We start from the raw sequence: 143,698 nt of genomic DNA, 5'->3' as shown, positions 1-143,698 counted from the left end.
TCCGACAATACATCTTATGATTTTTTTAATATTTCAATATCTTGTCGCACTATATATCAGTTCACCTTTAAAGAAAAAGTACAGGAATTTGTCATTAATCACACAAAAATCTTTATAAAGTTTAATTTTCTTCATATTTTCCTCTACCAATTCAACTGTTTAAATATGCGAAGAACATCGACTACCCAGGATATCCCTGAACTACTGCTACCTTTAATTCTTTGTAGATAGGTCACCCAGCCCATCATTAACAAACAAAAGCATTAAACTACGTTAGTATGACTATCATAGTATCACTAAACTATACCTTAACTACTCCTGGCAGTCATGGTAGGAAATGGAAAGGGTGGGGAAGAGTTGATTGCTTTAAACTAAGGGAGAGTGAGATGTGATGTCATAGTTGTGCCTATTGTGTTGTTTAATCCGGAGGGTGGCAAATTGAGGTGGGAGTACCGCCACCGTGCCACTCCATGGTAGTACAAGTGGCGGCCCCCCCTACCCTCGGCCCTTCTATCCAGGCCCTCAAGGGTTGGATAGGAGTGTGGTGCACAAAGTGAGTCAGCCAGACCAGCTTGGAGTGCAGTGAAGTGTTCATGTAGGAGGCCTGTCTGGTATGAGCCCGTTCCATCCATAGAGCGGGCCACTGGAGAGGGTAGATGGTGCAGATGGCGTATGCAGTCTAGGCTAGACCGCGTACGCGTGTGGTGGAAATTGGAAGTTATGAAGCTGTGCTAAACCGTCTCGCACAGCTGCATAACTACTCCGTCATGCCGGAGCCCCCTGCAACAGATACGCAGCCCTTCTAGTTTTGCCTGATGCCGGAGCAATGCTGCATGAATTTAGCAAAGATAAGCTTGAAGTAGTGCACAGACGTGGAATAAAATATCCGATTTATTTTCAAAATAAAATACTCATTGTTCAAGGTGGATTGTATTTCCACCATTTTCCAATCTGCTGGTGCCTATCTTCAGCTTTCTTCATGGGCTAGGTGCGGCTACACCCTGGACAGGGCGGCAGTGGATCATATTTCACATATAAATATTGCACTTATCCATGGTTGAATCACAATAATCTCCACAAAAGCGAAAGATCTCCAGGGCAGGACCGAGTCGATTTTCTTTTGCTCCTCTTGAAGGACACAATGAACTGTTGGCTTTGTGGTTCCCTTTAGATTGACTACAACTCACTATATTGTGCTATTACGCGTAAATCAGCAAGATCTCCCTAGTCCTTGCTGCAACAGATACGCACCACAGACGGAGGTGGAGGGGATTGCAGATTACACTGCAGTTACGCAGCGGAGACGTTACGGAGTCGTTGTGTATCCAGTGGAAATCCTTCTGAGGTCTCCCCAGTGTCTCTTATCTTTTTTGGTTTTAACAAAATATTATGCAAAGTAAGCTAATGTTATCTTATCTTAAGCTATACTTTTATCTTACTCTTTGGGCTTTGTATATGTTCACTTGTTTATTATTATTATTTTTTAAATTAATAACTATAATGCTCAATTAAAAATGATGAATAGGAACTTTTTTATTGCAGCAGAACACCAACTTCTTTAGCATTGCTCTGAAGAATAAAAAAAAAAATTCTACAATAAACACAGATTTGTGAGATTTTTATCTGTTTTTTCATTTTTCTTTAAAAAAAAAAATCCCTCATATTTTTAACAATACAATTACTAAACAGCTTAAAGGTCCTTGTTTTCGGTTTTGTGACTGTGTGTATCTGTGATTATTTCACCTTTAGACTCCAGATCATATTCAGCCTTTCAGCAGAACTTCTTCCTCAGGTTCAATAAATTCCAACATCTTGAGGGATATGATCCAAAATTAGATCAAGTGCTTCATTCACAGTTTGTCACTTATTTACAATGGTGCTACCACACAATAGCACGTGAAGACACGGCTGTTATTTATAGACCAAAGGAACCAGGGGTGGCTGATAAATCTCATTGTGTTCAAATGATACAATACTGTGCACATTAGAACAGATTACAGTGTGTGAACGTGAACTGCATTGTCTTTATATCCATATGTATATGTAAGTGTTTGTTTGGAAGAGCCTCAGTTAGCGAACCTTTTAAGATTCTTGTCGGAATGTGCCCTGACAATTAATCCATTATTCTAATAAATAACCCCACCATGATACGACATTGATTCTTCAGTGACAAAAAGACAGGATTGGATTTTTTTTTTTTTTTCTTGCTGACCCAAGAAATCTTCATATATGCATTATAAGTGGCAGGAGATGTCCTGTAATTGTTACATTGTAATACTAGATAAACAAAGAATAAGGCTTGAGGGGAGATTTTTCTGATAGTAATAATAATTACAAAGTAACGTTTCTTACTGTGTTACTATTATAGATCTACAAGTAGATTTAGTCATAGTTTATTTGCTTGACATTGCTGAGAATTAGCCACAATGAGTCAACATGCAAATAAAAAAATGCAAACATGCAATTTGAAAATAAAAAAGCAGCGAGTGAATAAATAAATAGTTGAATAAATAGATACATAATATGGATAAATAAAGTCATAAATACATAAATAAATTGAAAATAGCTAATTAAATGATGTATAATATGGAGGAATATTAAACAGAGTAACTAATTAATTATTAACTAAATAAATAGATGTATAATATACATAAATAAAATAAATAAATAGTTAAATAAATTGATATATAATATGGATGAATAAATACAAATTAAATAAATACATAAAGATATTGATAACTAAATAAATAGTTAACTAAATGGATAATTAATATGGATAGTTAAATTAATAAATAAATAAACGTTCAATAAATAAATAAAAAATAAATAGTGTAGTTTTAGTAAGTTGAAACTCTTAGAAAAAAAACGTTGGAGCTAAATAGCTATAATGATACGATCTATACTTTATTCTGACATGGCTACTTTACATTCAGTGTGAGTTTGTCAGCTTTTGAGTCTACTTTAGCTGTTTATTCATAGTCTGTTAAATGCCACTTTTAAACCAGCAGTGAGTCAAACTGGCTAAGAAAAAAAACATGATTATGAGTGGCTCCAAAGAGTATTTTTAAGTGGATATATTTGCATGTTGGCCCAATGCTGCATTGTTTATCAGTTTGTAAAAGGTTCAATGCGGGGCTTGTCGAATTGTCGCTCACGAACAAAGCCCCTTCATTATTTTTGTGACACTCATAAAGTAGATTATGTGATCCAATAGTTTACTCTATATTGACAGGTGTCAAATATCAATAGTGGCTGAATATGGAATTTAAACAGAGAGCTGAAGGACAAACATCACTGATGTTTTCCCAAAGTTTGTTTAATGCAATAAAGGATTGTTTCACAAATGACAAGTTAAGTACTATAATATACTATACTATACAACACTATAAAACAAGGTGGTGTGCCACGGCTCTATAAAATCTGCCCTTTAGTTTCCACTGGTCCTAATCAAATACATAAATATTTTATTATTGTTTTATTCAGCTTATTCCGAGGGCTGCTACTTCCTCTGTAGTGTAGAACTTCCTGTATGATAGAAAGAGATTTTTTTCATTATCTTCAACTATTATATTACACAGACATTGTACCCATGATCATATCTTCAGTGGAAACAGCAGGAAAGGGTGGAATGTATTTTTAAACATTTTCATTGAACAAGTTGTTTTTTAGAGAAAAAATGAAATGCTGAAAACTGAGTGCATGAAAATAGAGTTCCCATTCACACTAATACAAGACTGTTGATTATACCTGATTAATCTCTAAAAATGTAAATGTGATGGATTTTAACTGTTTATACTCATCCATCAACCCATATTTACTAGGAAAGATTCTGGTTGCGAGAGTCGCCTCAGTTGGCGATAAGTATATCCGGGATATCACTACGTTAACGAGCTTTACCTTACCAAACATTCTCTGTCACAAATTCTCTGTACTATGAAGCAGGATATAAATACGTTCACTGAAGTGAGGTGATTTCAGCCTTGGCCATGTGCGTCCTCCAGTGGCAGGGGTGGAGATTGCAGTGTCTGACCAACCACATTCATAAAGAAAGAACACAGGCAGGAAACTGCTGACACTGTTAATGTGTAAAATCGTAATAGATTATACAAAATTAATCCATGGGATGATAAACGGACAGTGCTATGATTTTATTATTCTTATGAATTTCACTTTATTACCGTATTTTCCGGCATATAGAACACTATTTTTTTCCTTTAAACTTAAGGGTGCGGCCAATGCGGCGGTGCGCTTTATGTGTGGATTTTTCAGTCCGTCACACGTGTCCAGTGAAAGTGGGTGTCGGGAGGCAGAATATTATTGACAGTCACCCCTAAAGCAGAATGAATGAACTGTAACAGCCACTGAACATCACAGTGAACTGAACGTTCAAAAACTAGCGTTGGATAATGTGGGGAAAGTAAAAACTCTCACAGCTTTATTAACAGGACGCCGTCAGATCATAAAGGGAAATTGCGTGGGAGCGAGTGACAGCAGAAGTCATACATCTCTTGAATATTTGTTTTTATTTAAATATTTTTTTATATAAAATTCAATTGCTGATTGTTGAAATAAAATCGAATACCCGTAATAAATGTAAGTTTGTGGAGCAGGCAGCGGTGCGCACATATGCAATTACAGTGGAAAGAGCGTATAAAAAGTACATCAAGGTTTTAAATGTAAGATATCTCAGTCAGTTTTTAATCTTTGTTAATAATAAATGGCATAAAGTTGTCAAATCACTGCGTTTACATTTATCAGGCGCGATCGTGCAGGACTGAGGCTGACAGCTGATGTGATACACACACACACAGACACACGGAGAGAGAGAGCGAGCTGAAACACTCCAGATAAAGTAAAAATCTGCTGGTTAATAATCAGCATAAAGTTACCAAATAACCAAGTTACGTTTATTCAGAAATGATCATGTCTGGACTCTGAGTCAGGGTCTGGACACCATCGCTTCTTGAACGCGATCGCTCCTGAGGCGATGGTGCACGGGAGCGGACGCAGTGGTAGATCCAGTAAAAATTGACCATAAAAAGCTGTGAATGGACTGATATGCAGACATGGGCCAGTGAGGAGGAGACTTCACATGGAGATCAACACTCATCGGTTGAAACTCATCAGAATGTGCGGAAATACACGGAAACCTCCTTTAACAGGAGTACAGCAGCCCTGTCCGTTCTGATTGGCCAAGTCTTTTGAAAGGAACCCTCATCAGCCAATAGGGTGTGGCCTGTGTCATGGTGACGGAGCTGCCTTTATGTGAATTTTTCTTGGAAAATTGCTAAATTATTGGAATGCAGCCAATACAGCGGCACGTTAAATAGCCCAGAAAATACGGTACATCACAGATCTATTCAGGTCATCCTCCTTAATTTATCACACACACACTGGGATGAGAGTGCATAGTTTCACTGTAGTATGTTCCTGCTTGTGCTGACAGCGTCGCTATAGTGTATGTATGAATAAATGAATGGCAGTGGCTATTTGAACGGTTGCTGTATCAATATACCGACATTCTATCCATATATGCAGCGCCCCTCAATACTAAACCTAACTGTAAACCTAACCCTAAAAATTGTTGCGATATAGGGTTATAACCTAACCCTAAGACGCTACATACGTCACGTGTTCTTTGGTAAACGTACCAATAGCACCGGGCGTTGTCTGTGTGGCAACCGTACGAATAGACACTTTCTAAATGAATGATTGACTTAATCCGTCAATGATACGGAGAGAGCCTGACACAGGTGTCATCAGCTGACTGTAGATCAGCCCATTAAATATAAATCTATATATTTCCTAAAGGATGTCATCAGTAAATGAAAGGATTGCATTTGTCCATCAATAATCTTTCTTTCCTAAACACAGCTGTCAGATCTGCACCAACCAGGACCTATCAACAATGGGCAGCTCATTTTCTAAGAGAACTGATTGGTCAGGAGGCGGGACTTTTGTACTCACTCAGATCTTATCCACTTCATAACCTGGTCCTGACCAGATTAAGTTTTCAGCCTGAGTTACTACGGTGATTTAGCCCCTTATGAAATTAGCCAGCTTCATAGTACAGGACACACCAAATAAATCCCAGAAGTTAGAGCGATAAGAGGTACATAGTACAGGCCCGTCTTGTCTTGTATTACCTTATCTTATCTTGTCTTTTACTATCATATCTTTTATTATCTTACCATGAAAACAATCTTTTCATCCAAAGAAGGATATCTCAGTTTAAGCACTAGAGGCTTGTCACACCCTCAACAGTTTCCCACATATTCTTGGGGCTGTGAGATATAAAACACAGGAAATAAACATTCACTATGTAGCTGTTTCAAACCTTAATGGGCCTAAAGAGGCTGCTTTAGAAATGTTCCTCAGAGGATATACTGTATGTATCTGCAGCCTGTGATCAACCACTGATTTGTGATTTCATGGTTAATTATTGAAAATTGATCTGAAGACTATGGAGCCGGCGGCCATTTAAAAAGCTTTTGTAGTGATTTGAACGCACCATCATGGGAGGAGCTTCACGGGGAACTCCCACTCTATATTTTACCAACAAATGTATGCACGAGAGGTTAAGTGGCAACATATTCAGATCACTTGTGACCTCTTCTAACTGATTAGTGGATGATTCATGAGCTGTCCAACCTATGATAGAACGTCTCCCTCTGTGGAGCTGAACAGCCTCCAGGCTGATGTTCTTTCAGTCTCATCAACGTGTTTTTCTTCTTCTGATCAACCGTGTTTCTCCCCCTGGCAGCAAAACTCCATCTGTGTTTATTATACCTGCAGCTCCACCTGGAAGAAAAAAAGGGGCGTGTTTCTCTCCAACAGATGTACAACAATCTGTTAATGATGGCGACACTACTTTTAGAGCGATATCTCCAAAAATCAAAGGAAAAGACAGATGGTGGTGGGTTAAAAAACAGCTCTATAAATGTTCATTGTGAACATCATTTCATGTGACAAATGAACAGCGATCAGAAGGTCTTTGGTTTACTGGAATATTAGAAAAAGAGAGAAAGGGCAATGACAAGTAAATTGTACAAAAAATACAATGATGTTGAAATTAAGTGTTGTTATTTTTTTTAAGGATTTCACCACTTTATCTTATTTATTCACATAAAAACTCACAGAAAACATTTAATTAACAATTGTATGTATTAATGTGCCTACCACTGTACATATATGGCAAAGATGAGTGCAGCTGATTTCCTCAATTAAATGCACAAACTTGGCAAAATAAAAAAAGATTCTGGATGTGACTGTGTTTGGACTGAATATGGACAGAGTGAGGTATCTGGCATAAGAAAAACCTCCGTCAGATGAAAAGACCTCACTTATCAAACCAAACACCGTCAAATGACATGGCCTCAGACATCAAAATAATATTTTGAAGATGTACGCATGACGTCATCAATATGTGCTGCTTCAGATACGAGAGTAAGTTGAAAGCTGTTATTTTCTATTTATTTTTAAAGGTTAAGACATATCAATGTTTTATTTATCTATGTATTTATCAATCAAACAATACTTTGATATATGTTAACTTGCCGTTTGATTTGACGGAGGTTTTCCACATAATCAAACTATTAGATTCTTGTGAACTTAAAAGCAATAATAAACAACAATACATTTAAAAAAAATCCTATACAATGAGTATTTTTATGTATGTTTTATGAAATCGTTAAGTCATGTCAAACTTCATGTATTGGGGCAGGAGGCAGCAACCTTCAACATAACATCACATTGTGGTACACACACAAACACTTTTAGCTATGTTTTGTGCAAAAAATGTGTACCGTAAATATTTTTATTCATATGTGAAGGAAGCATGACTGTTTTGAAGAAAACTGCCGAAATCTAACTTGTGTTGAATATCTGCATTCTGCAGTCGTGAACATGCAGCATCACCATGTTTACTAAGTGTAATGAAAGAAACGCACACACACAAACACACACACGACAAAAGGCTGAATCAGGAGGGCAGGGAGGGTGGGGGGTGGGTTACCTGATCCTGGATCCATCAGGACCAGCGTCTCATTTCCATATAAATTAAACGTAGGATGGCAAAATGATTACAAACTATAACAAACAATGAAGAGCAAGAACTTTCTGGTCAATGCAAGTTTTTACTGTTTTTGTTTTTTACGTGATCATTTTTCACAAAATGGAAAAAGAAAATGATATTCTCAATTTTGACGACGCACAGGGAAAGCAAACATTTGTGATAGAAGGTATTCACACAACATGCATTTGATTTGTTCAATAACAATCATGTTCTGGGAATTTGTGAAGTCCCATAAACGAATGTTGTATTTTAATGTCGTTGTTATATTGATTTCTTGTATTTGCCCCCAGAAAATACTGCCAAAGTGACTTTTCAACATGGTCCATCTTCTCTGGGGAAGAAACACAAAAAATGACACTCAGAATGAACAAAAAAAAACAACACTTCTATGCATCCGTCTATGGGCCTCCACATCCCACAATGCAGTGCACAAAACTTTTCCGACAATATCAATAAACCAAATGTTTACAGTTTACAACAAACTAAAACAAATTTTGGGCGACCATGGCTCAGGTGGTAGTGGGTCGTCTTCTGATCGAGAGGTTGGGGGTTCGATCCCAGTACCTGACTATGTGTCGAAGTGCCCTTGGGCAAGACACTGAACCCTAAGTTGCTCCCAGTGGTCGACTAGCGCCTTGCATGGCAGTCCTGTCCCACTGGTGTGTGAATGTGAGAGTGAATGGGTGAATGAGCTGTTATGTAAAGCGCTTTGAGACTGCTTCAGTGTGGTGATAAAGCGCTATATAAAATCAAGACCATTTACCATTTACCATTACTTTCGAGCAGTAATTTCAACGTTATATGTAATTTTTTAGAGCAGATGAGGAGCTTTAATGCAATAATATATTTTAGAAAGTGTCTATTTGTACGGTCGCCGTACAAACAACCCCCGGTGTTATTGGTACGGTTACCGAAGTACACGTAAGTAGAGTCTTAGGGTTAGGTTATAACCCAATATCGCAACAATTTTTAGGGTTAGTGTTGTGTTTAGGGTAATGTTTAGCCTTAGTCACGTGACCTAAACTGGCAAAATAGGTGCGCTGCGTATGGATAGAATGTATGGACAGCCACTGCTTATATTTTAAGAAATGTTGTTTTTCTCCTTCTTTGACTTGGAAAGTTTGAATTTGCTAATTTGATGTTTTCACATGTCTGACTCCGTCCTAGCCGTCATCAGCCACATCTTGTGATTCAGAACCCCACAAATCAACTTACTGATATTGGATCCATTACATACCATGGTGCAGTAAACATTAAACACAGGTCACGTAGCAAACAACAGGCATCTGTTTTCATTGTGCCTGCTCTGTTTTGGGTCTGTATTGATTCAATGGGATCATTCACGACCCAGACTGCTGCTCAGTCACCTTGCCAGCAGTGATGTACGAGACTGTGGCTCATTAGGCACAAACAGAGAAAAGTTTAGGAGAATTTAGATAGGTGTATCTGATTAATGGTTGGGTGAAACAAAGTGTTAGGGTTTCTCCTCAATATTCTGGTTTTTTTTGGTGTTTTTTTGGCCACAACATTAAAGCTGATATCTGGAGATTCTGAGAAATCTATGTTTATGTATGATTCTTTTGAAATACGAAAAAATACCTAACTAGTCTTTTACTATTGTCTACTGCCGGTGGCCATTCATGTACATTAATGTATATAAGTCCCCCCATCGTCCTATAGACCTCTATACAAATTAAAACGAGCGGCGTGATCGCCCAGCCAATAGGCTTCGACTTCCTGTTTTTGAGACTGTCAATCAAAATGAATTCGGAACTGTGCACGGAAACAAGGCCGTGAATCACATCAGCAAACAGGTATATATGATTTTGGCTCTTATCTGACCCGTAGACCTATATCAATGCGACCCAATGCGACCTTGTTATATTCCGCGATGCGCGTGCAGAAAAGTGGAGGCGTGGCTTCCGGTAGATTGGCAGAGGCAGTGGGAGGAAGTGGATCTGTTTAGGGCGGAACATCGAGACGTTCTTCAGAAACTCTGGATATCAGCTTCAGGATCCTCACATAGGTTCAGTAATGCAGACATAGATGTTAAAGTTCTTATTGTTGCCTTTTGTCTTGTCTTTGTTTCCAACAGTGGTTCTCAAACTTTTTTGGGTATTTCTCACTTTGAAAGGAAGGTTTTCTTTCAAGCCCCACCTGCACCCATCGCCCCCCCAAATAATCCTGACAAATAACACATTTTCAAATGTATTGAACTAACGGGGAACAAGTAACATCCTATTTCATAATAAACCGAAAACTAAATTAAATGAATCACCTGCATAAAAAATGAATGCAGTCATTAAAATGACAGGAAAAAATGAAACATTGTTCACAACTTGTTCCAAAAAGCTTAAGAAAACATTAAAAAAAAACATTTTAAGTGAGTTTTCGAAAGTTTGTTTATTGTTCCGCTCCATGTGAAGTGCATGCCAACATTAATCATATTTTTTTACTTTCGTACATTGTTATATTTGGTTCCTGGCTACATATCTAATGCAGTCTATTAATATAATGCTCTTTCAGTTTCTGCTCCATTTTTTAGTCTTCTCATTATTTTATTTTAGTGTTATTGATCTTTGTTGTCAACAAAGAAAGGTTTTAATTTAAGGAATATGAAATTGAAAATTTCCTCCTGTTTGTCACGCCCCACCTGTCATACCTCCATTCCACAAAAGGGGGCACACCACACACTTTGAGAATCACTGGTTAACACTGTACGATGTATTGTGTAATACTGTATTTTAGATGATCGGTCTAAAGCTGATTAGAGAAAACTTTGTGAATTCATATAGAAATTTATTTTTGACATCAACTTTTAACCTCAAGCACACGTTATAACCCTCTTTATGTGGCCATCATCATTTTGGAGATTTCAACCAATCACTGTTTGCGTATCATGTTATCGTGACATCACGACTATATCCGCTCCCGTAGACAGTCTGATGTTAAAACGCATTTCAATCTGTTGTTTTAACGTTTAGTTATGTGTCATCACTGGGATCCAGATATGATAGGATAGGCGATAATGGGCTCGTGATAACATTAAGATACAATATGTTGGAAAGGGAAAAGAAAATCAATTTGATATACTCACATACTCAACATAGGTTTTAAACTCAATAGGAATATTTAAAAACAAAACAAAAACTTAATAATCGTTTTAGTATGGCTATATCTTCAGAGGGGGTCACTGCTTCTTCACTAAGTCTCAAGTCAAGGTCATTCAAGTCCAAGTCATGTGACTCGAATCCACACCTCTGAATATCTTGTCACGCGGCGTCGTAGCACTTTTAGTTAAAAGTGCTTTTTTTATTTCTTCTGCAGCTTTTAAATCACCTCTCATTCCTACTAGTAACGTTTACATATAACAGTATGTTTTCAGTTTGCTTTCATTTGAGTTTTCTTTGTCATTTGGTAAAGGAGAGATTGGTTTCATCACCCAGTAAACACTAGGGGTGTCCCGATACGATATCAATATTGGATATATCTATATATATGTATGTATATATATTTAGAATTTTTTTTCAATTTTTTATTTCTTTAATTCAATTGTAGAATACTGTAGATTAAATTAAATTAAATAAATGAAAAATAAATTTAAATGTATGATTCATGCTGATATCGGATCAATATTGGTATCGGCCGATAAGCAATAAAGGCTGCAATATCGTTATCATATCGGAAAGGAAAAAATTGTAACGGGACATCCCCAGTAAACACTGAAAGGTATTTACAAAGTAGTGACCCTCAAAAGTTCTACAGTTCAAAACAAGGGCTCTACTAGGGTTAAAATAGCTAACTTTAAACAACCTAAATGTTTCCGCTGCTTGTTTGATTTATCTTGTCTATTTATCCTACTTTTTCTTTATATAGAATGCAATATTTACACCTGTAAATGTGTGTAATCTTTTGGGAATGGAACATCAAACACAAGCACAAACAGATAAGGCAACAACAACAACACAAGCAGAGCAATAGGTTGGTAGAAGGGTCGAAGAAGTGAAAAAAAATCTGACTCGCAGAGCGGTAAATGGAGAGATGGAGAGACAGGAGATAAATGAGTGAGGAAGGCATTTATTTAGAAAAGGGACACACAAAAAAGAGGACAGACAAAGGTGAGCGAAGACAAAACAAAGAGAAGACGGAGAGGCTGAGGGTGAGATGAGGTACGGCGTGGAACACAAACTCATCAGTAACTCCTAAAGTCACCTTGTTTGTGCTTCCTGTGCAGCGTCTAATTTGAATTCTATTACGTTCTTGTTAGTGCTGCACATTCACACGAATATGGTGGTGGTGGTGGTGGTGGTGGTGGGGGGGGGGGGGTATAAAGGAATAAAAAAGAAACAAATGACAAACAAATTAGTGTGTGTGTGTGTGTGTGTGTGTGTGTGTGTGTGTGTGTGTGTGTGTGTGTGTGTGTGTGTGTGTGTGTGTGTGTGTGTGTGTGTGTGTGTGTGTGTGTGTGTGTGTGTGTGTGTGTGTGTGTGTGTGTGCTACATTGGTGCTTTCTAGGTATTCCACAAATACTATACGCAGGTGTAAGGGAAGGAGAGTTAGTCGAGCACAGACAAACTAAGTGTGGCCAGATGGACTGACTGGCTGCTTTGCAGGAAGTAACAGGCGGCACGCTTCTTGTTGATTGGCTTTAATTATGATCTACTGCTGTGCATCCCAGAGAACTGCTGACTGAGTAATATGTAATATGTGTGTGTGCGTGTGTGTGTGTGTGTGTGTGGGGAATCCAGAAATTTTGGAGTAAAAACAGGATAGGCTGAGGTGTAGCACTCATAAAAGCTCTGTGTGCAGAGTTGTGTTTGATTTTAGTTTTTTCGATCAATGGTAGACTTACATTATCTCCCCAGTTGATGGCTCCCATCAATTACCAAAAAATGTACTTTGACGGGCCTGTACTACAAAGCTGGATTTCCTCTTATCGCTCTAACTTCCGGGATTTACTTGGTTTGTCCTGTGCTATGACGCTGGCTAACTTCTTACGGGGATAAATCACCATGGTAACTTAGGCGGAACACTTAACTGGGTCGGAACCAGGTTATGAAGTGGATAAGATCTGAGCGAGTATAAAAGTCCCACCTCCTGACCAATCAGTTCTCTTAGAAAATGAGCTGCCCATTGTTAGTAGATGCTGGTTGGTGCAGATCTGACAGCTGTGTTTAGGAAAGAAAGATTATTAATGGATAAATGCAATCCTTTCATTTACTGATGACATCATTTAGCAAAGATATAGATTTACATCTGATGGACTGATCTACAGTCAATCATTCATTCATACGCTATCGTGACGCTGTCATCACCAGCAGGAACATACTACAGTGAAACTATGCGCTCTCATCCCAGTGTGTGTGTGATAAAATGAGGAGGACTACCGGAATAGAAACACAATTTTAAGCACCAAATTATTGATGTCACTGATGACAAACTCAGCCCTTGGTGACATATTTTGTTAAGAAATCTTATAACTAACTCACACTCTCCTGAGTCTCCTGTTGGTCTTTTTTTTTTCTACCTTCCTCACATTGATCCTCCTCTCGTTTATTCCCTCCCTCCACGTTTAGCTCAGCTTTCAGTCAGAGCTGCTCGACATGCCAGGGAACATCTAATTTAGATCAATTCACTATTCCATTCACAGGGATATAATAAGGTGATTAGGCATGGCCTCCTGTGAGAGACACACACACACACACACACACACACACACACACGTGTTGTCGCTTTAGCGCTGATGAAAGTTGACGTTGCGTTTCCCTAAAAATTCTGTGGATGTCCTCTGTCAACAGGACGCAGCTATTGTGCCCCTGAATAATTTGTCTCTTCGCTTTTAATCAGTGTCAGGGAAGAGGAAGAGGAGGAGGAGGAAGAGAGCAAAAAGTGCCTCTAAATATTTGTGAAAGGCTCATTCTATATTGGACATATAGGGCCTGTACTACAAAACTGGATAACTATATCTGGGATATTTCTCCATTAGTGGGCTTCATCTAACCCAGGGGTCTGCAACCTTTACTCTACAAGGAGCCATTCATCCATCTCACCTGGATTAAAGTCCTCCCGTAGCTGCAAAAAATACCTTCTCAATGAAGACAATTCAGTGCGTTAAATTCTATACAGTTACAATTATATGGCATAATGTTTGATTTAATTTGATTAGATTTTTATTGATCATGTAAATTACAATTTAAAATAAAATAAGATAAACTCACATCAAGAAATAAAACACTACCTTGCATCTTCAAAATTTTACGCATCTCAGTTTACATGAACACAATGTTACATAAAGAAGATTTTTTAAAGTTAATGTATTTGAAAGGCTACAAAAAGTAACTTGAACATGTCGATCAACACATGCTAATTGCTCATTTCTGGCCACACACAGAGCATGCATATTTAACCTGCACATTGGTGGTTAAATTAATCTGTCCACACACACAATTCAAATCTCTATTTTCTTCCAGAATAGTGTTTTTGTTGGTTTAATTATCTTACCAGGATTAAAAACTTAAAGTTAACCAGAGGTGCAGGAAAGTTGATGGTCTGTAGATGTTGCAGGAGGTGAAGTAGGAAGATGCTGAGTCATTGCACGTGATTTATTTTAGGTCAACAAATTGTTATATCTTGATTTTATTTGTCATTAATTCTTAAAAGCCTCTGTAAAAAGATAACTATTTATTTCAATTTTTTTTTTAAGTTATAGAGAGCCATTGCAAAAGAGTCAAAGAGCCACATTAGGCCCCAGAACCGCAGGTTGCAGACCCCTGATCTAACCAAACATTCTCTATCACAGAGCAGCTGTACTACTAGGCAGGATATAAATACGTTCATGTAAGCCAGGTGATTTCAGCCTGGCTACGTGCGCACTCCAGTGAAATGGGTGGAGATTGCAGCGTCAGACCAATCACAATCACGGAGAAACTGTAGATCAAATTACGTCACAATTGAGGAATAACTATTTAAAAAAACTAGTACAGTGCGTGTCGGAAGTATGTATTCGTATAGTGGGAGCTTAAGTAGAGTTGTCAGTTATGGCCAAATGAATATGTGTTTGAAGGTTGGATGTACAAAGAGGTGTACGTACTCGGTTTTACATTTCTGTTGTCATTTTGTGTATTATTTTTTGTAAATATTTAGTTTTGTGTATTTTGACCAATTTTCATATTTTTATTGTCGTTTGGTGTATTTTTCTGTAATGTATGTTTCTGGAGTCATTTTGTATATTGGTCTTGACCAGGTTAGGTGTTTAGCCCAAGTTACCATGGTGATTTAGCGCGATAAGAGGAACTCCAGCTTTGTAGTACTGTACAGGCCCATAAAGCTCATGATGGTGTTGCTAATCCCAACCTCAACATCTGTAACAATCTCAAAACATATCCAAACAATAACAATGCCAAATTAAATTATTTGATTGTTCAAACCAACCTTTTTTGTTTTTATTTCAGCACACCTGTCAGTGTTTGTGTGACCGTGGCAGTGATTTATTGAGGGCCCTCACAGAGCGTGGACTTTTAAAAGTAGAGAATGAAAGTGCTGATACGTGAGAAGTCTCCACTGGGCCACAGGACACCTGGAAGTTTGGACTCATAATACAATAATTGGCTGGAGAAGCTTCGGGCACCTTTAATATCAGTGATACTGCTCAACAGAGGCTGCAGAATAATGGGATGCTGACTGTGAGGAGACCATTGTATTGCCTATGATGACATTATCTCTGGTCATCTATATCTTCTCAAGCTGTGTTACTGCTCAGACGAGGCAGCAGACTGGGCAGCTGCTGATTCATCATCCATCCGTCATTCTTATATACCTGCTCAACACAATCAGAGCCAGAAAGTGATGGAGAAGATCCAAAATTACCTGGACAATACTCCCTCAGAAGGTTGATAAGTCGGTCCTGAGTGTGTTGCCTTATTCCACCAAGGAGGTCATATTCTCATTATATTTTGAAGGGGAACCGGATCAATATACTCATTCTGGAACATGATAAATAAGCTATCAATAACTAATGTTTATAACCTAAAAGGTATCAAACTGATTCCAACAGTGTTGGTGTGAGCTTTACCTTGGCCAGGTCCTAAATGTGGAGATAGAGCTGTAATAAAAATAGACATATAGAATAGATCAAAAATAGAATAGTTCATTATTGTCATTGTTTAAAACATTAAAAAGCAGCTCTTCTTCACTAGCAGCAAGATATTCACATTGAAAAGAATTGTGTTCTATTTCCTCTGTAATGTTTGCCTTTTTGTCCACTGTGTTTACTGAAAAGAAGGAAAATTAACATTCATTAAACACTATTGATGGTTCAGGACAAAATTGCTTGACATGGATTCCTTTTAAATAATTTAAATGATTTTGTTGTTCTTAAAACCTTCTTCATATTCAGCCATTGTGTAATGTATGTCCATAGATGCTAACTGGAGTAATTTTGGGAAAGTATTTTGACAGAGTGAGGACAATAGTTTCAAACTGCTGTCAGGAGGACGTCTGTCACTCTGGGATCGACGGTGACAGGATGTGAATCCATGAGACTGCATTTCTGTCTGGCGTCAGTGATCATCGATACGCTAATGGAAGCTTTTTTTATTTTTATTTTGGAGATATTGCAGCATAAAAACACAGAAAATGAAGGGATGACGGTAGTAGTGATGTACAAATCATAAATAATAAATAATCATTCCATCCAGGTAATGACAACACAGCTCGACAGAGACTCACGTGCTTTTGCTTTGAAAAACAGGATGAAACTAAAACAAAGGAGAGATCTGACATGTGAATGGACAGCAGCTTTCATCACAAGCAACAAAGAGATAAAGAGCGAACACACATTTTTTTTTAGTTACTATGAAATGTCTTTATCTGCTCTCATTACTACCGCTGTAAATCAGCAGGGCTTTGAAGTGTGATGGATTGTATTTCACCAAATTTTTCATGAGTCTTTTACCAGTGAAATACGTCAATAGTAGTCAGACAAGACTGAGGTCATTGTACTGGGCCCACGACACCTTAGAGAAACCTATGCTAGCCTAACTGCCCTAGATGGCATCACTCTGGCATGAAGCACAACTGTTAGAAACCTTGGGGTTCTATTTGATCAGGATTTATCCTTCAACTCTCACATAAAACAAACTTCAAGAACTGCCTTCTTTCATCTCCGTAACATTGCTAAAATCAGATCTATCCTGTCTCAGGGCGACGCCGAAAAGCTAGTCCATGCTTTTGTTACCTCTCGACTGGATTATTGTAATTCTCTTTTAGTTGCCTTGTCTTAAGCGACTTGCTGCCCGAGCAAGTCGCTTAAGACACTTCAGCTGGTTCAAAATGCTGCAGCACGTGTACTGACTAAAACTAGGAGAAGAGATCACATTACTCCTGTATTAGCCTCTCTGCATTGGCTTCCCATAAAATATAGAATAGAATTCAAGATTCTTCTTCTCACTTATAAAGCCCTAAATGGACAGGCACCAGTCTATCTCAAGGAGCTTGTAGTGCCATACAATCCCCCCATAACACTACGCTCTCAAAATGCTGGCCTACTCGTTGTTCCATTTGTCTCTAAAAGTAGTATAGGAGGAAGAGCTTTCAGTTATCAGGCCCCACTTCTCTGGAACCATCTACCAACCACGGTTCGGGGGGCAGACACCCTCTCTACCTTTAAGGTTAGGCTCAAAACATTCCTCTTTGGTAAAGCTTTTAGTTAGGAACCAGCTCATAGCTCATAATTAAGATGCAATAGGCACAGACTGCCGGTGGGGGGGTCTGGCATGCTCGGTTGGAGAGAGGTTGGAGAAGGCGTTAAGAGAGAGGTCATTTAGGTTAGAGAGGGACCAGAGAGGGTCCCATTCCTCTCTCAAACACTCCCTCTGTGTCTGCTTCTTCCCTTGTGTGTTTGCTCCTGTACTCCTTCTGGCTTTTGTCTTGCAGGTCCGTGGGATCCTTAGTGTGGAGTTACAGAGTCTCAACAACTCTGTCTCCACCCTTTCCTCTGCACACACCCAACACAGCATAATGTGGATGGCTGTTCATCATAGGAATAAGATCCACACAAGGTTCCTGCTGCTTAACAGAAGGTTTTCCTTGCCGCCATGATGAATTCATGTTGGGTGTGGGATACATATGAATGTGCATATACGTATATATGCATATGTGTGTATCCATAAAATGAAGAGTCCGTCCTTAAGACTGGTGTACTGTAAAGTGTCTTGAGATACCATTGGTTATGATTTGGCGCTATACAAATAAAAGATTGATTGATTGATTGATTGATTGATAGTAGGGTTTAGTGTTGTGTTCAAGACCACACTATCCGAGACCAAGACTTACCCGAGACCAGAATGCACCAAGACCAAGACAAGAACAAGACTTCTGGGAACCGAGACCAAGACCAAGACCATCAACATTTTTTTTTAAATTTAAAAAAATATATAAATAATTAAAAATATGACAAGGTTCGACAGTTAAATAACATTCTCTCTTTACTGTAGTTTTAGTTTCTTTTTAATACATTTGACGGACAAAAAAGGTGCCTGCAAAAAATTAACTAAAATATTAAAACTACTACTGCTATTGATAAATTCACAGTTATTCTACATATTTGAAAACAAGATTTGTATGTCAGCTGAATGTACAGCAAGTGTTTTAAAAGTATTTCTTGGCAGAATTAGTGCTGGTCTCGAATGGTCTTGAGGGAAAATCCCGAGTCCGAAACAAGACCGAGACCGTTAAAATTTGGTCTCGAGACCAAGACCGGTCTCGACTACTACAACACTAATAGGGTTTGACAACATGTCTCTCCTCTATGAGTACTGTACCCTCCTATTACCTTTGGGGTCAATTTGACCCCATTCAATGTTTATCATCAAAAAAAAAGTTGACTTTTTTCTTTTTGCTTCATGTTTCATGACTCTTCCAACTTTGATGGGTACAATTAGTTAAGCATAAATTTATAATGATGATATTTTTTCAATGTACTGAACACATTATGCACGCATTGGTGTTCCTCTGGGGTCACATTGACCCCAAGCCGTTAAAGCTGTTTAAAACTTTAAAACAAACGCTTTCTCTCTCTCGCTCTCTTAAATATGTCCTCAAGGAAAAGGTTCACTGTTTTCTCTTTTGGAACAGCTCTTTCACAGTGAAAGTGATGTAGAGGAGAATGTGTCTGAGAAAGAGGACTTTATAGTGAATAACCCCAAATATGTTACAAAAAGGAATACAATTAAGTAAATAAATATGTTTCATGAATGTGCACCCCAAATTAGAAACTTCTTGGATGAAAGATTTTCAAGGTACACTAACTCTAAAAATGAAAGTTTACCCTGATGGTGGCGCTGCAGGAAAGGTCATATCATCACCACCAACCAATGGGGTTCATATTATTGTGGTCAAATTTGAGAAGATTTGGATGAAAACTATTCAAGATTAATTCATTCTAATTTAAAGGTTTGGCCTGATTGTGGGACTATAGAACAGGTCAAGGTTTCATTATTAAGAGGTTATTAATGTATTCAACAAATAAACAAAGTGCCTGACACAAACACTTGATCAACACTTTTTGGAAAATCATTTTCTGGAGGCAAATATCCTTGGGGTCAAATTGACTCTAAGGGTAAAATGTGTAAGTAATATTTGATGATAATAGGAGGGTTAAAGAAACGTGCTCAACATTAACATTCAGCCCAAACCAAAGCCGCAGGCCTTCCTTTTCACGACTGCTCCGTGACCCCATCAGAGGAATACAAACTTTCTTTAGGGAAAATTTAAGTAAATGTTTGTGATTCTCGCGGCTCTGCAGCTCTGGACATTTGGAGCCTCTGCATTTATGGCTTGACTTTTGCACATGTGGACAGAAAAATGTGTGTGAGGTGAATGGTAATCCAAGTGTAACTTTAGACACTTCTGGCTTTAAACCTTGGAGTTAAAAGTTAACTGACTTTGTGAGAGTTTATGGGAATGACATGTACCTCAACGCAGAGGTGTATAGTAATGAAGGAAATATAGTTTGTTTGTTTTTTCTAATGATTTGTACTTTACTTCAAGTTTTTTTTATAATCAACACTTTTACTTTTATTCAACTACATGTAAAAGTAAAAAAAAAAAAAAAAAAAAAAAATATATATATATATATATATATATATATATATATATATATATATATATACTATACTGTACTTTTGCCAACTCGTTACAAATGAAAATATTAATATAATTATTCTGGAATCTAAGTACTTTTGATTCTTAAGTACATTTAATGTGAGCTGCTTAAAGACTTTTACTCAAGCCAGAGTAGATATATTTTGGTTTTGCTATCTGGTACATAACAGCACCATCTAGAGGATTTCATAGGCTTTGCATTTAGTTTTTGATGAGGTTAAAAGTTGTAATGATTTTAATTTTCAAATTTCTATTACTTAAAAAATATATAATATTGTAATTATTTATTTGTATATAATTTAGTTTAGGTAATATGAGTCAAACATAAAGAGTGGCTTTGACTAACAAAACTATATCACCTCAAAAGTGACTTCAACTGAACTATATATATTTTTTAAAAAACTGAAAAATATATGTGAAAATATATAAAAACAGAGTTTCCTGCTTTTGCAATAAAGCTATGCATATGTATTTATGAGTACAACTAATTAACTAACTATACTAGATTAGAGCTTTAAATAATCGATTAGGTATAAGAATAAAAACAGTAACATTCTCACTATACATTTCAACATTAAGCAACAAAAGTGTTGCTATTATTCGAACAGAAGCATTCATCTGTCGATTGCGTGTAAACTGTGAGGTTATGAGTGTCAATAGAGGTCATAATAATAATATTACAATTACATAATAAAAAATGTAAACAAAATTGAAGAAATAAAAGCAATAAAATACAATTCTGCATCCTGAGCAAATAATTTAAATGTTCGAATAATTCGCATTCCCTTTGAAAAACAAATCCCACATGCTTTTAGATTTGACTTTTCCTCATTTTGTTATGTAATAATTCACTTAAGATAACCTTTTTTATATTGATAGCTAATAAAGGCCTACTGTGAATACGCTTTATTTTTGATATAATACAACGACATGCCTTATTTTTCAAATAAAACATTTCCTTGCAATAAAATGAGTAGAAACATGAATTATTATTATTATTATTATTATTATTATTATTATTATTATTATTATTATTATTATAATAATAATAATAATAATAATAATAATAATAATAATAATAATAATAATAATAATAATAATAATAATAACCCTCCTGTTCCATGTTGCTTTCTTATATTTTACAATAAATCGTAAAACGCACTTCCTCTGTAGGAACCTTTGTTGTTATTCATTGTTCCTAGAGCTAGACTTTACCTCCGGTCCGCTGTTGTCGTCACTTCCTCTCCTCGTGAAACTCGTCGTACATGTGAGCTTTTGCCTGTTGTTGCTCACTGTTTGGTTACTTTTGATTAAACTACTTCCAGAAATCGTCTGATGGTGATCGACAGTAGGATTATGGAGTCCCCAGAGGAGGCTGCGCTGATGGCGGAGGAGTCCGAGGAGGAGACCGGTAACGAGCTGTCGGACGGAGAGGTGAGTTACTTTATTTACTGTGACCCAATCTACGCCAAAATAAGTCATATAAGAGTTGTTTCTCGGAATGGATTTTGGAGGCACTGAAATACTAAATATTAAGTTTTTACGTTATATATTTAATTTTTCTTTTCTTTTTTTTTTTTCTTTTTTTTTTAAAATAAACGTTTTGATCCGTAGTTTAACAATTGTGACGTAGTTCAGAGAATGTTATTCATTCACTACTGTTTGTGTCTGTCCCTTAAATGAGCATTGGGCAGGATTTGTGAAAAAAAAAAAAAACAACTAATTATTTAATTTCAAGTAGTATGTTAAGGTTTCCTTTATGATGTGTCTATTGATACGGAAACGTATTAATAGCTTCGGTGACCATGTTTTCCCCATCTTTTCTACATAAGCGTAATGTGCCTATGTTTCACCCTGTCAGGATGGACCAGTGGTCTAAGGCGCCTGACTCAAGATCAGATCAGATCAGATCGGCGTTAAGTCGAGTTGAAGATCAGAAAGAATTTAATCAGTTACTTCTTTAAAAAGCTTGATCTCGTATCAACCTTCTTGTTTTTCTTTGTAGCTCCAGGAAGCCTTTGCCAAAGGACTCCTGAAGCCTGGGATGAACGTTATGGTCGATAAACGCAAGAAGTTTGTCAACAGTGTGGTGAGTAGAGAATTTTTTTGCTAACATGTTAAATCCAGTTAATAGTTAACGACTATTATTAATTTTACATTTTAAATACCTCTGATGGTTCACGAAGAGAGAGAGAAACACAGATTGATTTTTCCTCTTCAGAATGGGCTCGATTCTCTCATGGGCGTAAGTCAGAAAAGCCGCACAGCAGCGGGGGGGACACAAGCACGCCAAAACATTGTCCATCAGCATTTCTAATATGTTCACATTACCAATAGCTTTATTTGTCATTGCACACGTTACAGAGCAACTGCATTTCATTTCAGTTTCATCCCATCCAAGAAAAACATGAAAAGACAATCATATATAACACTTATAACGTGGGGTGACAGTAGCGGGAGAACTGTGGGTCGCCACGAGAGCGAAGCCCCGTATTTAGATGAAGAAAGGCGTAACAATAGGATAGGTGAGGAGAAAAGGCTGGTTTTAAACTGAATTCCCTATTGTGGAAGTCGGTGTAAAGCTTGGAAAAACCTCCTCATCGAACATGCACCAACAAAAACACAGTCACAGAAAAGCACAAAAACACGTGGAGGGGGGTTGGGCCTGTGGGAGGGTGTTGTGGCGGGGGCAGGGCGGAGAGGGGGAGAGAATTCCAGCCACGAGGGAGGAGGAAACATTGATGGCAGATGATATTAATGATGACTAATAAAATCAGGCTTTCCTCAAAGACACACATTAATCTGTCATTAGTATGAGGGGAAATAGACAAATTTTAACTGTGGTTTGGACAAAAGAATGTGTCAGATCTTCTTACCTGCAGTAATCTCATCAAACCTGTTACATTGCTTGTTAACGAAGGCGTTTCAAATTAAAAGTGCGCCTCAGCATTGTCATGGATTTCAATGACCATTACAAGTGTTAGGAAAACTCCATGTTCCATGATTGCTAGATAGCCCCAAAGAAATGACATCATGGCCCAGTCTGCCTCCTTTGCTTCAGACCGCCTCCATTCAAAGACTGCACGCTTTTGGTCGATATACGCGCGGCGGGCGTGTCAGGAGCCTGGACCGTAGAATACACCCAGGAGAGAGGCGCGTAACTTCTCTTCCTGCACTCGACAAAGGCGGTCGCATTCTCTGCTCCGTCTCCCTCCCTTTTTTGGCCTTGTTTTCTTTACATCCCTATCCAAAAACCGAAATTATGTAATTGATCATTTCATCTCTCAATGCAGTCAACAAAATTTTTCAACAAAAAGAATGGGCAGAGGTGAGTCCGCAGGTCTGGACGGTACGTTTGTTTCTGGATACGCGCTTGACTCCTGATGGAGCATCGTGTGTCTGTCCATTCTTTCTATTGAGGACATGGAAGACATCTACATGATTGGAATTATGGTAGCAAGCATGCTGCTGATTGGAGCTGGCAGCTTTCTGACCTATCGAAAAGTCCATAATACGTTGGCAGCTGTTTGGGAAAGGCTGCCAGTCATTTCTGATGGTTTGTGCAGTGCTCTTAATACTCAGACTCATGTGAAGAACAAATTCAAAAGTAAGCTTGAGGCTACCTTGGAGCGTTTACATGGAATTGAAATCAACTTGGAGAAATAATATGCTTGGCTGCAAGTTAATGCCTCTTTATTAGATTACTTCTGGAGACCTGGACTCATCTACAGAAATTGTGCTAGCCTGAATCGAAAATAAATGGCTTATCATCATTTGCTCCCACAGCCAGCCGCCCAAGGCTGTTGCTTACTCACCAAGATGTTTGTGTAGACATGACGCTCCTTTCCTTTTCTCCACCCCAAACCCTCAACGCCCACCCCCCCACCTGCCCATGTTCTATGTTCTCTAGTTCTTGTTGTAACTGTGTTTTGTTTTATGCTGTACGCTGAGGAGGTTTTTTCCCAGTTTTTCACTGTGCTCCCCAATAGGGAACTCAGTTTATGACCTGTCTTTTCCCCATCTTTGAATGATCCAGGAAAGGCAGCGAATCCCCTTTGCTCTCTAACACTTGGCATATGTTGTGTTGCAGGAGGGTTTGAAACATTGCCTGGCGGACTTCCGTAAAGATCTCCCCTGGCCCGAAAGGCTGGACATGACCAACCCTCCGGCTGAAGACATTCTGTCCAAAGGACAAGTCACGGCTCAACAAGCGTCCAACGGAGAGCTTGATGCAGATGATGATTTTCAGAGAGAAATGTTCTTGTAAGGGATTAATATATTAATAATAATAATAATAATAATAATAAAGTGTGTCTTTAACATACACACAAAAGATCCACAGGACAATTTCCTTTTTGTTGAATTTGCTAATATTCCATCTTCGTAACGCCTTCTTTACGGTCTTGGGGTTCAGGCTGTTTTAAGTGCTTAAAAAGAAAGCGATTAACGGCGTTTTTTCCTGTAATTAATTCATTGCAGTTAACGTGTTAAAGCGTGAGCTCTAGTCTAAACGGTGAAAAAAATGGCATTCATGACATGGAAATTGGTAAACTGTATTTTTAGGGAAATCATATTTTACACTTCAAAAAAGTTACTGTATGTTGAGTTGATCTCTTCTGGTGTGTGTTTAAGCTACCGCCAAGCTCAGGCTACAGTCCTGGAGTCGCTGCCTCTCCTCAAGATGCATGGCATAGTCACCAAGAGGCCTGATGATTACTTTGCAGAAATGGCCAAGTCAGATCAGCAAATGCAGAAGGTGAGATGTTTCACTCACGATTTTGAATCTCATCTCTCGCTCAAAAGATAGTTAAAGCTGCTGGAGGTGATCATTTTTGGATTTTTTTTTTTCTTCTTATTGATCAGTAAATTTATGATTATTTGTTCGGAATAAAAAGGATGTTAAAGGTTGGAATCGCCGCTCGAAAGTTTGTTTTGATCTCCGCTGTAAACACTCTTATTGACAATGTCGTAAAAGTTTTTGCATTGCATTGTGGGATGTGGAGTCCTGTAGACGGATGCATAGAAGTGTTTTTGCTTCATTCATTCAACATTTTACATATTTTTTCTTTTGAGCAAATTATTTATTGTCCTCTAAGGCCTACACTATGCCTTCATCTGATTTAAATAAATATAATCTCCAGCATCCTTAAGCTTGTATATATATATGAAATTTAATCAATTGTTCCATTTTCCTTAAGATCAGGAAAAAGCTGCTTTCAAAGCAGATGATTCTGGACAGGTCCGAGAAGGCTAAAAAGCTGCGTGAGCAACGGAAGTTTGGCAAAAAGGTCAGTCACACATTCCTGAAGCTTTTGTTACACCTGCTGATATTTCTCAATACTCACGTATGAACTAGCAAATTACATGCAAGGAGTAACTGTGAGCTTTGGATTTCCAACAGGTTCAAGTAGAAGTCATCCAGAAGAGACAGAAGGAGAAGAAGGCCATGATGTCTGCTGTAAAGAAATACCAGAAAGGTGCAGGTTTTACAAATGCTTTGGTTTCCAAACATAGGGGAAAAGTACACATTTTTGTTTTGGGGCATAGGTTAGGATTTGGGAAAAAAAATTAAACCTTAATTTTAAGTCTTTTAATGCTAATGGGTGATGAAGCATTCAAAACCAACGAAAATGAGCCCACACATTTTTCCCTATTGCCTTGGACAGACTCGGATGCATTTTTGCAGACGAGTTTCTATCCCCACATGAAATCACATCCTCACTGCCTCACGTCTGCATATCAGTCCATTTACAGCTTTTTATGGTCACTTTTTATTGGAAGCAGACTAATATACTGCTGCCTCCGTTCCCGTGCACCATCGCCTCAGCAGTGATCACGTCGATCGGACTCTAAGTCAGAATACGGATGCGATCGCTTCTGGACAAGCATAATGCCGTTATTTGGCAACTTTATACTGTTTATTTCTGTCATTAACTGGCTGATTTTTTACTTTATCCGGAGTGTTTCGGCACGTGCTCTCTCTCTCTATCTCTGAGTCTCTGTGTCTGTCAGCCTCTGTCTTGTGTGCGATCGCTCCTGACTAACATAATGCAATGAGTTGACATTTTTATGCCGTTTATTATTAACTACTATTAAAAACTGGCTGAGATATCTTACATTTTAGTGTACTTTTTATGTGCTTTTCCCACCATAAATGCATACGAGCCAGCACCGCTCCACAAACTTCAAGTTATTACCGCTATTTTATTTTATTTTTATTTAAACAATCAGAAATTTAGTTTTATATATAAATAAAAACAAATACTCAACAGATGTATGACTTCTACTGTCATTCGCTCCCACGCAATTTCCCTCCATGATTGGACGCCGTCCTGCATACAGACCACGACGCCTCCGACCTGTTATTAAAGCCGAGTGTTTCACTTTCCCCACATTATCCGAAGCTTGTTTTTGAACGTTCAGTTCACTGTGATGATCAGTGGCTGTTACTGTTAATCCATTCTGCTGTAGGGGTGATTGTCAGTAATATTCTGCCTCCCGACACCTGCTTTCACTGGACACATGTGCGACTGACTAAAAAATATACACATAGAGCGCACCGCCGCATTGGCCGCACCCTCAACTTTGAAGGAATAAAAATATTGACCTATACGCTGCAAAATTCGGCAGCTGCGCCTCTCTGAAGAGTTCACGGGCGCTCCCGTGCCGGCTTGTCTGATGACTGCAGTTACCCTAGCAGCCGTTATGTCACTATGTCTATCGTCTTATTTTTTGATCCTGCCCTATAATTCTTTATGTTTTAAAGCTAAACCTCAGCCTCTTGTTGTGCTCACTTCTAGGAATGACTGACAAACTGGATTTCTTGGATGGAGACAAAGCAAAAACTCCTTCGGACAGCTCAAAAAAAGTAACAAACAAGAAAGGGTAAGACCTAAACCTTTCACCTGCAATCGCACATCTCAAACCCAAGATGTTTGATTTTGTTTCATGCCAAATGTTTACGTTTTTTTTTTTTGAAGCCCCAATTCTAAGAGGAAATACAAGGACCAGAAGTTTGGCTTTGGAGGCAAAAAGAGTGGAAAGAAGTGGAACACCAAAGAAAGCTTCAACGACGTTTCTTCTTTCCGTGCCAAAGTGGCTCATGCCAAGGGTGGCCCGAGAGGAAAGAAAGGCCAAAAGAACAGCAAACAGAATGTGAGTCGCACGGGGGGAAAAGATGATCTTATTGCATGAGGAAAACGTGAGATTTTTTGGGGGGTTTCATTGCCCATGAACTCATTCTAAATGTAATCTTTCAGAAACGTCCAGGCAAGTCGGTGCGAAGGAAGATGAAGAGTCGCTCGTAAGAAGAAAAAATACAACTGACGAGCTGGTAAACAGACTGTACTGAAGTGAAAACGACACACACCCTTAAATCCTACAAACTCTTTCAAGTTATCAAATCTGCGTTATAGGGACTGATCTAATTCACGACAGTCAAGTGTAAACCCACCCTTTATTGTGCAGACATCACGTTTGCCCTTTCACAGTCATTTATAAATCTGAACCGCGGCTCGTGATATTTTTTTTTTGTGTGTGCTGAAATGTAAAAAGTTTTTTTGTTGTCAATTTTTATTACAATAAATACATTTAAAAAAGTGTTTACTTCACAGAAATGGCCTTTTTGCTTGAATCTTTCATTTTGTGTGTTTTCTGGAATCAGTGAGAGAAAGAAAAAACAACTAATGTTTAGGGTTACTGGTTCACAAAGACCAGGGGATTCATGGCCTTTCAAATAATTTGATCATACAAAGAGTAATCAATTGACAAAGATACTGGATGCTAAATGTCAGAAATTCAGTTCTCCTACCTATAACTGTTATTCAGAAGGCACCTGACAAACATATTCAAGTCTTAACCAGAGCCTAAGTTAAAATATTTATTACCATTTTGGATACAGGGTGGTTTAGTTCAATTCAGCTTTATTTATATAATGCCAATTGCAACCAAAGTCATCTCAAAGCGCTACCAAAATATAAAATTCTCAATAAGAAAGAAAAAACCCAACAAGATCCACATGAACAAGCATTTAGCGAAAGTGAGAAGAGAAAACTCCCATTTAACAGGAAGAAATCTGCAGCAGAACCAGGTTCAGAGGTGGCAGCCATCTGAGTCGACTGGTTGGGGTTAGTGGAGAGAAGGACGAACAGAACAGGATAGAGAGATAGATCAGAGTGTCTCAGACTAGTTGAGCCGTGAACCACAGATCAGGAACTGCCTGCTCCAGCTTCAAGACACCTGACACTGAAAAGAGAGAAGGGCGAAAAGGTACAGACCCTATTAGCAGGTCTGCCTGCATGGTTTTGGGCTTTGTTCCTAGTGGTTAGGTTAACTCTGGTTAGAAAGGCAGCAAATCTCTTCCCATACATTAGTAAGCTAGCAGCGACTCCATGGTCCATACAACCATTACAGACAAGCCCATGTACGTTATTGTGGTTTTGTTAATGCTATTATACGGTATATACTTAAGCAAATAAGTAGGTTTTTTTTTTTTTTTTTTTTTTTTTTTTTTTCTTTTTTTTTTCTTTTTTTTTTCCTTGTCTGCACATGCTTTCGAAGGTTAACACTACAAGAAGTGCAATCTTTTGACAGCAATGCATATTTTATTATTGCAATTAAATAAATTTATTTATTTCATTGCATAATTGTGACCGTCACCAGCCCTCCCTAGGGAAGGGTAAGAAATACTTTATTAAAGGGAGGATGTAAAAAAGAGAGGGCAGTGTTACACCAAGGTGAGGGGTTGGAGGGGGGTGGGGAAGTTAGCAGGGAAGAGGGATACAAGATAGGATATGGAATGGGTGAGGAATAGTTTTAAGTGATGCGATGTGAAATTGTGGTTGTGTATATTGTGTTTATTGTTGTGTTGTCAAGCCAGTTTGGTGACCAGTGTGTGGTTTAGGAATAATGGTGGTGGCTGTGAACAGAGGAAGAGGTGAGTGGAAATTCCATAAAACAGGTATTTGGGAACAACGTGTCTAAGGTTGAGCCCAGTATGAGTGTTATCCCACAGCCCAAGGCCAGTGCATCCATGACAAATGTATTTCCAAGTACCGCCACTGCAAAACCCAAGAGCCGCCCCCGGGCCCGAAGAAGCAGTCAGGCCAGCAGCAAGAGCAGGCAGCGTAAGGGCCCCCGGCGACCACCCCACGGCCAAGCAGTCCCCCGAACGCCCCCAAATAAGTAGGTTTTGAGTTTAGCCTTAAAGTTTTAGAGGGTAGCAGCCTCACGTACTAAGACTGGGAGGTGGTTCCAAATTCGAGCAGCCTGGTAACTAAATGATCTGCTTCCTGTTCTACCTCTAGACACTTAAGAACTTCCAGAAGACCAGCAGACTGAGACCGTAGTGTTCTGCCCAGAAGATAGAGTACTAATAGGTCTCTAAGGGTATACTCACACTGGCAACTAAGGCCGTTACCAACCAGCTCTGTGCATGTGCTAAACCATGGGGGGACCATTGTCTGCGTAGGTGTGATCTGCACTGCAGGGGGGATAACGGCCCGATGGACCTGCTGGAAGAGGTGGTCCAAACAGCGTGCCAGACTGGCATGGTGGACCGCCCAAGCGCACACACAACTCAACGTGCGCAAAATGTGATGATGTTGGTACCGCGCGATGCTTTACTGCACATAAACATCTGCATTCCGTAATGATAGCAGTGTCAGAAGTGCTCGTTAGCCGATGAAAAGTTCAGAGTTGGCGTTGCCTGAGGATGTATACACGACATCTCAGGGAACTCATGGAGGCAGAGGACAACATGACTGTCAGGACTTCTCTTTGCTCAGCCGATAGCGGGACAGTAACGGCGTGTAGCAGCTCATCATCCGGTCCGGGTATAGGATATAAATACATATTTCTGGTATGTTAACCCATATAAATCAAAAAACGTGTCCTGTTCTCAAAATACCAGTGATATACAATTTCATTGTTGTTTCCTCAGAACCCACTAACTCATCTGCTCTGGCGTCACGTCATTTGGGTCTAGCCACGGGGCATTACGAAAAATAGCAGAACACCTTCCTCTCCGAAGCACCAGGCTGTCACAGGACGGTGCTTACAAACATATTGTCCTCAGCTATGCCAAACTGGTTGAAAGCCTCTTTTTCAAGGTGAATAAAGTAGCATCGGCTTCCACCGTCCATTATAAAAGTTAGTTAAAAGTGTCATGGCCCAAAATTAAACACAACAATCCCACCATAGTGCCCATCCAATCTGAAAGTGGAAGCCCGCAGTCTCTTGCTCCAAAAAAGCTGAGAAACATTTGAAACATTTAAACCTGTAAACCAAGCAAGACATTCTTGTCCTTTACAGCTGCTGCAAGAAAGAGGTTAGCTTATTAACATTTGACGGACAAGGTAGAGAATGACAAAGAAAAAGAAAATCCCCACAGTTTATGAGCAGAGCATCTCTGCTGCACCCCAAATCATTTTTGCTCAGATGTTTGGTCATATTGTCAAAGTCCAAGTCAGGTTATGAGATCCGCAAGTCAGTCTGGATCTCTGTCTTAGTCTGTTCAGTGCGTTTCATGTCACCTGTTATTGTTTGTCATCAGTCAACCTGTTTACCGTCCAGTTTACCTGGGACCAGACCTGTTAACCCATTGCAGGATCCAAACATCTGCAAATATATCCATGTGGAACTCCATGACCTGTGGGGACTAGGAAAAGTGCACTAGAAAAGCAACATACAAATCTGTATGTACACTTCATTACAGTGGTCTGCAGTAGTCACCCACCATAAGTTACAACAGGTCGACTCAACTTTTAAAATCCGAAAACCGATCATCCTAAAAAGTATAACCACCTTCATCGCGAATGTGCCGTGAAATCATCGTAGTTACCCTGGATTTACGGCAAGGGCCTCCTCTTCTTGCATGGTCAGTCCATCATGGAATGTAACTGGGAAAAAGGAGGGATTTTTCACCCACTGATTTGCCAAGGTCCCCTCTCCAAAATAGTCTCCGAACCGCTCACGCAACCCCTGCAAATGGGCAATGACCACCTGTTGTACACAGTCCAGCTGCAGTCCCGTTTCTCCACAACATCATCCAAGGTTGGAAACATTTCCAACAAGCCCCGTTCAACACGAGGGCACCAGAGGTCCAACTTTTTTCTGAATTCAGAGACTTGTCTGTGTGCTAAAAAGACACGGCACTCTTTGTCCTGCAGAGAAGTGTTCAGTGTGTTTATCCGGTCAAAGACATCAGACAGATATGCCAGCATTGCGGCCCACTTTGCATCTCCATATGCTTCACCAGTGACGAGTTGGCTTCAGCAAGGAAGAGGAGGACTTCCTCGCGCAGATCACACAAGCAGGTGAGGACCTTGCCCCGCGACAGCCACCGGACCTTGGAGTGCAGGAGCAGCTGATGGAAGTGATTCCCCATCTCATTGCAGAGAATAGAGAACAGACGAGCATTCATGGTGCGTGATTTAATTAGGTTTACAATTTTCATTGCCTCATCCAGGACCACGCGCAGCTCTTTGGTCATGCTCTTGATAATACAGTGTGGCCAAACAGTGGCGGGCGCAACCGCTTGTACCTGTTTCACTAGACCGCTGTGGCGCCCTGTCAACATTGCCCTTGCACCGTCAGTACATATTCCACAACAGCGGCTCCAGTCAATATGATTTTCCTGAATGAAGTCATTCAAAGCCTTGAAAATGTCTGCTGCTGTAGTGCGTGCCGGCAGAGGATGGCAAAACAGAAACTCCTCATGGACACGGAGCTCTTTATTAAAGCGCGCACACACCATTAGCTGTGCACAGTTGGCCACATCAGTGGACTAAATGGAGAAGAAAGGGCTCTCACAGATAGCATCTAGCACCTGCTCCTTCACATAAGCTGCCATGTTGGAGATGCGGCACTGAATGGTGTTGTCAGAAATCGAGATGGCATCCAGCTTGGTAGCAGCAGCAGCTTCGCCCATCATTACCAAACACATATCTTTGGCAGCAGGTAGGAGCAATGTCTCACCAATGTTCACAATGCGTAACGCTATGCGGTATGATGCCTTGGTATTTACAGTACCAAATGTCTGGATGACATTCTTCTGTTACCGCAATTCATTAAGCTATCAAAAAAGTCCCGCGGCTTGGTTGTTGGTTGTGTTTAGTTTCAATATGGGGTCGGAGTTTACATGGTTGCATGTGGCAGCGGAGCATTGTCAGGACCAATGAATGAAAAACCCAATTTAAAATAATCAGGGTCGTACTTCCTTCATTTTTTGCTCGTGTCTGTGTCCACTCTCACTTTCACATTAGGTACTAAAAATCGATCCATTATGATGTCTTGTTTTCTTTTTTTTTTCTGGTATACTTTTTCGCATACCGTGCCTCCCCTGAAGCCCTCTGGCGCCCCCATGCCTCACACTTTGAAAACCGCTGCTCTAAAGTTTAAAATAAGCTGAAATTATTGAATATTTCCTTGTGTATCTACCAGTAGGTGCTTTTGAGGCATGGAACATGTGATCACCCCCTCAGATTTTTCTCGCTTTCTTTCTCTAGTTTTTATATCTCATATGATAAATGTGTGGTTAAATACTCCAAAGCCAATCAAAAAGTTTAGGATTATAAAGAGAAGCAGAACTTGTTTATTTTATTTTAAGATTCAAAATCGATCGATCAAAGTAACCTCTTTTACTTTTAATCAAGTCAATGTAATTTATGTCAGCTGGGTTCCTTGTTTACCTCGAAATAAGATCATAATCAAAGTCTGTACTTTGGATGAATATAATAATCTCATTCCTCCGTTTTCACCTGGGTTGGTCTGCATTTCAATGTGAACCAAAACTGCATCCTGCCATCATTTATTATATTCTTTCCTATGTTTATATTAGGGAACTCTTTATTTAGTTTGTCCGTTTTAGCTCACTCACCTCAGGGCAATTACGGAGGAGGAGTGAAGGACACCAGGCCCCTCCAGCAACAGTGTACACTTCAAAGAACTCTTGTCACTGAATCCCATTCAGTGACAAGAGAGAGAGAGAAAACGAGAAGACAGAGGAGAACGCACAGACTACCAAGGGAAAGAAACATGTTACAGCTCCAACATTTACAGGTAAACAAATGTGGACTTCAAAACGAATTATTACAGACTACGGCTACAACGAATGACTATATTAATAGTTAAATTAAATGATTAATCGACTAATCTGATGCTCAATGGTACAATTAATTGCTCTTTTTTGCTACAATCTTTTTAAATTTGGCTTGGGGCAGGTAAGCTCTTTTTTTATTATGTCAAGGGTAAAATGCTCCCAGACTAGGGATGGGCAATATTCTGTAGACTGAAAAATGTATCCCGATAATTTAAATTTAATTTAAATAAAACAATTTAAAGTGTAAACAGGTTCCTTACAAACACAAAATAAATTGAATACATCAACACTAGAATCTGCTACATCACTGTCACCGTGTTTGTGGGAACTTTGAGTGGATCTGACGGAGGACCTTTGACTAGTTCACTTTGTCGGGTATGTGTCTGATCTTAACCAAGCATGAGCAGCGCCCGACTGTGTGTGGGAGAAAACCATAGCCTCATGGAGTAAACCCATTAAAACGTATTACCACAGAATCCTCACCCCTTTGCTAATCGCTAATTACTGAGAGAAACTTTTTTGTAATTTGTCTGATGGTTACAAGAATAAGCAGGAGAAAATTGTAGACTCATGGAGTAAACCCATAACAACTTAGAAATTGTCACTTAATGTGTTAATTGCGATTAATTAATTACAGGAAAAAATAACGCGCTCAAAAACATGAAGCCGTTAATCGCTTCTTTTTTTTTTAGCATTCCAACCAGCGCAGACCTTTCTCATTCAAGAGTTCCTGGTTTCTCAGCAATTTTTAGGTGCAATTAAGAAAGAGTTTAATTATACTAATTAATTACAGAGCATGATTATTTAATTGCACATTTTTTTTAAATCTCTTGACAGTACTATTCAAAACATATTACTACAGACCCCTCACCCCTTCCCTACAAACCCCTAACCTCTAATTATTGATATAATCAAAGATTAGTAGTCATTATTTCAGGTTATTTATTCTTACCATGTAGGTGGTTACAAGAACTTAACTTAAACACTTATTAGAATTACATACTTATGAGAATGAGCATAAAAACAGACACTCTCAATTTAAACAATTCACCAACTTTAAAACCTCTCTACGTTCAAATTCAGTCTGTGGATTTAGAGAACCTCTTGTGAACACGGGAAAACTGTGAGATGGATTGGTAACATCAGTGGTCCGCCTTCCGAATTTCTTTTGGACTGAGGCCTCTGCTGTGTTCTAAGAAAAGAAAAACAAATATTGTTTTGGGGCCTGCTTATGCATATTCACGGCCTCTTTAAGCACAGCCTGGTCCAAATTTTCTTGAGTCTGATGAGGGTTTTTGAAAAAGTTCAAGCTCAAAGATAACTGTTTATCCCATTGGGTCATTGTCCAACAGCTGTATCTAGCTGCTTCAGTAACCCGCCTTCCGATCGCTGGTGAACTTAAGTATCGCGACAGACATTGGTCAATCACTTTAAAGATGAAGTTTGTTTTTGTTACCGCTTCCAGGCGTGGCGATCGCAACAAAAATATTAAATCTGTAAAAGAAAGACAGTGTCAGAGGAAGAAACATACGAGCACTCATATCCTTCTCCATGTTGCGTCTCTTATTTCTCTTAGTTTACTCAGCAAAACCAAATTATTAAATAACAAAGCAACATTCTCTCATTATAGCTTTTAACATTATATTCGGTACGTTAAATGAACAAAAAGTGCATATTGGGCTTTCAACTTACTACTATAGTCACATCAGGAAGTTTTAGGAATTAACTGGAGCAATATACATAAGGTACAGCCACTTCATATTGAGATATTCTCTAAAATGAAGATTCAGCGCAAGCTGACAAACCCTCGCTTTTTTTTCTTTTGCGGTTATTAAACCTCTACAAAACGGTCCAACAGCGACACAAATCATCACTTCATTACCTACAGCTTCTTTTATAAGTAACACAAAGCTTAATGCTTTCATTTATGGTGACTTTAACCAAGGACTGATCTATTAAGGCAGAGTCTCAGAGGAAGAAACAGAGCAGGAACCAGGAAGTGCAACTGGGACTAAACAACTACAGTGATAAAGCTTCCACTTACCATTCCACTTCTTCACTCGCCAGATTTTACATATAAATTTGTCTAATAAATCTAGAACAAAGCTCTTAATTCACAGAATATATTTTCACAAAATAGCTCCCCACCTGGTTGTAAGACTTACACAGACCACAAACAAACGACTGGATGGATTTGTTTTATATTTTGTGTGCCGTGTGGACAGTTACCTCATTTATGTTCAAAAAGACTGCAAAGGTGGATTTTTCATAATATGTCCCCTTTAAATGACCATAAAAGGGTGATTTGAGGATAGACAAAATGTAATTAAATTAAGAATTTTTTCTTACCTGCCTGGTGACATACCATCCATATTCCATGTTCGTTGTGATAGGCTCAATGTATTTTTCACGGGGTGTTAGGTGGGCCTTCTCCATCACCTTGTAATAGGTAGCTGGAAAACAGAGACAAAAAGTTAATATTTCTGAAGCACTAAGGTTCTACGTTGAGAGAATTTAATGTGAATATAACTTACTTCCCTGAAGATTGAACTCCTGTTGTTTAATTCCCTGAGGTTTGCACAACTGTTGTTTGGTCCCCTGAGAATTGAACTCCTGTATGGTCTCTTGAGGTTTGCACATGCACAACTGTTGTGTCATTCCCTGAGGTTTGCACAACTGTTGTTTGGTCCTCTGAGGTTGGCAAAACTCTTGTTTGGTCCCCTGAGAATTGAACTCCTGTATGGTCTCTTGAGGTTTGCACATGCACAACTGTTGTGTCATTCCCTGAGGTTTGCACAACTGTTGTTTGGTCCTCTGAGGTTGGCAAAACTCTTGTTTGGTCCCCTGAGAATTGAACTCCTGTATGGTCTCTTGAGGTTTGCACATGCACAACTGTTGTGTCATTCCCTGAGGTTTGCACAACTGTTGTTTGGTCCCCTGAGAATTGAACTGCATGATCCCCTGAGGATTGCACTCCTGAGGTCCAATGGTCAACACAGTTGAGATTCTTAAGTTATTTATCGGTATGGCACGATCCACATGCACGACCATTCTATTGTACATCTTGTTTGTATTTTTCCCAGGCCTGCTTAATAATGAGGGGAAAATGGTTTTTACCTTAATTCTGTACTGAGTCTGAAGGCTTGGTTTATCAGTGGTAGGAGCTGACTGTTAAAACCACCAATCCTCTGTGTGTTCAGACGCCACAATGAGACCAAAGCCAAGCTAGAACTCTTGCACTAGACTCTGACATCACGAGAGGGCATGAAATCACTAGAGGGCACGATGTCACTAGAGGGCACGATGTCACTAGAGGCTACTCAGCATTGGCAGCATTCAATGACGTCAGTAGTAGGCTACGGACATCGTTGAACGCATCCATTGCTGCCTTCAATGACACTCAGAACTTTAATTTCCCCGAGGTGGGCACGTCGGCTGCTGCTTGTTATAATAAAATGCTGACAGACGTTGGACTGATTAAACTATTTTAGCGATGTGTACAACTCAGTGAAGTGCCATCAGGGTAGGCAAGGTAGGCAGTGCCTACCCAAGGGTGAATTGATATTTTGATTATTTTTTTTAATTATAATATAATTATAAATTATTTATTTTTCCAATTCCAATAGCCTACAGTACCTATAAGTTTGAAACTGTCCGCATTTTGTGCGTTTCATAGCCCAAATTACTAAACAGCGCTATTTCCTGGAACAGCTGCACAGTCTCACTCTGCTGTAAGGCAGAGGGAGGCCACGCCCCCTCCCAAAGGCACGTTGCTCTTCTGCCTCCGTTCCCATTGCGTGTTTTTACCTGTTTGCGCATGCGCAGTCAGATCCCCAAGATGACAACCATTTACATCCAAAGGCAGCGTAGAGAGCTGCCTTTGGACGTAACCGCGCTATGCTAAATTCTATACGTAAGTTCACAGTGCATTAGTGAATCGATGCCATGTGACCACTGCTGCTACATTCTCTAGCTAGTGGGCGGGATAACACTACAGGCAGGATGACAGCACCAGAGATGATAAAGAAACTTTTTTTAGGAAAAACAACAGCTTTTAAAAGATAGGAGACCAACACCTTGGTTACCAGACCTTCAGCAAAGGTAAGGTCAGAAAATGTTTCATACTTTCCACAGTGAATGGAACAAAAGGAATGATTAGCTTTGTGCCTCACTGAGGCTGTTCCGAGTTGTTGTTGTTGTTGTCATTTTCTCAGTTTCTGTGTTTCCAACACAAACAACGGATGTGCTGCCGTGTCATGAGATATATCTTGTTGGGAGAGTATATTAAATACTTGTTTATGTTTCTTTAATGGTGTTTTACGATGTTAATTTTGTTAGATGGCTAAATGCTTTTTCATGTGGATCTTGTTTTTTCTTTCTTATTATAAATTTTATATTTTAATAAGCGCATTGAGATGACTTTGTTGGAAATTGCTTTATACAAATAAAATGGATTTGAATGGAATTAACACGTGCCAGCAGAAACAAATGAAATTGTCATTGGTGGTCTCAATTTGCAACGTGCCTACCCAACCCTAGTGGTCACGGCATGTCACTGGTACAACGTAAAGCCACAGTTTGATCCCCTTCAAGAGTAAATAAGTGAAACATTGATGGCAGATGATATTGATGATGACTAATGCACGCTGATCATTTCTGAATGCAGGAATGTAAGAAGTTAATAGAAATCAAGCTTTCCACACAAACAAACATTAATCTGTTGTTAGTATGAGGGGGAAAATACAGATTTTAACTGTGGTTTGGACAGAAGAATGTGTCCAATTTTCACACTGCAGTAATATGCAGAGATGTGGACTCGAGTCACATGACTTGGACTCGAGTCAGCCTCGAGTCATGAATTTGATGACTTTAGACTCGACTTGACAAAATGTAAAGTGACTTGCGACTCGACTTGACTTTAACATCAATGACTTGTGACTTCACTTGGACTTGAGCCTTGTGACTTGGAAAGACTTGCTACTTTCCCCCAAAGTCCAAACGTGTTGCTGTCAACCACTCTAGCCGTGTGTGTGTGTGTGTCTCCACATGAGGAGTGGGTATGTACTGTATGTGCTGGGTGGGAGTGGGGTGATGCTGTCAGCACAATATCAAATCAAATAAGGCGCACATGGTTTTTAAGACAGCATTCAACCAATCATATTGCAGGACAACAGGACGAAGAAGAACCGCCAATCAAAACGTCTGCGGCAAAATGATACCTAAAATAATTTGGTTTGGGTACAAAAATTACGAGTTTATCAATAAAAAAAAGAGTTGTAGTATGCAAAACATGCGCTTCAACAATCACTGACGGAAAAGCAACAACCTTTAACTTTGTTCGTCATTTAAAGCTGCACAAAAAATGGTAAGTTCTGTATGAATGCTAAAGCTCAAAGTCAGTTTTATAGGTAATAAATATTAAGAATGTATATACTGTTTTAGCTGTCAGATGAGTTTTTCTGGCCAGGGAAACATTGTGTTCTCTTCAGCATGCCACATTCCATTTACAAAAACTGCAGTTTTACTTTGCAGCATACAGCAGTTGTTCTGTTTATTTCTGCCTCATTTGGGCTGTTTTTGTAATTTTATTTATTCACAAGTAAGCTGAACAAACAATGAAGACACTAAATAATGAAAAGAAACAATTATTGAAGCAGAAGTTGAGCATTCATTTCTGTGTGGTGTGAGGTAAAATTGCTCTTTTGTCAAGGGACTCTTTTTGAGGCACATCGTACCATTCTATAGCATAGTCAAATAACTATGCTGCCAAAAATTGTTTGGAAAATGCAGCAAATATTAAAAAAAAATGTAAAAGAAATTTCCCACTGTAGCAACACCTTTCATGACGCTTCGATTTCACCTCTGTCTCCTCCTACCCTGTTTGACACACCCATGAACACTCCCCCTTCAGTACATCATCCCAACACGCATGGATGCTGTTTACTTATGTATGTGGCTATTTTCTACATTTTTACATCGCTACAATACATTACGATCATACCTAGAGTCAAGTATCCCATTTTGGCCAGGAAACTCCCATATTTTAGCTCTATTTCCTGCCATCATCCCGTATTAGTATTTTCCCATAAATATCCCATATTTTAATGTAATAATAATCAAAAGATGCCTTACTAAACTGAACGCAGGCACTAGCCTTGCGAGAACTGACACTTGAAATGGCCTGAGTGGACATTTCTCGCGAGATTAGTGCCGACAACAAACCAGGAAACAACTTGGAAGAGAGATGGATGAATGAAGACGTTCCGGCGAATAAAACAAAGAACTCATGTAAATACCTTGGAAAATGAGACAGAGTTTACCTTCTTAAAGAGCAGCAGAATGTGACACAGTTACACGTTCTGTAAGATAAGTAACTGAGATTTTAGCGTCTACCACAGCGGAAGGAACGATGTACTGTAAATCACCATGAAAAATCACAAGCGCTACAAATGCATTCCTTTAAAAAAAAGTGTTAAAGGACGTAAACTTTGCAACAAATGTGTCTAATAAATCATTAGTGAATACCAGAGAACCACGAGTGAGCATGAGAAATTATAAGAAAATATGTAATGAAAATAAAATGTAAATGTCTAGCTTAAAGGTACAATCTGCAACTCTTATAAAAGTGACTTTTTGTCATATTTGCTAAAGCTATCACTATGTAAGGACAGCTTTACATCAAACTTGTAGTTTGTGTGAAAAAAACAGACTCATTGAGCCCCACCCCCTGCTGCTCCTGCAGCCTTTGGCATATTGCCAGAATGCACCGCGACCGAGCAAAAAGAACCAATCAGAGCCAGGATGGTGTTTGATGGACTGTCTGACAGCTGTTGCTCACAGCCCTTTCCTGGGCTGGAGCGCCGTCTTTTTTAGTGTATTGTCTGGAGGAGTAGAAGAGGGAATTGGTGACTTTTCTGCTTGAAAGGTAATTACTGCTGCTTGATTTACATTATGTTTGATTTGTAATTGTTACACTAGAACTCTGTGGTGCATGTGTTGTTTGTATGCACACAGCAGCCTCCGTTTGGGTGCTATAAGTGACACTGTTGTTGCTGCTGCTAGAATCTGGTGTGTGCACATAAAGAGAGTGAAGCACTGCAGTAACATGCTTTTAACAGAGCATGTTATATTACCTTGATGTTGCTGTCGGACTAACGTTAGCATGTTAGCTCCTCTGAGGGAGGGACTTTGGAAAGTTTGGAGGTAGGGCAAGAGAGCAGCGGGAGAGAGGGATCTGAGAGTTGCGGACGGCACCTTTAAAGACAAGCAACGTGAAATTAACAGTAAACATGTAATGTGTTGACTTGTATATAAACTGTAAGTACTGCATGTAGGTTTCACAGAAATGAAGAGCTCAGAAAACAGTGGGAGACAGGTGTCAGACGGGAGGTTTTCTGCCAGTCCATTATCCATACTCTGCAGTGACCACTTCAGACAGGAGGACTTTGACAGGACAGGACACAGTCTGGATCAGATCTGGAGCTGTTCCCTCAGTCTTGAGTTTCCCACCTCATCTCCACAAAGTATGTGTATAGGCTGTAAGGATTACATCATTCAATGGCAGACTTTGCTGAAAATGTATTTTCCCTTTGTGAAAGTAAAAGAGTCACCGATGTATTCTGTTTTACACCATGAGTTTCTGTATTTCATCCTTCACTTTAGGCTGTGGCTACCAGGATGTCTCAGACCTCAAATATATACTGTATATATGTGTGTGTGTGTAGGTTTATACTTATGTGTATATATACAGTAGTACGTGAAAAGTTAGCTAAGCAACTAACAACAATCAGAGTCAATAAGCTAGTTAAATTGGAAAGACTTTTTGGTTGTTTGGAGGCTGGTTTCACTGAGGGAATTCAAGGTATAATGAGCAGGACTACATAAAATGAGCCACAAAGTCAACAAAATCTGCTCGTAAAGTAATTACAGTATATAATGGTCAAATACAAGCAAAAGTATTCTTTCAGTCATACCTGTGAAAGGTAATCCCATGAGAATTAGTTTTGAAGGTAAATTGGCTGGTACTGTGGTGGGTTTCCTTTTTATCTAAATGTTGATGTGATGATGTGAAGAATCCTCCAAGGAAACCTTCTTGATATAAACATAACATTTTACTAATACAAAGTGAAGATGAGCGTCCCAATTAGACCCTCCATGGTAAGGTCTGAGAGCAGCAAAGCGAAACACTACTCTAAGGGAAAACAGGAAAGCAAACACATATATGTTCTGACGAGAAACCTGAAACCAACATGTGGCGTCTAAATAAGGCTTTAGCTTTGGCACAAAGAGAGGAAGCAACAAATGTTTAGTGACCTAAAGATGGTAAAAATCCTATCTGTCACAGAACTGGAGCCAAAATTGGACACTTTCATGACATACAGCTGCGGCTAGTATGGGACCAAGGAACCTCCTTGGTTTCTGGCTCAATATATCACTCTAGCAACTGTGCTGGCTGGGTTTAATTGTGAAAACGTGTTCAAAAGGACAACATTCAAATTTAGGTAAAATGTATGTTGCATTAAATGATAATCATATGAAGCAGTCAATACACCTCAGTACAATTCCACGCAGGACAGGAACTCAGCATCTTCTTTGTTCACTTTTGCCATCTCCGATATGGTGGCAACATTGACATATGATCCAGCACTCAATGAGGAGTTTACCTATACATGTCTATGTTTGTTGGACTCACTTTTAAATGTTTTTTTTGTCAAATGGCTGCTTTTCATTTTTGCAGAACCGTCGATATCACCCTAGCACCCGTCCACTTTGGAGCTGAGCTCTACCTCAGCAGCTAGTTGGGGTTAGCGTATCTCTTGTTTTTAGCTCCGAGAGCTGGAGCTCTGTTGGTAGAAACAGAAAGAATCAGAGCTAAAACACACGCTAGCTCCAAGTCAGCTCCAGCCCGGTGGAAAAGGCCTATGAATGTAGGAGAAAACCTCATGGAGAAAACCCACTAAAACATATTACAACAGACTCCTCACCCCTTTGCTAATCTCTAGGGGGGCACTGATTGCAATTTTCTGGCTGTTCACCGATTTTTTAAAAGCCTGACCTGGCAATATCAATTTTGGCCGATTACAATTTTTTTTTCCTTTTCTAACAGCATACACCTTGAATGTTCCAATCTTATTTTATTGTAAAACATTGAACAATACCTGTGAAACAATACAAATGTGTTGTTTTAACTGCACATTTGATCTCATATATGAGAGCATTAGAACCTTTAGTTTTCCATTTTTCACATTGTCAAGTGTCCAGCAGGTTACACTGCAGACCTATTTTGAGCTCTTTGCACAGCTGTATTTTGGTTTTACAAATCACAGGGTTTGGTAGGTAATATAATAATCTACAGGACAAATCAACAAAACATCTTAAATCACCAACAATGTGTCCAATCCGTGTATCCTTTGTTCTTTGGTTATTCCGTTTTGAAACCAAATCAAAATAACAAATAAACAGTGTGGTTATTTTTGTTTTGCTGACTTTAAACCAAAACAGAAATACAGAAAAACCTAAACTGTTTTAAAATTTAATCTTGTTCTGTTTGTGTGATATTTGGATATTTACGGGAAAGTAAGACGTTTACTCTGCTGCGTTTGATAAAATGATCCTGTAGCATGTTGTTCACCTCATCCCAATGGCACAGGCGTAATTTGTGTGTCGATTACGTTTTGTTAAAGAGTTGATGCTGGAAGTCAGAATCTGTGAATATCTGACAACTTTACCAAACAGTGTTACCATCCAAATAGTATCCAAATAAACTGGGCCGACTTTTGCTCCTAGACATAAAAAGAAGCAACACATAAGTCACATTACTTAGTGAATTGAAACGTTATTAATACATTAATAAATCAAAACCAAAAAATGGATGTTACGTAAAACATGAGCATGATGTGAGATAAAAGAACCATTGGTGGTGTAATGAATCTACAGGTGCTCCTCGTTTCTTGTGATCAACTTCCGTGTGTGTTGACGGCTGCTGTTAGCGGTATTATAATGGCAAAATAAATTAAAAAAAAAAAACCACTGCCCTCAAAAAAGCTGTAATTGTTTTTGTAAAAGTGTCAAATGGGAGAAGTTTTAACATCTATTGTTCATCACACCAGACTCACAGTTGATAGCTATCCATCCATCCATTTTCATACCCACTTATTCCCGTTTAACAGGGTCGCGGGGGTCTGCCGGTGCCAATCTCCGGCTCTCATAGGGCGCTGGGCGGGGGTACACCCTGGACAGGGTGCTAGTCCATCACTGGGCAACACAGACACAGACAACCATTCACTCTCTCATTCACTCCTATGGGCAATTTAAAGACTCCAATCAACCTTACAGTCCTGTTTTTGGATTGTGGGAGGAAGCCGGAGTACCCGGAGGAAACCCACGCAGCACGGGGAGAACATGCAAACTCCACACAGAAAGGACCCAAGTCCACCCCAGGGCTTGAACCCAGGACCTACTTGCTGTGAGGCGGACATGCTAACCACTAAGCCACCGTGCGCCCACCAGTTGATAGCTAGTCACCAGTTTCTTTGGATACTATTTGGACATCCAGAGACTGCATGAAAACATAAGTCCTATTGTGTGAGGAGACCTGGTCCAGAACCTGTGGAGGGAAACGAGGCGCAGCGGACTTCAGTTCTCACTCTAATTTCCCCGTTAATATCCAAATATCACACAAACGGAACAAGTTTTGAAAAAACACAGAAAAACGCTGCTTATCTGGTTTTTCTGTATTTCTGTTTTGGTTTTAAATCAGTAAAACAAAATAACCACCCTTTTTATTTGTTATTTTGATTTGATTTTAACGGAATACCCAAAGAACAAAGGGTATACGGATTGTGTCCTGAGTATTAGGTTTCCTTGTAGAGCAAAAATTCAAAAAAATCAGCTTTGTGGATATTTAAATGTAAAACTATTAATCTAAAAAACACTTACAACAGCTTACAGGATAAAAGCTCCTAAAAGTCAAACATTCGACAGAAATAATAAAGTGCGTCATGTGTAACATTTTCATAAGTCAACAGGAAATGACAGAATGAACATGACACAGGTTAGTTGTTTTCATTCTTTTATAGTCACTTGTTCATTAGTGGCAGATTTTTCTTCATATCCAAAGCCGTGAACTCCATCATTTTCCTCGTAGTAGCTTTGCTCTTTTCACTGATAAGCGTGGTGTTTCCTTAAATGGTGAATGAGGTAGCGTGTTGTTTGCAGTTGCACCAAGACTTATTTCCGCATTACAGGAATTAGAAATTGTGATCCTTTGCTCTTTTTTTGTGTAATACTGGGTGACTGTTGTTGTTATCCTGTGCACAGGCACATGCACACATGACCTGGCGGGCTGGCCTGTCAAATCATCTCATCAGGAGAAAAATGTAGACCATGGCGTAAATCCATTAAAATGTATTACTACAGACCCATCACCCCTTCCTTACCAACCAAGATAAGGAATCATTAATTTAGGCCTGATTTTGCGCTTGGTAACAAAAGTGCCCCGCCTTCCGAATTTATTTTGGGCTGCAGCTGCTGCTGTGTTCTAAGAGAAGAAAAAGAAATATTTAGGGTTAGTGGTTCAGTAAGTTTTCAAATAATTTGCTTGTGACAAAATACATTTAAATCTAGGGATGTAACGATTAATCGTAAGGCAGTTAAAATCGATTCATAGGTATCACGATTGACATCGATACTTCGAAAATTGAAATGCAGTACCTTTTTTAAACTGCAGAGGGCGCTATCTACTCTTAAACATGTTCATAAATGTTTCCTTACCCCTTTAGCACCGAAGAATATCTGTAATATTATGTTAATATCTGTAGAAGTCACGTTTTTCTATTAGCTCTGTCTTCTAGCATAGCAGTAAACAATGCAGTTTTGCATTGTTTACTATAGAACCAGAATTTAAAATAATAGGTTTCTTCCTCATTTGTATTATTCCTTTATTTATTTCATTCAAGATTTATTTTTTAGTTAAATTGCATTGTTTTGAATAGTTTATCAAGGAATTCTTTTGACCATGAAAAATAAAAGGAAAATAATACAGTATTTTCTCGTTTTTTTTTTCAGTCATCATTTGACTACAATCCCATTTTGTAGAATAAATCGTGAGAGAATCGTATCGTGAACCCAGTATCATGAATCGAATCGTATCGGGAGTTGAGTGAATCATTACATTCCTATTTAAATCACAATGAGAGGGTGATTTTAGGGTGGAGAAATGTAATTAAATCATGAATCCATTCTTACCTGCTTGGTGACATACCACCCATATTCCATGTTCGTGGTGATAAGCTCATCGTATTTTTCACGGGGTGTTAAGTCAGTCGCCATCTCCGTGGAGGTAGCTGGAAAACGGAGACAAAAAAAGTTAATATTTCTGAAGCATTGAGGGAATTTAATGTGAATATGACTTACTCCATAATTTGGTCTTCTGAGGTTTGCACAACTGTTGTTTGGCCCCCATAGGGTTGAACTCCTGTTTGATCTCCTGAGGTTTGCACATGCACACCGGTTGTTTCATTCCCTGAGGTTTCCACAACTGTTGTTTGGTCCCCTGAGGATTAAACTCCTGTATGATCTGCGGAGGTTTGCACTCCTGAGGTCCCATGGTCAACATAGTGGAGATTCTTGAGTACTGATCATCCATTGTGATGGCATGATCCACACGCACAGCCATTTCATTGTCCATCATGTTTTAGTTTTTCCCAGGCCTGTTTAACAACCTTAAGCCTGTACTGGTCAGTCTGAGGTTATCAGTGGTAGGAGATGACTACTAAACACCAGTCTCTATGTGTTCAGATGCCACAATGAGACCAAAGCCAAAATAAAACTCTTGCATTAGGCTCTGATGTCACGAGAGGGCATGATGTCACTAGAGGCTACTCATTCCTTGACACTCAGAACTTTGATTTCCCAAGTTAAAAACTGATCTTTGACTTCAAAGCTACCGGTTACCGGATGTTGAAATATCTCAAAAACATGGATGACTTGGAAAGTATCTACTAATATATCTATCTACTAATATAAATATCTCCCGGACATGGTTTGTGTTCGACCTGAAACTTTGTCCACAGCTTCCAAATACTCCAAGTGTGTGCATCTGTTATTTTTGAGTAATTTGGTCATTTCCAAATGTTTTTTTTTTAAATTTATTTTTGGCTGAACTCATGTTCACCCAGAAGTGAAACCTATTCGGCTTTTGACCTCAGTGTGTGAGGGGGAACAAGCGCATCATCTATATCTATTTCACTGCACAGCTCCTCACAGTGGCGAGCTAGAGTCACGTGTGCGGCCAGAGCCAATCGCTGCGCACACAGCCAAGCAGAGACGGACCGCAAACACACGAGTGAGAGAGAGAAAGATAGTCGAGAGGGGCGTCTGAGCAGCCGCGCTCACACTGATATTCTAGCAAAGCTCTTAAGTCTCACTGATTGGGCCTGATGTGAGTCACTGATGTGCGTGCATGTGCGCGGCTAAAGCGCGTGCGTCTGTGTGAGCCACGGAGTAGCGAGTCACACACCCACGCAACAAAAATATTAAAATACTCCAAACTAAATATTCATACAAAAAATACACAAAATGAAAACAGAAATGCACAAAACTACACTAAAAAAGATACAAAAATACACATAATGATTCCAGAATCAGATTAAAATGGAAACAAAAAACAATAATTATACAAAAAATGCACAAAAACACAACAGAGAGATATAAAAAAAAACACAAATTGATTCTAGATTCACACTACAATTGCAACAAAAAATGCACAAAAACACTCATACAAAAATACAGATAGAAATATAGAAAGATACAAAAATCATGTGCATGTCCCATAGAATTAAACCAGGGAAATCGCACACGCTATTTTACTTTGCACCCGCAAATAAACCCTTTTATAACACTACAGAGTACAGAGTATGTACACCTATTTGTACAACCAACCTTCAAACACATACTCAATTGCTTATAATTGACAACTCTACTTAAGCTCCCACTATATGAATACATACTTCTGATGAACACTGTACTAGTTTACTATAAAGGCGATAATGTTTCTTTGAATAATTTAAATGATTATTACAGAAAATAATTTTTTTTTATTGGCCTAACAAAGTATGGCATTATTACACAAAAGGTACAAAATAATTAAGCAATTATTTAAAACGAAGTAAAAAAAAAAAAAGAAACATTTTAAATTCAGTAAAACAGCTCATTTAAATTCATATGTATTACAGTTTTTATTGATTACCATGAAGTGCGGAGGTACGCTTCTGTATGTTTGCTCTCAATAAAGAAATAAATCTGTTGTTTCAAATGCCCTCTAAGCTCAGAAAAAAATGAATTCGAAAAACTAAATAAAAAAAATGACTCTGTCAAACAGAAGAAAAAGAAAGTAGTCCAAAAAACTGAAAAAGTAATCCAATTTTTTTTTTAAATATAATAATAATAATTTCCAAAAAAAAACATATATTTTTTTTAATGCAATACGCCGTCGTAGTAATTAAGAAAGGCTGTATTTAAATTAAACCAAATAAAAATAATATCTGCTCGTGTAACCGGTAGATTTCTGCAATGTGTAAAAAGATGCTGTGACACCGGGAGTCCGCCACAGATCCTCTCCCAAAGGCCATTGCACAAAAGGGCAGTAATTTGACAGAACCAACAAGAAACTTACAATGTCTATACGGAGCAAAGCATACCTGGCAATAGGGAAAGCACAGACAAAACTCCGTTTCAAGATCCTACACATGTTAAATAAAAGCACATTAAGTATGTTAGTTTACTGCCTGTGCACGTAAACTAGCTTAAATTGCTGTGTGCATGGCAAGCTAGCTAGGCTCCTCTTTGATAAAGCTTTTAGTTAGGAACCAGCTCATAGCTCATAATTAAGATGCAATAGGCATAGACTGCCGGGGGGGGGGGGTCTGGCATGCTCGGTTGGAGAGAGGTTGGAGAGGGCGTTAAGAGAGAGGTCATTTAGGTTAGAGAGGGACCGGAGAGGGTCCCATTCCTCTTTCAAACACTCCCTCTATGTCTGCTTACTCCCTTGTGTGTTTGCTCCTGTACTCCTTCTGGCTTTTGTCTTGCAGGTCCGTGGGATCCTCAGTGTGGAGTTACAGAGACTCAGCGGCTCTGTCTCCACCCTTTTCTCTGCACACACCCAACACAGCATAACGTGGATGGCTGTTCATCATAGGAATGGGATCCACACAAGGTTCCTGCTGCTTAACAGAAGGTTTTCCTTGCCGCCATGATGAATTCATGTTGGGTGTGGGATACATATGTATGTGTATATACGTATATATGCATATGTGTGTATCCATAAAATGAAGAGTCCGTCCTTAAGACTGCTCTACTGTAAAGTGCCTTGAGATACCATTGGTTATGATTTGGCGCTATACAAATAAAGATTGATTGATTGATTGATTGATTAGTAAATAAAATAACAATATATTCAGGATATTTCAATTAAGTAAATACACCAACAGCTAACAAAAGACTGCAAAACATTCCGAAGAACATCAATATACACAAAATAACACAATAAATAAAGAATGGAAGGTGATAAAAAAAAAAAAGAAACAAAAACAATGGACACCTACCTCTCCCGAAGGCTGTTGTACAAAAGGGCAGAGGGGAGGCGACAAAACGAATAAATAATAATAACAACCAAAGAAGAAGAGAACACAGGAAGGAGGGGCTGCGGATTACAAAATAAGACTTAACAGTTGCCAGGTAATATTTATGGAAGCCCGTTCCCGCCACTAAAAAAAATACAAAATCACCCAGGAAAGTCATAATTATGAGAAACAAAGTCATAATTACGAGACAGAAAGTCATAATTATGAGATAGGAAGTCATAATTATGAGTTAGTAAAGTCCTAATTATGAGATAGAAACATTTTTGGTACATCCATCTGTACCCATGACACTGACCAGAAATCTCCATTTGTTGTTCAATAAATCGTACGACTTCAGCCACATCAGTTTTATCCTTTCGACGCCAGAGCCTCTTTTTGCTTAGTATCTTTTCAAGGGTGCGCTTACTCAGCATATTTCTATGTGAATTTGCAAGCAAACAAAGTATTTCATCATTTGTAAAGCCCCGTCTAAAGTAGTCTTCAATAGTTGATCAGCCATCTCTCAATGTCAGCTCATCACATGAACAAACTGCTGTAAATGTGTTTAAGTATCTCATAATTATGACTTTTTTTCTCTCATAATTATGACTTTTTATCTCATAATTATGACTTTACTAACTCATACTTATGATTTTCTATCTCATAGTTATGACTTTCTTTCTCATAATTATGACTTTCTATCTCATAATTATGACTTTCTTTCTCATAATTATGACTTTCTATCTCATAATTATGACTTTACTAACTCATACTTATGATTTTCTATCTCATAGTTATGACTTTCTTTCTCATAATTATGACTTTCTATCTCATAATTATGACTTTCTTTCTCATAATTATGACTTTCTATCTCATAATTATGACTTTACTAACTCATACTTATGACTTTCTATCTCATAATTATGACTTTGTTTCTCATAATTATGACTTTCTTTCTCATAATTATGACTTTCTATCTCATAATTATGACTTTGTTTCCCATAATTATGACTTTCCTTGGTGATTTTTTCATTTTTTTTAGTGGCGGAAACGGGCTTCCATAAATATTCTATAATTGTAAAAACCAACAGTGAAATATTGGACACTGTTACACTGTCCACTCTCTGCCTGCAGGTGGTGATGTTGTCATATAAAGCGGACGTTGAGCTCCAGAGTCCAGCATCATTCTCACTCACATCCATCCACTCATTCAGTCCTCAGGCTGCCATCCACGGATCAACGGTAAGACACGGCTCACATTTCACTTCATTTCTCAGAGGCTCAGCCCAGCGTCTCCCGTTCATGTTCCTGTTTGAATTCTGCGTGTTGGTTACTATCAGCTGTATTTAATAATAAGGCTGACTGTGGTGCTGTTGTTGCTGTGCGTTTTTACGATGCACGGAGCATCCCAGCACTTGAATGCAGCAGAAATATGGGCCAGGTGTTTGCTTCTAGTCGTTCACTGAGCCAGAATGGCCTTCAGCGATGGTGATGGTGGAGACTGGACCATGTTCGCCTGGTTCTGCTGCAGAAAGGGTTGCTCAGTCAGCAGCAGAATGCACCGATATATGTGCAGGAACCAGTGGACAACATCAGCTCAGTGAACACACAGGAGTGCTATTTTAGTCTGGTTTTGATTTCAAATGTATGTTTGGGGTGATATTGTCCTAATAAGAATGCTGATATAAGAGTGGTCCATGAGAATAGACTGTGTGCATCCTCAGACTGAATCCTGTGGAAACCTCTCATCTCCAGCCTTCATGTGGATTCAGCAGCATCAGCAGCTTCTATTTCCTAATAGGTTAAACCCATTTTAGACCAAACCACATCCATGTTGTACAAAGAAATGCATTTACCTAGAAGTATAACAACCTGAATGCAATTCACTCAGATTTAATAATAACAGGCACTGCTGTTACATTGTGCATCCGATCTAAATCCTAACCAGGAGATGCATTATGGAGGAGGATTACCCTATACTCCACTGCCCTCAGCACGTCCTGATAACATACATTTCCCAGGAGAAGGCTGAGCCTCTGCCATCATTGCCCAAATACCAGTGAAACACACACAGGGTGTGTTTCCATTGCTCACAGGCGTCAGATGTGTATTGTCAAACATGGAAGTGTTTCAATGCCTGTGAACCTGTGCAAGAGGTATGTGTGTGCACCAGTCATACATGCATACCTGTGTGCACGGTGCACGTGTGTACATGGTGGTAGGGCTGGGCAATATGGACCAAAATTCACATCTCAATATGTTTTCCTCAAAATGGTGACATACGATATAAATCTCAATATTTTTGGCGCAATAAAGCTACACAACATGTGCCACTTTTGACTTTTACTCCTCTAAGAGACAGTACATGTGAGTGAGTTCTGTAGTGTGGCTTGTTTAGGGGAACAGCAGGGTTAGGATGCACTCAGAGATCCATCTAACTGAGCTTTCAATGCTATTCTGAGACGTAACGAAAGCAGCAACACCTAATTTCCTATATTGCCAAAATATAAATCTCTGTATAATGTACGTTTAATATAGACAAAAAATATTTTATGTCATTAATATTGAGTTGTGATCCTGACTTTGAAGTCTATTGTTAATTGTTTTGCTTTTCTAAACATGGTATATTGTCAATGCACTGAAAGTGAAAATGCTACTGTTTTATTTTATTTATGAAAATTCAAGGTTTGCAGAAAAAAAAAGGCTGTTTAAACCCCATTTAGAAGCTAAATGTGATTGCACTTCAATTTATTCTGCAGTATTTTCACAATAAAATGCACATGAGTAGTTTAGAAATCATTGTTGGTAATATATTAAGGTTTCATTTTTTCAGACAACTGTATTTCAGGAAATTTACTTTGAAAATGACTTTAATCTCCTGACATGTTTTAACTGCCAACTGTCAGTCTTCCTCAGAGGCATCTACTGATCGTTTTGATGTGTTTCTGGGCGTGGCCAACTTCAGAGTTCTCTCAGGCTGGCCATGCCCCCCCTGTCGCCTGATGGAACCCTGTCAAAGACATCAGTAGATGCCTCTGAGGAAGACTGATAGTTGGCAGTTGTAACATGTCAGGAGATTAAACTAGATTTCAAAGTAAATTCTCTGAAAAAATTGTCTGAATGAATATAAATTAAACTATAACCTATTATTTAAAAAAAAGAAGAAAAATGAACTTTCTGGAATTATAAAGCATTGTTAGATTTCAAAGCAAACACAACTAACTCATTTGTGCAGTTTATTGAGTTTATTACAAACATCATCACCTCCACACCACATGTGGGCTTCTAAGTGGCTCTCATCATCACTGTGGGTTTTTGTCGTCACATCAGCTGGTTCGGTTTTTAGTTGCCATCAGGCATTTCTCATCGGTTCTGCTCCACTGAGCGTGTGGTTGCATATATGCGTGTGCCAGTGAACGTGAGATAATTAGATCCTTTATGAATCTAGGCATGCTTTCATTATCTAACATGCACATGTGCACAGATTTAGGTAGGATCTCAGGCTGGCCATGGTTCTTCCTCCCTCTCTCTCTCTCTCTCTCCCTCTGCATACTTGAGAGCATCTGAGCCACTCATGTTCCCAGCGCACAGAGGGCGGTGGGTGTATCCCGCCCATCCACGCTGATGTGAGGAAGCAGCAACTCCTCCATCCCACTCAGTCTGCTCTAAACTCTCGCTGCTCTCCTGTGTCAGCCGGCATGTCTGGCCTCTAGCGTAGCACTCACCCGCTATTCATCACCGTCCAGGATATATTTACACAAACCCACGTAGAAAGGCAGCTTGATGTAGTGTCCCAGAGGACAGAGGTAAGGGAAGCGAGTTGTTTTCATTTTATGTATTTCATTTAACTGTTTAGAACAATTATTTTTGATACAGTTTGTTTGTCCACTTGTCCAAGGGAGGCTTTAGTAGTAGTAAAAAGTGTTCAATAACATCACAACACCAAATGTCATACTATCCCACTCATACTAAGTCTGACATCAAAATGAGTATGTAGTGCATTCACATTAGATAGTATGGAAAGATTCAGTATGTGAGAAATTCCCGGGACATTTTTGAAGTATGCATGATGAGCACACTAGTCATACTCAACTGTCCCATGATGCAGTTCAAGCGGAACTTAAAATTGTACTGGGAACGGCTTCAAGCTAATAATAGAACATCCTTTTTTCAAAACAAAAGCATCTTTTCTTGTCTTCCATTAGTTTTTATATTTATTTATTTTTAACCCTTTTGTAAATAGGGCCTTTTGTTTTGAAGTTAACCGGAAGTTTTGTCAGTATGACAATGACATGAACCGAAATGTCGGTATGAAATGTGTTTCTGCGAGTTTTATGGATCAAATAAGTACACGTTGATATTCTACTTGGTCACTTTTTCACTTCAGATGTTTTCAGAACTTTCAAAGCTCTGAAAGTAGGATCCAAATGCATCTTGGGAAACTTGGAAGTATATGTACTTCAGTGGGAACAGTCATCATTCTAATCCTCTTAACCATACAAATTATATATAGTAGACAGTATATACTCATTGAGTTTTTAGTGTGTAGTACAGAGTGTGCCATTTGGACCACAGCCATACACTAGTTACAAAGCAAAGGCAACATGGTCAAGCAAGCAGTTAAAAGTATTCATGTGAGCTCTGTTGTTTTGATTTCAGCCATTGTTTGAGTCCTTTGCTGTTGGTCTGTAACTTTAGTTGAGTGCGTAGAGAGTTCCGAAGGTTTGCACCTTTTGCAGAAAGCACAGACTGACAGAATGAAGCCTTGCATCATGAGAAAAGACAATCACCATCAGTGGAAGCTCTTGTGCAGAAAAGAGAAAGTTAAACATTAATAAATGAAAGCGTTAAAAACGATAGAAATACAGGTATTCAGGAGGCACTAAATAATGTTTCATTTCACCTATTTACAAAATAAGATTCTTTAGTAATAATAAATTGAGATTCATTCCATTATAGTTTTTCATTATGCTCTATAGATTTTTTTTCCCCCAAAGTTTTCAGAGCAAAATGATGGACTCACGGGGTACTTGGATTCAGAAATAAGAGAAAGTAGGTACTGGAGCTAAAGAGGTTTGAGAACCAATGATTTAGACATTATTGTTATTATTATTATTATTATTATTATTATTTTTTAATTAGTACTAAAATATTAAATATTTAATAGGTCTCTCTAATATGTTTTTTTTTTCAAAGTATTCTGAGCAAAATGTTGTAGTCGGACAAATCGGGTACGTGGATTCAGAAATAAAAGAGAGGATATTTGAGGAGGTTTGAGAACCACTGATTTAGATGTTTGACAAAAAAAAAAATGTACTAAAAAATGAAATATTTAATTGGTCCCTCCACTGTTTGTAAATTATGCTTTAATTCTGTTATACATGATAAGTGTGACTATATTTGATGTCAAATGAGATGATGAAAGAAATGACAAATTGTGTCAGTTTTTTAGTAGTGATGAACTTGTGCTCTGACTGCTATTGTGTTGCATCTCCCTTCTGATTTTACTGCTATTGTCTCCCCTTTTGTTCCCTACGGTTCCCTTCTATTGCACCCAGATTATCCGCTACGGTGCAGCCAAACCACGTTTGCATATACAATCCTTTGGCAGTGTTTATTTTTGCCTGTGTGTGAGCATCAGTGTGATTTCCTCTGAGGTGTGGAGAGGTGAGTCAGAGCAGCTGAAGGGTTGGTGGCTGTCAGCGGCATTCACTGTAATGGTGCTGAGATGTGCCGTTTACTAATGATCTCTGTCGCATGAAGTCATGCATTTGTAAATTGTGGATGTTCCAGGAAAGAAATACAGGCAAAAATGGCTGTTTTTAGGACTCATATTCATATAAAAGCCATTGACTATTGATAACAATGTGGAATGTTTGATATGCGACTTAAGCCAAATCAGAAAGAAGATCTAAACTTGTTTTTTTTCTATTTAATTCTCATAAAATGTTAATTAAAATCCTGATTTCCCAAGCTGGTTTTTTGTTTATCGTGAATTAAGTTTTGAACTGTAGTTTTTGAAAAGATAAATTGCCTTGAAGTGGAGAAGTGGGTTTGTGCTATTGGTACCTGGAATAAATAATTTCAGATTATGAACAATGATTCTAGTGAACTAAATCCCGTTAATTATTATTGCTGCTTTTAGTTCTTTGAGAAAAATGCAGTACCATGTATGTGAAAACTTGTGGCGGTTTGGATAAAATGAGACGGAGTCGAGCTTTAGGGTTGCTGGTCAGATGTGGACACAGGGTTTATTTGGCCAAAGGTTTTTTTGGGGAATATGATTCTGAGGTAAACAAACTTTCAGCGTGTGTGTATCAGTGACTCTGCTGCTCTTCAGTGCTCTCAGGGTTATGTATGTTGCTGATAGCGGAAGTAATAACATAACAGAGCCTCTTCAGGCAGAGACCTTGGGGAATGCTATTAGTGTACGATGGTATCTGCCTGGCCTGCTTAGGGCAGTCTGACCAGAACTGACTTTGTTAAAAAAACAACCCATTATTTTTAACACAAATATATACAGTATGAATTACATAATTACTAGAAAGAGACCAACACCACACATCAAACACCCACACTTACTAACACTAACCTATTCCCATTTCCCAGTATTGCGGTCTGTTCAATTTCCTATTTTATTCTATTTTTCTAGCAACCCTTTACAGTCAATCACTGTCTTCCCTGACATATGTCAGAAAAACAGTAAAAACCTGCAAAGACCAGGAAGCAACCCCCGGACACTAAGCAGGGGGCCCAAAAGACTTTCTGTTGCCGCGATTTGTCCAATCAAGCTGAAGTAAACTTACTGTGGACAGTACAGTACATTACAGGGAATACATTGCATTACAAGTTACATTTTCATTCTAATAACTTCATAAAAGCATTAAAATGACCTATTCTCCTTCCATCTTCCAGAAACCTAATTTAAAATATTACGCAGAAACCTTGAACCAAAGGTTTAAATAAGTATTATTTTTGTTAGTAATTCCAGCAAAATTATCATACTGTCATTCAGAGTTTTCTCCCAAAAACTTGTATTTAAGGTTATTTCCAGCCCTGAAATGACTGTAGGAGTCAATTAGTGATTGCATTTAAACTGGGTTTGTGTGTATGATGGTTTGGTGAGCGGTCCAGGATGTGCTGTGCCTTGTGTCTTCAGGATTTACCGCTAGGATTGGTTTATAATAACCCCTCGCATCCATCACTCAGACGTGCAGGTATAGAAGAGGGATGTAAAGTACAGAAGTGTGCAGACAATTAGGGCGCCTGTAGGTAGCGCCTCACAGCCTCATCTGATGGTAAGGATAATGAAGCGTGCACACACACACGCGCGCGCGCACACACACACACACACACACACACACAGACACACACATCCTGCTGTGAATATTTAAAGCACTCTACTGAGCATCTGAGGATGGCGACTGTTACAAAGAGCAGAGCACATGGAACTCTACTCTGTCAACCATAGAAACACGTCATGCCTTCCTCTCTTCAACCCCTCGCACTGCATGTCTGTGTTGTGTGTGATGATCACAGCAATAATTATTCCAGTTTGTTCTTGCACAGTTTGCTGTCAGATCAACTCACAACAAACTACATGGCACACAGCCCGCATCTGGCGTGCGTACAGAAGCACGTCTAACGCTGAGATGACCAATAACTCGCCTGGTGAGCATGTGCGAAGACGTCTGATGCCAACTGATGTTTGTGTGGCTCGAATGGTTGAGCTCCAGACTTTCATATTTATAGTTTCCCCAAGCTTTAATGGAACCTTTGAAAGGCTTTGTTTGCCCACACATAATCATTACGTTGTGTGCGTACTTGGCCTGAAGAAGTAAGTTCAGAACCCTAAACTCTTCACCTTTGACAAACAAAGAAGTCCTCCTTAAAGCTGCAGTATGTGGGAACTTTATAGTGTGTTATTGGGGAGTTTTAGAGACTCTGACATGAAAGCAAGTATTCTGTAGTTACTGTCCTGAGCAGCGGCTGTTGCCATAAGCTCCTTCCTATCCACAAGCTTACAGGCGGCTGCAGTGATCCCAGCTGCCACTCAGAGCAGAGTGACCCACACCACTCCTCATCCAGACTGCAAAATTAATTGTCTGTTTTTTTTTATATACTTCTCTTGAGTTTACATGCAATGTATCCCATCTGTTCTCATTCTCCCTCTGAAACCAGTAAGTGGGGGGGACCCTGCACAGTCACAGAGGTCTGCGTGGACCTTTTTATGCTTGCTTTGCCGTGTAACCGTTGTGTCTAAAGCGCAATGGGTACTTTCTCCTGCTGGAGACTCCTGTACTTGACTGCAGAATACAGGACTGCGCATCAACTTTAACCGGGCAGCCAACAGTAACACCCAAAACAGCTCATGTAGCACTCTATTTGTAGAAAGATATCTGGTTGGCTGAATAGTCACAACACTCTCCTGGATTTCAAGAGAAGGAGCAAAAGTCTAGTGTCCTCATATAACACTTTGAATAACAATATGCGCAAAGGTTAGTATGGATTTTAGACCAAATAAAGCCACAACAAAAACTTACATACTGCAGCTTTATAGAGCCAGGAGACTCACGACGTTCTTTCTTTGGGATCCTTGTTCCCTCAGAACTTTGCATCATTACTTTTTCCTCAAGCTTTCCTATCGGTGTTTGCAGCTCACTGCTCCACTGACCTCTAAACCACAGCTTCAGCCAACACCGATACATTACAACTAACACAAATTTAGATCAAATAACAGACACGCAAGTAGCCATTACAAAGGCATTTGAAGTATCCAATAAACCTAAGTTAGTAGGGCCTCCGATTGTCCGTTTCAGAAATGACCAAATTACGTTTCAGAGTTTACCCTTTTCCACGTCACTTTACTATTCTTAGTTTCAATTTCATCATATTTTACTGTTTAGACGACTTTACTGGCTTTTAAAATTCCAGGAATCTTACCAAACATGCTAAATATTGTTGATAGTCAACTACTTTTCACATGATTTACAAAATCAGGATGGTGACACTGAAATCACGCAAGTTTACATTGCAAGAGCGACATTAGCCACACTGTTGATGGAAAAAATCCCATGGAAATGTGTGATATGGACCCAAAACATTATTTATGAAATCTTAGATTACCGCCAACCAGTGAATCACTGTCAAAATCACTCATAGCCGTGTGACTGTAGATGCTTCTGCTGTGACTTGTCAGCAGGTAAAACCATCACCAGTTCAGCTAATACACCAACTGCTAAACCTGTCTTTGTACCTGAGTTTTTTCACATTTGAATGCATTCATAATTATTTGAACCACTTGTTCATCACAACACATTAAAACACACTTCAGATGAAGCTCTGCATTCATTTTCAATCACAATATAACATGATCACTCATAAAACCCGTAGCCAGTGATTTTCAACAGTATTATTGGGGCAATTGGACATATTTGTCCGATTGTCACACTTCGATTTTCAATCACCCGTTTTTTAGTGAAAAATGGGGTGTAAATGGGTGTACTAAAACATGCATGAGAGGCTTTTCTGTGTCATGTTGGGGCCTGATTTGAAATAAAGGGAGAGGAAAAAAGAAACGGTCAGTTTGCTTTTGCCATGTCAGATTGATTATTCCGTCTGTTTCCTAAGATGTTCTTTTACTGGGGGAGGAAAATGGAATATGTCTGTGTGCCCTGCGATGAACTGGCACTTTTTCCTGGGTGTACCTCTGCTTCGCGCCCGTTGAGAACTGGGTTATAGAAAACCATTTGACGTTCTGAAAACAGGACAGAACCCAATAAATTCAAGTAAAGAAATGAAAGTAAACAACAAAAAGAAACCACAGAGAGAAAGGAAATTAAATGTTAGAAAACAGCAAACGGGTGTGAAATAAAATTAAAAAAAGTAAACTTGCCAAACTCAAAGCAAACTGTTTACCTTTGATAAATAGAGAAGTGTGCGTGTGTGCAGGCGTCAGCTCTTCTGTTTCCAGACTATTCAGGATTTTGTTGTGGCTGAGGCGAATTCAGTCCACCTTTGGAAAGAGGCCAGTCAGCATTGAAGCCATTGCCAAAGTAGGCAGAAATCCTTTTTCCCTCTGCAAGCATATTTTGTATTCAAAGGTGCCTCATTTGGTTGAAATGTGCACAGGGATTTGACCGATGGGGATTGTTCTTTCTTTGTTCAGACCAGTTTGTGCCAGTTTCTGATAAGAGATATTCTTCAAAAGTAAGATGCACTTTACACCATGAAATATGCACTGTTAGTAGATGAGTTGTCTGCTGCAAATGATTTCTCATTTGTTAAAAAAAAAAAAAAAAAAGCAGGATTTCTGCATCGCATTAAATGTTTCGACAAAGTTGATGATCAACAAAGTCATTCACTCGAGATGAGCTCATATAAAAGAAGCTGTTTTAAAGAAAACAAAACAGAGTTGGTATTTTATCTCAATGAATATATGTAGCTCATTACTGACTGTAATAAGGAAACAGTTGGGCTAGTAACAAAAAAAAAACAGATTTGCTTTGTCTTCAAAGTTCAAACCTAACAATGATAGAAGTGTTTTCATGAGTGGGTGAGTTTAGCTGGACGGGGGGTCACTGAGGTGGGCTGAAGTTGGTCACTGGGGAGGACATTCATATCAGAGGAACAACACTGTAAGATGCTGCCTTGTTCTTCAGTTTCAGGTTCTGGAAGTAGGGCTTGACAATATGCACCAAAACTCATATCTCTCTCTCTTAAAATAAAGTCTTACCAGAAAAACATTTCTGGTTTACATTTTCTGATACAAAATACCACGCAGGCGCATTTATTAACTAACAGCTGCACAATATGTGCCACTTTAGGCGTTAGGCGTTTTCTCCTATAAGGGACAGCACGTGAGTGAGTTCTGTAGTGTGACTTGTTTAATGTAGGGTCTGGGTTAGGATGCACTCAGCAATCCATCTAACTGTACTTTTTGTGCTGTTCTGAGAAGTAGAGAAAGCAGCAACTCCAAAAACAGGTATTTTGATACAAAATTAGCTTTATATATATATCACTATAGGCAGTATAGTATTTTTCTATATTGCCAAATTAAAAAACTTGATATATCTTGAACCTCGATATATCACCCAGCCCAATGTGGAAGGTTGTTTTTGTTTTGAAGCTGCAGAAGTGACCTCTCCCAATCCTTGCTGCTGCTTTACTGTAGTTTGCAAATGGTGCCCCGGACTGTTGTGAATCTCATTGTTCTCGAGTTCACTCAGAGCACACTGAGGTTTTCATGTTAAAAGTAAAGTTGGATCCTCACATTCACCTCAGTCAGGAAAAAGCGAAGCACAGCCGGACATCTTTTAAGGAGCCACGTTAAAGAACAATGGCCCCGTCCATCCTCGCATTGTCTCCCCACTGTTGATCCCCAACAGCTTCTCCTTAATGTGTTCCTGGCATTGACAGGCAGGAAAAAACACAGTCCGTGCTGAGAGAAGGAAAGAGCGCAGAGGGGAACATGGGACTTCCTTTATGGAACCTTCGCCATTAAACGCCGTGTTTTAATTGGCTGGGTGCGAACTTCCTGCTCTAGTGTTGTTGGAGGTGACCGCTCCCTGTGGAAGTTCAAATGTTAGCTGTGTGTATTTGTGTGAGAGCACACCACTCAATGTTTCAGAGTGTTTGAATTGTACAGAAGTACATGGATAAACCTAATACGATTTTGTTACATTTGTCAGTAATATTCTTGATGAACATTAACTAACACATTGTCATAGTTTTTATTGACCATATTGTAGATAGTTTTTTTTACCTTAATAAACAGGTCACATAGAAAGTACAAATATAGGCTATAAAGAGAACTGTGCAGAGATGAAGCGAACAGGCTCACTCATACACATACACAAACTCATCTACACTAACATCCTTGACTCAACGCCTTCGTTGGCCCTCCGTCCCTCCTCCCTCCCACGTAGTGGCAGCAGGAGGGGTGAGACGATACGCGTGCATATGGTTGCTTGCCCGCCCCCCAGCGACTGGCTGCAATCCTTCCCTCCACAAGTTCCCCCCTCCCTGCCCATATGTGCTATGTCCTCGAATTTTGCTGTTGTAACTGTGTTTTTTTGTACTTCTATGTGCTGAGGAGTGTTTTTTTCCTACTCCCACACTGTGCCCCTCACTAAAAGGTAGGGATGTAACGATTCACGCAACTACAATAACGATAAGATTCGATTCACGATACTGGATTCACGATACGATTCTCTCAAGATTTATTTTACAAAATGTGACTGTAGACAAACGATGACTGAAAAAACTAGAAAATACAGTAGTTTTTCTTTTATATTGCAGTGTCAAAAGAATCCCTTGATAAACTATTCAAAACAAGACAATCTAACTCTAAAATAAAGGAATAATACAAATGAAGAAGAAGCCTATTAATTTAAATTCTGGTTCTATAGTAAACAATGCAAAACTACATAATAGTTCCTTTTCTTTTTAAAAGTGCAACTGAAAATGTATTTTGTGCCTTAACAATTGGACTTAAAAAAAAAAAAAAAAAACGGTCTGCATTGTATTTACGTCAGATATTTGTTTGGACCAAACAGAGTTAATAGAAAAACGTGACTTATACAGATATTCACGTAATATTACAGATATTCTTTCGATACTAAAGGGGTAAGGAATCATTTATGAACATGTTTAAGAGTAGAAGGCGACCAGAAAGAAAGTAGTTGCAGATTCCGCCCGCTGCCTACACTATTGGACGAGGATAAATATATAGGGTTTATTTAAAAAAAGTACTGCGATTCAATTTTCGAAGCATCAATGTGAACCGTGATACCTATGAATCGATTTTTAGCTGCCTTACGATTAATTGTTACATCCCTACTAAAGGGGCATAGTTTGGGTCATGTCTTTTTTCCACTCATCTTACCTACTGTTTTCTACTTCTCATCTAAGCAAGATATCTTTCTCTGTATGTTGGTGCACATTGTCTCTTCACACCAACTGCCAAGTAAAATTCCTTGTGCTATTTCAAACTGTACTTGGTGAATAAAAAACTTTTCTGATTCTGAAGAAATCAATGCTTCTGGAGGTCAACATGTTTGAAAAAACTATGACGTAGTGATTACTGCAAGAAGTGCTTCATTCATGTTCCTCACGCTGGTTTAATGAGGTTAAAGGCATCCAATGGTTGCCATGGTAGCGTAGACTTCCTTCCTTCTTCCAGACATTTTCAAAGCCACATTTCTCATTTCCTGGTGAAATCCATCCACCGTTATGTTCCTCCATAGTGTCAGATTGAAATGCTGCTTCACCGTAGTTAGCTTGACGTGACGACAACATCAATATGTGAATGCTGATTGGCTAAAATCTCCAAAAAGGCAATGCCCACATAAAAAAAGATATTAGTCCAGGCATTTCTTACATGAATTAGTAACAAAGTTTTATATTTCAGCTTTAGAGCAATCATCTAAAGTGCATTCTTGTGATGGGTATCGTATTGTTTTAGTGTCAGTATTTGTACGTTGCTGTTTCCCCTCTCTGATATGAAAAAGTATTTAATTTCATGCACACATTGAATTACTACACTAAATATGAGTATCTCTAAAAGAAACTGAAAAAAAGGAATAAATAATCCACAAAAAGTATCTTGAATACTAAAATTACTCAAAGCTATTTTTTGGCCGATCCGTGGGTATTCTTGTTGTATTGGCAAGTTAGTGTGAAGGGACATGATCTGTTTAGGTATTTGTTTATTCTAATATTTAGCATTTTTGTATTACTTTTTAATCGTGTTACTCATAGAGTGACACTCGAACAGCCAAACGTTGGGGAAGGTTGGCTTTGGTGCACCTGAGAAAACTTGGCGATGGATTATATTTCCTCATAATCCCCAGCATCAAACTCAGAACATCCTGAACGCATGTCTCCGCTCTGAAAACTTGTGTTTCTCATGAAACTTTTATGTCACTTGTCTGAACACCAGAGAGGAAATCTGATTCTCTGTCTTTTTATATTGTGCTTTCACTCTACTTGTTCTTAGAAGACATTCCTTTCCTCATATCGGTTGTTCCTTAGATACGCAGTGCTTTCCGGGATCAAAAGAAGCACATACATATTTGGAAGAAAGAAGTGCTAATAGGGATCTTGCAGACAGGGTAAAAGTGATGAGATTCCATTGTGCATAGAGATGTGATAGTTTCTTTTTTTCTCTGTAGAAGAGTGCGTGTGTGGACACAGCAGTTGTTTGATGTTCCTCCCATTTCTCAAGCTGACTGCATGTGTCTCGTTCTAATGGTTTGCATGATGCTCAGGAATGTAGATAAACAGATGACTGCGTCACTGGTGCACATACCTGCATTTCTTCTTGTGTGCGTCTGAGTAAAAACACCTCCTCATCACATGTATCGATGTTTGTGAAAACTAGCATATGTTTTTTTTTTTCACATTGATCCCAGTCAGCGTCTTTTTCATGTGAGGCTGAGAGTGTTGGGTCTCAGTGGAGCTGCTGCCTGACTTGGATTTAATGAGCCCTGAGTTCGGTCTGCTCCTTCACCTGTGAGCAAGTGCTTGTGCATTTCACATTCTCACGGCTTTTCGTCGGAGCTGCTAAAACATTTATAGTCACGTACTGGAAATCTATTTGGTTGTTCCCGGCTCAGATTTTCTGATCTTGTGAAGCAGATTTACTTACATGAAGTAAGAAGCTCCTGTGAATCTGAGGTTTGACCTCTGGTGGACACATGTTCTCTCTGTTCTTTCTTGCTTTGGTTGGTTTCCTTGTGGTAATCATGTTTCACCGATAGTGGGTGAACACGTGTGTGTCTGTGATTGAAGCCAATTAAAGTCTTTATAGGCAAAGGAAATGTATTTGTATAGCACATTACATGCATAAGGTATTTCAATGTGCTTTACATGATCAAAAAAGTCAAACAGAAAACATTAAACAGCTTAAAAATCCATAAGAACAATAAAGTCGGCAGTAAAAACATTAAATAAGCATGATCTCCCTCTCAGTCATTTGCAATAGAGAATAAGAGTGCCTTTAACTTGGATTTAATAGGATGGACTGATTTGCAGATGTACTGATACAAGAAAACTTACATTAACTACCAAAGCTAGATTTTGGATCCGTGCATAATGAGAGAGAAGAACCACAAACAATCTACAAATTACAGACAAAGAAGCATGAAACCACAGATTTGAAGGTTTTTCCTTCACTGCCAGCAAAACATGGGGAAACACAAAGAGAGAAAAGGGACAGAAAGAAGGAAACTGGGACTAAAAGAGAACAAACACAATAGTAAAGAGTATTCAAGGCAAATGTGGGCATTACATTGATCTTCTGCATCTCAAGTGCCTATCGGGTTCAAATTTCTGCTCTTCTTCTCCCAAACCGAGCCTTGCTTTTGTTCATCTAAGTGCAATCAATCACAGGAACCCCTGCCAGTCTCCACTGCTTTCCTACCAGCGAATGTATTTTGGTTTGAAATGGATTGCTGTACAGAGCCAAAGACATTTTCTAAGGGAGGTGTGCCGTGGACCTGAAATTAATGAATGATGATGTGGTGCAGAAAGCCTGATAACAAGTTAACTCTGAGGGGTTTTCTCGAGTCAGTATAACCGTCATAATTGTCAGTTAAATCCTCCACATAATGCTTCAGAATCATTCTAATCCCTGAGTCAGCATTCTTCCTGGCCTTAAAATGGAAATGTTTAATAACCGTTAAACTTATGAAAAACACCAGGATAAAGCAGGGTTGTGACCTTGATATTTTGTGCACTGGGGTATCCCGGTTTGTTGGAATCGCACAAAATTTTTATAATAACACTAAAGAAAAATTATCTCAATTGTGAGAAGGTTTTATAGGATTCTCACAATTAGCGGTGGAGGCGTGTCAAACATGGTGGCCAGGGGAACTCCAGGATAGAAGTTGGTCCTTCCTGGTAAGGCACTCTTGGAGATTGACTAATTATTATGTAAAATTAGAAGGCTTTCAAACTTTATTTTGTATTTTAGTCATATTCTAAACTGGCAGTGAAGTCGGAACAAGAAGGATGTAATTACAGAGTATTGGTTTGTTATATACATGCTCAATATTTTGTAAACATATGCCTTCTCCAGAAATATGGTGCATTTTTAATTTTATCTTAATTAGGCTGTCTCCAAAATGTATTTAGCAGCCTCTAAAAGTAATAGATTTTTATGTGCTTACAGAAGTAATAGAGCTGCCATGTTAAGTCGTAAGTACAAAATCCCGGGAATGAGTAACAGGATCCTAATGTGATTAAAGAGGTGGTTCATAAAGGGTGATGCATTGATTCTGTGACAGGCAGGCGGGATTAAGCAAATAAACACAGCAGATTTGCCAGACTGAAAACCAACAGATGTCAGGTACAGCAACAGGTAAAGCATGTGCAAACACCCCCAGAAGAAATTAGTATTTTTAGATACTTTTAAATAAAAAAAAAAAAAGCATTGCAGGAGGCTACAATTTAGTGGATTATAATCGGCCCACTGGCAAACAGTTTTTGCCCAAAAGTAGTTGAGAAACACAACTGGGGCAGACAAGTGCTGCATCATTTACTACCTTTTTTTAGGCCGAACCAGACTCGGGAAAGTGAATGAACCCCACAAGAGAGGGAGTATATGGAAGGAGCAGGTGGCACAATGACACAATCAGGCTAGATTGCAGCACTCATACCAGCAGAGCCTTTATGAAAAACTTGAATCAGGCAGTCATAATCAGAGAAGCCTCTTCATGCTGTCAGTCAGAGCCAAGAATATACAGCCTTTCTTTCATGTTTAAATCTAGCATCTCTGAACAACTTAGCATTAAAATTGAAGATTACATTATTGAAATCTGATTAAAGAAAAAAAAGAAAAAGAAACTGAAACAAAGAGAACGCCATTCTGTTTCGTCATCTACCACTTATTCTGGTCTGGGTCACGGGCAGCATCCTCCTGTGGGTGGATCCCAAGACAATCCCAGGCCACCTGAGTGATCACCTTTTCCTAACTCCTCTCCTAACACCTTTCCTTAACTCTGTAACATCTTCCACGGGGTTAAGGAAAAGTGGAGAGGAAAGGAGATAGGAGTTTGTTCAATGGGCCTTTTGACCAACTGAGAAGGCACAAACTTATGAAGACGCAACTGGTAGGAATCCAATTGTGAATGACTTTTCTAGAAGAAATCTGAAGTCGAGTTTAAAAAATGCTTTTGTTTTTTTTTAATTTTTTTTAAATCGAGAAAAAACAAAAAGTATTTGGAAAGTTTATTTTATCACTGCCAGTGGCAAAGTGTTTGCACTATGGTTTAGTTGGTTATGAAATTTGTAAACAAGAGAGATTTTCTTTGGTTGTTTGTAAAATACTAATGAGTGTCCTTTACTGTTTGTCTAAGGTTATCAACCTATTCTGGTACCATTTTAGAACTTCAAGAAAATAAAAGAGAGAAAAGGAGAGAAAATCAGAGTTGTCCCTTTGGCTTCATGTTTAGAAGCAAGACATTTTTTTTCAAATCTGTGTTTAAACAGACACACTTTGACAGTATGTAATACGTAATTTTCTGATACCATTGTATGTAGTGTACAGTCTTCTCTGTAAATAATTTTAAAATATAGGTTTAAACACAGAATGAGTAGCACACACACAACATTGGTAAATTAGGTAAATTGACTCTTTTTTTATTTTAGCATCCAGAGGAAAGACTATATTTATGTGACAATTTTAATACTCAAACAGTAAAATAATCAATAGCGTGTATCTAATTGCAATCATACAGTGTTATTCCTTTCATCTCATGGGACATTCACATTACTATGAGAGTTTAATAATAAAAACATGTAATGACACCCAGGGGGAAAACATTAACATGACGTGCACCTGACTCTCTTCTTCTATCCTTATAATATCCGTAGCTTCACAAGTTGCTGACACTGCGCCATTATCTCTCAGTTCTCCCCGGTAACTAAACACCCCCAACAGCTCTCTATGTCAGCCAATCAGATAACGGATAGCCCCTGATTTCTAATCAGCTCGGTATGCCTTTCATTCTGCCAGTAGAAAATGTTTTACTTGACAGATAGGGATCCTCTAGTGTATTAAACTGTAAGCATCATCCACCAAACTACATTAATGAACAAGAAAGCAAAGACATTCATAAATGAATGATGATAAAGGCAAGGCAAGGCAAATTTATTTGTATAGCGCATTTCATACACAAGGCAACTCAATGTGCTTTACATGATAAAACATTCAATTGTTTAAAATCAATAAGAACATTTAAAATCATCAGTAAAATCAATTAAAATCATCAACAAACACATTACATCAACAACATGACCAAAAATTACGTAGTAGAGAAAAAAAGTGCCTTTAACTTTGATTTAATAATGTTCACATTAGATGCTGACTTCAGCTCTGCTGCAGTTTGTTCCACTTCTTTGCAGCATAACAACTAAAAGCAGCATCACCATGTTTACTGTGAGCTCTGGTCTCCACTATCTGACCTGTGTCCATAGATCTGAGAGACCTGCTGGGTTCGTACCTGACTAACATCTCACTGATGTATTCTGGACCAAACAAGACATTGATAAATTATTTTTAAGAAGGAGAATGAACTGATGAGGGAGGAGATCAAAGCAGTGGGGCTGGAGGCAAAATGTAAGTAAGGTTTGAGCTGAGGGAGGAAGAATACAGAAACCCTTGTTCAGTCTTCCATATCTACTATCAAGGAGGCCTGTTAGGGAGAGGAACGAGAGGGAATAATGTCAGTGATGCATTCCTGAGCAACTTTTTCCTGCTATCTCTCTCTGCATGTATGTATGCCTTCCAATCAGATATTACTATCAGTCAGCGGCAGCTTCCTGCAACACAAGGGTATCTTTTTCTTCATCCAACAAATCAGATGCAAAGAGATATTTGAGTGAAAAAAAAGGAAATGAGACAAAAAAAAAATGTGAAAGATGAAAAACTAGCCGAACATTCCCCCTTGTTGGATAAAGTCCTGTGAGTGTTTAGTGTGTTTTATTATACCACAGTCAGAGTTATTCAATGTTAATGAAAAGCTCGTCGGAGCCAAAACTCAGCCCGTGGGTGATTACTCTTCTTGCTGCTGTGATCACTAGCTGCACCGCCACACAGTCACAAATGAACAGAGCAGACTTTCCTCTTCAAATTAGATGACTGGGTCAGCTGTCACTGGGAATTACTTTCACTATCAGGTGCGATAAAAGCTTCAGACATTTGGGACCAGCTCATAAATACAGCCAACTCTCCTTCTGATTTTGTTTTATTTAAGTATTGAATCTGCTGATTTGTCAAGAGTTGCACACAGCGTCAGTCCCTGGCAGGAGGTTGCTATGGGACGCTCCATAAGCTTCCACTCATAAAACTTTTACTTTAGGCCTGAAACAGTGAAACAGTGACGATTTGCAAGCATTGTGTAATCTTTTATTGGAATATACACATTGCACAGCTGATTGTACCAAATGAGAGGCCTGTATCAACAATGATTGTGGAAAAGTTCCAAGTGTGATTCGATGAAGTGTCTCACGACTAAAACCCCTCAAACATGTGGCAAGCTGATTTTTGCTGGTTACAATAGGAAAAGATTTTATACTTTTTTTGTAATGTAAATGTAACAAACAGGAGCATTGAAATAGGGTGTGATGATGGATGGTGCCTCTACTCGGGGTGTCCCGATCCGATATTGATATCGGACATCGGTCCGATATTAGCCAGAAAATGAATATCGGTCTTTATCGGACTGCATCTAAAATATGTGATATAAGCCCTCCCATAAGTTTTTGTTGGTTTTGTCCCCGCCCTCAGTTGTTCCCACCATATACTGACAGTAAAAAGTAACTGAAGTGAACTTGAATTGTTGAATATTGTTCTTTGTTTGAGTAACATCACTTGATCAAGCATTTTCTAACATTCCACACTACAAAATAAATAATAATAATGTATGATTCTGTGATGTGGTTCTGATTAAATAAATGATGGCATAGCCAGTATATACAGATTCGTGCTGATTTCGTAACGGTTCGATAACGGTCAATACGCAAGGCTGCAATATTGTTATCGTATCGGAAGTGAAGAAGTTGGATCGGGACATCCCTAGCCTCTACATCTTCTGACTTTATGTGATCACGGAAAACAGGCACAAATTATGGAATTCACCTGATATGTAAAAGGAAATATAAATTTATTTATTTTATTTTTTTCTGTTTTAATTTATTTAAACAAAATCAAGCAGAAATGGCAATATGATATGGGTTAGGTTGTCTTCTTCAGGCTTTTATTTTGAAACTATTACTTTATGAACAGATTTAATTCTATTGTCAGTTAACAAATCTAAGTAAAAAGACACTAATGTGGTTGTGCCATCTTTTAACTTCCGAAAGTAGTTCGGTACCACTCATTGTGGACAGTGCAATGAATATTGTATGGTTTCCATATGTATCATACTTAACTTCCACGTAGCTACAGCTGTATGTAGATGTTTAAAGAATGGATGTGCTCATCTTTGGCAGGTTTTGTTTGTTGTTGTTGTCTTTATCTAAAAGTGTTTTTGGCTTGTTGTCAGTCCTGCTCATGTATTCTAACAGTGAACATTATTTGCTTTACAAAATTTTGGTGTAAAGATATTTCAGTATGCTAAATTAAACTTAGCGACGTTATTTAATGGCGCCACTCTCGTTTGGAGAAATGTTAGCAAGCTGGTGTTAGCATTTCACTCCTGCTGGTGTGTTTGTGCAGCTTGTCAAAAATGCTGGCTCTGCTCTACTGTCAGTCTAGTTTCAAAGTGCCATCTGGGATATTTGTGCTCTGGATGCCTCGATTCTGTGGTGTTATGTCACTCAGTCCAGCTCATTGTAGAAGAGTAATATTAACACAGTCTACTTGTGGTTTAGCGTGTTTAAAAGTTGGTAACCTGGCCTGAAAATCAGATCTCGGTTTTCGTAGCTTATAAGAGCTCTTTTAAAGCAGCATAGGGCAGGATTTGTGAAAAAAATAATCATTCATTTTAAGTCTTTTACTGCTAATGGGTGATGAAACATTCCAAAGAAAAAAAGAATGATCCCACACACATCTCCCTATTTCCTTCACAAGGCTGTGTGATGCATGATGTATTGCAATTCATGGTCTGAATTTCCCACGCAAGCCTTTCAAATGACACCGAATGCACGTCCTCGACGGCTTGGAGACTGGAAGAAGACAAGTGCGATGGACCAAACTACTGTTTGGTTCCGCGGAGGCATGCGCGGGGTCTTGCAGTAAACAGTCACGTGAACAGCGAGTAAATACATAATTGTTTCAGCTTGGCTGCAGTTACCCTAACGACCTTTGTGCCACTTTTGAGTCTTATTTCTTGGTCCTGCCCTTTGCTCCTTTAACTGGTTACCCCTTTTCTATGCAAAACAAGTTTGAGGAGAATGATCAGTAATCGATGTCACGGGAGGAATATCTAACATCTGCCAATATTGATGGCACTGAACAAATCTATGCCAAACAAGTGCAGTTATAAATAAACCTTCATTTTTGAAGAGTTTGTTTTAAAACTGATTGGTTTAATAATAGACGTTTCAGCAAGTTGTACTGGTTTTGCGCTGGTGAGAAAGAAAGTGAAATGGAATGGATCCAACTGGAATTACTTAGAGTAGATTTGTAAAAAACAAGTTTTCTACATCAGGACTTGCTCAGAAACACACACACACACACACACACACACACACACACACACACACACACACACACACACACACACACACACACACACACACACACACACACACACGCTGCCATCTGCTCACCTTTGGTCAAATAACCATATTTGTACAATAGATTGGTTTCTTCAGACGACTTTTCTGAATAAATTCATGCAAATCTCTGACATTACACCAGCCAGGAACAGATTATTCCATCTTGTATTGTTTCTGAATAGAATTATAGCTTTTGCCTTTAGAAAAAAATATCTCAAGTTGTTGTTTCACTGTGATTGCAATAACGCATCTTTGGACCAAAATAGTGGCAGTTTTACATGAGACATGGTGGATGGAAAACCCTGGATAACATGATGAGGTGCATTTGTGTCTGCATTTCGCGAGGATTTATTTCTCGTGCTGCCAGTCGCTGTGGTCACTGGTCAGCATGCATCAAACACTTGGATGGAAAAGAGGTCATTACAGGGCAAGGCTCATTGATGCATGTTGGGAATGAAGGCTTTGGCCCCTTTGGCCCCATTTAGCCAACAAGCGACTGAAGCCCAAAAGTCATCACTGCATTATACACATTAGGAAGCAGCCAGGCAGCACATGATAAAAAAGATGATTTGCTATCAATGCATTGAAGAAGACAATGCAAAAGTAGGACTTTTAAAATATATGTGTTTTCAACCCATCAAGTCATATTGGGTGTTCATGGCTTTAATGTAGGAAGGATTGTTGGCCATGTGTTGCTCCGCAACAAGCTTTGTGTTACTGAATTTATTTGTAAATTGTTTGGGTGTCAATCCAGATTAAAAATCACTTGTTAACCACCATTCTGTGTGCTAAAGCAATGTTTGTGTTTTCAGTTGTCAGGCAGTCATTTTATGTAGTGATGTAGATGGTTTTAACTAGCTCACAGCCTCAGGCTAACCGCTCAGCTCACGTCACCTCGCTAGCTTGTGTAATTGATCTGCACTACATATTTATACTATAGAAAAAATATTATTTGTGTAATGTTTGCTGCTCAATATTAAAAACGTTATTATTTTGTTTTGTATTTATTGTTACAGTTTTACAGTAAACAGTCAATAAGTGGAGGTTTTTGAGAGCTGTTTGAGTAAAGATATAAAAAAATGTTAATATGGCATTTTTTCTATTAATGATGTATTCTTATTTTGCACAGATGATGTTTATTTGTGGACTACATCGAATGGGCCATCACGTTTGAAGCAGGCTTAACCTGTTATTTCCATAGATACTGTATATATTTATTGTCTGTGCGACCCTGAAAACAGGAACAAGCGGGTCAGAAAAAGGATGGATGAATGGATGGATGATATATTTAATGCAACTTAAAATTAGGTTAGGGGGTCTGTGACATTCCACGTCCCTAACGCTAGCTTCTGTAGCCGGGGATCAGATCGCCAAGGCCCCCGCCCTGGACGACTGCCCGATCCCTAGTGAGGCGTTCAGGGCACGTCCCTCCGGAAGGAGGCCCCGGGGAAGACCCAGGACACGCTGGAGAGACTATGTCTCTCGGCTGGCCTGGGAACGTCTCGGGGTCCCCCCGGAAGAGCTGGAGGAAGTGGCCGGGGAGAGGGAAGTCTGGGCCTCCCTACTGAGGATGCTGCCCCCGCGACCCGGAAACGGCTAAGCGGAAGAAGATGGATGGATGGATGGGTGGGGTCTGTCTATGTATTGGAAATTTGGGGTTGGACAATATCAGCTTATCAGCAAAAGGCTAATATCAAACATCTCTTCTTACATGTGTTGAGCTTTACTAAAGGCACTCTTATTCTCCGCTGCGTATGACTAGGAAGGATATTTTTAATCAAAATAATGTTGATTTAAAGTTTTTACTGCAGATTTTAGTGTTTTTATTGATTTGTTTGTGTTAAATGTTTTCTATTGCACTTTTTAATCATGTAAAGCACCTTGAATTGCGTTGTGTCTAAAATCCGCTATAGAAATAAATTGGCCTTGTCTTACATAGTGCATAGAAAATTGAACCTAAGGCTTAGTGGAAGTAAACATCTTCCAATAACAGGCCTGGGCATCTCTCAGTTCCTGCTCGTGCTGTGTGGTCATGCAGCTTCTCAGCAGTTTGCTAAAACCAACACATGCTTTGCCAGCCTGCATTATGGCACAAGCCCAAACCAATTGTAGCCCGCTGACACTTTGTTTTTTCTGTGTCACGATTCGAGTAACTCGCTTTGTCTGCGGCTCAAATCACTCAATGCGATGCAGCGGTTTGGCCTCGGCCCAGAGTCTTGGATTTATCACCGGCCACCACAGTGAAGACGGCACAGATTGTCAGCGAGAAAAATAACTGGTCTTTGTCACTGGGATCAAAATGAGTTTATGTGCGCACGGTCTTGATGCGTCTTTATCTGTGCATCTTCCTGCACTGCACATTTATCTAGTCTATTCACTGAGAACAGACGTAATCTAATAAAGGACAACCTGCTAGTGTCCGTCTCCTATCGGCTCCTATAGATTCATGGCCAGTCTTTATTGTTTCTATGAGTCATCAGTCTACATACAGCAGGGGTGTCAAACTGATTTTAGTTCAAGGGTCACATAGACCCAGTTTGATCTCAAGTAGTCCAGACCAGAAAAATCCATGTTTTTGTGAAGAAAAAAGCAACAAATTCCAACAAAATCCTGAATTGGTGAAAAATCTTTGACTTTGCACCAAATTTTCTGGGAAATTGCAATGTAATTTGCCCGAATTCTGTGGGATAATTTGCGAGAATTTTCCACGTTTATAAAAATCATTGCAATGTAATATCACTGTAAAAAACGTAGCACTGCAACGGTAACCCCCATTGTATTTTATCTACAACTTATATGATAATTTACAAGAAGTTTGGTTTTTGCTGTAATTTTTACTTTGAACAAAATCTTCCTGCGGGCCGGACTAGATGCTCTGCGGCACAAACTTGGCCCACGGGCCTTGAGTTTGACATTTGTGGCCCACGGTGTGCATGCTAGTGATCGACCTATAGATCGGCCGGCTGATATTATTGGCCAATTTTTGCGTTTTTTACGTCGGCCGATGCATGCTACTGCGTTCGCCGATCCGCATTATTTACAAAGAGCAGAAATATATTTTACTTGTTCTTGTTCTACATCACCTGTTTTTAATATTTGTTAAATATTTTTTTTACTTTGTGTCATTCTACCTGACCTTTGTTAATTTCAATAAATGTTCCTTTTTTAAAAAATGAAACTCGTACCATTTGTTATCATCATTGTGTCATTTTTATGATGTAAATTGAGGGAGCAAAAGTAGGCTCCAAATATCGGTGTCGGTTATCGGCTAAGGCTGATGGAAATGTGAAAGTGCCCCTTAGAAAAAAGACCTTTGAACAGTCAGCCTTTACTGTCCAGGACGCTAAACTCTGGAACTCCTTGTCTCCTGAGCTGAAACAGGACTTAGATCTGGGGGCTTTTAAAAATGAACTAAAGCGTGTTTTAAAAAGAGACCATGTGTGTAATCATTGGGAAAAAAATCGGTATCGGCATCGGCCCTGAAAAATCCATATCGGTCTATCCCTAGTGCATTCATGTGTTTACATTCGGCCATCTTCTTTACTGTTGTTGTTGTTGTGAACATGTTTCTGGCTCTAAGCCTTAATACCATGCAGATACACACATGAAACGCACACAAACACAAACGGGAGGCTGCTGAAAGAAATTAGAGGGATATTCATTCTCTTCCCCGCTCTGGGTTATTTTTATCTCGAATCCTCCAAAGGTTTCCTTTTCACGGAGCTCTTTCCCTCTCTTTCCTTTTACTCTTTTTCTCTCTCTCCATCCTTTTTCATTCATTAGTGCTTTGAGTAAATGACGCTGCAGGAGACGAGATGAAAGACAGCACAGTGAGGATTTTAGCCCAGATTACACATCATGCAGTCCTTCCTGATGTACTGTATGGGTGTGAGCTGCACTGCAAGCACGTGCTGCAGCAGATTTTTTTGTTCTAAAATGCTTTCAGATGCTGTCCTTTCTGAAATTTACATGCCATACTTCCTGTCACAGATTTACAAACGCATGCGAATTATAATGTGAGTTGGAGACGCATGAATCAAAGGAATTCGTTTCCTCATTCATCAAATTGGAGGCAAATTCCCTCTGTGTGTGTTTGTCAGAAATAACAACGATAAGTCTGCTACTGTGAGAGGGTGAGGATAATTTGAATAACAGTTCCACTAATATTTGATCATACCAAACATTAATATTTAACATTTTATTTTTGTTCCTTTTAATAGGATTTCTGTGACATTGTAAAACATAATGTTATTTAAACTTTGGGATACTGCAATCATCTTTTTAGTTGTAATACATTGAATTACGGTAACATAAATCAACAAAACGACCAAATCTGCATAATAGGATTTGCATTTCAATGAGGTGCACATTTTTGAAAGTGTGAATTGTCACCTATACTGTTAGTCTCCTGATCTCCTGCTGAGAAAATAAATAGAAATTATGAAAAAATTAATTAAAATTAAGAGACAGAAAAGTTCCAAACTGTTGGCAGACAACCAGAAGAAAGTCCTTTAACCCTAACTGCTCGCTTTGGATTAAAGTGTCTGCTAAATGAAATTGTAATCTTGTAATTTACCTCAAAGTGGAAGAGAAATGTCTTCTTTTGTGCTGAAAGCTCTGGTTCTTTAGCAGTGAATCCTTAGCTAAAGTGACAGCGTCCCGCCACTTAATGACTGGGTTTGGTCCTTTTAAGTACATGTGTTTGATCCAGCTCATGTTTCTTAACAAAGTTCTTTACCCTGTGCTTGTGTTTGGCTTCCTTCCATTTGCAGTAGCACGTACAGTATGTATGAGATGAGCGACGTCTGGCTGGTACAACGTTCAGTGTTGCATGGACCAGAGGAAAAATGTTGCAGAAATGTCACTTTGCATGCTTCGTAAAGACAGTAAAGAGTTATTAATGATGTGCTGTCACTGAATGCCAATGGCAGTGACACACTTACTATTGCTGTTACTGTTTGCCCCATACCTGCTTAGTGCACTCTGTTACACACCAAGGCTTTGGGTTCAGGCTGTGAGTCTGTGACGGATGTGTTTGATGCTTTTATGTGTTGGTTTTATCCCACAAAAAGTACAAAAACTCAAAGATAATCAGCTTTTGGGGTTGTTGTAAGATGTTTTGTGATACCCAAAAAGCTGAAACAAGCAAATGCTCGACGTTCTTTGCACGTGAAGGGCCAACATTGGTCAGTTATTCTATGTTATTGCCATTTTTCTGTCTCATAATGAAGATGTTCTACCAAAATGAATTTGTCCAGTTCATGGAAAAATCCACAATGGCCACGTTTACATGAGAGCTTTAATTCAGAATATAAATGAAATCCTCTTTAAACTGACCTTGTAAATTCTGAATTAAAATGGTAATTCCGAATTAAACTTAAATCCAAATTAGGTGGGTGGTTTATTCTGATTTTTATTCCAAATTGAATTATTCCTCAACCTTGTAAACCGTTTAATCCGCTTTTAATAAATTCTGATCATTCTGCGCATGCTTGTCCTGTCACGATGATGGGCTGGTAACAAGGGAATCCAAGATGGGCCCCGGAAGCAAGCGGGACTAGAGCCGAGACTATTTATTTAATAAGAGCCTTAAAAGATATGGATATAATGAAAAGAGTGGATGGACAAACATGGACAAACAAAAGTCACGTTCGCCCCCTGTCCAATCAGAACCCTTCCCTTGCCATGTAAACCTCAATTGATAATTACTGTTTCCATGTAAACACGAAACATAACGCTGTAATTCTGAATAATTAATTCCACATTAAAAAAACATCATGTACCCGTGGCCAGTGTGCCGTCTTTATTTCTAGCATTCCCGAGTTGAAGCCCCATGTCTTCACCCATGTGCCAATTTGACTCCTGACATGCAGCTTTGTGGGGTGTTTAACATGATAAGCTGACAGGCAGTAAAGAGCATTCTTTAGATGGGATTAGCACAGTTGCAGACAGGGACTAGTCCTTAGTTTTTTAGATTGATTAAAGTGTAATCCTGCTAGATATTCATGTTTCCTGATGGGACACTTTCAACACTGACAGCGATGTCATCTGTTTTTCATCTGTACATACCATGAAAACTATTTTGAAACTCCGGGAAGTATTAGTTAGCCACAAAGATTCTCACCTAGTTTCAATCCAAGTCTGTTAAAGTGTTGGTGTGTATTTTAGTTTCTAAGGAACATGCCAGAAGGCACAGCTTGTGTGGGTCCATCGACGAGTCAGCTAGCATCACTCCACTAAGCTGTGATGCAGTGTAACATGCCAGGTCTTTAAGTGTCCCTTATATTGGTTCCCTTTATTACACTGTCCGTATAATTTCTGTATTTTAGTGCCAGCGCCTTCATGTTTCATTGGCATACTACTACAGTAGCTCTATATTTGTACATGACACATCGAGACATACATTTGGTATAAAGTGTTAGGGGTTTATGTACACAAGTTATTTAACAGTCAGCGATTTATATGGAAACAGGAATTTGTTTCTAAGATATTAGAATACATTTCCCAGTTATTTTGAGTTATTTTAGACATATTAAATACCTTCCGTTTATGTTTGCGATCCCACACTTTGACACAAAAACTCTGAGGCTCCTTATTTAATATTTTGGAAACTCTACGTAGAAAGACAGCTCAACTGAAAGACTATTCTCTGTAACCCTTACTAGTAGGAATGTGAGGTGATTTAGATACTGTATATGTAATAAAAAGCTTTTTAAACTCAAGCTTGTGGAGGTCGACGTGTTTGACGAACAGTGACGTCCAAGGAACTGGAGATACGTAACCAAGCACTTAAACATCAGATGGAAATGCTATTTTGCATTTCATCATAGACTCTCTACGGGAGCGGAAATACAAAGACTAGCCCTTGACTAATAAAAGCATGTTATGCGATCACTGAAATCTCCAAAATGGTGATGCCCACATATAGAGATGTTAAACGTCTTTGAGGCTAATAATTGAGATACATTTCCTCCATCAATTAGTAACAAAGTTTTATTATTCAATGTTAGACTATTTTTTGTAAAACCATTCATGCTTTAAAGTCATTTCTTCATGTGTATTTTTAAAGTGCCTTTTATTCATTATTCCATTTTTTTTTGTGTGTGTCCTGAATGACAATAAAATGTCTATGGCTGTGTTCGAAATTGTATACTAACGTACTACACATTTGAGTATATACTGTAGTGTCTACTATATACTATTTATATGATTGGTATGATGACCGTTCCCACTGAAGTATACTTTCATTTTGAGCCTACAGCGACAGAAACCTGAATCACACTGATGCTAAAAATTTCTGTTGATTTTCCACTTTTGAAAGTTCTGAAAACATTTTAAGTTAGAAAGTGACCAAGTAGAATATCAACATGTGGTCATTGGATCCATAAAACTTGTGGAAACAAATTTAATGTCGACATTTCGGAGATTATCAGAGATCCACCATTGTGCTACTGACTAAACTTCAGGTTAATTTAAAAAAAATTATATGTTTAAAGTAATTAATAAAAAAAATAAAACCAGAGCTCATGCAGGGTTCCTACAGCTTAATTCAAATTAAATTCAAGACATTTTAAACCTTTTTTTGCCGTTTGAAATTAAATTTAAGACCAACTTCACAGTACACATAAGTAATTGGGGGGGAAAAAACCGCCACATGAATTACATAGGGTTAGGGTAATTTTTTTCTAGTGTTTAGTGCAGACGTGCAGCTGGTGGCCCCTAAAGTAAACACTCAAAAACACACAAAATGACAGTAAAATTCACATAAAAACAGACTAAAAAAAATTAAAATCAGCCATTAAGAAAAAATTTTGTTGGACAGGCTATTTTCTTTAAGACTTTTGAAACACTGGTTTAATTAAGGCCTTATTTTTAGATTAATGAGTTTAATACCTTTTAAGACTTTTAGGATCTGCGGGAACCCTGGCATGGCCTGTGCAACTCACCAGAAGACAGCGCGGTCAGTACTGCAGCTGTCTCCCGGGGTGTGCGACCCACGACATTTCAAACACAGCCTTAATGATGATTGATAATATGAAAAATATAGTTTTCCGTCCTTCGAATAACACTTGGTAATGTCCGCCAGTTTTTCTGTGATGTACTGCCACTGTCATTATACTAATATTTGCTACTGTAAAACGCTGTTCTAGCTGCAATCACACACGGTCGCACAAACCTCTGTGTGTTTATCCAGGCTGCATTCTCAGATGTGTGCTTAAGTGGGAACATTGTGCATGGGCACGCTAACAATATGGAACCAATGGAGACGGCAAGCAATTATTCAGGCAAAGAACCACGATGGGAAAGGAAAGCTGTGTTTGTGTGTGTGTGTGTGTGTGTGTGTGAGTGTGTCTGTGTGAATGTGTTTTTTGCCCCTGGAGCATGGGAACACTTGCCCGCAGCACAGGAAAAAGGCTCTTTAGGTTCACTTAACATATCCAAGGCTCTGCATGGATTCATTTTTATGTATTTTTTTAATCCCTACAAATTTTAAGGATGTGCTCTGTTGGGTTTTTTTTTTTATTACAGTGTTTTGAAGCTCTGTGAAAAGTGATATTATGGTATTGAAGTAGACACAAAGTAATGTTTACAAGATGTGGTGGTGCGCACTGGTAATTAGACAAGCAAAGCAGAAAAATAATGAGGACTCGCAGTCAGTCTATTTCTATATTCAGCTCCACATGTCAGAAAACAAGGATGGCAGTGATATTGTTGGGTTAGTCAGCTTGTTCTGTCCTTCTGCGTTTGCTGAAGAATTTTCATATCGGTTGGGGTAAGTGGCAGACAAAGCAGGAGAAAGAAAGAGACTGTGATTCTGAGAGAACAACAAAGCACAGAGACATGAGTAAATTCCTGCTGCTGTTTGGTGCTGAGATGAGACAATGTGAGATAACATTACTATGAGTATGATGGTGGTAGATCTGTCTTTATTATTCAATCAAAAACATGCTTTTCTTCATAGAAAATTATTTTCAATCAAAGAAGAAAAATAAACATGACAGTCAAAGAAATTACACTTTTTTTCTCTACTGCATATGATTGAGAGAGATTTTTGGTCATGTTGTTGATGTCATGTGTTTGTTGATGATTTTACTGATGATTTTAATTGATTTTACTGATGATTTTAAACAATTGAATGTTTTATCATGTAAAGCACATTGAGTTGCCTTGAGTATGAATTGTGCTATACAAATAAATTTGCCTTGCCTTGCCATGCACTGCCTTGCCTTGCATTGCATTGCCTTGCCTTGCCTTGCCTTGCCTTGCCTTGCATTGCCTTGGCTTGCCATTTGAAGAGTTTTTTTCTTTGATTGAAAAGGTTGTTTTATTTTTGTTTAATTGAAGTGATTTATTTGATTGAAACACTTCTTGCTGATGCTAAGAAGGTCGTCATGTGACCCGATGCATTTTGGCTGATCTTTTGCGGGTCTTCCTGTTTGTATTAAGATGGTTGTAGACTGTCGAAGAACCCAACATAGAAAGTTTGCTGAGTCGACAAGCTTTCAAACTTTGTTTTTGATTGGATTAGTTTAAGGTGACCATACGTCCGGTTTTACCCGGAAATGTCCTCTTTTTACGTCTTATGCGGACCGTCCTGTCAGATTTTACCAACTCATCAAAAAGTCCTGAACGGACCCTGAACGAATCTAGGGGAACATTCCAGCAGTTTCTGAAAGCTAAATAGTTATTTTACTCACATGTGATGGAATCATTAAAGAAGCTGCTTTGTTTGGACGAAATCGTCGCACACAGGCAGAGAGAGGAGAGACTTAAGTCCAAGATGGATTGAAAGAGACCAAATACTTGGGTATTTAATTGAAAAACAGTGTTAGGGTTATCCTCTTGCATGATAAAACCTATATGATGGTTCAGAGAGGGATTTGAAACTTACACTATAGGAAGTCATAGTAAAGTTTCCATCATCTGGTCTAGACCTCATCACCTCCCGTCTCCACAGACATCAGACAGAATAAAGTTCAGAGTCATCATGGGACGATGTGATGTGAGCCTTTCACAGTTATTCATCTAAGTGTATATTATTGATTATTTACTGTTCCGTGAGCCTTGAGGTTTTTTTTTTCATTTAGTTTTTATTTCGAGGGGGAGATGTTTCTCATTGTTTCAATGATTGAGTGATTTTAAGAAGGTTTACATTAGATATTTCAAGGACAGATTGTCATAATGCAAAATAAAGGTGATTGAATGACTTTGGTAAAAAGAGAAAAATACATTTTTAAACCTTATGGACAATAACAAGTTATTTATCTACTATACTGTATTTGGCCGTTACAAGATCGATTCAAGAAAAGTATGCTGAGGTCATGTCCTATTTTTCTGGAAATCAAATATGGTGGTCACCCTAGATTAGTTTGTAAAGAAAAGTGAGTAGAGAGCTTCATTGATTCACAGCTGTATCCAAAGCAAATCATCAGATACATGAAGTAGAACATCACCTTAGCACTGGTGGTAATCCAACGTGCAAGTCTAAGTTTGTCATTAGTGATGGAAAAGTATTTTTCATGCTGAGATTTAACTTTAGTGAAGAGGCTATAGTGTTGTTGTTTTAATATAAAGACAATCTTGATGCTTCAGTATTCTATACTATATCATGCTCCCAACTTTGTGAGTGTCTCCTGTTTTCCCACTGCACACAAGGCAATGCTGATTTAGGGTTTTAGTGTGGAGAACATGTCCTGCACAGATTCGTAACTATTCCGTAAGAAAGACTGAATCAAAGGTCCCACAGCATTCCTAATTGCATTCCAGTTGATAATAAACCAGGTTAAAATGATGTCCTTCATGTTCAGGTCCATGTATGGAGTAATATGCTTAGTGAAATAAAAATGTTAGAGAGAGAGAGAGATTAAATTAGGCCTAAAATGACCCCCTGAACCAAAATAATTTTGACACCCATGTTTAAATCCCATCTGTACCACATCATCTCTGTCCATCTGCTCTTCACATCTTTGAGTGTTAGTAGCAGATTAAATGTTTGTATGAGTGTTTTTTGGCCCTCGGTATCTCTCTCTCTCCCTTTGATGGTCACAAACAGATGGTTTCCTTGCTGCTGTGATGTGAAGGGCAGCACATCCCTCAAGGTGAATTCCTCCTCGACAAAACAGCAGCAGATACTTCAATGACATGCTAATCCGTCGGATCATGTGCTACATCTTAATCACTAAACAGTGCTGACTTGGTTTTCATTGATTTCTATGGAAATGATGACCTGGGAGTGTGTGTTTGGCCGATGGATGGATCTGTTGATACTGGAGCGTTTCATTGTACGTGGGTAATTTATGGATAACATTGTATTAATCCACTGTGTTGCTTTTTGAAGCCAATCGTATCATTGTGGGTACATAATCTATGGAAACAAGAAGTTAAGTTTATAGCTATGAGGAACGTTGATGATGAATGATGCCTTTATTGTCATTGTACACATGTACCATGAGATTAAATGTACCATGAGATTAAAACGTTCTGCAACCCTTGTGTGCAGCCTTTTTTGTGGATTTGTGTTACTTTGGCACCAACTCCTTTTTTTGCAAACCACAAACACTTTTGTAGTAGAAATGTAATCTTCTGATAGTTGTGAGTTTTTGAGCAGGATAATGTGCCTTGCTCAGCATGAAATCTAGCCGTATGTGTCCTAAAGCTTGGAGTTATTATAACACTGTGTAGAAAGCATTGAGCGTGCGTTCATCTTCAGATCCATTTATTCCAGTTCATGGTGAAGAGGGTCTGCTGGTGTCGATCTCCAGCTCTCAACAGGCGCTAGGTGGGGGTACACCCCGGTCAGAAAGCCAGTCCATTGCAAATTGTGCAAAAATATTTTGTAGAATAGAAATATGACCCCTTCCTTTTTAGTTGTTTTGTTTATTCCTTTGTTTATTCACCTACCAGATATTCTTTGAAATAAAATGATCAACATTTTGTAATATACTATTATGTATTTAGGATTTAAAGCCGCTCACAAACACATAACTAACATTTGTTATAACACAGATACAGACATAGGCCCTTGTTTATCAACTTTGCGTGAAAACGGGTGCAAATCTAAGTTCACAGGACAAATGTGAGATTTATGAAACATTTGTATCAAACCAATCCCAGCGTAACAATGATCGGGTGTTGATAAATGTGGCGGCTGAATTTGATCGTCATTAACGATTAATGTTACGCCTTCAGATATTCCTTCTTAAGAAGCCACGCCCACTGAGGTCAAACAAATGCTGGCGAAGAAAAAAAGTTTCCGAGATGAAAATCAGCATCCTCGCAGCTGAGGTGAAGAAAAACAAAAGCTCTGTGGAGGAGACTAACAGAGACAAAATAACTTAACCAAATTCTAATGGTGGCTTAAATGAAATTCTACTCATCCACCGCCTAAAAGCGTAAATTCAATTCAATTCTTTACATTGTGCTCTAGAAAAAGTAGATGAGTCAGGCTGGCGAGCTCGTGCACCCCCATCCCTTCCTCAGGTTGATCAGCATTCCACACTGTGACACTGAAGGTTTTCAAACTGAATATGATCTTTAAAAGTGTTTTTATCTCCTGCCATCCTATCTGTGGGACTTGTTGTAGATTTTCCAGCTTGGGACAGGGCGATAGGAGGGATGATGAAGGCATTATTATTTTTCAGCCACAGTCGTGAGAGAGTGAAGACGAGTGCATGGGAAAGGAGCACAAAGCTGCGTCCTGAGAATTCAAGGCCAAGTGTGCAGTGGATCAGCAGCAACAAGGGAAGCAGGACACAAACATGGCTGTGGTCCATCCACTGAAGGGAAGGATTGTGTGCAAATTCAGTTTGGGGAATCCCACTAACAGCACCAAGCGCCCACAGTACCTTGTTAGAATAATGCATTTTGGCTAGTGGTTGAGATTTACTGCAGAACTTTGACAAGAGGAAATCCAGCCTGAATTCACTTCTAGGTTCATGTTTTTGGTTTAAATGAGTTTTACTAGCTTCCGTCAGTTCTTTCAGAGAAATTTCTTGGTCTTTTATTTTTCTATTTGGATAAAACCAAATCATCTCTCTGAGCTCGATTCAGCCTTTTGTCTCCCAGGCTTCTGCCTTAACAAAGTCTGCATTTCTAAACAAGCTGCAGGCAAAGCCACAATGGGCTCGCTTCATTCATTTTCTTTCCATCTTTGTGGTGAACCACAGTGTGTCCTTATCTGACTTATTCACAATGTCTCACAAATTAAATTCATGTGGGCCTTTATTCTGGTTGTATTATATTTATTTCACAATCACATAATACTGTCAAATTCTCATGCAACCCAATAAACCCAATATGGTTTTCATTCAATTTAGTAATTATCATGGGATGGTGCTGGGCTCACTAAAGCAAACCATTTTAATATGTATTGTATGGACAGGTGTTGCTCATTTGCAGCAGCTGAAGATTAATATGATGATGTTTACATTATAATGACACTAAAAAATATATTTGAAAATAGATACTGTATGTTTGCATGTAGTTTTTATAAGGCTTAAAACAATCAAAGACATTTTCTAGTAATTAAGCTGATGTGCATCTACAGTATATAGAATGTCAGACTTAGGTTTTCCTAAAATGTCTGTAAAATTCCACCATAGTTTAACTTAAATCTAATTAGTTTACAGATGGAATTTAACACAATTCCTAGAATAACATTTAAAATGTGAAAAATGTTTTATATTTTGTATAACTTGATCCATAAAGTCATATGAAACAGTAGAAAACAGGAAGTTGTTGATTTTTTAAAACTGTTTAAAACTTCTTTTTTTTTTTAACCTTTTTAGCTGTTTATAGGTCATTACATATATTTGTATTGATAACCATTGAAATACATTTTTGGGGCATTTTTTGTTGTTTATTAGGTAGGAAGGCAGGATGTAAATCTTTACGAAAGTGTCTATTTGTACGGTTGCCGCACAGACAACCCCTGGTGCTATTGGTACTGTTACCAAAGTACACGTACACATTTTAGGGTTGGGTTATAACCCAATATTGCAACAATTTTTAGGGTTAGAGTTAGCTTTAGGCTAAGGTTTAGTCTTGGTCACGCGACCTAAACTGACCAATGACTGACCTATCACGTGACCTAAACTGGCCAAATAGTGGCGCTGCGTACGGATAGAATGTCAGTATATTGATAGGGCAACCGTACGGATAGCCACTGCCAATCTTTACTTTAGATGTGGAAATGTTATTTATTTATTTATTTTTTTTACAATTTTACTTGTTTTTTTAAACAAGTTGGTTGGATTCATTTGCAAATTTGAGCAGTGCACAATAATCCAATTCCAGCGTTACTCAAAGTTGTAGCCAGGGCACACCACGGCCAAAAAACCAGCCCACGTCTGTCACCAATTCTTTCATTTGGCTTCCCAACAGTTGTCAACATGACAGTTTGCATCATAGCCTTCCCTCTTTGAGCATTTGAGAAGATGAAGAGCTCAAACTCTGTAAGAAGTGGGTGAAATATCAGTCTCCACCCACAGCTTTTTGAACACTTTCATTTTCAAGTGATGAAAAAAGTTCCGACTTGGAAAATTAGCACTTCACTGTGTCTGTATGCAAATACGTGTCAGTTTGAAGTGTGTCTTCAAGTGTGTTTCTGTTCCTCTTTTGCTCGACTGAGAACCCAAACGCACACTTTTATTTCATCCCACCCGAGAGCAGTTTATTTCAAGAAGCTGGTAATTTGCTGAGTTTGGAGACAAATGCTGCAGGAGGAGCTCTCTTTTTACTCTGCGTGTCTCCGCCCGGCTGGAAACTCATCAAGGCAGTGGGGAAAACTAAGCTTATTTAACACACTTAAACCTGACTATTTAAATGTGTTTCATGTTAGTGAGTGTTTTGTTTGGGTCTTCGAACCTCTGCTGTTACACACTGCTTTTATTCATGCATGTGTCCGGAACCCCTGATTCACACAAATGTTGACGTCCAAAGTACCTGAAGAGCGTTCATCCCAAGAACTCCACATCATTTGCACCTGATGGTGTCTCCTGTTTTTCATCTTTACCCATTTAAAGTCTGCAGCTCCTCTAACCGTCACTGATTCAGCACTTTTCTTTCTCTGAGAGATTCTGCACCGCATGCATTTTACGGGAACGTAGTCTTTGTCCTGTTCAACAAACATAAAACCTTAATGCCTGTCCATTTTCCTGTTTCTGTTTACTTGCTGTCTTGAGGAGATTTTGTTGATCCCGGATGTTTTCAAAGGTTCAGAAAGGTTTTTTATTTATTTATTTCATACAAATTTCAATACCGCAGGGTTTCAAATCTGATTGTTTTGATTTCTTACTTCTGAGTCTATTGACCTTTAACACAAAATCATAAAACAATCAAACAATCCAATTCCCAGGATAAACACCTTTGCACCCGTATTTTTCCATCAGTAACCTAACCATATTGGTTAATTTAGAACGATTTTTAGCCAAAATAATAAATCAACCAGTGTAAGTGAAATAAACACCTGAGTATTGTACAGTGCAGGTCAGATTTCATAGATTTCTTTCTTGTAAGGAAATCATCTATAAATGTATTATGGCAATAAACAAACAAGTAAACATGATTTAAAGGGGACATATCATGCTAAATCCACTTTTTTAGCCCTTAAATGCATTTTGTTGTATATTTAGAGTACTTAGAAGTGCAGAAAAAATCAAATTAGTCTCTTCAGGTGCTCCGTAGATATCTTTATATTCTGTTTTGCTCATATTTTTCAATCTGTTTCGATTTTTCTATTCTCTATTACGTTTTTTGAACTATTACATCACAGTATTTGCAGCGGAACTGCCAAATTAGTACATCAACTCCAGGTCCAACACTTCGAGCAATCCGCCATTTTTATTTCTCGCTTTTATTTTGTAGTCCAAGCTCAAGGATGCCGAAGTTACGAGAGGATAAGTCAAAATGTTTGGTTGTTGGATGTAGTAACCCACACGCTTCATTACACCGTCTCCCAGCATCGGAACCTTTTCAAAGTGCCTGGTTGAGTTTTATTTTTCACGGAAATGTACCCACATCTGTGGGTAAGGTCATTTTTGTGTGCGCGAAGCACTTCAAGGATGACTGCTTCAGCAACTTCCGCCAGTATAAAGAAGGATTTGCCGAAAGACTTTGTCTGATTGAGGGTTCAATTCCTTCTATCTTTGGAGACGACGAACAGAGCACTTCGGTAAGCTGTAAATAACGCTAAAAAGTGTGATGATAAGACGTCCCTGTCATTGTTTTGTTAGCATTAGCAGTTGCACCGTCTTCAGACTTCATATGTTAGCGCTGTGTGCTCGTTTTAGATCCTTGATGATATGGCCTACGTGATTTAATTTAAGTCTAAAGTTTTCATTAGTCATTTCATTTTGCCGTTTTTGTCTTTGAAAAGACTGTATTAAAATGCATTTCGTGACGTTAGTTTGGCGCTAGCGTTAGCTCACTTGTGTTAGCTCACTTGTTAGGGTTCTGCAGGTTCATCATCTTCATTTTCATCTCGTTCCGCTGGGTCAGACTCTGGCTCAAACATGTAAGGCTGGATGGACAAGTCTTCCATTGTTGACATTTTGTAAATAACCTCTGAATAAAAAGTTTATGCGCCGCTACATAGCCGTATCTCTTCTATCAAACTACAAAAATGGCCGAGCAGGGTGGAGTGTCACCTGAAGAGGGGGCGGGGTATGGAGTGTCTCATTTGCATTTAAAGAGACCGCACCAATACGAGTTGCTCTCAGAAGCACATCAGAAAAGGGGTAGAAAAGGGGCCTGTGGAGCTATAATAATGAGGAATTCAGACCCAAGCATTGCAGTTCCGCTTTATATAGACCACAACTGTATGATTTATATGTAAAAAGGAAGGACTTAAAACCATGATATGTCCCCTTTAATGTCAAATGTATTCACATTTATTTGAATAAAGTCCAACGAACACTTCAGTTTAAATTAACAAGATGTTAACCTTTTCTGCTCTCATTTTCAATAAAAAATACATATTCAGTTTACTCTTCTGCTTGTTTTTTTATACATAAAAATAATTCAATAATAATATAAAACATGAAATGACACCAACCTCTGTTCAGGTTAAATGAGCAGTAGTTGAACCTGATACATTTCCTTTTAACATGATCGTGAAGCCTCTTGCTGCTGCAGTGAACGCTGCCAGAAGGTCCTGCTGGTCGACGGTTGACACAGTTAGTGAATCCTTTAGAATATCTCCGTCTGTGTAAAAGCTAATATATTTCCACATACTGGACCCAGTATAATTGATTGATCAATTTCTCGCTCGTTGGTTTCTCCGCAATGCTGTTTTGTTGTTTGCTGGCGTGTGACGTCACAGTGAGCCGATGGAGGTGGCAGTAAAAGCGCATTTAAAACACATCCATATAAAGTCTGTCTATGCTTAAATCCAATGGGTTATTTCCTTGTATTTGAAAAAAAAACGATTGATAATCTTTTTAAATGATTCTAGATAGATTAACGTTATCTGGAAGGCCAATTTGCAGAGCACAGATTGATGTAGTTGGATTGTAGGATTATAAATCGATCTAATTGATGAATTGCACCCTTGTATCTTTGGATAATACAAAGTATTAAAAGTTTTATCTTATTTGTGTGTAGCAGTCACACACTGTTGCGTCACCAGTGGAAAAAAAATCTTCACATCAGAGTTTGGACTGAACTCTCTCCTGTGTGTATGTTCGATAAAGAATGAAAGGAAAGGGGAGAAAAGGAAATCCAAAGTGACCTTGGCAGCTCGGCCTGTCTCTTGTTCCCATTTTTTTCCTGTTGGAAAAAGAAGGAGGGGAGTAAACAACAGGATTCATTTGATATCTCCTCCGTGCCGGGGGAATGCTCCTTCCATCCTCCCTCCGTCCACTACTTGTCTTTCTTTTCAGGTTGACAGCAGAAATAAAAGCTGTCCTTGAAATTAATGACTCAGTGCAAAGCCTCCATTAACATTAACGTTACACATGATCTGCTCTACAATCATGGATGTTTCATTTCTCTGACCTCTGTGACACTGGGACTATACAATCAATCTGAGATCAGTGCATTGCAAGCATTTGATAACAATGTAAGCATTTAGAACCCTGAGATAAAAGCTGAAGTTTGCCTGTTTTTCAAACCTGAGACTTAGGATGCACCGAATATTCGGTAACCAAATATATTCGGCTGAATATTGCAAAAAAAGCCACATTCGGCCTTCGGTGGAGTGAGTTAAAAGCAAGGCAGAATAGTAGTGTGCGATGCATGGATTTCTTAAGCATTGTATTTGGGGCTTGACATACAGGCACAGGGGCCACATTTATTTGCAATTCAATAATATATATAACAACTACTAGTCAATGGCTTCAAATTCAATTTGGTACTTCCGGTCACTCTGCTCTTCAACATTCCCCATGTTGAACACCACAACACAGGCAAAACTCTTGTTTAAATAGAGCAATCTCCACCACTTTTGCACCTGTTGTCATTTGCAGAGACATCATCATAATAAATCCCATGCAGCAGGTGAACAAACAACACATGAAATCTATTTGCTTGCACTCTGGATCTTAGTGTATCAGGCCCATTGGTCTGTTAACAACAACAACACTTACAATTGGTTCAAAACTGATGAATCACGACCCTGTTTCTCGGGGGGTTTGAGGGTGATTTGTATCTTTAGTCAAGTGCTTTTTTCAGACAGTAGATGGAGATAAATGCATTACTTTTTGGATGTACAAACAGTTTTTATGTTTTTTTTTTCCCACACTTTCTTATTTATCTAAGCTTTTTTCTGTTATTTAAAGCACTTGGATTCGGTCTCTCTCTGGTGCATCCCTTACCCAATGATTTAGTGTTTCTGAGCTCTCATTCTTCATTGCTCATCAATCATCACCTTCCGTCCTAAACCGCTGCCCCAGCGAGGTAGACGGCCAGGCTGAGACGAATGATAAACACCTGCTGATGACTTTGTTTCTGTCAGGAGTGCAAAATGAAAAAGTGATCATGGCTACCTTGGCACCCAAGTGGAAAACCAATTTCCCTCTCTGTTAACGTTCCTGTATTTCTATGATCATATTTCACGCTGTGTGAAACGATCTTGTTTTTTTTCTTTTCATTTTCAGATTTCCGATTTCACTCATGGCAAAGCAGAAATGGTCCGGTGAAGAGAGAAAGTGGACGTTGGTTAATGAGGTAAGGATCAACAGCACATCAAACCCACTAATGGGAGCAGGCTTGCTGTCCAGCAGTGTTTCCTGTGCCATCATTAAGGATGAACATGTAACATTTTGATGTAAAGCCGGTGATTAAAAGTGGCTGATTGTTACTTCAAAGCAGATGTCAGTTGTTAAAAATGTGTTTCTAACTAGACGGGTGACCAGGAAAGGGTTTGATTCACGGCTCACAGACAGACGGGCAGCTCTTCATTGCCCAGCATCCATAGATAGCTCTGTAAGCTTGGCTCATCTCTGAGCTAAGCTAATGATGGTAGCGGTATGCTAAAAACCGGACTAAAAACACATCTGATTCATGGACATCAATGGACGAAGGGTTGTTGTCACTGTTTGCTGACGAAAATGTTGAGTGAAATATTGGAACGGCCTATTGTGATGTAATGACGTAAAGAAAAGCAGTACATCATTGTCGTAATGGGATGACAGTCATAAACACTATGGCTGTGTTCAAAATCACATACTAACGTACTACACACTCAATGAGTATATACCGTCTACTATATACTATTAGTATGACTAGGATGATGACCGTACTGAACTAAACCTGAAGCACACTGAGGCTAAATATCTTGGTTGATTCTCCACCTTTAAAAGTTAGAAAGTGACCAAGTAGAAAATCAACATGTGGTCATTTAATCCATAAAACTCACAGAAACACATTTTATGGTGATATTTCAGAGATTTTCAGACAATCTATTGTGCAACTGACAAAACTTCCCGTTAACTTCAAAACAAGAGCCCTATTGACTAAAGTGTTAAAAAGCTAATGGAAGACAAGAAGAGATGCTTTTGTTTTGAAAAGGAATGTTTGATTTGTAGCTTGAAGCCTGTCCCAGGACGACTTTACATTGAGTCATGGGGTGGTTGAGTATGACTAGTGTGCCCACCGTTCATACTTAAAAAATGTCTTGATATAGTATACATCCGGGTATTTTTCACTTACTCTATATTACCATACTATCTAATATGAACGCACCACATCAATCTTAGTATGAGTAGTATGTTAGTATGCGATTTTGAACACAGCCTAAATGATGTTTGTATAGTGTTCAAACCTGTCCCTGTTTGAGTGCAGCTTAATTTCCCTGATTTTCAAAACTTAAATGTCAATAATTCTTTCGTTTAATCATTTATGAATTCTTTTGAAGATACCTTTTCTGTTTGTTTACATTGATTTAAAACCACCTCCTCCCTCTCAAGTGCTTATGACAGACTCACTGACTGAACAATGGATGCTCTGACAGCTGCAGAGAGCGAACCGCAAGCCTGTCAATACAAAAATGAAGCAGTTACATTTCCCAGCAGGCTTGGCCAGAAACTCATGGAAAAGTGCTCACAAAGCTGAAAGCAAAACATTTGCTCATTAAAACAAACGCGTGAACGTGATCAGAATGAGAACAGCATTTCTCATGCACATCAATCAGTAAAGCATCTCCAAAAGTCTATTTCACATCATCCATGAACTCTCAAATATACATTGCCAACTCTTTGATACAGTAGGCTTTTTTTTCAGTTGGTCGGAAAGTAATACTTCCTCTGATTCAATATTTTAACTAGCATTTATTTATTTGTTTGTCTGTTAGCAGGATTACATCAAAAGTACTTAAAGGTCCAGTATTATGCTATTTTTCACCCATCTCCATTTGTTCTAAGAACCCCAACAATATAGAATTTAAGGTTAATTTTCCCAAACTCACCTATTTTCTAGAGTTTTAGCTCTCTGAAAAGTCCCTTTAATGATGCTTCTAAAAACAGGCTGTTTTTGGGGCCTTCATGCATATGTATGAGTGGGCGTGTCTATAGACGCAGACTACATGCCTCGCTGTTACGAAGGTGATTAGTGATCAATATAGCGATTTTCTTTTGCTGTTCACACACTCTTGTTATTGTTTTCAGCTAATCTGCACATTACAGTAAAACACACGGCTATTTAAGAGGCTATTGTGATTGAGTCCGTCTCAGCGCTGCTTCAGTGTGTGTGTGTGTGTGTGTGTTGCATCAGCAATGAAGTCAGTCAGCTGTTTGAAACACTCACCGGAGTGTTACGCTGCAAAGTCACTTTCTTCTCCTTTTCACCTCTCCTAACCACAGGAATAGTACATTTAAGGTGATAATCATTTGTTTTGTCCTACCACTGCGTCACATTGTGTCACAAACACATCAGATCATGTCAAAGGTGATATGAGGTGATGTAACGGATATTAAAAATGGAATTGCTCCGGGTACTACTCCGTGGCTGCTCACTGCTCATCAGGGAGGGGTTAAATGCAGAGAACACATTTCTTGTATGTAGCTTTACATATATGACAATAAAGTATAACATATATTCTACAATAAACCCCAGTGTTTGTTTTACCTGTGAGGCAGTCTGAGAGGAAGGAGCTCACATTCTTATAGGGTAGGAGGAGCCACGGTTGTCAGGAGGAGGAGTTTCCGCGATGTGACGTCACAATATGAGAAAATTCCAACTCGCCTGTTTGGAGCTGACTTCTTACAAAATGTGGAGTAACAAGGGAGGGAGGAAACAGAACTTTTTCAACGTTGGCCCTCTGAATGATGCTAAAGGAACGCATATCACTGTAGCAAAACCATTATAAAGTGATTTTTTCATAATTCTGCTCCTTAGTGGTGCAACGGATCATCATTGAACTGTGATCCGCACGTATCTCTCTTCACATTTCGGCACACGCGTGGTCCACGGATTGGTTGACGAAAAATAACAAAACCTTTTATAAAGATCCGCGCATCATTTGTAATGCCTCGATGAAGCCTTTTCCGTTTGCGATGTCCGTGTGTGTATGTGTGTGTGTGCGCGTGACTGAGAGCGAGCGTACCCGCACATGTGAGGTTCGTGCTCCTGGTCATGTATCTGTGTGTGATTGCGTGAGAGTTGAAGAGAGACACACACACAGGGAAGGAGAGAGAGACAGAAAGAAACAGCTCTCTGTGTGTGCGTGTAATAAGATCCTGTGAATGTCGTCATGTTTATGCCTTCGTCCATCCATTTCTTTTAAGGCTCTTATTAAATAAATATCGACTCTTGTCCGGATCGCCATCCTTGACTATTGTAAGAATTTGAAATTATAAGCTCAGGTCTGCTTTCTTTTCCTTCTTTCATTCTTTTTTGATGATGTGGGCACATTGACATGTTTAAAGGATGGTGTCATGCCTTATATTGCACTTTAATTGGTTTTTATATGATTGAAATGTTTATTTAAGCATTGGATTGACACCTCAAGTTAAATATTTGTATTTAATGATTAATAAGTGTTTTACACAATAAATGGGGAGCTAAGTTATTTGTCTTGTCTTTTGCTTTTTTTTTTTTTGCTGATCCGAAAAATTATCCAATCCGTGATTCAAAACCGTGATCCGATGCGAACCGTGAGTTTTATTATTCGTGGCGCCACTACTGCCCCTTTAATGGATTTTGACAGATCTTTAACCAAAGATAGATCTTGCGCCATGGAACATTCTATTACATTTTGGAGGAGATCCAAATCAATATACTGATTCTAGATCAGCTTACAAAATTCATATCTTGGTTCGTAGTTGACCAATATCTGTTAAATGAAACCCAGTTATGTCGGGTTAGTTCCTTGATTCCACCACTGAGTGTTATCAGGGTAGGATTCAAATTGCAAATTTAAAAGAAAAATAGCTGTGCCTATACATTTGGATCTACTGTAAGGTTAAAAATGGGGATAGAAATGGCTTCCAAACCTTTAAAGTGTGAATGATCATGGCACCATGATCAGGATCATTGATCCAGATAACTGCCAATATTTGGTGAAGAGATTTGAAGTTTTGTGTTTTTGTTATATGATTTTGTTTAGAAATGCAGTTTTTTGGGATGCGACTCCACCTGCCTCCTCCTTTATCTCTGCAAGTCCTTTTGTGTTGACTTTTCATGTTTCTGTCGTACATGAATGGTCTCCTGTTATACCAGTGACTCTTAAACTGTTAAGCAGATGCCACAGTAGATAGATCTATTTATGAAGTCCTAAATGCTGTGCAGAATTGTAATTTTTTGTCACAGAGCTGTTTCACATGTGTACAAGAAGGTCAAAGGGTATTTAAGAAACTACATCTGGTTCTAAATCAAGGAAGCCTTGAGCTGCTGGGCCCGTTCTCTCACTGCGGTCCTTTATCTTACTGCCTAACTCTGTTCTAATTCTGCCCACACTGCTGTGTTTGCTCTGCTGCTCCGTGTGGTGGAGCAGATAATGGGGAAAAATTGGGCCAAAGCTTGGAGAGAAAGTGTTGGGACGAAGAGCTGCATGTTCAGCCCTGACACAGCAACGTTGATGGTTTTCGAGCCATAAGCTGCTGTGGCTCTCATACAATGCAAACAACAAATATTGTTTGCCTTTGGCTGCTTCTTCTCTTCCAGAGTGGTTTAACTTAAAGGCTTCAGCTGAGGAGTGTGGGGTGTGATAAGAAAGCAGGCGTGAGACTCAGGAAGAGCACAAAGGCAAACCTTGATATTCATGGAAGAGAAAATATAACATATTTTCACATGTAATGGTGCGGCACCTTTATTTACGACTCACGATTTGCATGTCATAATACGATATCCTGATACTAAACAATGCGGGATACATCGCGATATTTCGCAATATCAATAAATATGAATGTCACCTTTACAGTCCAAAATAGTATGAAATACAATTTAATTCATTTTTTTTTTTACTTACGAGAACAAGTAAATGATAACTAAGTGTAATTCAAGTACCAATATAAAAAAGTTTTTGTTTTTTTTTTGTTTTTATCAAACTGTCAAAATTGAATTTCTAAAACAGATTCAGATTCTGTTAAGAAAAGTAAACACATACATCTCAAAAAGTGTGCAGTATGTTTTATGAAAATAAAGTGCAATCATCTTCCAAGCTAAAATGTATTGAGGAGTGAGGTAATGACCGTGCTATACATATGTTTATGCCCAATTTTTTTGGTCGATGCAATAATCACGCGGTTAAATATCGCAATATATCGCCAAATTGATGTTTTCTTTCCACCTTAGTTTGCCTTGTGCAAATCCCCCAACATGTGTTCACTGTCTGAAGGCATTGAGTTTGAAGTGTAAAGATTTCTTTCTTTCATTCTTAGTATGAAAATTATGGGGAAATGCAATGACGTAGTATCAGTATGAAAACCATTCCCCATAAGAACCATTCATTGTGTTCACATCACATCACAACGCTATAGAATGTTGCCCCAGGAAAAGCAACCACATTCAAAGATGTAACGCTTTTAGCATTGGCACACCTCCGACCCAAAGTGCATCATTCTCCCTCCCTCCCCCCCCCCAGTTTTTTCTCTTTTTGGGCACTGGTGTATGGAGTGCTTCCTGGGAATTATTCAGACAAGGTCGTGACCCCGTGTAGCTTCCTGTCAGACTCAACAAAGTGCCTGTAGAGAAAGTGGTCCACCCTCCCAGTGGTGATCACTGAGTGATTTCACTTTCACACTGAGACTCACTCTGCTCTGGAGACTGAAGCCATGAAGGAATCAACATTATAAATAAGGCTCATCATCTTCATTATAACCTTAAAACCGCCGTTCATGACTACATTTTGAAAAGGTGTTTATCCTCTAGTTAAGGTTTTTGAACCCGTATTTGTTTCGTGTTAGTTGAAGCCATTTGGTTGTTTAGCTAACAACCCACATTCTGTTCCAAAACGAAACCAAACCGTCTAGAAGCAAAACACATTCTCTATTGTTCACTAGTCTTACTGTACTTAAATTAATGTTCAGAGGTTTGCAAAAGCTTAAAACAGCCATAGTGTTACTTCAGAAAAGAGCAGAGAATAATTTCTAATGTTAATTCTTGCGAACAAATTCCTTACTCCAACAGCTATTGCGGCGTGATTTGCAATTTGTATAGGGGTCTATAGGATGATGGAGGGACTTATATACATTAATGTATATGAATGACCACTGGCAGTAGACCATAGTAAAAGACTAGTTAAGAATTTTTTCGCATTTCAAAAGAATGATCCATAAACAGAGATTTCTCAGAAACTCCGGATATCAGCTTTAATGTAAATCCCCATTAAACGCCTTTTTGATGAAGAACATTGTTTATTCTAGGACAAATATAAACAGGAAACATTTTATACTCCACTACGGAGCCGAGGTTGGTACTTTTGTCGCTTTTGTTTTTGGCAGTGGCTATCTGTACAGTTGCCGTATCAATATACTGACATTCTATCTGTATGCAGCGCCCATCATTGGCCAGTTTAGGTCACGTGACTAAGACTACACCTAACTGTAAACCTAACCATAAAAATTGTTGTGCTATAAGGTTACACCCTAACCCTAAGACGCTACGTACGTGTACTTTGGTAAAAGTACCAATAGAACCGAGGGTTGTCTGTACGACAACCGTACGAATAGACACTTTATTTGTTTTATTAGTTTGCACGCAATTTTCACCAAAGTGCTCCTGGCTCTCAGCTCTGACTGTACTGGTCTCTGCAGATTTAAGTTGACAAACACTTAAAGTTTAAAGCCAACTTCAAAAATCCAACTGTATATATCTTTTTACTATTGTACAAACAGTCTGAATGCCTCTCTTGGCCGTGCTGATAGCTGGTGATATTGGAGCCTGTAGTTTACTTTGTGCAGTGTTTCCTTGGCGGGTCAGCAGAGGTCAGCCTGTTGGGAAAAGCAGCCAAACTTTAACCGCACTCTGATTAAAGTCTCACATTCCTCCTCCTGTCGTTTCATTATGTTTATGGGAATGCTGAGTCAGCTTTGGCAATGTGCGTGATCTATTTTTTCCTGATTTTCTGCACATTCTTTTGCACCGCTCTCTCCCTGTAGCGATTGTGGAAAACCCTTTATGAACATTACACATCTTCAGATTTTATCTACTGTATTATTCAAGCTTTCTTGAACTTTTTGATGCATTTGACTTTTTTAGTTTCTTATAACTGAAGCATGACATAATATTGGAATTGCAGATCATTAATGCTGCAGCTAAAGCGGATGGTGACCCCATTTTGATATCACAGATTTCTGGTGACCCCCAAAGGCTTTTTGTTGTTGTTGTTGTTTTGTTTTCATATAATTCGTGTTTGACCATGTTTGTTATGATGTGTAACAAATAGAGAGTAACCAGGATTAATGCACAAAGTGATAAGATGTGCAAGCTCAGATATTTCTCCTTTTCAGGGTCATTTATTTATTTGTTTTCATCCTTTTTCTCTTTCTTTTTTTCTTTATACTGCATTTTATTTCAACTCGATTTATGTTTGAGAAAGTGAAAGTGTAGAATACAGTTGTTTAAAATTGTGTGTTGTGCTGTAATTTAAAAAAAATTTCTAAAAAAAAAACCATTATTATATTATTTAATTATTTTTGTATCAATTACCAGACATTTCATGTGACCCCATTTAAATTCCAGGCAACCCCACATGGGGTCATGACCCCATGGTAGAAAAACCCTGTGTGAGAGTCCTGTCTTTTCAAGGCCTGTCAGACCTGCTGGATGCTCATTTGTCCTCCTTTTAAAATAATAATCCCTATTTTTTAATTGTAAATAATTATGCCTAAACAATAAAAATGTATATATTAGTTCCCCTTTATGGGTGAAATAAGGCATGAATTCAAGTGAGAAAAGTAACAAAACAGCAGCGAGAGGAAAGTCAACATAAAATTTGTCGCTAGTTTGGGTTTGAATGAAAAAGGCGGAGTAGACAATATTTATTTGATGGATTTTTGACTGTTTATGGGAAAAATTACAATGAGATGTTTTAAACCATGACAAGTTATAGGGACAGTAATAAAATGATAGCGTTGATTTAATGCAGATGAGCTAAGGTTAGATGAGGTTTTCTATCTAAAGAAAGGGCTGGTTGAAGACAATGTGCACAGGAAGTGGCAAAATAACAGTTTTATGTGTGAAAAGTGTTAAATATTAAAACTAAGGGATATTTTTGGCATCCGTATTTCCACCAATGGAGATTTATATCATTGCATAAATATGTTGTAAGTGAGATTAGGGCTGTCACTTTAATGCATTCATTTGCAATTGTTAATTACAGGAAAAATTAACACGTTTAAAAAAAGAATGCAGATAATAGGTATTTTTTTTTAGCACTCACTCCAAACAGCCGAGCTGCTCAGCTTTGTATGCGTTAATTTTGGCTTTTAAAAACATCAAATGGAAAACTAAAACCTAGTTGTGTGCAAATTGTGCAAGAAAGAGTTGCCTTACCACCGGAACTTTGCAGCCTTCGCTACTACCTCAGTGTAGCAGCTAGCACGGACAGCTAGCGCAGACAGCGCTAACTGCTACATGCTGCGAGTACGCCATGACTGACAAATGAACAAACTCACTGGATAAATATTATTATCTGAAGGAGAGAGAAAGCAACAAGTTCAGAGTCAGAAAAGTGTTCTTATTGTTTATGATAAATAGCACTGCATATGATGTTTTCTTTCATTTGTATTTTCTACTAAAGCACACATCAATATGTAATGTAACATCAATGTAAATAACTATACCTGCATCTGTTAAAGTCTCTTCAAAACAAACAATAAATGACTTTATAAAGCCACTTTGTTATACTGTATATCAATGTTTTGATCTGCCACAATAATGTCATTTAAATGAAAATACCTCAAGCTGAGGGCGTTTGCTCAGCAATTTTTAGGTGCGATTAAAAAAGAGATTAATTAGATTAATTAATTACAGACATGATGAATTAATCACACAATTTTGTTTTTAATCTCCTGACAGCACTACCTGACACACTAACTGTGACTCAGCTGTGTATAATTCTACATTGAAGCTCATATTTTATCTTTAACATACATTGTGACTCAAATACTTTTCTCTCAACCTCGTATTATGTTATGGGTTTGCTATTGTTTTTTCAGCCTTGGCTTTGTTGACTCCTAACAGATGTCCTTCTTCTTTATACATTTAGGGACATCAGCTAATCAGGCTATAAGAGATACAGTATGTTGGTTTGTTTCTCTCTGTTTTCCTCCTGCACACAGATCCAGACACTTCAGATTACTTTCATTTCACCGATCGATGAGGTGGTGGTGGTCACTTCAGTGGGCGTCACTTTTAACGTATAAACAGACTTTTCCTCCTGACTGCAGGCCTTATCAGTGCCTGGCCTTCCTCGGGATATCTACCAGCCACAGCAATACACACACACACACGCAGGCACCCACCCACTCACTCACTCACGCACGCACGCACACACACACACACACACACACAGTGCTTGCAGTAGTAGTCACCATTGAGGCTACAAAATGTGCTATGGTTGTCCCTTTGGTTTTTGTGAGCAGTCGGGTACAAAAAAGTGTTTGTCTGATCCGAGGCACACGTTATCAACATTCATGTCAGCATTTAGATTAGAAAAATGACCAATGTAAGAATTAATACAGGAAATTTAAAAAGAAAAGGTTTCTGTGTGTTGTTGTTGTTATTTTGTATATTTTTCAGTAATTTTTTTGTGGTTTTTTTTTTTGGACTCATTTTGTAATTCTTTTTCTTGTATTTTTGTGTTTTCTTATGATTTTGCATATTTCTCTTGTGATTGTTTATTTTCGTTCTCACTTTGTGTATTTTTGTAGTTATTTTGTGTGTTTGTTGTTGTTTTGAGTGTTTTTTTTTTTTTTAATTCATTTTGTGATTTCTTGTGATTTAGCATGTTTTTCTTGTCATTTTGTGTGTTTGTTGTTTTGTGCTTTTTTTTTTTTTTTTTGTGCTTTTTGGAGTAAGTGTGTTGTTATTTTGTGTGGTTCAACTAACAGCACTCGTCAAAGAGTATTTTATCAGGGGGATCCTATTATTACACTGTGTTTCACTTTGTTTGATTACCTTGAAGGAATGAGCAAACAGAACTGTAAAAACAAAGGGATAAAACAGAGTACATTCCTAAAGTTAAAAATGAGATCACCTCCTAATGTTCCAGTCTATATAAGGACTAGAGTTTTTAACAGGGTGTTCAATCTATGTTTGACGTTTCGTGTTAAAAGGACTTCAAATTATTGGAAAGCAAAAAGAATTGAAACAATAATGGAAAACATGCTGTTTTTTCTGCATAAATTGCTGCAAGCTGCTACATTTGGCTTAAAATCTGTTCTCTGAAATAAAAACAATAAACTGACTAAATGAGGTGAGTATTTAAGCTGATTAGCAATCACAAGCAATAACAATAAATAAATGACTTAATTCAGCATGGGCAGCTTTAGGGTCACATTGTCAACATTGATGTCAGCATTTAGATCTGAGGATCAATACAGGAAAGAACAAAGTTTGTGTCGATTTGTGTTTTATTTTTGCCATTTTAAATATTAATATTTTCTCGTATTTTTTGTGGTTTTATTGTTTTCTGTGTTCTGGGGATCATGTTGTGGTTTTTTGGTCTTGTCATTTTTTGAAGTATGTTTTGTGCTTTTCTGTTGTTATTTATATGTATTTTTGTTGTTTTTGTGCTTTTCTGTTATTTGTGCATATTTACCTCATCAACTTGTGTGTTTGTTTTTGTCCTGTTGTTTTTCTGTATCTTTTTGTCATTTTGTGTTTTTTTGTGTATTGTTCTGTGATTTTTTTTGTGTATTCTTCTGTGATTTTGTGTACTTCTGTCATCATTTTATGCATTTACTATAGGGGGCTGCACAAACTTTGTCTGCATATGGTTTTTTGGTGTTGTCATTTTGTGTTTAGGGAGTCATTTGTGTGCTTTTCTGTTTTTCTTGGTATATATTTCTGTTATTTTTGTGTTTTTTTGTAGTTTGTATACATTTCTGTTAATTGTGTATATATTTTTTAGTCATCTTGTGCATTTTTGGTGTAATTTTGTGTGTTTTTATTTTCGTTTTTGTGTGTGTTCTGTTGTTTTGTGTATCTTTTTGTCATTTTGCATATTTTTGCCATTGTTTTGTGTATTCTTCTGTCATTTTATGTACTTCTGTCATTATTTCATGCATTTACTTTGGGGAGGATGAATACAATTTGTCTAAGGGCCGCATGTGGCCCCCCCGACCCCCTGTTGCTCATGCCTGACTTAACTGGTATGACACGTGTTGCATAAAATCAGCTAGTTTTGATCAGTGGACACAGTGGCTTGTTTTTCTGTGCAACTCTGAGCGATGTGAAATAATTCCCTCTGTGACTCTGAGCTGCCATGCTGAGCTGTGAGTTTCTAAGTTGTGGAAACACAGCTGCCAGAATATTTTTGTGTTTTCACACGTACACACAGCCAGACGCTTTCAAATGTACACATTTGTGGGGTCCCGGGGTGCCACATATTTCACAGCGCCGCCTGCCATCATTTTTATGAGGTGTGTTTTAGATCTTGGAGTGTTGACATTACTTATACTTTTTTTGTGATTTTCCTGTATTTTAAACCAGGCTGTGTTATGGTCCTTCCATCGCTCCCCTCTTTACCTTTTCTACCTGTCGTAACAGGTAGTACAGATTAATGCTCTTTTCCCAGGAATGTTTAATTAATTCTAAGCAGGTTGCAAACAAATCTTCAGTGACTAATTTTGGCATCATTAATTTTCTCTGATATTGGAGGTTGGCTGGACTTCTGACAACTTTTTCATTTATCTGCATCCACACGTTAACATAGTGAGCCGGTGGCAGCATTTGAAAGAGCTGCATGGGACGCATGCTTCACTGGAGCTTTGATATCAGTGGGTGAGGAGCCTAAGCTGCTCCTAATGGAGGGCGAGAACCCACTATAGCAGATGAAAGCCACTGGTGGTCAGGTTTGGAGACAGACAGGTAAAATGTGAAGTTTTAGCTCCATTTTGATATAATAAAACACTTTATAGGTCAAGTCTTTGTTTGCAGATGCTATACTTTTTCCCCCTCTACCTTGTCTGCACATGCTGTCAAAGGTCATATAACTAAATACTATTATTTTATTGCATAGTTGTGACCATCACCAGCCCTCCTTAAGGAATTCGCTAAAAAAAACGTAATTAGAGGGAAGATGTAAAAAGAGAGGGCAGTGTTTCACCTTAATGAGGGGTGAAGGGAACAGGGATTTGGGGTGGGAATATACTAGACTATATTGATTTCAAACATTAAAAAAAGCATTTCCTGAGGTATATGCTGAGTTATGGTTACCCTATAATGTTTATTTCTGTCCAAACAGATTTTAAGACGCTTTCAGTAAAGCTGCAGAACTTGTCATTTAAGTTTTCCTCCAGATCGATAAAGTACCATCGTATTTTACCTTTATTTTGTGGTGGATGGAGGAGGTCATAGGCTGTGTTGTAATTGTCATACTTACGTTCTACTCATACTAATCTTAGTCAGCATCTATAAACATATATCACAGTGCTTCATTAGAACCCAGCCTATAGTGATACCTTAACCTTTTCTCTTGAAGCTCAGAAAGCTACGTCTTATTTCTGAATTCAAAGCTACATGGCCCAACACTGTCCGGCACTGACAGATAAAGAAAAGACACGAGAGGAATGAGACTCAGAGCCCTGAGGGTCTGAGGTGGGATCTGATCCCTTTTGACGGGAGTCGCTTCATGTGATCGAAAAAAGAAGCTTCAAACCCTGCGGTCGCATCACACGCTCTTTCAGTCGGCTGCTTCAGATGAAAGGATGGAAGCTGATTTCATCCATAAAGCTGAGCATATAGAAGAGAGCGTTTAGCTGTAAAAGCTGTGAACATTGTCCTGCGTTTAGGTCACACATTTTCTTATGTAAGAAAACAGTGAGTTCTTCTTTAAAAGCCTTTAGAAATGCATATTTTTACAATGACCGATACAACCCAAAGCATGATTTCCTATTGACATCTCATCTAATTTGAATTTTCTCGTAGTGTGGTATGGGGTTGGAATTGTTTGTTTCTGTTTTTATTCTGGCTCTGTTGAGTCCTGAAAATTTAAAATGTAATCCATTATATCAATATGTCATGTTAGGTCGATCATTTGCTTTCATGGCTGCATGAAATCTTCTTTAGTTCCTTTTCTTTGCTTTGTGAATTACGTTGCCAGATACCTTAATTTAAAATCCTACATAAAAACATGACAAAAATTATCAACTTTTTCTATTAATATAATTTATTTATTATATATTAATTTATATTTTGAATTGAGATTCAGATTTGTTTGTTGTCATTTTACACTGTATGCATTTACAATAAAGCTTCTCACCAGCTATGCAGTGCAAAGTACAGCATAATAAATAGTTAAAAGCTGCAGATAAATAAGATCAAATATACATAAAATAAAGAAGCAGATTTATTTCACACTTTTTTTTTTTTTAGTACATTTGGATGTTGTGAATTAATACGATTAGGGAGAAATCCTTATGTGGTGTTTCAGTGACTAACTAGGAGCAATAAACAACGGTATTGGACTAAAGGATTGGAGTCGGTGAGATAAGATAAGCAGTAGAAGCTATTAGCTTGGACAATTAGCCTGTTGAATGGCCGATAATTATTAGAACTATTATACTGCTTTCTATTACTGAGCCCAGCATAAATTACAGGCGCCTTACTCGTGGAATTCACCAAAATCAGGGGTTGACTTTACGTCCTGTGGTAATAATTAGAGCGATAAACGGTGGGAGTTTACTGTTGGACAGGCTTGATTCCTTCAGGCTAACCACAAACACACAAACACGCTGACGCACTTACACACACACACAGCCCTGACATACACGCGCGTGGTGCACACAGTAGTCTTTGCATGACTGAACACTGACTTGTACACATACAGAGAGTTTGCATGATGCAGTCCTTTGTGCACAGTCTTCCTTGTGCTTATTTGGACTATAACAAGTCTAAAGCATTACACACACACACACACATAATGTGCTTGTGTGTGTTGGATGAGTTTACCATATTTATCTCTTACCTGGTCTCAGAGGTGAAAGTAATGGATTACAAGTACTCAAGTTACTGTAACTGTGTTGCTTTTATGTACTTGTACTTTTTTGACTATATTTCAAAATAAGTAATTTTACTTGTACTTAAAGCTGATATCCGGAGTTTCTGAGAAACGTCTCGATGTCCCGCCCTAAACAGCCTCACTTCCTCTTACTGCCTCTGCCAATCTACCAGAAGCCACGCTTCTACTTTTTCTGCACGCGCATCGCGGAACATAACAAGGTTGCATCTGGTCGCATTGATGTCTATGGGTCAGGTAAGAAATCATATTTACCTGTTTGCTGTTGTGACACGCGACCTTGTTTCCGTGCACAGTTCCGCGTTCACTTTGATTGACAGTCTCAAACACAGGAAGTCAAAGTCTATTGGCTGGGCGCACTCGGCGATCGTTTCCATTTATATAGGGGTCTATAGGACGAAGGCGGGACTTATATACATTAATTTATATGAATGACCACCAGCAGTAGACCATAGTAAAAGACTAGTTAGGTATTTTTTCATATTTCAAAAGAATCATACATAAACATAGATTTCTCAGAAATGTTTTATAAGAAAAAAGTAATTTGATGCATTTATACACCCAACCATTACTGAGTAAATCTTTTTTTTTTTGTTTTAAACTGACATTGTGAAACTACAAAAAATGACCAGACAACAATCAAATGCATAGCCGACCAACCAGATTCAACTTAATGCACGTGTCACCAAAAGGGCATTGAATGCTGGTTATTTCAGCCTGATATTCTTTTTAAATTTTGAATTTAATTCATTGTTGTAATTTTATTTAAAATAGAATTGTACATTTTGAGAAATTCTTTATTTTATACAGCAATGATTACTATTACAACAACACATCATCAGTAGGATCAAACTAACCTGTCTCACGATGATCTTAACCCAGCTCACTATTAGTGGGCGAACAATCCAACGCTTTGTGAATTCTGCTTCACAATGATAGAAAGGATCATCGAAGGATCAAAAAGCGACGTCGCTATGAACGCTTGGCCGCCACAAGCCAGTTATCCCTGTGCCTTTGTGGAAAATAAATTCAGTTCAGTTGTGCAAGATTTAAGTTTATACATGAGATGTTTACTGTATGCAAGGGAACCGCAGCAAGATTTATTACCAAAAATAAACGTGGGGGTAAAAGTAACTAGTAACTTTTACTTTTAATTGAGCTGCTTTTTACTTGTACTTGAGTATTTTATGTATGACTTACCTGTACTTAAGTACAATTTCAATCAAGCAAGAGTAGGATTTGAATAGCGTACATAAGTACTCATTACACATCTGCCTGGTCCCATCCAACGGACTGAAGAATCCAACTTAGAACGATATCAGATGAATTTCAACCTTCAGGACATCTTTTTTTTCTGCTCCTGTCACCATCTGCCAACACGTCAACCCGTTCCCACCCTTCCTCCCTCCTCTTCTCTCTGCTTTTTCTTGCTTGTGAGGTTAAAAGACAGACTGGGTCAGTAGCTCTGCTGGAAACAGACAGGAAGGAAGGACAGGAAGTAAGAGGAGCTGCATGGCAGGTGAGAGGAAATGATCGCCACAAACTTGTGGTTCCTAATCTTTTTTTCCTACTAAAACATTTTTTGAATAATCTATACCAGTGTTTGTCAAATGGTGGTATCGTGTAGGTTTATTTTTAGTTAGAAATAATAATCTCACTAAATATCACCAGCAAACAAAATAAGAGAAAAATATACTGAATATTTAAAAGAACAAACAACACAATACACAAAATGAGACCAAAAACACCCACACTAAGAAAGAAAAACACACAGTATTACCACCAGCAACACACAAAACAACAAAGACACACTATTTGAGAGAAAAATACACAAAATCACCATACAAAATACACAAAAAGTAACAGAGAAACATACAAAACGACATAAAAAACAACCAAACGACACCACTGAGCTATACAATACAGTATTCCGTCATGTTTTTCCTGCTCTTTTATGATACAGCTCACCTCACTTTCACCGCTTCTCTGGTCTGTTGGAACATTGGTCATGTGTGTATCTATGGAATGTGTGAAAAAAGTGTGAGAAACGATAATTTTTGTGTGCAAAGAGAGGGAGGGAGCTGTTTTATTCTATTTGGAGGGTTGTAGCACTGCCCACGTGCACTGGCAGCTGTCGTAGTGCAGCAGAAATAAATGCTCACATTAATGCATGGAACATACAAACACGTCAGGTCTGCTTTGGTCAACTCAGTTGTGTCTCAGCTCCGTGGACGCACGTTTTGTTTTGCTGCGTGACCACGTGGAAGCCTGCGTGCACAGTTGTCAGGATTAGATGAATGCAGTGTGAATTAAGAGGTGTTGATTAACGCTGCTCATGCACTCTCACACTGAACCACCAGAGCCTGTGTGGCATTCTGCGGGTGTCTGAATTGAAGAAGTGCGTGTCTGCTTGCATGTTAGTTTGCACGCTCCACTGCTTTACTGCATGATTGCCTGCCTTGATGTGAAATCCTTGGGTGCTTGCACATGTGGCTGTGCGAGTAGGAAGTGGTAATGATAATTGTGCAAAGACACAAAATCTGTATTATTGTAAGAATCACCACGATGGAGAAATATAGTTGTCATCTTTAAATTGCAACCAAAAGTACATTTTAGATGTACTTTTGTTCACCACAGTTGTACTTGTTTTTTTAAGCCATTGTTTATATAAACCTAGGCAAGACAATCATACTGGGCCTGTACTACGAAGTTTGATTTCCTCTATCAGGCTAACTTCCGGGATTTACTTGGTGTGTCCTGTACTATGATGCTGGCTCATGTCATAACACATAAATCACCATGGTAACTTAGGCTGAACACCTATCCTGGCCGGGACCAGGTTATGAAGTGGATAAGATCTGATGCTTATGCACGCATGAACCAGGATCACAATTGATATAATCTTCCTGAGAAATGAACAAAAATAGATACATTAATTTGTGTTTTGATGGGGATTTACTGTACATCAAATCATTCACCCTTTCCATGTGTAAAGTGTTGTGGTGGCCATCTTATATATTTCCCTGAATGCAATTTACAGTATTTTACTGTGCTATTTCATGACAATCATGTTTCTACTTCAAAGAGAACCAAAGTTATGGTAAGATTGAAATTTGCAAAATATGGATGGCGAAATATTGCTCTGAGCACAATTTACAGTACTTTAAGATATATTATTGAATTCCTTGACCCTGAAAACCTGTAATCTGCCACTGAGATCATGCTTCTATGTCAAATAGAACCAAAGTTATTACAAAATATCCAAATTGTCAATACAGAAAGTAGCCATCTTGGATTTCTTGATTTTGAGTGGGAACTGTTGGTTTGCCAGCGTTGATCCCATTAAAAATGGATTCAGCATACTCAAAAAACCCCTGTACAAATGTTCATGCTCAAGATCTTAGCCTAATATTGCTACATATCTGCCAGGCTTCGACCCATTTTTGTACCATACAAAGCATACAAGCAGTTTAACATCAATTGTTATTATTATTGTGAATATATTAATATTAATATTTTGCTTTGGGCCATTTTAGATTTTAAATGTTGCTTTTTTTGTTTATGAATAAAGAGTATTATTGATGGAGTGTTTTTTTATGGGCATACATACTGTACATTTTTTAATACAGGGCATTACTAAGCGTGTCCTAAGCTGATATTGCTATCAGTTATCGGACCAATAAGAATATATATTAAAAAAGAAAATCTAAAATATTCTTTACACGTATTCTAATTCATAATTTGTTTTTATTGGATTTATGGAGATTAGTTTCCAGGGTCTTTTAATTCATTTATTTTTATTTTGCTTAATTGTAGAATATTCTTTGTTCTATGTTTAAGGTTAAAATTGAAAGTCACTTTTTCTCATGTTGTTGCTGACTGTTGTTTGAGTAATATCACATGATCAAACCTTTTCTAACATTCCATGTAACGAAATAAGAAATAAAAGTACTGTATGTATAAATTGTGCTGATATTGTATTGGTATCAACCAACACTCAAATCAGCAATATTGATATTGTATCGGAGGTGTAAAGTTATATTGGGACACCCCTAGCATTTAGCATGGTATTGAAATGTATTTAGGCGTAGGCAAGTCAAATATATTTGTATAGTGCATTTCATATACAATGGAACCTAAATGGGCTTTCAATGAGTTCCCCAGTTGGGAATTACATTTTCTGCTGCTGTTAGACGTTAAAAAATGTATTTGCTTCACAAATCCACATTTTTCTTTCCTAGATGAGGCGATAATGACAACGTAGCCGCAGCAAGAAGGATCGGCTGTGCTCAGCAGTTAATAATAGATGTAATGGGATTTTTTCTGTCTTAATGAAAGAGAGCAGCTGCCACTTTCGTGAAAATACCAGGGTGTCTGAGGGTGACGAACAGCTCCTTGTATATACTGTATATTATTAGGGTGCCAATTGGTAGACACGTGAGATAATGAGGTAGTGAGAGTCGATCATGCCTCTGTACGACTATGGAATGTTTTACAAACATTGCAGTCAAACCAGCATGTTTATCACATTGCATCATACGAGCTGATTTTAGGAGCCAAAGCTGAGTGTTGACCTGTTTTATTTTATTTTATTTTATTTTTTCAAGTGAGTCTGAGAAGATGAAGCAGAGTGTTGCTCAGTAGGGTGACCATATTTTCATTTCCAAAAAAAGAGGACGCTTGTGCCGACCTCTTCATAATCCAAGTACTCAACGTTTTTTGTTTTTTTTTAATCTACCATGTAACAAGTTGTTATTGTCCATAAGGTTTAAAAATCTATTTCTTGCTTTATAACAAAGACTGAAATCAATCCCCTTTAATATGCATTATAACAATCTGTCATTGAAAAATCCAATAATAACCTTCTTAAAATCTCTCAATCACTGAAACAATGAGAAACATCTGCTCATAGAAAAAAGAAAACTCAAGGCTTACAGAACATCAAATATTAATTTAAGGTCCAGTATTATGCTATTTTTCACCCATCTCCATTTGTTCTAAGAACCCCACCAACAAAGTATTTGAGGTTTTTTAGCCCTCTGAAAAGTCCCTTCATGCATATGTATAAGTGGGCGTGTCTGTAGATGCAGACTTCATGCCTCGCTCTTGCGAGGGTGATCAGTGATTATCAAAGCGTGTTTCTTTTTACTATCCACACACTCTTGTTATTGTTTTCAACCAAAAAACTACGTATTGCAGTAAAACACATGACTATTTAAGCGGCTATTGTGATTGTGAGTCCGTCTCAGCGCTGCTTCAGGCTGTGTGTTTGCCACAGCAGCAGTCAGTCAGCTGTTTCAGCTGTTTCAAACACTCACCAGTGTTAAGCTGCTAAGTCACTTTCTTCTCCTCCTCTCTATTAATTACAGGAATAGTGCATTTAAGGTGATAATCATTTGTTTTGTCCAACCGCTGCGTCGCATTGTGTCACAAACACGTCAGATCTTGTCAAAGGCGATATAACGGATACTAAAAATGGAACTGATTGTAACTGCTTCCTGAGTTCTACAACGTGGCTGCTCACTGCTCGTCATGGAGGGGTTAAATGCAGAGAATCCTGACAGTCCAGACAAGACATGAAAAGAGGACATATCCAGGTAAAACCGGACGTATAGTCACCCTAAGATCAGGGGTGTCCACACCCTTAAAGTTCGACTTAGAAATCAATCTGATGAAATGTTATGTTTTTGAAATGTATTATTTTGCATAGATGGTAATATGTATGTTTGGATATGATAGTCATTTAAAATTGCCCCCAATTTCTGGTTAATTACAATATTCCATTCCATGGAAAGTTTCTGTTTTTGAATAATCCCAAAATTATACATTTACTGGAAATTTTCCACTCATTTGCAACCATAACATGAGCCCAAAGCTGCAGCTGTTTAAATCTGATTAGTTGAGTTGAATTGCTTATCTTAATTTTCTACTTCAGGTTTATTAAGATGTTTTATTGATAAAACAGTTATGACGTTTATCCGATAAAGCGGTGATCACAAAGATGGAGATGAAGACTGCTGTTAGAACAGCTAATGTGTGATTGTATCTCTTTATGACGAAGACGTTGGACAAACTGTTCATATCGCTGCTGTCTGTGCAGACATGTAGCGATCAGACAGTAGACAACGATAAGGAGACGGTTAGAGAGTGGGCGGGGCCAAAGAATTATCTGTTGTTTGTCAAGAGGAGGCACAAAGAACAAGGTCACGTCCACGCTGGAGCAACATATTGTTCCCTGGTGTTTGTCTTCAAGGAGAAGGACTGTTTAATGTTGTTATCTTGTTATCTGCAAATAGACCAGATCCCTCAGTGTGAACACAGCTTTACACATTGATTTTAATAGTGCTGTTTAGTTTAGTTGCAGTTTACATTATTACTCTCTCTCTTCTTGTATTTTTGACAAGAGTCATTTTTTAACGTAGTTCAAAGGTTTTTGCATGATGCATGATTTGAAATAATGAAAACGTAGTGAAGTATAGAAACGTGTGCCATATTTGTAATGTTCATCTTTCACAGCATGTGAATGAAACACGCTCTAAATGAGGGTTCACACACTGTGTGATTTAAATAAAGCTATTGCACATTTTTTCGTTAGGGCCACTGCCATGAATAGAATAGAATAGACCTTTATTAATCCCCAGAGGGAAAATTCACATTTGCAGCAACACAGTATAAGAGCAGAGAGTAGGAGCAAAAATAAATGCTAACATAGGACAATAGTGCAAAATGTAGGACATACATAAATCAGGGAAAAAACAACAACAGCAGAAAGAAAAACAAAAAAAATGTGCAAATGACAATTGAGGAATTATTTAAAAGCCACTTCCTGTAGTTTCAACAATATATCCAGGTCTTTTAAAGTGGTCCAGAGTGCAATTTTTAACGTCTTCTCCATGTCGGCCGCCATGTTTGTTTTGATATTACTTCTCGCAGGGGATATGACGTTTTTACCTCTTCGGCTCTTATTTACTCGATCAACTCTTGAGCGAGGAAGTGAGCAGAGATGGCCGCATTACCACACCCACTTTCTTACAAAAAGTAAGGAAGTGGGTGTGGCTTTGCCAGGCTAGATGTTCTATAAAACGTATTGAAAATGAAACAATTAGAGAGATAAAGTGTTTCATGTTAAAAACTCATATTTTCTTACCTTTTTAAGTTACTGCTAGGCTTTCTTTTTATCTTACCTTCTAATTAAAGTGAATCCGTGAAAATGTAGTATTTAAGAAGTGCTTTTCTATCTGGCAGCCCCTTCGGACTATACAGTATATGAAGTAGCTCAAAGTTTCAGAAAGGTTGGTGACCTTTGTCTTAAATAGTGCTTTGTCACTTCCTGAAGATGGCCTCAGTGTTGCTCGACCAGTCCAGTTTATTGTTGATGTGGACCCCAAGGTACTGGGGCCGGGGGCCTTCTCTTCCTCCTGTAGTCCACCACCTCCTCCTTGGTCTTGCTGGTGTTGAGCTTCATCTGGTTGATATGGCTTGATAATGTAATTTTAATTTCATTTAATGACGTCCCTCCCAGCTGTTGTTGCTGTGATTGCGTAGATGTTAATATTTGACATTCTGAACATGTTCGTCTTAATTTTAATGAGATTGACAATAGGCAGTGCAGTTAGTAACAAAAACTATTAGTTTTAAAGCACTTTAAAATATTTGAATACACATAACGCCTAAAAGTTGATGTATTATTCTTGGCCCCTTTGCATGTTGGTTGTATTTGACCCTTTTATTACTACTAATACTGTATTTGGCTCTTATTATGCACTTTTTGGTGATGTTAATCTCAATGATGTTTACTCATAGCCATCCTCAAAAGAAGAAGATATTTAGCATTTGCCTTCCTGAAAACGAAACTACTTTAAGCCAAATTATTAAACTGAATATATATCATTACAGATGCAGTAGGCAAGTTTAGGCTATCCAGCTTTTATTTAATGACGTGTCCCTTTAGAACAAACTGCTCATCAACAACTCATTAATCTTTTTTTTCACTCTTAACAAACTACTGGTACGCTGTAAATGTGAATCTTTTCTTTTAAAAAGAGTAATGAGTTACCTCTAATGACGGAGACAGAATTAATGAGCTTTTGTTAAGTGAAGCCTCTTGGCAGGGGCCCCTCTCACTTGTTTTCCCTTTGAAGTCAAAGCTTTCTTTGCTGACAGTTACGACACTGTTAAACCGGACATGACTGGATCATACTGCAGTAGGTCTTAATAGGTGGAGTTATTAGATCAACTCAAACAAAGAGTTAAACAAGAGCACTCAGAGAGTGCAAACCTAGCCAAGTTCAGATCAGCTCACTAAATTTCATTAAACATGACATAGTATTAGTAGGTCTCCCTGCATTAATGCTTTTCTTGCTACATTACTCTCATTTCTACCACTTCTCCATCAAATTTCATTTTTTCCATTTCCAAGACATTTTCAGCACTTAGAAACCCTTATCTACCACTTTTTCACCTAATGTCTCATATGTTGACCCATTATTGTATCTTGTTTTTTCCAATTTAACCACATTCATGATTTGATACCCATTATTTGCCAGTTCAAACTAATTGTTCCCATTAAATGTTCCAATATTGACACTTTAAACTCTTTTTTACCAGTTTTTCTGTCCATTTTTGGCCACTCTAAATTGCAGCTTTTAACCAACTTCTGTGGTTTTTAAAAATCCCTTTTCACCACCTTTTGCACCATTTTTGGTCACTTTTAACTCATTTTATTTCTGATTAAAACCAGGATTTACATCCTTAAGATGACTATGTACTATGGCTCAAATAATACTAAACTTCCTAGATAACAGTGGATTTTATTCAGATAAATAAATAAATGTGATTATCACAGATTCATAGAACAATGGACCATCATTTTGCTGACTTTATGGATGGGTCCTAAAAAGCTCGCCTCTTTATTCCCCCTTATAGATGACCTTATCTCCACATGACTCTTCTTCAATGTTCATGTCTTGTGTTTAACCACCTTCAGATACATTAGGGGGTCCCTAGTCTCTGGAACCTTTATTTTGGGGGTCGCAGGCTGAAAAGTTTGAGAACCACTGTGTTATGCCCCATCTACATGGAGACAAAACAAAAATGCTCTTCCCTAAAATGGGTAGTTATGTGTGCGTCCACACGAAAAGGCGGAAAATGCTGTTATTAACATTAGGGGCCTCTATGTGGCGCTGTAATGCAGCCACAGAAATACACAGAAAAAGGGAAAAAGACACACAGAGAGAAAGGCAGCATCTATTTGCAAGCATGTCTGGTTTAGGAGTAAAGGATTTTTCCTATTTTTTATTTGGTCACAATGAGAACCACCAGATGATTTTTAAGGCTGTGCTGCAGTTCCTGCATGACACTGGAACGTATGGGAGGATATAGTCGTTATGATAAAGACCAGTGAAGAGCAGTAATATGCCTCGTGGCATCCACTCTGCCATAAATACAGAGGAAGAAGAAGAAGACACCTGAGGATGCGCATAAAACTCTTGTTACGAAAAAACAGAACATACAAACAAAAAGAGGAAAGAGATGGAGACAAAGACATGACAGCAGATTTGCTTGTTGACCGACGACGAGGTAGAGCTTCTGCTTTGTTGCCATTATTACTATTATTGTTGTAGGGGGTCGCGCATGTGGGTTCAGAGAGAGGTGGGGCTTGGGCATAATCGTTTGCTGGGTATGCGTATACGCCGTCCTCACGACGCCTCAGCGGTGGCATTTTCAGACTTTCCCACTCTGGGACCCGTTTTCAGAATTTATCGTATTCGGCTTCCAAATTGTCGTTGCCGTGTGGACGCATGGACGCATAAACAACATGAAACTTGACCGTTGTGACTACAACCCGTCTCCGTGTGGACGGGGCCTAAGAGGACTACTGTATATGTAGATGGAATGCCCCTGAATGGCAAGGGTCAAGTGCTTGAGATGAGACCACATCTTAACCACATCACCTGCATCCATCAGACTGTTTGAATGTAATGTTGGTGTTCTATTATATAATTTGAGTTTTTAGTTCCTATTTTTAGGGTTAGGGCATTGTTTCTTGTGGTTAGCCCCATCTTCATCTCTTGAAGATGGACAGAGTAGCAGCATCTCGTACTAAGACTGGGAGCTGGTTCCAAAGGCGAGGAGCCTGGTAGCTGAACACCCTGTTCTATTTCTAGACACATTAGGAACTTCAAGTGGACCAGCAACATGTTGTCTTATTGTGAAGATAATATCTGATATCTGTGTGTGTGTGTGTGTGTGCGTGCGTGCGTGCGTGCGTGCGTGCGTGCGTGCGTGCGTGCGTGCGTGCGTGTGATTAAGAGTGAAAGGCATTTTGTGGTAATAAAGAGTCATTAGGTGAAGTCCATTTACAATATGCAATCCTGCTGAATGTTCTTGTGTATTTAAGAGTTGGGATATTGAACGTTGGCAGTCCCGCTAACGTTCTCATGGTCGAGCGAGCATAAACAGTGATAGCTGCTCTTTGTAGGCACTACGATAAGGACTCTGGACTGTGTTGTTGTTGCTTGGCTTTCCTCCATGGCTCACATCTGCTGCTACTTGCAGTTTCTCATTCCCACTTTCACACAGCTAATGAACACTCATGCTCGGAGATGCAGCTGCAGCCAACACTTTACATTCTGCAGTGTAGAAAATACATTGTGGCGCATTCATGAATGTTTTATGATGAGAACAATTAGGAGACACAAAATAGCGAGGGCTTGACATGAGAGTAGCTGCCACTCCCATCTCTGCCTCCGTTCACTTTCTCACCCACCTCTCGTCCCCTGCTTCCCTTCCTCTCTACAATCTTATTTCCTGCTGCTCTGTCCACTCTCAGTTCTGCTCTGTGTCAGTGTATCAGACTAATTCAATCAGCAGTATGCAAGCACTCCAATGTAATGACCCGTGACATTCAATTAAAGTGTCTCTGAACAGCCACTGAAGCAGTTGTTAAAGTGAACATGGCTGTATTTTCAAAGCCAGTGTCTGGGCCTGATATGGATGATTTACAGTGTAAAACTGCTGCTACTGCACCAACAGTTACCCTGAAATGCCATTTCAGGGTAACTGTTCAGGGTAACTGTTCTACACATCACCATACACAATGTGATCGAAGTCGCATACTAATTTACTATACACTACACACTGAATGAGTATATACTGTCTACTATATACTATTAGTATGATTAGTGTGTTGACTGTTCCCACTGAAGTATACTTCCAAGTTTCCCAAGATGCATTTTAAACCTACAAAGACAAAAACCTAAATATCTCTGTTGATCCTCCCGCTTTGAAAATTCTGAAAACATTTTAAGTGAGAAAGTGACCAAGTAGAATATCAACATGTGCTCATTTGATACATAAAACTCACGTATACACATTTCATGACTACATTTCATAGATTTTCAGAGACCCGCCATTGTGCTACTGACTAAACTTCCGGTTAACTTCAAAACAAGAGCCAGATTTACAAAAGCATTAAAAAACTAATGGAAGAGAATAAGAAATGCTTTTGATTTGAAAAGGGAATGTTTGTCTTTTAGATTGAAGCTGGTCCCAGGACGATTTTATGTTCCGCTCGAAATGCATCATGAAGTGGTTGAGTATGACTAGTGTGCCCACCGTGCATACTTAAAAAATGTCCTGATATAGTATACATCGGGGTATTTCTCACGTACTCAATCTTTTCATACCATGTAATCCGAACACACTACAGACTAATTTTGACGTCAGATTTAGTATGAGTAGTACGTTAGTGTGACATTTACAACACAGTCCATCTCTCTGCACTGACCCCACTATCTACAAATGACCTGACTCAAACAAACTCATAGCATCACAGAGTTAAAAATAAATTAAAAAAAACAGTAAAAATAAACCCAACACATTCTCAGGTGACAAGTTGTTTGCGTCACTGAGTAAAGTGGTTGAATAGTTCAATTAAATTCAATTCAACTTTATTTATATTGCGCAAATTACAACAAAGTAATCTCAGTGTGCTTAACAAAATATAAAGTTACATTGCTGGGCTAAATTAAAGGAACTGTGAAAATGTTGTGTATTTCTTATATTACAACTGTTTAAAGTCTATATAATATTGTATCAACAGGATGCAGGATTTTTCTAGTGTCGTGTGGTTGTGTTTTTCAACAGATGACATATAAAACCCCTGAGCTGTCAGTATGATCTTATTTACTGTGCTGTCGTTGCTCCTGACCATTGAGCTTCACATAACCGATGTCATCACCTCTCCACCAGTGGCTGCGCTTATTGGATTGGTGATGAGAGATCGCTGCCTGTCTGTCCTTTAAGGGCTTGTGTGTGTGTGTGTGTGTGTGTGTGCGTGCGTGCGTGCGTGCGTGTGTGTGTGTGCGCGTGCGTGTGTGTTTGACAGAAAGTAAAGTCTCTGTTCAACCATACTCATTACTCTATGTACATTAACAGTGACAGGCTGAACACACACACGCACACACACACACACACATCGAGAACAGTTTTAAACTCACTGTGGTATGTGTTTAGCTTCGTGTCAACCCTGTAGCAAATACCTTCAATTTGGATTAGCATAACCTTGATGTGCTTTCAGCTGAGTTATGATGAGTGTGTAATCTAGTCTGTGCATCATTAGTGTCATCAGTGCTTTCAGTGTTTGATTGCCAAAGCCACCTGGATGATGAACAAGTTCCTCAAAATACACCACAGCATTATATTATGACTCGTTCTGTTTATTCATTATTTGTATACCTCAAAGAGGAGGTAAATTGTCTTTTCACTGTCTTCATTAGGGTAAATGCAACAGGAAGCACTATTATGAGCTTTTTGCTCCGTGCCATAAGGCAGACATTGGCAACTGGCCATATGTGGCCCTCGGCCTAATTTTGTGCGACCCCCAAAACAAATCCCCAAAAATTGTACCGTTATTTTAAAAAGTTGAAAGGAATATAAAGCCCAACATATTACACCAAATAACTCAACCAACATTATTACACTAAATGACAGGAAAGTACAGAAAACAAGAACAAAAATACAGAAAGTGACCCCAAAAATGCACAAAGCCACAACATAAATGCAGAAAATGACAGAAAAATACAGTAAATTACAACAAGAACACAAAAAATAACAAAAACACACAAAATGACTAAAAACTGACAAAACCACAGACAAAGACAGAAAAACACGTTAATTGCGATTAGTTAATTAATAACGCACTAAAAAAATTAATTGTGTTAATCGCTTCTTTTTTTTTTGCACTGCAAACAGTGCGGTTACTTTCTCCATTGCACAGTATTCCCATAAATACTGATGCACCGGCTACAATGGTAGAAACTGAGGAGTCTTGGAGCGTGTTCATTTTAGTTAAAAAAAAACAAACACACCGGATGGAAAACTAAAGCCCAGTTGTGTGAAAATTGTGCAAGAAAGAGTTTGTGTATCAGTGGAGGTCCTCTTGCCTCCAGTGGAGCTTTTCGACCTCAATGCTAACTATGTAGCAGCTAGCACGGACAGTAGTACTTCGGACGCTACACGAGACCGAGCAGACAGAATGGCCCATACAATCCACACTGGACAAGATGACAGGGTTCAGAGCCAAAATGAATAAATCTATGAGTGACAAATGAACAAAGTCAGTAGATAAATGATTGTAGTGGACAGTCGACCACTATCAGTGGTAGAGGATGTGGGCGGGGCTACTACTATTAGAAGTGATTGCTTGATGTTATTCCAGTACTTTGTTTTGTGATGAACAATGTTATTTTTGATGTGTTAATTTACTGCACTGTGATTGATGGGTCTGTTTTATTTATTTTATAGTATTTGAAGGAGAGAAAAAAAAAACAAGTTTGGTGCTAACCTAACCCACTACATATGAACCTGATGTTTTATTTCATTTCTATTTTCTATTATTTGTAGATTGACTAAAGTACACATCAGTATTTCCCTGACAACTAAAGGTGTCAGCAGCCTTTTATAGTTTCACATACAGAGGAATGGAAATAGTTCAAGTCTGTTAAAAACAATAAATGACTTCATAAAGCCACTTTGTTATACATCAATCTTTCGATCTGCCACAATAATGCAATTTAAATGAAAATACCTCAAGTTGAGGGTGTTTCTCAACTATTTTTAGACGAGATTAAATGAATTAATCACCTAATATTTTTAATTATTTCATTTTTTTTTATTACATTGGCATATTTGCAGATGTTTTCAAAGACATTTTCAGATGTGTTTTTTTTTTTTTTTTTTTTTTTTTTTTTTAACAATTGGGTGAATTTGAATAATTTCCCACGGCACAGTGGTTGAAAACCCCTGCCATTAGGCTACCAGGTTCCTCAGAAGAAGAATCAAAATGATATTTCAAATCTATTTATTTTCTTGCATCTTTTGGACCAGGAAAAAGCTAAACTGAACTGTTATCACGTTGATTGAGTTGACATCACAGTTAAAGTAGTTCAAACCTCCTCTTACTTCTGTTTCCCCTTCCCCTCTCTCTCTCTCTCTCTCATTTCCTTCCTGCTCTTCCTGTTTCTCAGTCAGGATCTAATTAGGGAGGGTTTCATTGCCTGCCCGTCACATGTAATCGCCAGCAGGCTCTGCTTGTTCTTCACTTAACAATTGCGAACCATATTTCTCTGTTCCCCAAATCGTCTAATTAAGCCCTGAGGACAGAGAGCAGATCGCAGTCGCATTAAAGCACCCAGAGGAGCCAGGTCTACTGGGATATATACACATGTATTGGATTGTAGAGCGGTTGCCAGGGTAGCAATCACATGGTGTCAGATCCTTAGCAGGCGCTGTCATTTAGGTGGTGTTTGTGTGTGAATTTATGTGTAGATGTAGTCGTTTGTAACAGAGACAACACATTTTTGCTGCAGGTCACCTGTACTCTTCATCATTAAGCCTCAAGTGGTGAAGGGGTGAATAAAGCATGTCACAGGTCCTGCACAGTGTCCCAGGCAGATGGCCTGTCACTGTGATTGATTACATCACCAGCTTTTCTAATGCTTGCCTTGCAGTATTTTATACTGTCTTCACCCTGAGAACAGGAAAATGTGTTGCAACAGCTTCAAAACGCACCATGCACCATTGGTTGATATCCATTATGCACTGATTGGCAAATGCGTTCTGCTGCAACAGTGATAATCTTTAGTTTCCCATGAAGAATCTCATTGGTTCTCACAACTAATATATGGAAAATTAAATATGGTCTCTTTTTAAAAAATATATTTTATTTCTATGCACTTTTATACTGATGAACTTTTTATACCAATGTACTTTTATGCTGATGAAATGATATACTGATAAACTTTCTTTTCTGACAGATTTTTACCATACCTTACGTGGTTTTTTATGATAATTGTGTCTGTTTAGCTTGAATATTTGAAGTGTAGTTGAATGTTGTTGGGAGGGGCATGTGCAATTTCATTGTACTTGTGTAATGACAATAAAAAATATACTATTCTATTCTAGAAAGCTTATATTTTACATTGTGTGGCCATTCCAAATGGTGACTGATTTCAACTGTGTCACTGTTTGTAATAGTAGTACTTGAAAAGTATAAACAACTTTCCTCAGATATAGCTATAGGGTTTTATTCTGTTAAATGTATTTATTTATTTATTTATTTTTTTGGCTGTTTGTGGCAGTTTTACTCACTCTTTGATTAAAAAAAAAAAAAAAAGATCTAAATTCTACGTATGAATTTAAATTTAAAGCTGCTGGCAACAATATTTACAAGGATCACGTTTTACCTGGATTGATACGTATACGTGGATTAAAAAGTCTTCTTTCACACATCAAAGTCACTGAACCTTTATTTCTATTGAGTTTCAAACTGTCATCAAAATAAAGATGAAAAAAGAGGAAGACTATCCTACTCTTTATGCTAAATTCTTCTGTACATGCAATTTTGCATTGCACGGTGTTGATACGGAGAAGGTATTTACTGCCAATGCACAAATTTGCATGATAATTGCTTGACTAATGAAGAGTTATTTTCTACATGCCCTCAGAGCATATATCTGCCTGTAGGGACATCAATGTTCATTTACTTTAAATTCTGGAAACATAGGCTTTATCTATAGTGTTGAATATCTTCTTGCAAAGCTTTAATGAAAGGCTGTAAATTATGAAGCAATTACATTTTTATTTCAATGTATGTCTAGTTTTTCATTGGTCAGTTTTTATTTCAGTTTTATAAATATTGTGCATTTCTTTTTTTTCCCAGGCTTCTAACTCTAACTGTCGCACAGAGAAGTAGATGACTGAGAATTGCCTCCCATGATGGACAAGAAAAGTGGTGAGTGTCACAAAGCTTATGCTTAGGATATCAGTCACTTCCTTAAAATATTATGTGACGCTTAATGTCGTCACATTAGTAAAAGTGTACAGAATAAACAATGTTTGTAAATCCTTTGTTGATTGTTTACAGCCAATGGCTTGCAGACTAAGGCTGGTGAGGGCGGGGTTCAGAGAAAGCAGTTGCCCTACTCAGTGGAGACTCCCTATGGCTTTCACTTGGACCTTGACTTCCTCAAGTATGTTGATGATATTGAAAAAGGCAACACCATCAAAAGGGTACACATCCAACGCAGGGTAAGGGGCCCAAAATTCAGCACTCTACCAAGAAATTTCAGTCTTCCTGGACATGGGGCCAGGCCTGTTTTAAAAGAAAAGGAAAGTGCTTGGTCTGGGACTTCCACTTTGGGGCCCAAGCCTAAATCGCGAGTAACTGAAGTACAACAGATCTTTGATTTTAAAGCAAGTGAAGGGGGATCTTTAAGCCAGAGCAGCAAAAGCACAACCAGCAAAGGACCTGGCAATGTTTCACCTAAATCCAAAGATGGAGTCAGAGCAGCGGGTATTGAAGAGCCAATTATGGGAGTTCAAGGACGACCAAATTTGCTACGAGCGTCAAGCATGCCCGTCACCTTACAGCAACGTAAGGGGTCAGAGTCAAGCAGTCCTGATCGAATCCTGGGAACACCTGAAAATGGCTCAACAGAGAACATGTTTCGTGCTTCCCCGGAGATAGTTGAACGACGATCTGTTCCTCAAGAAAGGGTAGGCCTTCACCAGCAGATTACAGTGGCATTAAAAAGAGTCAGAGAGCTAGAAGAGCAGGTCAAAACCATCCCTGAACTAAAGGCACAAATATGCTCACTGAGAGAAGAAAGGGAAAGACTGTTAAAACAGCTGCAAGCCCAGACACAAGCCCAGGTTTCCACATCATCCACCAAAGTATCTGCAAGTCATGAATCCATGTTGAAGAGTCAGTCACAAGGGCATAGACCTTCAGAAGGGCTGAAACTCCCTCTGGTGACTCGAGCAACAGGTGATTTTAATGTGTCAGAGATCGTGCCACCAGATTCAGAAATAGAGAAAGTAAAACAAAGTGAAACAGAAAAAAATGTGCTTACTGAAGCAATGAAAACAAACATTCAGGATGAGAATTTAACAAATACAGAAAGCACAGAGAGTTCAGAGATGCTGCAAGAGAAGTTAAGAATACTGGAGATAAAACTTAATCAGGCTAGTTGTGAGCTTGATAAAACAAATTCTTTGTTAAAAGAACAAATGGAACTAAACAAAGTAAAAGAAGAAAAACTACAACAACTGAGGGAGGGCGTCAGCCCAGAAATACAAGAACAGCCAAGAAGACAGAGCATTGATGCAGGCACAGTGACTGAGAGAGTAGTTTGGACCAACCAAGAAACCGAAACCGAGTCACCTGGAACTGTTGATCAGGGAACTGACACAGATAGAATATGCATCGAAGTGTGTTCACCCAAACCAAGAAGTGGTAGCATAGATCAAGGAACAGCAACTAATGAGCTTGAAACACTTGATCAGGTGACAGAGGTGGAGCTCACTAGTTCCCCTCGACCTAGAGCCAACAGCATGGAACGAGGAACCATAACAGAAACAATCATTACTCAGGATCAGACGACTGAGACGCCTGTGGCTCAAAGAGTTAACCAAGTCACGGAAACAGAAGTAGAATTGGTGACGGATCATCCCCAGAGACAGAGAGCCAGTAGTATTGATCGCGGGACAGAGACTGAAAGGAGGGACACAGTAGACAGGGTAACAGAAACAGAAGCTGCTCAGATGACTGAAGAGAATTTAGGGATGACTAGTCAATTGAGAGAGAATGAAGAAAGCCAAAGAACTGATGTAGTGTGGACACAGGACAAGAGATCAGATGAGAAGCATGACACAGATATTAAGGATAAGGACATTTGCAAAGAGAGTTCAATTTTAACCACCGAAATCCTAACTACACAAATAGTAGTTACAGAGGTTGTAGACAAGTCTGAGGAGTCCTGTTTGATTACTGCAATTAGAGAAGATAAGACGGAAGAAAGTGCTGAACAGGATGATCTGAGACCAATACAAGTCGTCCCCTCAGAGAGTACAGAAACAGAAGAAACCGAACCAGTGGTATCAGAAGTCAGAGAGAAGAAAGAACTGAGAGAAGAGGAGGTTGTGTGTGAGCCAGTCAAAGAAACTGTGGCCACTGACACAGTTGTAGTAACAAAAGAGACATCAACTGTAAAGACTGTTGCTCCTGTAAGACCACAGAGAGGGCGCAAGCCATCATTAGAGCAAACACCACCATCAGCAGTGACTCAAAGTCAGACACCTATCCGCCCTAGAAGGGGCTCCAGTGAAAACCAGGCTCAACAAACCCAACCAAAAGCCCAGGAGTTAGTCAAGCCTCTAACTCAGGATGAAGCGCAGACCCTAGTGCAGGTCTCAGAATCAAAGGTGAAACATCAAGCACTCTCTGAATCCCTGGTGGAAGACAAAACAAAAACAAAGAATATTCCCAAGGAAACTCAGGAGAAGCAGATTACACTTCCAGCTGAAGCTCAAAGCGCCAGGGAAATCCAAGTAAGGCCCAAAGTCCAAACTCAAGCCTCATCTTCACGCCGGGACTCAAAGGAGGTTAAAGCACCACAAAAAGATTCCAGTGTTTCACAGGGTCCTCATCCTGGATCCAGAGAACAACAGCCCCCTCCAAATCAGTCTAAGGGCTCTCGCAGGAGGTCCAGTGAGACTCAAACGCAACAAAAAGAAGCCAGTGAGACGCCATCACTGCGTAGGGGCTCCAGTGAAGCCAGTCGTCGTCGTGGTTCAAGTGAACCTCAGAGTTCCCGCCGGGACTCGGGTGAAGCCCAGCCTCCTCGCAGAGGATCCGGAGAGTCACCAACGTCTCCTGCAGCTTTAGGGCAAGTTGTAACTCGGTTAACAGGCCTTCTTGGGGAGCAATGGGCACAACTAGGAAGCAGCTCTGGAGCTCAACAGACGGCCAGTCAGCAGGAGATTCAAGGGACACAAAAACAGACAACAGGGAAAAAAGCAGACACAGGGAAGGGAGCCACAGCCAAGCCGGTGGGCAAAGTAGGCCGTGCAGGGGCCCCAGCAGCAGGAAAACAAACAGGGAAGCCTGGTCCCTCCAAAATGAGTTCAATTCAGAGTCAACTGGTCAGCTCACTGAGTGTCCTCTCTGCCTTCTACTCACCGGGCCAGAAATCAGCAGCTGCCAGCAAACAGCAAGAACAAGGTAAGCTTGTAAGTCTTTTAGTATTTACCTAAAAACTGTCTTCTTACTCATAGCCAAAACTCCAAAAGAAAATAAACACCTTAGTTTGAAAGATTTCTGCTGGCACATGTGAAGCTTTAATAGGAGTTCATTAGCACATTTCTCACATACACGCAGACCAGCAGGTTGATGAAAAGGTGGTCTATTCATAGCATACTGGTGCATAACCTAATGACTCTGCATTCTTAGATTTAAGATTTGATAAGATAAGATTTGTTACTTTAGTGTTTTTGTGCCAATCTGTAAACCTAATGCATGGTAAGAGAAATGCATTAACGAATACTTTTTTTTATTCTAAAGTGCCTGTGATTCTTCAAATCCCAAAAGGCCTCCAAACCTAATCTTCAGACTAATGAACGCTCAAACATAAACATTAACAAGATCTATTATGTAAAAACGATGTGAAGACAAATATAGGGAATCTAAAGATCATTGTCGTAATTACTTTTCTGAAAATGCTGCACATTATTTTGCATATTTATGGCATCATCGTCATCATCATATACAATAGTACCGATTAAAGCTGTTAGCGTATAGAAAGCAATTATGCTAACTAAATTCTGATGGTGTCAGCTCTTTTGATAATTTAATATCGAATGTAATGATTATGACAGGAATATTCCTTTGAGTTTTAATGTAATATTTTCATGTCTGCTTTAAAAAAATTTGCATAACTTTTTCCATAAAACTTAATGCTACCAGATATTTTACACAATATAAGCAAAGGATCACCAGGCTGTAGTGTGCAGAGCTCTGTCAATTCAACAGCAGCCATTGCAGCAGATTTAATCAACCACACACTGCAGTGGAGATTTATTTTAACACAGATAAAGACATAGTGTAGGCCTCATAGTTCAATAAATCAAATGAATTTGTTCCGGAAAAAGGAGAATTTACTCAAACAAATGTCGGAGGCTGAAACTGTTTTTGACTCCATCACAAATTTTGGGTTTATTGTCAAATGATCATGTGACGTGAACTCCAGAAAAGTTTCGCACATTGTATTGTGGGATTGGGAATCCCGCAGGAGAATGAAAAGATAGCGCAAAGTGGAAAAGTTTCTTTAAGAAGGTTTTTTTTTAATGTGATTCTTGTTGTGATTGTATACGTTTCTTGGCCAAACAAGGCAGACTGTGATTTTAAACTACATGGCATCAATGTGGTTTAATTGCCAACAATAATGACAGTTAAAAGATAAAGTAGCTAACAAAATGCTGTGAAAAACCCATTCTTTCTTAGATTTTACCGCCTCACATCACACGTCTTATGCACACAAAGTGCTCGATGTAGTGCAGTCTCACACACAGCTCCTGACACGTTTCTTCTCTCGTCGTGTCTCACTGTTGTTATTTTGGCCACAAAATGCAGTAAAGAGCCTCCTTATCAAACATAATTTATATTTCATGCTTCCAGTTTATACAAAGTTCATGTCTGGGAGTGCAGTGTAAGCAACATGTCCCAGTCACTGTAGTGTGTATAAATGTATTATATATGTCAGTGCTGCTCTCTTTAGATTTGCTGTTTTACTGCTGTGAAGCTAAACTTCTCCTTCTGTTTTGGTTATTCTCACTTTAGACATTTTTATTCAGTTTCTCCATAGTTTGAAATATTGAGCAGGTATTACCACAATTAGCTAGGGTTACCATATTTTGATTTCCAAAAAAGAGGACACTTGGGCTAACCTCGGCAAATCAAATAGTGCTCAAGGTTTTCTTGAATCTACCTTGTAATGGCAAAATACAATATAGTAAATAACTTAAAAAGATTTTTTTCGGAACAATTTGAGCCAATTTTTCTTATTTTTGCCCTTTTTCTGCAACTAAACTTGCCATATTTTAACCTATTTTCATCACTTTTTCTTGCCATATTTTTGCTCCTTTTAATGCATTTTTGCTGCATTACTCCCATTTCTGCCACTTTTCCATTAAATTTCAATACCGTTTATGCATACCTTTTCCACTTTAAAGATATTTTTGGCACTTATAAACCCTTTCCGCCACTTTTCCACCTAATGTCACATATGTTGACGCATTATTGTCACTTTTAATGTCTTTTCACAATTTTTCATGCTTATTTTCTCCAATTTAACCGCATTTACGATTTGTCATGCCCATTAATTGCCAGTTTAAACTAATTGTTCCTACCTTTTCTGACACATTTAAGCCAATATTGACACTTTGAACCCTTCTTACCACTTTTTTTTTGCAACTTTTTCACCACCTTTTGCACCATTTTTTTGTCACTTTTAACCCATTTTATTTCTTATTAAAACAAAGATTTACATTTTAAAGATGATTATATACTATGGCCCAAATAATACAAAACTTCCTGAATAACAGTTGACATTATTTTGATAAATAAATGTAGTTATCACAGATTCATAGAAAAAATCATTTCGCTGAGTTTATGGATGGGCCTTAAAATGCTCTCCCCTTTATTCCCCCATGGCCCTGTCTCCACATGACTGTTCTTCAATGTTCATGTCTGTGTCAACTACCTTCAGGTACAGTGGGGGTCCCCGGTCTCTCGAACCTTTATTTTGGGGGTCATGGGCTGAAAAGTTTGAAAACCACTGTTCTAAAATATGTTTCTGAGATGTGTTCAGGGTCCCTTTGAAACCCAGACATTTTCATGAGTTTTTAAAATCCAGCCGGACGGTCCGGACAAAACCGGACATATGATTTCACCCTAACTTAGCCAATCTAAATAAATCAGCACAGATCAGATCAATAAGGTTCAGCTATTATAAATTATATACTTCATTGTAGCTCCACTATTCTAGAAAGTTCTAAAGAAGTGAATGGTTTTCTCTCAGTTTTGATTCTTAACCGTCAGCCTTCGTCGAGGGTGGTCACTGCTACATTTTGGCTCCAAGCCCGACCCTCGTGTCCTGTTTAAAAAATTATAGATCCTCTGCACATTGTACGCTGTAGGACAGCTGAGGCAGCTGGGCTCAGAGCCAAGAGGAGTCAGCAAAGGTCCCCAAGCAGGATCGATTATTGGACTATTACAACACAAGTCGCCCTGAGACTGTCAAGGTTACACACTGTGAACACAGTAGATTATCCTCACCTGAGATTAAATGCTTTTTCCCAAAAAAATTATCATTATACATCAACATTAATCACCGGCTACTATTACAACGTTGGGATTTTATTTCTAATTATGCAAAAGGGTCACTATTTGAAAATGATACTAATAGAGTTCCCTGATTATCTTTCCACTCCATTAACAGAGCTTTGCTTGGCTGCAAGTGTATTCAGAGATGTTTTCATTTATACAGACTTAGATTTCACAGATTTTCACACTGTAACATGCTGTGAGTGCACACAGCAACAGGCTCTGTCAACATTATGTACATTATTAACTCATACTTCATCTTGCCATCTGATCTCGCAAATGTACATCACTGTTGCCTTTTGCGTTATTGGGGGAATAATTCCTAGTTCAGAAATATAATATATCAATTAATCTAGTCCAACATCTTTTGGTGAGTTTGATGTATTACTATAATTACGGTGATGTAATTATTATTATTGTCTATATTTCAGCCATTATTCAGTGACTACAAACGGAAGTAAATTCCATTATTAATTTTTTTTCTTGTTCCTCCATCCTTTGCCAGGTCTTAAATCTATTATGAAGAAAAACAGTGTGTCTGACAAGCAGGGGAGCAAAGGAGCCAAGAAAAACCTGAAGTTTGTTGGAGTGAACGGAGGGTAAAAGTGACTTTTTCTTCAATCTATACGTATATGTCTTCTTGTGAGCTGTGGGGCTCATTGTTTCCCAACTCTCTTTGTGGAGTTTTTAGTATTCTATATTTTTGGAATCTCATCTGCTTCACATTGACAGGAACGCCCTCTAGGAATCACGTCAAGAATTATATTCAGAACACAACGTAGGCTAATGCTGACACTTCTTTCATGAATATCTCTATTTTTACAGCTCCTCCACTGTCCTGTCTGTTTAAAATTAGTCGATCCGGTTGAGTTCCACATGCTGTGAGACTCTGAGGCTCGTATACGCCCTGAGTTTAACCTCAATGTTGCGAGTGAGTGTGAAAGTGTGCGTGCGTGAATACGTATTGAGTGAAGGTGCTGATGGTAGAAGCAGGAAGAACGAAGATGGATCTCAAAGAAGAGAGGAGATTTTTTTTCATTTTTCCTGCTGGATGTGAATATTTTTGGAGTTTGTTGTTACATTTGCATCACAAAGAATCTGAAGACTCACAGTGATGTCTTTTCTAGACCGCTGGAGGAGACGTGCCGCACTTTATTTACAAGCTATCGCCAGTGTTGCCAGATATGGCTGAAGGTTTCCTCCACAAAAGTGTAAAAAAAAAAAAAAATTTAATTGGGCCAAAGATAATGAATATCCATCATCCATCTGTGCATGCGTATCTACTGGTAACAATCCCGGCCTTAAAAGGATCCTCCACTGTAACAAATGTGGTCTTTAATCTTTGAAATGTACTTATTACAAGATCAATTCCTAACAAAACACATTATTTTGCACCACATTTGTTTTATTAACTTTTGGAAATGGGACTACTTTACTGTTTTAAAACCTGTATTCCGCCATCTTGAAATTGCTTCATTGAAGATGTCACACAGCCCCATTAGCCTGTAAACATCCCATTGTTTCCTATTGGAGTGAAACATTCAGGCTGCTTTTTAGATCCTTTAGCAGTTTTTTCGGTCAAAATGACAATTTGGAAAAGTTATAGATGTCGATGTAACCCTTTTTTGTTTACCATAAAATAATCTATGACCGCAAGGGGTGACTGTTCCAACTCTGTGGTTTGGTAGTAGACAATGAAGCAGAGAAGAAGAGCTTTCCTAAGGGACCTGTACTCTCCCTTAAACAGTACGTGGCTGATGCTGTGATGGCTGAAGTTAGCGAGTAACCACAGACTGTTGCGGACGCATAAACCCTGAGGATAGAAGTGCTTTTGGGTGGTAGTCCTTCAACAGTCAGTCATTCCCTGGATTTTAGAGCGGTTAAAACGCTCTAGGAGTTGTTTTCTCTGATACTCTACCTTGTTTGGTTGGTGTGAGCATGCAAACAAAGCCAAGAGCAATTAGGAGCAAAACAGGCCTTTAAAACCACCAAAAGAATGGCAACTTGTTGCTGCTTCACTGTTGAATGTTGCGAAACAGCAAACAGAGAAGGAAGAAGTCTTTACTCACTCTTCATTGCTTGCTTTGAAACATTGTTGAGAGCCAGCTCTTCTTCAGGTTTCTGTTTTTCTGCCTCGAGAAGTCTCTACTTCAGTAACGGCGGTTAGCTCATGTAACTGCACTAGAGGCTGTTTGGAGAGGATCAGAAGTTGCACTATGGATGCAAACCAAGGTGAAAAAATTAGCACCAATCCCCCGCACATTCAGACCGAATCTGGGACTAAACGGGTGTGAAAGCACCCTTAATCAAGTGTTCCTGATCTTTGAATGTTTGGAAATTAATCAGGATGAGAGATTTAACTCAAATGGTTTTGTTTTTTTCTCACGTAAATTGTTGCTAAATTAATCTGCTTCCAGATGTTACTACAAACTGATGATGTTTTCTCAGACCATCTTTAGTCTTTCTGGGATATGGGCTGCTGTTTGGATTCCCCTCTCCTCAGAACGATTTAACCCCATCTTTGCTCTCCTTTGAGCTTCTCTGGAATCTCTGGAATGCTGCGGCCCCTGAACGCCTCATGTGTGTCCACAAATAAGCACGAATCAACGTGGTACACTGGGAGACTTATCTGATCGTGGGACTCACAGAAGGGCTTTCATGGCCCAACGCAGTGTGATTACCCCCGCACAGAAACATGTTTACGTCTAAATAGCTCACAGTCGTCTTTGCTCTGGACAAGGCTGCGTTTATGAGCGCGTAAAACACACTGGTGGAGTTTAATGTTTGTGAGAATGTGGTTAGTTTCTGGGTGCATTTGACAAGTATCATACTCATGTCACAGGACTTGCTGATGTTTACTTTGGCTGAGGTGTACTGGCGTTACTTGGTCAAATCTGGTCAATTATATAAATATGTGAGTGTATTATATACACCCGGGTAAAAAAAAAACATTGCTATACATTTCAAAGCCCTTAAAGAAAAAATGTTATTTCTGTTCATTCGAATGATTCACACACTGAAGCCTCTGTTCTCTTCAAGGTATGAGAGCACATCGAGTGAAGAGTCCAGTGGAGAGGAGAAGTCGAAGGTGGAGGAATTGGAGGTGGCTGAGGAGGACAGCTCAGAGGCGGAGGTGGAAAAGGAAAAAGAAAAAGAGGTGACCGAGGCAGCGGAAGCTGGAGATGAGGACAAAGAGGCCTCGGCTGGAGGAGGAAGTGCCGTAGTTGAGGAGAAGGAGGTGGAGAAGGAGATGGTCCTTCTGGATCTAGAGGTCAGCCAGGAGCTGCTGGAGGAGCAGGCAGAAGGGTGAGCTTTCATTCATGTCTTACATCAAGCTCTGGTTTAGATAATCGCTTTATCAACTTGCTGTACTTGTGTCAAGTTGTTTTAAAACACAAAAATCTGATAGTCAACTATGTCAGCTTTGGCCCATTCTTGGTCTTTAATCATTCATTTCAATTTTACTGTATTTATCCAGCGCCAAATGCATCAAGTCATCTCATGGCACTCATAAGAAAAAACATCATCATTATGAATATTAATGAGCCGTGGCCATAACTCTTTAGATAACTGATCTGAGGCCTGGAGGGCAGCAGGTTTGAGATGCTTAAATCCTGAGTCTACCACTCATCAATCAGCTCTGCAGAAAGTAGAGGTGGAAAAAAACATAGTTTCACGATATATTGAGATTTTGAAAAATAAATGAAAATTGTTACAATATTGAAAAGCTTATTGTTTACAGAAGTTTCTGATTCAACTTTTTTTTGTTTTTGGTAGGATGGATGGATAGATAGATAGATAGATAGATAGATAGATAGATAGATAGATAGATAGATAGATAGATAGATAGATAGATAGATAGATAGATGGATGGATGGATGGATGGATGGATAGATGGACAGACAGACAGACAGATAGATAGATTTAGCTTTATTTTGGACTCGTAGACCACATTATAAACAGGCAATATACAGTATACAAACCACGGGAAAAAAATGAATTAAAAGAGTACATCACAAAGGGAGTCCCCCTATCCTTTCAGGAGCTGAATTGAATATTGAATAGCAATACTTAATAAATCAGAATCGCAAGATAAATGAAATTGATATCCAAGTATTGTGATTAAATGCTTTGGCTGAATAGTTTATTTCTACTTACTTACTGCTGAATCATATCCCAAACGTGCACAGCAATACACGTAGTTCAATATTAAGTCATTAAATATCTACGAAAAATGTTCGGTCATTAAGAAAATCCTGTGAGTGTTATTTACACACACGGGGAAAACAGCGTTGAATTATGTCACAAGCAGAACGCATAAAGTAAAGATGACTGCTCAACTCAACCCAAGGTCTCTGCTTAGCATGCAGACACATTTATTTTATGTGGGGCAGGAAGTGATAGATGCTGCATATACACGCTCACACGCAAACACAGGCGTGTGTAGAAATCAATTCACACACAGTTACACACACAGGCAGTTCAGCTTGCTAAATGTTTTATATCTTGCACACTGCAACACTTTTACTCTCACTATGAAAGCATGTTTACACACACACACACACACACACATACACACACACACAAAATGCACTGGTTCTTGCATGCTCATTGCACATGTATGATGTAGGACTAAAACAAGCACACGTGGTACTTCAACATCAGCAGATTGATGAAAAGCCATCAGTCAGGGATAAAAGCAACACACAGTGCACTCCTGAGAGGAGGCACAACTTACATTGACTCATCGTGTCTGATCATGCATTAATGCAGGTGTGTGCATCGAGTGCAGAGACGGACAACTTTGTGTTTTTCCTGTTATTTTATGTTTACATCCTTTTGGGTATTTTTGTTGTTGATCGTGTGTTCTTGGTTTCATGTAGTCCATTTTTTTTCTGATTTTGTGTGCTTTTGTTGTTGTTTTGTGTGTTTCTGGTGTTATTTTGTGTATTTTGCTTTTATTTTGTGTGTTAGTGTCATCATTTTGTATGTTTTTGTTGTTGTTTGTGTGTTGTATAATTTATTCTATTATTCTCTCATTTTGTTTGATATCATTTGTGTGGTTTTGGTGTCATTTGTTTTGGTTGTTGTTTTGTACAGTTTACGGTTATTTTTGTTAATTTTTATGGTCATTGCCCCCGGGCTACCAGTTTCCTATGTTTGATCTAATGTGTATAAGCTGGTATTGTTGTGTCTTGTTTTTCAGTTTTTTTTGTTGTTTTTTCCCCACTTTAGATCGTAGAAACGTTTGAACATACATGTACATGAAGCATCACCCTAAAAACACACTTTAGTTTGAGACTTCAACATTGTGTCTTTTTTTTTTCTTTTAATTATTTAATAGGGAAAAAGTGGACAAGGGCTTTATAGATGCCTGTGTTTATGTGAAGGACCGCATGGAGGAAGTTACGTCCCCAGATAAAGAAATGGTAAGAACACAAATAACATGTTATTGTATCTACATGAGCACGTCACATCACAGGAAAGCATTATAAACACATTTTTAGGTAATCCTTTTATCAAATTTTAGCTTATGGTGGGGGAGCAGATGCTTCACCTCTATCAAAGAATGATTGTCAACAACTGTCAAGAACTTCCACTGTCATCATTACTCTTTCTTCCCTTTACTCCCCTAAACATCCATCCATCTCTAAATATAGTGAATTTAATGCCATGACTAATGTAACCATTAATGAATTAATCAGGGGGTAAATACTGTTGCTCCACATAATTTTATTTTGGTGTGAATTTCATCAATAAATTCTCTTTTAATGCTGGGATCAACATTTGGAGTTTTTAAAACCTCATTGATTAATAAATTGAAGATCATTTGCTCGAAGAACAAAATATCAGAAAGGTGGGAATTGCTGCTCGTTTTGATCTCCACTGTAAACACTCTCTTATTGTCATTGTCTGAAAACCCCAAAACTCTGCCAAAGTGAATTCCAAACACATTTCTGGTGTTTTCTCCGACAATGCCAATATGAGTGTTTACAGTGAAGATCAATCTTACTTTTTTTTTTTTTTTTTTTTTGAGCAAATGATCTTGGATTTATTGATCTATGAGGCCGACACTGTCTTCATCTGATAAATAATGCATGTCTCTGGCAGCTTTAATTTATATGTGCCATTGATCTATTTCTATCTATATTTCTCTTCTATCTATAACTTGATCAGGGTTTTGGTGGAATGGTCACGTATCCATAACAGCACTAAGGCTCAGGTTCTTTTCTTTGGTCGATTGAGAGACACCAAATATCCAAAAGGATACTTGGATAACACAACAGATGGATAAGAAATGCTGAAAAAATAACTTTAAAGGAACAATTTACTATAGCAAAAGCACCTGACTTGGTATTAAAGATATTATATTATATTATGCTATTTTTTACCCGTCTCCATTTTCTCTAAGAACCCCAACAACATACTTGAGGTTTATTTTTCCAAACTCTCCTGTTTTCCACAGTAGTGGGCCTGTCTGTAGATGCAGACTTCATGATCTTTGGAGATCAGCGATCACCAAAGCGATTTTCTTTTTGTTATCCACACACTGTTGTTATTGTTTTCAGCCAAAAAACTGCACATTACAGTAAAACACATGGCTATTTAAGTGGCTATTGTGATTGTGAGTCCATCTCAGCGCTTCAGGCTGTGTGTTTATCGCAGCAGCAGCAGTGGAGTAATTCCGCTGATTCAAACATCGGAGTGTTAAACTGCTAAGTCACTTTCCTCTCATCCTCATCTCTATTAACTAAAGGAATTGTGCATTTAAGATGATAATCATTTGTTTTGTCCAACCACTGCATCGCATTGTGTCACAAACATGTCAGATCAAGTCAAAGGCAATACAAGGCGATATAACGGATACTAAAAATGGAACTGCTGCCTTGATTCTACACCATTGCTGCGCACTGCTCCTCAGGGAGGGGTTAAATGTAGAGAACACATTTCCTGTTTGTAGCTTGCATGCTTTTAGCTCCGAGAGAGTGGGCGTGTATGTTCACTGTGGAGGCGTGGCTGGTAGCAGGCACTTCCTGGAGGGGGCGGTTCAGACTTTTGTGATGTCACAAAAGTTTGACCACTCGTTTTTCATAAGAGGGCAGAGCAGCAGCTGAGAGAGCAGGATTAGTGAGTATTGCTCAGAGATGCAGGAAGGAAGTCCAGTAATACTTTGTGGGTGTTTTTGATAAGGAATTAACATTGTAACAAGGTCAATAGTTCAAAAAAGTAGATTTAGCATGATATAGGACATTTAAAGTTACTGTTTCGTCATTCCATGTCATCAACACTTTTTAAGGACATCCCACTTTGGTCTCAAAAAATTCAGAATCTTTTACCAATTATTCCATGTCTGTTCAATAGTCACACTGTACATTTTTAGTTTGATTGGATTAATACTCTTTGAAATACTGTATGACCAATTTAACAAGGGGGTCTGTGTCGATATTTGTGGGTAGTTATTTTTCTTCAATTTTCAGCTTCCAATATCTCAGGAACTACATCATATAGGAAGCTGAAATCCAGTTTAGTAATACAGCTTTATCTACTCTCTCAGAATATAAAACAAATATAGTAGTTAGTTACCATCTGATGTTTGGTTTCCTCTCCTCAGCGTCAGGTGTTAGTGGTCCTCTACAAAGAGTGGTTCAGGGTCTCCAGTCAGAAAGAGTCGCAGGCCGACACCGTCCGGTCGTACCTGAGGCGGGTGGGGATGACCACGCCCACTCTGCTACCATATGTTATCAATCTGACCGACGGCAATGGGAACATGGCCCTGCACTACAGTGTGTCCCATTCTAACTTCCCTGTGGTCAAGCTTTTGCTCGACACTGGTGAGAAGCACAAACACACATGCACACACATGGATTACATATAACTGTGAGGCTCACCATGTGTGTTTGTGTGTGTGTGTGTGTAGGACTGTGTGAAACAGACAACGTGAACAAAGCTGGCTACACTCCGGTGATGCTCGCTGCCCTAACAGCTGCTGAGAGCCCAGATGACCTGGAGGTGGCTCAACAACTGCTGAGACTGGGAGACGTGGACGCTCGCTCCAGACAGGTAATACATGCTACTGTGTGTGTGGATGTTAAAGGTAATGAATGAACAGCAGACTTTTTTTCACGGTAATGCATGTGAATGTTGGCTCTTCTACACCACTTTAATGGAGATCAGACACACGGGCCCTTAACCGTCCGATCGTTTGGATCTGAACGTACAACGTGTGTTCGACCATATTCACGCAAATTCTGACGTGAGCGACGCTACAATCAGATCTCACATCAGGTCTGACCTCGTGTATGCAAATCTGAGTGTGTGAAATTGTGGTGCAGCACAGCAAAGCATGAGTGAGACTGAAAAAAGCTTATTTTGTATCAAAATACTTTTTAGGAGTCACTGTTTTTGCTACTTCTCAGAACAGCATGAAAATCACAGTTTGATAGATTTCTGATTGTGTCCTAATGCAAATCTAGCACTAAACAAGCCATACTACATAACTCACTACAGAACACGTAGTGTTTTTCTCTTACAGGAGAAAAAGCCAAAAGTAGCACATATTGTGTAGCTGTTTGTTAATAATTGTGCCTGTGTGGCATTTTGCATCAGCAAATATAACCCAGAATTGTATTTCTGGTCAGACTTCATTTGAATTAAAATAATCAAGATTTATATCGTATATCATCATTTTGAGATAAAAGTTTTGGTGCATGTCGCCCAGCTCTCCTCAGCTGTCATTTAAACATTAGCAGACATACTTTCAGAACAGATCAAAACAGGTTATTAAATATAATATAAAATATATCTTTATTTTATTAAATTAAGAAAAAGTTATTAAAAAAGCCCATGTTATTACTGATACCTGCAATTTTTTTTTAAATTTTCCTTCAATAAGTCAACTGACAAACCCTGCTATTCGGGCAGGAGCGCATAGGTTCAACAGTATGAAACACACAACCAGATCACAGGAGCGCTGCTTTGTCTCTGTGTTGGACCAGCAGGAGAACGCTGCTATGTACCCCAGAGGAAGTGTGTGACATTATTTTAACCTGTTTTGGACAACATTGCATATGTGAATAGAGCGATTTATGATGTAGCAGTGGCAGCAAAGCCTCCACTGAGGCTTTTTAAGGGATTTGTTTATTCCTTTTTATGTGTTATTTTATTGCCCCCAGCGTGCGTACAACAGCATATTTCCGTGTGTCTCTCCAGGATCTTTGTTGTGAAGTTGTTCGCGGTGCACACAGGGGGGCAGACCTCACCAGCTCGGTAGCTGATCCTCTTTCACGGAGCATTATATACATATATATGTATATATATTATTATTATGACTGAGTGCCTTGAAGTTCAGTTTTCACATGTTCAAAAAGCACATCTTTGTTTTGCTCCACCTCAGATGTAAGGATTTTCTTTCTTTTCTTGTCAGTGTTTGTTTGACCTCAGTGGGCGGGGCCTCCGAACCAGGAAGATTTAAGGGCATAACTGTTAATGACGATCAAATTTAGCCGCCGGATTTATCAACACCAGATCATTTGTACGCTGGGATTGGTCAGATAACAATGTTATCATAACTCCCACATTGATTCTGTCCTACGACCACATGTGAATTCAAATCTGTACCCGTTTTCATGCAAGGTTGATAAATGAGGGCCAAGAAGGGCAGACAAAGCTCAGGAAGCATCCTGAGATCCATCCAGTGCTGCTTGTAGAGCAAACATCAACAGCAGTGATGATGATGTTTCATCTTCTCACCCTCTCACTCCTCTCTTCATCTCAGGCGGGCCAGACGGCTCTGATGCTGGCGGTGAGCCACGGCCGCGTTGCCATGGTGAAGCTGCTCCTGAGCAGCAGCGCGGACGTGAACGCTCAGGACTGCGAGGGATCCACGGCCCTGATGTGCGCCTGCGAGCACGGACACACACACATAGTGCGCCTGCTGCTGGAGAGCGGTCGCTGTGACACCAGCCTTACAGACAAGGTACAACATCTGAGATCCTGTTATCTGCACTGGAACATTCATTACGGAGGTTTCCTTAAATCAGGGGTGTCAAACTCAATTTAATTTAGGGGCAAAATACCCTAGTTTGCACTTCTACCTATAATAGTATTTAAAGTACGTAACGTACGTAAGACACTAACAATATCCAAGCAATAAGTGACATATTTCAGTCCCTGCAGGATCCTACATTTCCTTGCTTTTGTAAACAACTTTTATTCAATTTGGAGAATAATTTCAGGAAAAATGTAGGACTTTGGAAAAAATGAGAGTACTTTCAACAATTTGAAGTTCAAAATGACTGCCATCATGTGATATAGGCATGGGAAAACTGTGAGCCCTGGAAAAAAATGTGCAGCTTCATTGTATTTGTATATTTGGAGGCAATGAGATATCTACAACTGAATTAGCTGGTGATTTACACAATGAGTCATGTTTTTGCTGTTATGTTTTTACTTTTTCCTGCGGGCCAGATTTGGAGCTTTGAAGGGCCAGATTTGGCCCACGGGCCTTGATTTTGACACATATGCCTTAAATGATGGCGAGAGAGGAAAATTCACAAGTTTTTATTTTAAAGTTTTATTAATTGCAGAAAAACACTTTCAATTCAGAATTTGTTTCATGTTTTGTAGCTTGCTTTGTTGATTTATATTTGTAAGAATGATTAGCTCAGAAAACAAAGGCCAGGGTGCCCAAGTCTGGTCCTGGAGATCCCCTGTCCTGCTCTCCAGGACCAGACGTGTGCACCCCTGTTTCAGCACAATCACATATTTAGTCCTTTAAGTGAATAGGAGATTAGGGTGACCATATTTTGATTTCCAAAAAAGTGTTTAAACTATATAGACTGTTCTAAAAACCTCTCACACATTATACGCTTCAATTTACACTTACATTAATCTACACAAAAGCAGAACAACATTTATTAATCCAGAAAGGGTGTGTGTTATGGACAATAACAACTTATATAAAGAAAAAGTCCAGTATTTTGAGTACGCCGAGGTCAGCCCAAGTGTCCTCTTTTTGGAAATCTAAATATGTTTACCCTACATTTATTCATCCAGAAAATGAACTTATCTTACCTTAACCTTCTAAAGCAGAGGTAGGAAACTTTTATCACAGCGAGGCCACAAAAATGTGTTTGTTTGATCAGAGGGTCACATGATCAACATTCATGTCAGCATTTTGAATAATTAGCAATCTGAGCATTAATACAGGAAAGAACAAAGAGTTTTGTAGTAATTTTGTGTGTTTTTTCTCTCATTCTGTGTATGTTTGTTGTTGTCTTGCTCGTTGTGATGCATTTAGTGCATTTCTGTTGTCTGTTTGTGTACTTTTCCTGTAAAATATATGTTTCTTGGAGACATATTGTGTATTTGTGCTGCCATTTTGCATTTTTTTTATTGTAATTTTTGTGTATTTCTGTTGTCGTTTTGCTTTTTGTTTGTACTGTAGGTTTAGTTATTTTTGGTATTTTTCTTGTCTTTTTGTGTACTTTTGTTTTCGGTTTCTGTAATATATATTATTCTGAGTAGTTTTTGTGTATTACTGTTGTTGTTTTGTTCTTTTACTGTTTTGTCCTGCAATGTTGTAATTCTTTGTGTTTTATTAATGTATTTTTGCTCTTGTTTTGTGTATTTTTCTCTCATTTTGTACATTTAGTTTGGGGGCCGCCAGTTGCCCATATCTGTTCCGTAGGCTAAGTAGGTTCAGATGTATGGTCACCCTATGATTATAGAAATTATTTTTTGTATTTTCTGCTTCACATCATGTGTAAATGCTGAGTCAATTATTCGATGTCATGTCTTTCAGTAGCTGGTGTGTTTCATCCTGCACAACACTGCCATCCTCAGGATGTCTGTGGTCACTGCAGGGTGACGTTTTTTCCTCTTGTGTCCACAGAAAGGACAGACAGCTCAATCTGCTGCTGAAAGAGCTTCTCACCCAGACATCCTGGAGCTTCTGATGAACCAAACGGAACCCTCTGAGTCCTCCTCAGACCTGCTGTGATCCTCGTCCACCTCCATGGCCTCTCTGTGACTGACACAGGGTGAGAAACCTCACAGGAAACCTGAAAATCACATTTGATCTTTGAGTTTAGAGCCCCGTCTGTTTTACACCTGGTAATGAATATGCTGCTCAAACAGGAAGTGGATCTGAGACGCATTGATGGACGTGACGTTAATAAAACAAGGCGTTGGTCTATCAGGCCCAACAGACGAGAGAGTGAGTGGAAGAAAAAGAATAATAAGCACACAATCTATCATTTTTATATGGATAAATATTAAAATAAATAAAACATTTCTATTTTTTATTTATGACATTGACATTTTTTTTCCTTTTCATACTTGGACGTAAGCCATTACAGAGCGACTCGTCCATTGTGGAATGTTATTCTAACAGATTATAATCGTACAGTAAAAGCAGAAGTTTTATTTTCTACTGCACTTTTTATACATGTTTGTGTACAATGAAGCGTTATAATATGTGCCCAGCATAGAATATAAATGTAAATCCAAAGTTTTGTTAGGAGTATTAGAGTAGAAACTGTGGCCAGTATTTGGTGTGGAGCTTTTGCCATTGGTTGATTCGTTTGTTCATGAATGAGTTATGGGTTTTTGTCGTATGTCGGGCAATAATCAGTCACACGCAGTTTTGATAAAAGATATCCACGTTATTTATAAACACAACTACGGAAGAGGATTAGGGCCAATTTTGATTGGGAAAATAATTTTGGGCAAATCAAATCAAGAATAAAGTCGAAATGTTGAGATTAAAATCAAAATTTCAAACTCAAAATACAATATCTGAACAGTTTATTTTCTTGACAATATTACAACGCCGTGTTTATGAGCTAAGCAAGAAATCATCTCCTGGTTATTAATTAAACCCTTCTTTGAAGTATAATTTAAGACAGTATTTTTTAACCTTGGGGTCGGGACCCCATGTGTGGTCACCTAGAATTAAAAGGGAGTCGCCTGAAATGTCTAGTAAATGGTATAACTTCTTCAATTTTTTAATTTTGAATTTTTTTAATTATTATTATTTTTTCAAATACACATCACACACAATACAATAAATATCAAATATCTGTATCCTACACTTAAACTTTCTTGGTGTCATACTTGTCACTAGTCCTGGCTACTCTGTATTTGTAACACACTTCAATAAACATGATCAAAAACTAATTCTAGAAAAAGAAAATGCATCTGGGGTCATAGGACATTTGTGATATTAAAACGAGGTCACGACCCAAAAAAGGTTGAGAACCTCTGGTTTAACACATTCATTGATACATGGCATTTTGTAGAATTGCACCTCATCAGCTTCCCTGGATTTGACTTCATTAGCAAACCTTCGACTTTTATCACAATATTGTTTTGAAGTTTTTTTTTTTTTTAAATTTCCACTTAAATCTCGACATTTCAACTTTATTCTTGATTTGGCCAAAGTTATTTTCTCCATCGAAATTGTCCCTAATCCTCTGCCGTACACAACTGACCAGAATGAAGCTGCTTCTTAGGAATGCTGCACTGTTTTTACAAATGTGGCCTAAAATATTTGAAATGTATCAATTAGAAGATCAATGCCAAACAAAACGCATTATTTTACACCATATTCATTTTATTAACTTTTAAAAATGGGACTAGTTTACGGTTTTAGAGCCTGTGCACCGCCATGTTGAAATGATGACGTGATCAGCCCCTTTCAGTTCATTGAGTTCTATATGAGTGAAGCATTCAGGATCATTTAGCAGCTTTTTCAGTCACAATGACAACTTGTGCTGCTTTGTGTTGCTCTAAAAATCAGTAAAAGTTAATAAACCGATGTAAACCTCTTGTTTACCGAAATTTAATTAAAAAAATCCATGACCTGAAGAAATCTGTGACCACAGGGGGCGACAGTTCAAACTCTGCTGTTTCATAGATGGCATGAAGAAGAGAAGAAGCGCAAAAGATCCAGATATTTAAACCAAACCTTCAACCATTTCTGACAAGAACATGGATTTTTTGCAGCAGACAGATTCTTGGGTCGGCATTAATGAGCAGCAGTGAATCCTGGTTGTCTGTATTTAATGCACACGGAGCTCTTCTTCTGTTCTTCATGCCGTCTACGAAACCGCAGAGTTGGAACTGTCGCCTCCTGCGCTCACAGATTTTTTCAGGGCACGAATTTTGTTTATCAAATTTTGGTAAACAAAAAAGGTTTGCATCAACTTTTTTTTAAACTTTTACTGATTTTTAGAGCAACCCAAAGCAGCACAAGTTGTCATTTTTACTGAAAAAGCTGCTAAATGATACCGAATTCTTCACTCATATAGAACTCAATAAAGGGGCTAATCACGTCACAAATGATGTCATTTCAAAATGGCGTCGCACAGACTCTCAAACGGTAAACTAGTCCCAGTTTTAAAAGTTAATAAAACAAATATGGTGTAAAATAATGCGTTTGGTTAGACATAGATCTTCTAATAAGGACATTTCAAAGGTTGTAGGCCACATATGTAAAAACAATGGAGGATCCTTTAATAGGAAGCAGAAAGCGCTACATGCTGGACATTTACAGAACTGAACCAAGGTTTGCCTTTGTTCTCCCGCTCATTACAAATGTAAAGGTATGCAACAGTGAGAATAAACGTCTGAACCACATATGGACCCATTTGATCTTAAGTGAGGTGATTTTAGGCGTGAAAGAATCTGTTTAAACATTATTGTTCCCTAATTCCAGCAAGTTCATTTTGTCTTCTTTTTTTGAAATAACATGTTAAGGTTTCATTTATTCAGACAACTTTTTTTCAGGAAATTTGTCTCCTGGCATGTTTCAACTGCCAACTGTCAGTCTTCCTCCGAGGTGATTGCTTTGATGTATCCCTACGCATTCTTCATAGCATCAAAGCATCTGCTGATCGCTTTGATGAAACCTTAGCATATTATTGTGCCCTAATTTGCACTTCCACATGTAAACGATCTATACGGTATGTATGATCCGACAATAGCCAAGCAATGAATTTCAGATTTCAGTCCCTGCAGGACTTTAAACTTCAAAATTTGTACGAAATGATTGTACTAAAAAACAGAAATAAGACTTTTTTACACAATTACATGTGATAAAAGCCCAGAAAAATTGCGAACCCATGCAGATATTGTGGTTTCATTTAATTTGGAGGGAGTGAGATATCTACGACTGAATTATTTTGTAATTATGCAATGATTTATGTTTTCTGTCATTTTTACTTTCTCCTGTGAAACTAAAGGTTTTTCATTTTAATCACTTGGTATTTCTACATAAGATCTTGTTTTTCGCTGTGAAGTGTTGTTTTTGTGTAAAGCTGGTGGAGAAGATACATTTTAAATGAGATTAATCCATTGCGTAATATATTGTAGGTCATTTGGTTAAAAAAAAATGTAAAAGGTTGAATGTTGCCGCAAGAAAGTTTATTTCAATCTCCACTGTAAACACTTGGTTTATTAACTTTATGGGTAAAGTTCCTTGTCGTGCATTGTGGGATGTGGAGTCCTGTAAATGCATAGAAGTGTTTTTTTTTTTTTTTTTTTTTTTTTCTTCATTCTCACTGTGATTTCTTGTGTTAAGCCCCCAAAAACTCTGCCAAAGTGACTTCCCGACACATTTCTGGTGTTTTCACTGAAAATTGTAACAAAAACAATGATAGATGTTTATTAGAGTCGAGCCAATCACCATCATCCTTGTCTGGAGAAGAAGAAAGACAAGAAATCACCGTAAGAATGAAGAAAATAAAACAATGCGTCCATTTATGGGACTCCACATCCCACAATGCAATGCGGAAAACTTCACCGAGTGTTTAGAGTGGAGATCAAAACAAACTTTCGAGCAGAATTTCTTTTTTACATTTTTTTGCATTTTATTGATGCATGAGAGCTACAAAAAAAACAAAAACAAAAGTGTTTTCTTCATCAGTTTTAAACCTGAACAAACAGATGTGTTTCACTTTGTTGAAGAATCAAAGTGTTTTTTTCAATCATTTTATCAGTTCTTTATCAGATACAAATGCACTTTGTGTTTAATCTGGTGACATTTGCTTCATGTTATAAACGAGTGGATTTAATCTGTTGCTCAGCTGTCTGTGAATGGGTGATTTATGGAGTGATCCTCTAATCCAGGGTCCTTTTATTGTAATAATCTCAAACATGGCTGTTAATAAAAACCAACTAATACAGATTTTATAGATTAATACTATCAATGTGCCAACATAAATATTATATAAATTACAGAAAAATATATGTCAAAAATACAGCAAATAAAATAAAAGTTATAATATAATAATGCTTGAGATTATATATATATATATATATACATACAGTAATAATAACATTATGAAGACTGACTGCTGGGATTTTCTCTTTAAACTGTGTGAGTATTTCAGACAGTTAAAAAAATGACTACAGCTCTTTTTTTTTTTTTTTTTTTTTAACGGCCCGTATGCTCTGTGGTAGGGAGAGGATTTGGGCCACTGGGGGGAAAAACAGAACTACTAAAAATAAATAAATAAACAGATCCAGTAGTGGAAGAAAAAAAAAAAACACCATTTCATATTGTTGTCTTTTTTTTTTTTTTTTTGTCTTTATATTTTGTGTTTTAATTTTTTTTCAAGTCTTAATCTTTTCAGTCTTAATTTTGTTGTTGTTGTTTTTCTACATTTTTTTTTAAAAAAATATATATTTTTAGTCTTAGGCTTTTTTTGTTGTTTTTTTGGTCTTACCTTTTTTTTTTTAGATTTTATTTTTTCATTTTTTTCATTTTCATCTGGTTCTATTTCCGGATGCCTGCAAGCTCCTCTAGGATGAAAGGAGAAAATGAACAAAAACAAGACTAGAAAAAAAAAAAGTTCAGGCCAAAAAATAAAAAAGTCAAGGCTAAAAATAAAAATAAAAAATCAAGGAAAAAAAAAAAAATAGAACATGATTTATTCCACTACTGGATCTGTTTATGCTTTTATTTAATTTAGTTTTTGTTTTCAGTGGTGACATGGAAAACAGGGTCATGTGGAAGTGAACTCAGAACATGTGATAGTAAAGATGTTTTTGCACCAATAATCGTATCGATTCACCTTGATTCTCATTAGTTTTGGATTCAAATGATCTGAAGCTTATTTGTTGAGTCACAAAGTAGCACAAGTTCCCCACAGCAATGATGTTTACACTGTTT

General features: G+C 38.5%; 3 protein-coding genes across 8 annotated transcripts; 2 read left to right on the top strand and 1 right to left on the bottom strand.

Moving 5' to 3' along the window:
- The first annotated feature begins 21,466 nt into the window (after positions 1 to 21,466).
- ebna1bp2 (EBNA1 binding protein 2) lies at positions 21,467 to 27,841 on the top strand. The gene is made up of 9 exons (XM_028443838.1): positions 21,467 to 21,670; positions 22,242 to 22,325; positions 24,327 to 24,499; positions 24,869 to 24,992; positions 25,435 to 25,524; positions 25,638 to 25,713; positions 27,037 to 27,121; positions 27,217 to 27,391; positions 27,496 to 27,841. Exons 1-9 carry the CDS (start codon positions 21,572 to 21,574, stop codon positions 27,541 to 27,543), a joined length of 954 nt encoding a protein of 317 aa, XP_028299639.1. The 5' UTR covers positions 21,467 to 21,571; the 3' UTR covers positions 27,544 to 27,841.
- Positions 27,842 to 34,489: 6,648 nt separating this feature from the next.
- LOC114461613 (uncharacterized) lies at positions 34,490 to 36,545 on the bottom strand. 3 transcript variants are annotated; one of them, XM_028443844.1, is made up of 4 exons: positions 36,453 to 36,545; positions 35,870 to 36,311; positions 35,685 to 35,788; positions 34,490 to 34,829 (listed from the first exon to the last, which is right to left on the bottom strand). In XM_028443844.1, exons 2-4 carry the CDS (start codon positions 36,288 to 36,290, stop codon positions 34,824 to 34,826), a joined length of 531 nt encoding a protein of 176 aa, XP_028299645.1. In that variant the 5' UTR covers positions 36,291 to 36,311; positions 36,453 to 36,545; the 3' UTR covers positions 34,490 to 34,823. The 3 variants fall into 3 exon arrangements, with proteins under 3 accessions (XP_028299645.1, XP_028299646.1, XP_028299644.1); XM_028443845.1 differs by having other exon boundaries at positions 35,870 to 36,147; positions 36,271 to 36,527; XM_028443843.1 differs by having other exon boundaries at positions 35,870 to 36,527.
- A 13,615-nt stretch (positions 36,546 to 50,160) lies between these two features.
- Positions 50,161 to 140,356, top strand: kank4 (KN motif and ankyrin repeat domains 4). 4 transcript variants are annotated; one of them, XM_028443823.1, is made up of 12 exons: positions 50,161 to 50,197; positions 89,776 to 89,845; positions 120,022 to 120,093; positions 120,226 to 123,363; positions 127,028 to 127,121; positions 129,562 to 129,828; positions 131,867 to 131,951; positions 134,135 to 134,354; positions 134,441 to 134,583; positions 136,298 to 136,498; positions 138,416 to 138,563; positions 138,661 to 140,356. In XM_028443823.1, exons 3-11 carry the CDS (start codon positions 120,075 to 120,077, stop codon positions 138,521 to 138,523), a joined length of 4,275 nt encoding a protein of 1,424 aa, XP_028299624.1. In that variant the 5' UTR covers positions 50,161 to 50,197; positions 89,776 to 89,845; positions 120,022 to 120,074; the 3' UTR covers positions 138,524 to 138,563; positions 138,661 to 140,356. The 4 variants fall into 4 exon arrangements, with proteins under 4 accessions (XP_028299624.1, XP_028299622.1, XP_028299623.1 ...); XM_028443821.1 differs by having other exon boundaries at positions 138,416 to 140,356; XM_028443822.1 differs by lacking the exon at positions 50,161 to 50,197 and adding an exon at positions 52,629 to 52,761 and having other exon boundaries at positions 138,416 to 140,356.
- The last annotated feature ends 3,342 nt before the right edge of the window (positions 140,357 to 143,698 follow it).

Source organism: Gouania willdenowi, chromosome 4, assembly GCF_900634775.1.
Source record: "Gouania willdenowi chromosome 4, fGouWil2.1, whole genome shotgun sequence".
In the NCBI taxonomy this organism is placed as follows: Eukaryota; Metazoa; Chordata; class Actinopteri; order Blenniiformes; family Gobiesocidae; genus Gouania; species Gouania willdenowi.
This window is presented reverse-complemented; position numbering and strand designations above follow the sequence as displayed.

Bases quoted from the DNA above. Each gene is read 5' to 3' on its own strand.
- LOC114461613 (XM_028443843.1), bottom strand. From the start codon at position 36,398: ATGTACAATAGAATGGTCGTGCATGTGGATCGTGCCATACCGATAAAT. The intron at 35,789-35,869 runs GTAAGTTATATT...TCTGTTTTCCAG, and splicing joins GGAGTTCAATCTTCAGGGAA to CTACCTATTACAAGGTGATG.
- ebna1bp2 (XM_028443838.1), top strand. From the start codon at position 21,572: ATGGTGATCGACAGTAGGATTATGGAGTCCCCAGAGGAGGCTGCGCTG. The intron at 27,122-27,216 runs GTAAGACCTAAA...TTTTTTTTGAAG, and splicing joins AAAGTAACAAACAAGAAAGG to CCCCAATTCTAAGAGGAAAT. The intron at 27,392-27,495 runs GTGAGTCGCACG...GTAATCTTTCAG, and splicing joins AAAAGAACAGCAAACAGAAT to AAACGTCCAGGCAAGTCGGT.
- kank4 (XM_028443823.1), top strand. The intron at 127,122-129,561 runs GTAAAAGTGACT...GTTCTCTTCAAG, and splicing joins TTTGTTGGAGTGAACGGAGG to GTATGAGAGCACATCGAGTG. The intron at 134,584-136,297 runs GTAATACATGCT...TCTTCATCTCAG, and splicing joins TGGACGCTCGCTCCAGACAG to GCGGGCCAGACGGCTCTGAT.